Below are 144,179 nucleotides of genomic sequence, written 5' to 3' on the forward strand. Positions count from 1 at the left end.
CTGGAGAAGAGACACAAGCCACTGTCTTGGCCATAGAAAAAAATGGTATTGCTCTGTGGACCTATTATATCTGAAGAGGACGAAGGCTTATAAAATGTTACCTCTCATAGTTTGCTTGAGACTTGTCTGGGTAACTTTCTTTAGAGGAAGAAGAGGCTTGATTTGCAAAGAGTCATTAAATTCTTTAGGGGCTACTAGGTCTTCTAAGAAAACAGAGTATGGGGAGCATTTCAATAATAGATTCCAACCAGACTTGACTTTCCATGTTACACACACTGCCCTTATATTCTTAAATCCAGGGGGCTGTGCGGGAAGAAAATCCCCATTGTTAACATTTTGTGGGCTTTTAACAGTACCATTAGTCAATATATCAGAATGCGGCATATCATATTGACTAGAGCTGATGTTTATAGTGGAAAGTTATTGACTTATGTGATTAAAAAGTGGCTATAATTCAGCCTCAGGCATTATTGCCCACTGGAGGATACTATTTCCTCTACAGGGATAATAATGTGCCCTGTAAACTAAAAACTCCAGTCTCTCTCTATATTTCACCACGCACTTTAATAAAGATCTTTTTTGCCTTCAATCTGCGGTAGCTTCACCATGCTGTTGGAATCTTAACTTTGTGTTTTTCCAGGGACTTTGTGACAGGAACTGAACAAACCTAATGGCTAATTAAAGCCTTGTAATCTTTAACAAGAGGTATGATACAGTATAAGCGGCTGCAGTGTGCTCTGGCACCTAGGGAATGAGAGTGGGCATTTGAAGATGTGGGTTTAATCCCTGCTTCTGCTGCTGGCCAGTTTGGGAAAGTCACTTTTTATTTCTTTTCCTCTCCCACTTTCTTGTCTGTTTAGCTTGTAAGCTCTTTGGGGCCAAGCCTGTCTCTTTCTGTGTGTTTGTACAGTGAATAGTCTGAACAGGTCCTTATCTCAGTTGGGGCCTATAGGTGTTACCATAAAACAAAGAACAAATAATAGTAAGTAAAAAATACTGTATATATTGATGCCCTGTCCCAGGACTCCAAGGCTGGATCCTATAGTTTTAGTGAAAGGCTGAGGTGATAACTACAAGAGGTGCACAGTACAGCTGACAATGGGGCTTGATCAAATAAAAAAATCAAAATTAGTTTGTTGATACCAGAAATATATCAGGAGTAGAATAACACTCTCAGTTTCTAATCACGGTAATGGCACAGCGGACAATACTCATTATCCCCATGCTTTTTCCTGGTTTGAAAAAAAAAATCAAAGAAGAAAGAGATCAAGAATAAAATAAACCAGCACATCCTGAAAATTAGTGACACAAATCAATGCATGTTTCCTTGAGTCAGCTCACATTACATTATTCTCTATTTGTTGAAACCCAGGGTATTCTAACGCGACACGACATACAGGTTGTATTGCATACATTACACATTAGGAGACCTGATTTCTTAATGGAATGCAGCTACTGTAGGACATTCTTTCAGATCCAGTAGGGAACTAACCCTAACCTACTTTTAAACAAGCCGCTGTAAAACACTCCCTTATCTATCTGAATTCCAGGACAAGGAGCAGTTTCTGTCCTGATCTGACAACATTATCCCAGCAATGGCACCATAGAACAATATGAAGCTGAGACAGCGTAGTCTGCCCCTTACGGGTAGTGGTGCCTAGGGTCAGCCCACCCGCCCACATGACATGGCCCTTTAAGAAGTTGAAAAGTCTGATAAATAGATAGATCAATCAGTGTTCTAAAACTTGTGTACTGGTGACCCCTTTCACATAGCAAGCCTCTGAATGCAACCCCCCTTCTAAATTAAAAATACTTTTTTATATATTTAACACCATTATAAATGCTGGATGGAAAGCAGGGTTTGGGGTGGAGGCTGACAGCTTGCGACCCCCCCCATGGAATAACCTCACGATCCCAACACCTAGTTTGAGGACCCCTGATATAGCATATAGATATACACACACATACATACAAGGACCAAGGAGAAATTGATAGAAAGGAAGCGGTTCTGGGAATAAGTGATGCTTTGGATGAAATTCTGTCCCTGAGCCCTGGGACCAGAAGCCTGACAGAGAGGGTGGTGCCAGGCTCCTCTCTCACCCAACCAATTGAGAATGAGAAGGGGACCAGGATAAATATTGCCTCGTCACTCATAGCAGGGTAGACACCAGCAGGTGAAGGTGGTCTGCTGAAGTTGCTCATCCTAAGGACTAACTGAGGAAGGGGCCAACAGAGGGAGTTGCTGGTTAAGGCCTGATAGGTGGTTAACTCCAAGGAGGAGAGCTGGGGACTCCTGTTGAAGGAGAGACTGAAAGGTAACCCAGAGGGGGCTGGGAACAAGGCCCACAGGGTGAGCTTTAGAGAACCCCTGGAGGCCAGAAAAACCTTTTGTTTATTTGGGGATTTTTGTTTGGTCTGGCGACCCTGGAAGGGGGCTGAACTCAGAGTGATCCAACTGGAAGGCCGAGTCACATGAACCCTTAGGAGACAGAAAATCTGGGAGGAGGAAACTGAGGCAGGGAGTGCCTGTAGTGCCACAGTCATCCAGCAGAGGGTGCTACAAGGCAGTCATGCCGTGTGACAGAAGCCCGTTTAGGTACAGTTGAATACCCCAATGCTGGGTTCTCCTGCATCTTCCCATTGTGGAAAATCGGCTGAGTGTCTAGTCTGTGTAACTGGGCAGATCTTTGGGATGGAGAGGTAGGTGTATTCTCCCCCAAGCTGTGGAATGAGAGCATGCTACCCAGTCACTACTACAGCTCGGAAGCTGTAATCCCCCATCTGCAGCTTGGATCTCTGCAATGTGGGGGACAATGGCTGGTGGGTCTGCATAGTAGTGATTGATCAAGCAGGATGTCTCCTCTCGCTGGGCTGCCTGTCTCCGCCTCTCCCCAGCCAAACCCCAATGTGGGACAGCACAGAACTTGGCTCTGTGCCATGCAAAGCCTACCTGAAGCATGACCCTCCCAACCAAGCTGCAGACGGTAGCTGTTGCACTGCTTGTCTGGCTCAATGCCTGCAGGGGAAAAGTTGTAGCTGGCTGACAAGGGCTGGTTCTGTGGGACATAAGTGTTGCATCATGGTGGGGAGAGCTGCAGACATTAACCATCTGAGGTGTCCTGTAGCATACTAGGGCTAACAGGTAAGCATACAGGATTAGATTGTTCCTGGCCCTGTCATGAATGCACAGGTCTGGTGGTGGTGCATGGAACCTTTCTCCTTGAGTGCTCCAAGCAAGGGCGAGAGTCTTTGCACAAAAGGGAACAAATATCCATGTAGCTCTGTGTAACCTCTATGCCCAGTCCACAAAGCTGGCTGGCCATGGGGAGGGGAGCAGGTTGTGACATCTTAATAGATGCCTCAGAGAAGAGCTTGCAGCTTCTCCATACGGTGGTACAACTGCCCACCACCCTGAAGGCAGGGCTCATCAACTCAGTCTGGTGTGGATATGTAGTATTTTAGCGACTACAGTCACTCAACTGGGCCATTGCTGCCCTCTCTGGAGGTGGATGTCGATCTGGCTGAGAAATGTCCCAATTTCCCTCACAGTGTTAAAGTAGCACGTAGCCCATGTCTACACTGCATTTTGGAGCCCATGGGAGTGAGCCTTCCAATCTGCCTTGACAGACGTGGGCTAGCAGGTCTCACGCAAGGGCTCTAGAAGTAGTTGTGTAGACAGTGCTTTGAAGGTGTGGCTTGGGCTGGCGCTCAGGCTCTGGAATCCATCCCCATCCCTAGGCTTCAGATCCTGAGCCACAACTTCAAACCGCTGTCTGCACAGCATGAGTCCCGCCAGCTTGCGTCTGTCAACCCAGGCTGGGTAACTTACCTCCACAATGCTGTGTTGACATGACCTTAGAGGCCCCAACCAAACCAGAGCACCGATTGTACTACTGTGTGCTGTTCATACATATCAGCCAGGACAGGCCTTGCAATGAAGCACTTAGAACTTATGGGCAAGGCAGACAAAGGGTTGGAGAAAGGAAATCTGACTTCCCATTTTATGAAGAACTGCCATGATTTACGGAAGGTCACACAGAAAGTCGGTGGCAGAGTTTGGGAGTTGAACCTCGATCTTCCAAGGTCATAAAGTCACCCATCCTTCTTCCCTTTAATGTCTCAGAGTAGCAAATCTCGACCACAGAAGATGCCCAAGCAGCTCCTGATTGCTTCAAAGCATCTCACACACCTCAGTACTGTATGTTGAAAAACAATATGTACATTGGAGCTTGTTAACATTCTCCAGGTAGCCCCTCCTTGCTTCTGAAGTCACTGCAGCAGCAAAGCCTCCATAGTGACAGCTTCCTGGAGTTCCTACTCTTGTGCGTCTGCACCTGACAGTCTCCATTGCTCTTTCTCAGGAAGTAACTGGCGTTCAGCTCTGTAGTCTGGGTACTACGAAGGCGCTCTCTTGCTCTCACAAAAAGAAATCATTTCTTTGTGTGTTCTCCCCCGCCCATTCCATTCAAACACAGAGCATAATAGAATTGCCACTGCCAAACCCTCACTCCACTGGAGTGAAAACCATTCATTTGTTGGCTGAATTTTAAGACGTCTGACTCCGAATGCAAGAAAATTCTCCATGGATGTAATGGGACATTTAGCAATTCATTCATTTCTTCACATGCTACTTATTTAGATGCTCAGCGGTTGGCAACTTTGATGTGGAGCACTGGAAATTAGAAAGACATTACATACCATCAAAACCTAAATGAAAGAAAACACAGGCCCTAGTTTATATCAGACTAAATTGACTAGTGTCATAGTCAGGATATTTTGTTTTATAAATTATAATAGTTATCGGAGGCATTCCCTTGAGTAAACCGCTATCTGTCTGTTTCATATACAACATTGACTATTCACTCTGCAAAAGAGTTGCTACGTAGGATTTACACACAGAGAAATATGTCAGCTATCTAATGGTATGCGTCTGACTAGAATAAAGGTAATGTGTTTGTACAGTGCCTGGCACAATGGGCTTTAATCTTGAGGGGGGGATTTGGTTGTGTAACAGGGTGGCTTGCCCTTAGGTTGAGAGCTTAGGACTTAAGCAAGCTTGATTGCAAGATGAGGGGAGTGATTATTCCCCTCTATTTGGCACTGGTGAGGCCACACTGGAGTACTGCGTCCAGGTTTGATCCCCCCACTACAGAAGGGATGTGGACAAATTGGAGAGAGTCCAGCGGAGGGCAATGAAAATGATTAGGGGGCTGGCGCACATGACTTACGAAGAGAGGCTGAGGGAACTGGGCTTGTTTACTCTGCAGAAGAGAAGAGTGAGGGGGGATTTGATAGCAGACTTCAACTACCTGAAGGGGGGTTCCAAAAATGATGGAGCTCGGCTGTTCTCAGTGGTGGTAGGTGACAGAACAAGGAGCAATGGTCTCAATCTCTTGCAGCAGGGGATGTTTAGGTTGGATATCAGGAAACACTATTTCACTAGGAGGGTGGTGAAGCACTGGAATGTGTTACCAAGGGAGGTGGTGGAATCTTCATCCTTACAGGTTTTTAAGGCCCAGCTTGACAAAGCCCTGGCTGGGATGATTTAGTTGGTGTTGGTGTTGCTTTGAGCAGGGGATTGGACTAGATACCTCCTGAGGTCCCTTCCAACCCTGATATTCTATGATTCTATGAGCCCCACCTGAGGGAGAGCAGGTAATTCAAATATAAAGACAGCAGGAAGCAGTGCAGTGGTTGAGAGAAGCTCAGGAATCAGGAGATGCTAACAAGAGAAGGAAGGCAGGCCAGAGGGCCGAGCCTCATCCTGAAAGAGCTGGGAACTGGCTGCTTCAGGTGGAATAACTGATGATGAAAGAGCTCTGGATGATGCTGAGGAACCGGAACTATGTATGAACACTTGAATTATGATTTTGGACTTTATATTGAGGGCCCATTGAAGATTCTTCAAATTATTTTGTGGTTAAGGACTCTAGATTTCACTCAGATTTGAGATTAAACCATCCCCAGAGAGGGGCTCTGTGAGCTATAACAGAGACTGTCTGAAATGTTTAAACTGCCTACAAGAGGGAGCTCTGTAAAGCAACTCCTGGCCATGGGTGGATGCTCAATAGGCAGCCACATTGCTAGAACAAGACAAATTAAACACATAATGATCTTATGTATGTAACGACACTGAAAGTGCCAGCTGGATCACCTGCAGGGACTGAACTCTGTACCGCTGGATCTAAAGACTGAACCTCAATTTCTTGAGCTTAAAGGAGTAGGTCCATTTACTCAGACATTATTTGACTGAAGAAAAGAGCTGTATAAGAGCGAAATATTGGTTATCACTAAAATCAGCACATCTGGTGGGAGCAGAGCCATTGAATAAGATGGTACCATTTTTCAGAGAAGAAGTCCAACCCAATGATCACCCATTGCTGATATTATTACCCAGTTGTAGTTACAATAAGTTAAGACTGCTGCAGCAGACTGACAAGGCTGGAAGGCGGTGGTGAAGGCCCTATGCTCCTCAAGAAGAGAGAGCATAACAGAAGAGAGTGTGGTCACATTTTGGATGTTCCACAATTATCTGATTTAGGGGATGGGCTTCGAACTGGTTCATTGCTAGCTACACAGGGCAGAGACCGTACAGATGTGGTGGTAAGACAAACCCATGAGTGGCTAAGATCACAGAAAGTAAAGCCTACATTTCTGATTTTGCGAGATGATAGCAATTCTGCCATGAGAAGGATGGGGATGGGGATACTGATCTACCCAGGATTAGTATGGAAGGAGGTTAATTGGTCTTTCACCTTATTTTTGCTGTCATTCCTTCAGAGATTAGGTTAAACCTCAGATATGTTTCATCAGGGAATCGAGGCGATTATACTTTGTCTCTATATCATCCAGACACTTCCTGCAATGTTGACTAGATTTGTATAAGCCTCACAACTCATTATGTGATTCCTTTTAGTCAAAATAGGCGTATAACTCATGGAACCCAAAGCAGCTGTTTCTGTAATAGAATTAATTAGAAGATGGGGCATGAATTACTAGCACCACAGCTGAATCTTTATCAAGTTCCTTGCTTCCCCCCCTTTCCATCCCCATGAATCCTCAATTTCTGTGGGTTTTTCACACGTTCCAGCTAAAGGGACAGGATGGATCCTGAGGTTGTTCTCAGTCAGTGAAAGGATTCTGAATATCCGGGTGGAGGTCAGATATTACCTGTGTACCATGCTTCACTGTAACACATGCTGCACTGGCCATTTCAGACCTCAGCAAATGTAATAGCACTCAATAGGAATGGAAATAAGACCTGGGTTGCTTCCGCAAAATCCAAATAGAAGACTGATGCTTTTGGTGTCTCTGTCCCAGCAAGAGTAGCCTTGTGTGCTTATCTAGCTAGGTCTTTATGAGGTTGCCTGCCACTGTATTATTTGAGCACTTAACTGTACACCTCATCCATCGAGCAATGGTGTGGTACAGATAGTGGGAAGAGCAATGGAGTGGCCTGAACTTCCCTTGCCTGGTTCCAGTTTTCAAGTGAATCAGTATCATAAGCACTCAGCCCTGACCCACAGTTCATTGAAATCAAGGCGGTGGGGGGCTCTCCACTCCCTTCAGTGGCCTTTGGATGCGACACGAGGTGGAATCCACAAAAGAGACTTGAGTGTTGTAAAGGTAATAATTGGAGATATACCAATCTCCCAGAACTGGAAGGGACCTGGAAAGGTCATCAAGTCCAGCCCACTGCCTTCACTAGCAGGACCAATTTTTGTCCTAGATCCCTAAATGGCCTCCTCAAGGATTGAACTCACAAGCCTGGGTTTAGCAGGCCAATGCTCAAACCACTGAGCTATCCCTCCCCCTAAGGAGCATCATGGCCTCTAACTTTCAGGCACCTAGGAAAATCACAGGAACAACCCTTTGAGTCACACAGCTGAGTTAGACTGCCTAGACCATGAATGGAGAGAGATAGGAACCTTGGAATATGATCCACCATAGCCAGAATAACTCTAAAGTAGCCAATTGGAGATGCTGACCAGAAGGGGGGTGTCCTAAGCCACGCCCCCCCCCCCTCTTGGTGTTCAGCGTCTAAGTCTGGGCTCCAAGAAGACAACTTTCTGCTAGCAATTCATGAACCAGAGGAAGGTAGGCATTTGGCCACCTAAGTCATGTGAGGGGTCTAGTCCGGTAGGTGTGCTCAGAGGCTGCCTAACTCCACAGAGAAGTAGGGAAGGAGGACAACTTCTCTTATAACCTTTAGCCTGGTGCTCAGGTGGGAGATTGGAGCCCTGATGACTACGGGGGGGGGCAGCAGTGCATGTATTCAGCCGCCGAAAACGACTCACCTAGGCAACTCTTATTGAAAAAAACGTAATTGCTGAGTGAGTGTAGGTGGAATTGCTCTGTGCTTCAGTTTCCCCACTGGTCAGAAACAGGAATGAGATGTTTAGCCCCTTCCCCTCCCTTACTGAGTTCTTTGAAATCTTCAGCAGAAGCCAGTTGCCGTATACAGACACATTGCATTCTTATTTATTTATAAATTCTATTCTTATGCTTACTTATTTATAAAGGGGCATAGTCTGACATTATACTTGTCCCTAGTGATCACACTCCATGCAGGACTCAGTTAGAGCAACTAGGAAAACCTTGATTGCGGCTCCAAACCTTGATTGCGGTATCCTTGGTGGAGTGGTTGAGCCTTGTCTGTATGATTCCCACAGGCTGTCCTATCAAATAAGGCACTAACTTGTCCTCAGCGTCACCTTGAGATCAATGACTGTGGCAAGTAGTTTTCCAGGCTCCTGCTTCTTAACATGAAGTTTCCATGTTGCTCAATGTTTAAGTGCCTGACTTGCCTCTTTAGCATACTGCTGTGTGCAGTACAATTCAGCCCCCTGGGCTTTTTGGATGATGCTCCATCACTCATTCCCTCACCTCCCTCTGTGGCTCGGATCTCACTATCAGCTTCAAAGAGCGCACGGAATGATGTGCTTTTTCGCATTTGCATAGTCTGTTCCAGGCAGCGGTGGTCAAGCTGAACCGTTAAACCCTGTGCCAGTTCTCTCCTGGCACTTGGGTCTCACCATCTGCCAGACATCACAGGAGCGATGTTTTCCCAATTGAAGGAAGTTTGTGGCGGAATATGACGGGGGTGTGTAAGGGGGATAATTGTTAAAATAGCTTAAATTTGTCTTCCAGCGCCAGTGCTTTCCATTGTCAAAGTCACTGATTATCAGGTCAGCCAGGGGAGGAGGGTATTTTTCCCTCCCCCCCGCAAGCTACAGGACATTGAGTTCTATAATGCACTCAGTGCTTATGAAATAGTTAATTGCCTTCTGAAACTACTTGGCGGTTGGAGTAGGAGGAATGGCTTTATGAGGAGAACCAGAGTCCAAAACACTGTGGAAATTGCAGTGTTGGGATCCCTCTTGGTAAGAAACAAACGATTGGCCCTGGTTTTTTGGAAGGAGGGGAGGGGATGGTTTGTGTTTTTGGCGGCATCTGACACATTTTGTGAAAGTAGCTCTCTCAGTGGGCGGTGTACCGGGCAATCACAATTTGTTAGTGAACAAGCCTTTCACCTCTTGAACAGGGTACAAATTTTGTCTTTGGTCACAGCTGAAAACTCATTTGCTGCATCTTCCATTAATGCACCTTGCTGCAAATAGGATGGAGGTGCGTCCACAGAGCTGTGTGAGGATCCAGAAGTGCCACAGGATAGCAAGATGTAGGCACTGCTAGCACTGAGGTGTGGTGGCAGAAGACCCAATGTTGGAATGGCATGTTGTGAAGCAGGCTGGAATTAAAATCTGTGATTATTCCCCCACATAATTTTAAATAGGGGCAGCACATTTTAAAGGCTGCCGTGACAAAGAGAATTTTTAAACAAATATATATATTTTCAGGATTTCTCTCCCCTTCTTACAGTAGCAGAGAACAGTCTTCAGTTCAGCAAGGAAGCTATTCAGAGATCAGAGGATTACATATTTTATCATATACCCAGCAACCCGAATATCTTTAAAGGAGTCTCTGTGTTAAATACCCTGAAGAAGCTCTGAAATTTACAAACCCTCAAGAGTAGAAAACAATTAAACGTCAAATGAGTCTTAAGGCACCTTTTTATGTTAAATTAATGCTGGCATCTAATTAATATGGTCATACTATTTGCTAAATTAAAGGTATTTAAGTACATTCTTTTTCTTAGTGGCTATATGGTATATGCTTAGCTTAAATGAACATATGATAGGACATAATCATGACAATATTGGTGTTTGTGCTTAACTTTAAGCAAATGAGTAGTTCCAAGATTCTTCCAAACATCCCATTATTTTGTTTCATAACTTAATTAGGGGCTAGTAATGTACTTAAAGTTAAACATGTGCATAAATATTTTCAGGATCCAGAGTTTACAATTCCTGTAATAATTTAATTAAAACCTAACATTTCATAAACCTAGTCAAAAATCAAAAAAGAGCTGTTTGAAAAATCAAATTTCACATGGATTTCGAACATTTTGGAGATAATTTCATTTTGATTGTTTGCATGATCAACACAGATGTTATTTTAGCAATTTTTATCTTAAAAAAATCAGAATTGTTTTTGTATTTTTTTCTGATTTTGAATCTGATTTTTACAAACCCCCACCATGTGACTTAGCTGACTAATAAAATCTGGCACTAGGAAACAAAAACCAACCAAACAGGGGACCAGAGGCAGCAATGAAACTTCAAAAAAACAATAAATGAAAATTACCAGTGGCATTTCTGTTTCATTACTTGTTAGGTTCACTTCCTCTGGGGCACCTGGCATTGGCCACTGTTGGTAGACAGGATACTGGGCTGGATGGACCTTTGGTCTGACCCAGTATGGCCGTTCTTATGTTCTTATGTTCTCATACCTGGCAAAGGCCCCAATCCTAACACCTAAGCATGCATTTAGTCATGAGTATAGGTTCATTAATTTTAGTGCAACAAAATACATGCTTAAATGTTTGTAGGATCTGCAAAATAGGGGTAACATTTGGTTTCTGTTCCGTTAAGGACACATCTTATCTTACTGATTTATTATGGAGACAGTGTACGTGAGGTAATATCTTTTATTGGATCAATTTCTGTTGGTGAAAGACAAGCATATGCAGATCTCTTCTTTCACCAACAGAAGTTGGTCTAATAAAATAGATATTACCTCACCCGCCCTCTCTCTCTCCTATCCTGGCTCCCACACAGCTACAACACTACTGCAAACAAAAACGGTTTATCATGAACACAACAAACTAAAAAAGGCTCCAGTGACTTAATTCATGTTTAGCCAATGTTTGTTTACCTGTGGAAGGTACTCTGATGAACAACACTATGCACACCGAGCCTATTAAAAAATTTAGCCTGAAGTTTTGAGATGCCTTTCATTTCAAAGCGAAAATGTCAAGTATGTCAATAGGTAAAATCCGCAACTTTCTAATTTTGAAATTGTGGGGAAAATCCCACCTTTCTTCCCTTTTTAAAAACTTCACCTGTGCCATTTTTTCCAGCTGTAAAGTGGAGGGGGAAAGATTAAAAAAGGAGAGGTAGTCTGGGTTTTTTTTCCCTTCACTTTTCTCACTTTAAAAAAAGAATTTTTTCACCTGTTTTCTAGTGGGGGAAAAAGGGTGATAGTCTTTTTTTTTTTAAAGTGGATTTTCCCCACTAAACCAAAAATCTCATATGAACCAAAAATATAAGAACGGCCATACTGGGTCAGACCAAATGTCCATCTAACCCAGCATCCTGCCTTCTGACAGTGGGCAATGCCACGTGCTTCAAAGGGAATGAACAGAACAGGGCAATTATCAAGTCATCCATCCCGTTATCCAGTCCCAGTATCTGGGCATCAGAGATTTAGGGACACCCAGAGCATGGGGTTACATCCCTGATCATCTTCACTAATTGCCATTGATGGACCTATCCTCCATGAACTTATTTAATTCTTTTTTTAATCCACTTGGACTTTTAGACTTCACAACATCCCCTGGCAATGAGTTCCACAGGATGACTGTGCATTGAGTGAAAAAGCACTTCCTTCTGATTGTTTTACACCTGATACCTATTAATATCATTGGGTGACCCCTGGGTTTTTGTGTTATATGAAGGGGTAAATAATACTTTCCTATTCACTTTATCCAATCCACTCATAATTATATAGAACTCTATCATATCCCCTCTTTGTCATCTGTTTTCCAAGATTAACCGAGTCTTTTTAATCTCACCTCATATCAAAGCTCTTCCACAGCTTTAATCACTTTTGTTGCCCTTCTCTGTGCCTTTTCCATTTTTAGTATATCTCTTTTGAGATGGGGCAACCAGAACTGCTCACCTGGGCATGGGTGCTGGAACTAGGGGAGCTGCGCCCCTAATCCCGACTTGAAGTGGTTTCCATCCTACAGGGTTTACAGTTTAATCAATGGATCTCAGCACCCCAACTATATAAATTGTTCCAGCACCGCTGGGTGTGAGTGTACCATGAATTTATATAATATTATATTTTCTGTCTTATTGTCTATCACTTACCTAATGGGTCCTAACATTCTGTTAAGTTTTTTTTTTTTTGGCTGCTGCTGCACATTGAGTGAATGTTCAGAGAACTATCCACAATGACTCCAAGATCTCTTTCCTGAGTGGAAACAGTTAATTTGGATTCCATCATTTTTTACGTATACTTGGGATTATGTTTTCCAATGTGCATTACTTTGCATTATCAACACTGAATTTTATCTGCCATTTTGTTGCCCAGTCACCCAGTTTTGTGAAATCCCTTTGTAACTCTTTGCAGTATACTTTGGATTTGACTATCTTGAATAATTTTGTATCATCTGCAGGGGCGGCTCTAGACATTTTGCCGCCCCAAGCATGGCGTCATGCCATGGGGGCACTCTGCCGGTTGCTGGTCCCGCGGCTCCGGTGGACCTCCCGCAGGCATGCCTGCAGAGAGTCCTCTGGTCCCGCAGCTCCGGTGGACCTCCTGCAGGCATGCCTGCAGAAGGTCCGCTGGTCCTGCAGCTTCGGTGGAGCCGCGGGACCAGCGGACCCACCACAGGCATGCCTGCGGGAGGTCCACCGAAGCCGCAGGACCAGCGGACCCTCCGCAGCATCTCGCCGAAGGCACCCTGCCTGCCGCCCTCCCGGCAACTGGCAGAGCGCCCCCCGCGGCATGCCGCTTCAAGCACGTGCTTGGCGTGCTGGGGCCTGGAGCCACCCCTGATCATCTGCATACTTTGCCATATCACTGTTTATCCCTTTTTCAGATCATTTATGAATATATTGAGCAGCACTGGTCACAGTACAGATCCTTGGGAGACCCTTCACTGTACCTCTCTACATTGTAAATACTAATTATTTATTCTTAACCTTTGTTTCCTATCTTTTAATCAGTTACTGATCCATGAGGACCTTCCCTCTTACCCCATGACTGCCTACTCTGCTTAAGAGCTTTGGTGAGGGACCTTGTCAGAGGCTTTCTGAAAGTCCAAGTACACTATTTCCACTGAATCACCCTTGTCCACATGTATGACCCCTTCAAAGAATTCGAATCAGAATATTTCACACACCATATTTCTTTTTTTTTCATCCAGCTTGACTATTGACTCTGCTAAAAGCCCACATTACAGATAACATGAAGTCTGAACCTCCTTTAATCTACTGAAAACACACCAGAAGAACAAAAATGAAGACAATTTCTGTAGACTCCGAGGATCATCTATAGATATCGTGGGACTTCACTTGACCATAAGAGCCAGATTGTGAACCCTTGTTCCCACTGGTGTGCAGTCATACACATAAGTGGATACTTAATCAAATGATTGCCATCTTAAACTCTAGTTAAACCCATGTTATAGTCAAGTCAACCAGGGCCGCCCAGAGGATTCAGAGGGCCTGGGGCAAAGCAATTTTGGGGGCCCCTTCCATAAAAAAAATGTTGCAATACTATAGAATACTATATTTTTGTGGGGGCCCCTGTGGGGCCTGGGGCAAATTGCCCTACTTGCCCCCCGCCCCCTCTGGGCAGCCCTGAAGTCAACCATTCTGTAGTTTAAAATAGCATTAGGATTTGGTATTTAGATTTATGATGAAAATTTGATAGATGTGAGGTTATGTTAATGTAGAAGTACAGATGTACGTATGTAGAGAAGGAAATAGTACAGCATGCAGAAATATTAATCTGTTAAAAGAAAGACAAACAATACATTCCTGTATACTGAGTATCTTATGGTGTTCTACATGTCTCATTTCACTTCCGATATCTGAGACAGCATTCGTTCCCAGTTCTTTCCCCTTTTTGTTCTTTTATGCAGCAAAAAAGTCTTTCTGTACCAAGGGTCAAATTTCCTCAGCTGGTAGAAGCACAAAAGTCCTATTGGTGACCACAGATCATAGTGATGTCACCTTATGGACAGCAAACATTTTCATTGTGTGGACCACACTTTAACACAGACATTGTCTTGTGGACTCCTCCCCTCCGATTCAAACCCACATGGACCATCTCCCCTGTAGGTTGTGATCTTGTGTACTACTTGTGGCAACCACAGTAACCTTTTTCAAGTAGTGTGATTTACTAGTTAGAAATGAAGAGGAAGAGCCAGTCATAGGTGACCAGCCAGATGTCCATGGACTACCATTTTGGGGTGTATCTGAATTAGATAGATTAGGTAGAAAATAGTCCACTGAGCCTGAGCACTGTTGATCACAATGTGCTATGGTCTGGAGCCTGAAAAGACTTACTTAAGCATGTTAAAGTGTAGTGCCACTCCAGTCGCTGGGAGTGCTCCTGCTGCATGGATTTAAGCACGTGTCTACATATATGAAGGATCGGGGCCAATTTTAAAATATACAGTGCAACAAATAGATTTTCTCTGTGGGATATGCAGTGTTTCCAGAATTAGTCTGATCTGGAAATATCCAGGGAATAGCCTTTGTGCTGGCATTTTACTAATTCCATTTCTGGTATTGGTTAGAAAACGAAAAATACATCCAAATAGTTGCTTGTGTTAATCAAAATGTATTTATGTCTCACCTGAAAAAAAAAAAAGTAGGGTTTGTCAGAGCTTGGGCTGAGAGTTTGACTCAAGGTCAGTTTTCATTGACACTGGTTTGGTTAGCTACATGTAGCAGATTTTTGTTTCAAAATCAGGTTTACTTTCTACACATTATTCTACCTATGTTAGACCCCTGCCACCCTTGCCCCGGCCTCTTTATTTTGTAACCCACCGAAACATTTTATAGGTCTAGTCTAATTAAACATTTTGAGCTGCAAGTCATTATTGTGGTGATTTATGGCAGCTGCTCTGTTGCCAAACTTAACACGGTATTTTTCTTATTACTTAATTGTTTTAGTAGTGCTTAAGCCATTAGTTTCTTAGTTCTGAAAACAGGAAACAGGAGTGTTCTATTACAGATGCTTGGCTAATTAGCTCAGAGGCTGTCTAATGGGGGCTAATAAAAATGCAAATTAGGAGTGATCAAACAGTGCAAAGTTTTGTCCTGACAGAATATATTAATGTTTCTGCAAAAATAAATACGTAACTAACTAACTAAATAAAGACAGAGAAGAGAATCAGAGATAGGATTTCTCCTTAACTATAATTGGGCATATCACAGAGTTAATATGGATGGTAGCCAGATAACTGGTGATATTTAAAACTTGTCAAAGTGCTGGAAACTATACCTTAGAGGAAAAAAATATATTCTCTGCTGATTTGAGGGGAAGAGGCAAGATATAGACCTCATGACCTAAAAATCTTTTCAGACTCCAACTTACATGGTGCTATGAACATATGCTTTCTGGGTGACTTTACAAATAGGTAGGAAGGGGATGAAATAAACTTGATGGATGGAAAATATGGGTGACTGTTAGCCATCATGGTTAACTAGTATTAGCATAATTACGTCCCCCAAGAGATGGTGCTACTGACACTAAAATATTTGCGGAATCCGATATGCAAATCATCCCTGCAAACACAGTTTTGGGATTTGCATTTGCATGTTATAGATTGTCTTTAAAGCAGAGGCTGTTTGTTAAATATTTTTCAAGCAGTTTTCCTGAGTGGATGGATTTGAAAGGGTTTTCTTTTCCTTTTAGGGAAACTATTATAAACAAGAGGCTAGTAATCAAATTAGAGACCAGACAGACTGCTCAAGGGGAACAGTGAAAACTGTATGCACAAAGTACTCAGATAGCTTGGTGTTGAGTGTGGTATAAAAATATGGAATGGACTCTTCTAGTGCTGATAATTAGAACTTAAACAGAACCTAGGGACAAGATAGCCTCAATACCTGGTGGAACTTAGATTCCCTTATTTGACCTTTGCTGTTGATTTTAGCTAGATGGGTTATTTTCCTCCTGCTTTTACTGCATTAATAAAATGTCTTCCTATTGATACCAATGTCACCTATGTGTCTATTGGCTGTACAGATGGTGGTGTCAATTCCAGGGCTGGTTTTCCCCTCCTCTTCTGCAGAGTCTGGAAGATAAACCCCAGACTAGGGTTTTAAAACTCAGTGATTCTTTGTTTGTTCCCTTAAATGTCTCCCAATTGCCCGTGCAGTCTTATTGATTTTTCCCCCCCATTGCTCTTGTGGGACTGTCATTTGCATAGATACCTTATGCTGAAACTCCAGGGCTAAATTCCAGCGCCATTAACAAGCTGCCTTGACCTATTTAAAGTCTTTTAATGTCCTGCCTGTCCTTTAAGCAAGCCTGGCTGCAGCCCTCCTCAGAAATGGCTTTCTGTGCTAATCAGAACCTAGATTGAGCAGTCACGGAGGAGGTCCAAGAGAACCTGCTTTCTGCATCGGGTAAGTCATTCATAAGATGGTCCCCAAAAGACAGCAGTAGAAGCTGCAATTTGTTTATATGGAAGTTGAGCAGGTAACTAGACTGATGACCTCCTTCCATCACAGAATGTACTCGGCTGCCATTGTGGTGATCTGAGCTACTGTGCCTTCAAGGCTTCACTTATGCATAGGTCTCTAATCCAATTGTCCTCTCTGCCTGCGTCAGAAAAGGACACGGATACCTGCCACCTCTGGTTCTTCCCTCTGACTCAGTAATAAGCCAAGGCCCCAGAATGTGTTAGCTGGTGCTATGCTTCTGAGGGCATCACCTTTCAGCTAATATGGAAAGTCAGGCACCTGGTGTAATGACTCCATCTGCTGCCACCAGCAAATACAGTTCCTAGAGAAATCCCTCATCTTCAGCTGCAGAGCTGAGAATTGGAATCTGGTTCTTCAGCTTCAAAACCACAGGTCTCTCTCTCTTTAGCATAGTAGCAACCAACATGTTCTGGGGCCTTGGCTTATTACTCACCGGGAGGGAGGAACGACCCTTACTGAACCGCCAGCAGAATAATGCATCTTGATTCTCAGTGCCTGTGTAGAAGGACAAATCCTTGTCACTACACTTCAGAATCTCAGGCCACATTGCACCAAGGACCAGTCTGCAGTTGCTGCAAGAGTTCATAGCAAAACAGGCTGCTTTTACTGGTCCTCTGTGGTTTATAACTTTAAATGCTAATACCACGCCCAATGGGTAATCAGCAGCCTGAGTGGAGCAGGAGAGACCATCTGAAATTACATTGCTCCCTTCTGCAATAGCATTGTTTATGTGGGGTTCTTGCAGGTAGCTCATTCTCTGCTTTGCAGCCCAGCTGCAAGAGAGAAGCAGGGTCTTATATGTTCACCCACAGAGCCAATGTGTTACACTGGCCACTTTGTGACCATTGAAGATCCAGTGACATATCTGTAAGAGAATGTACAGTAGAATCCCAGAGTTACAAACACCAGAGTTACGAACTGACCAGCCAACCACACACCTCATTTGGAACCGGAAGTGCACAACGAGGCAATGGCAGAGAGAGGAAAAAAAAGCTAATATGGTACAGTACTGCGTTAGACATAAACTACTAAAAAAAGGGAAAGCAGCATTTTTCTTCTGCATAGTAAAGGTTCAAAGCTGGATTAAGTCAATGTTCAGTTGTAAACTTTTGAAAGAACAACCATAATGTTTTTTTCAGTGTTACAAACAGTTCAGAGTTCTGAACAACCTCCATTCCCGAGGTGTTCATAACTCTGAGGTTCTACTGTATGCTAACCCTAGCCTATCAGGTATGTTACCCTACTCTGTATGTTAACCTTATGCCTACCTAAATACATGTTTGTGGCCGTGTCTGTGTGGCTGTTAAACAGCAGCTGTGTTCTACAGTAGAGGTGGCTGCGTTTTAGCAGCTAGTGAAGTGATCCCTCTGTATTCCTGCCCTACCTCACAATGTTGCAATATCTCCCTAGCTCAAGCCCATTGAGTCCTGGATCATGTTCAAGGGACCTGGAGCCACAGAACCCATGTTCCCTACAGGGATTACGGTCGTTAGTGGAACAGAGAAGAGAGGGAATTAAGCTGGAAGCAACTCAGCCACATGGACAGAGCAGTGCATAGAGTCTAATAAAGTTCCACTTGTTCAACTTAGCATCACTGTTTGCAAATGAAACAGATTCTTCCGATGAAAAATGCTGGGAAAGGCTGGAGGGTCTTACGGCCAAGGTCGCAGAGTGACACTGGGATCAATTGCCAACTCTAGCGCAGATTTTTGCGTCACCTTAGAATCATTTAATCTTTTAATCTGCCTCAGTTCCCCATCTCCAAAAGGGGAATGATAATAATTTGACTGTCGAACTGTAGACCTTGCTCCAAAGAACTTCTCTCTTTATATGGGTTTGTACAGCCCGTGGGACAATGGGGGCTTGATCTCCGTTGAGACATCTCGGTGCTACAGTAACACAGACAGGAACAGTAACCAAAACAAACAGCAGGACCAAGTGGGCAATTAGAGGTGTTAGCATGTGCTCCCCACATCACCCCCTTCCACTTCCATATCTCCCCCGCCCCCAATAAGGGAAACCAGTCCACTGTACCAAAGCTGCCAGTTCTGAGCCGTATGGACACCGGGTAAAAATCAGAGAATCATAGAATCTCAGGGTTGGAAGGGACCTCAGGAGGTCATCTAGTCCAACCCCCTGCTCAAAGCAGGACCAACCCCAACTAAATCATCCCAGCCAGGGCTTTGTCAAGCCTGACCTTAAAAACCTTTAAGGAAGGAGATTTCACCACCGCCCTAGGGAACCCATTCCAGTGCTTCACCACCCTCCTAGTGAAAAAGTTTTTCCTAATATCCAACCTAAACCTCCCCCTCTGCAACTTGAGACCATTACTCCTTGTTCTGTCATCTTCAACCACTGAGAACAGTCTAGATCCATCCTCTTTGAAACCCCCTTTCAGGTAGTTGAAAGCAGCTATCAAATCGCCCCTCATTCTTCTCTTCTGCAGACTAAACAATCCCAGTTCCCTCAGCCTCTCCTCATAAGTCATGTGCTCCAGCCCCCTAACCATTTTTGTTGCCCTCCGCTGGACTCTTTCCACAAGAGACAATCATAGGGTTGATACCACCTGCCTAGACTGCTCCAGGGGCATGAATGATTCTGACAATTATTGACTTCTGGTTCCTTGAGCAATCATCTCTCCAAACTGCTGCCAGTGTGAAAAGGACTACCTCTGATCTGATAGCGAGAGGCGCTAAGAGTGATTTTTGTCTTTGAAACCTAATAGTGGGTTATTGGTAATTACAGAAAAAAAAAGGCTAGAAATAGAGGGTGGGTTGGTTATTTCCCTCCCCCTCTCTTGTTCCAGTAGGGTGCTTGGAGTTCCTGTCCAGGGAAAAGCAGCTCTCAGGAGACATTACTGCTATTATTATTTCAAAGGAAAAGACGACAGGCCTGTGAGATGCTACTATTATTTCTTATAAAAAATTTAGACTAAGTGACATCCTCTCTCTTTAAACCACTGTGGCAGGCAGCTCTGATTAATGTCCAGGGAAACAGGCCCCATTTTACACAGCAGTGCAGCACTCCCAAGAGCAGGCGAGGAAGCCTCCCTGCTGTTGGGGGGGTGGAAGAATGCAAAGTGTGAGGGGGAGAGCAGGAAAAGGGGGTGGAAGAGGAGAAAGGGAGAGGAGAGGGAGGGCGTGCAGGGTCTGACAGGGAGCTACGGGAGACTTGGGTAGGGACCAGGTGGATGGGGTGGATGAGGCAGGGAGTTAGATGGGCACAGAGGCACACTGCCAGTTTGGAACCTGATCCGAAACCCACTGAATTCAATGGAAAGAACTGACTTCACCTGGGTTTTGGATCAGGCCCTTATAACCTAGGGAAGCAAAGGAAGAGCAGGTGAAAGGGGGCGAAACGCAAAGGAGAGGGCAGGGAAAGGAGGAGGAGGAGAGTAGGGAATTAGGAGGAGGGGGAGGTGTATTGGGTAAGGGAAGCAGGGAGCAGACGATGCCAGCTTGGATGGCCGTTCTCTGCCCTGTTTCCAAAGGCGAGATGCAGTGGTTATTGCTGAGCCACCTGGTATTGTTTTGAACTATCTGAGAAACCAGTGGCATTCAGGGCAAATTAGATTTAATTTACTGTACAAATTGCTGAACTATCAGACCCAGTAAATGTGTTTATTAAAATACAGAAGCATAGGCACGGGTCACATCTTTGTAGCACTGGCTAATCAGACAGAGACTAAACCCACTAATATGGATAAATCGTGTTTGATTTTTCATGCCAGAGAAGTAACCAATAAGGGCTCTATAGCCCTGACTCTCTTTGGTCCTGAGGTGTCTGAGTCCCTGCGGGGGATGCACACCTATTCTGGCTTTATTGATTCATTTCAATATCTCGGTGCAGCTCCAATGGCTTGTTCCTGACCTAAACTCAATTTTGTATCATGATTGCAACGGAGTTAAATTTCTCTCAATTTGTAACACTTGATTTTTCCCATCCAGACAGAAGCAATTAAAGCAGATTTGGGTAGATTGGAAAGAGGGTGGTTTAGTGCTTAGGGATATTATTCCTTTCAGTGGTGAGGAGTGGGAAGGATATCTCTGATGCTTTCAGTTTCCTCCAAAAAAAAAAAAAAAAAAAGTGGGAGGTGTGTGTGTGGGGTGTTTGTTCTAATCCCCTCCCCCACAGAATTTGGAATAAAAAAAGGAAAAGTTAGTTTATGGTGATTAGAATGTATATTTAACAAGCTTCAGTGAGGTGTTTCAACTCTGGGAAATTCTTCACTTGTCAGCCAATACATGTAAATGAATGGAATATATATATATATAAATTATATAAATATATATATTTAAGAAGCATCTCTTTAGAGAGATTTTTTAGGAAATAAGAAAAAATGGTTCTTGAATCCAGCCTCTCAGCCTCAGTAACTAAGCAGATTATCTCCTCCAGGACCCTGCTCTACTGAAGTTTGTCTCTTTTGTACCATACACCTAGTCCAGTAATGCTGTCTGTCTGTTCCGATACTGCCTCCCAACCAAGTAATAGCTGAATGTCTTCCAGGAGAAATCAGTAGCAATAGGTGGGCAGGTGATGACAACCTTCTTGTTGTCTGCGCTGTTATGTGCCAAAGCACAACCAGCGTCATCCAGTTGGCATTTTAATGTTGCCTTTAAACAGCTATGAAAATGATTACTCTGCAAAAAGTGACTCCTGTCTGACTCACTCAAAGAGAATCATAGGCCCAGCTTGATGACTTGCCAGTTGAATGTTGAAGGTATGTTTCAGTCTATCTAGCTTGTGTTATGCAAGCCAATATGAAGAAGCCCAGATTAAAGATGACACTCAAGAATCCCAGTGTTGCACTGTGAGCAATTTTGTAGCCTTCCCTCATTACCTGAAACATGACCTTGCTGCATAAATCAAGCAGGGTATTAAGGATTAGGATATGATAGACACCAGGATCACTCGGGAACCCTCACCATCTCATTAAGAAGCAGCAAGATAACAGTAGTTAACATGAATAAACGACTGAATATAGACTGGCCATCCCTCCCCATTACCCACAACCTATCACCCAGCTTCATATACTGGTGATTCTAATAGCCCCATATTTTGTGGTGGTCATCATAACAACGATACAGTACTGCGAGCAAGGCATTTGTGGAATGGGCATCAAACCAGGACACACACACATTCTTTTTGCACAGTTTGGAATTCCTCAGAACGCCACCAGAAGTATTCTTGGCAGCTTTCCACACAGCCAGCATCGATTGGTGATCATCCATATTGGGCTTGAATTCCCAGTGATCATGTTATCACCCAACCCATGATGGAAAGACAAACTAGCCAGGCTTCCCTCCAGTAATTGTGGCCACCATCTTTGTGATTCCACAGAAGCCTGAAAATGTTGATCATTTCCCCCAGCTCATCTGAATAGACCCAAGGGAAAAAAATCTGCTGCTGCTATTGAAGAGGATACACCTTATGCTGGAAACCAGAAACAGAAAGGCTAGTGAAGGAGTACTGAATGTCTGGTGACCTGAACATTGCAACATCCCGAATACAGTCACTGAATTTTGCATGCTGGCAAAAATGTATTGAGACCGTTGAAACTCTGGACTTTATTCACTCCAGCCACAAAGCTTGGCTATTGCTGTGCAAACCCAGTGAAACATTCAAACTGAAATCTCAGCCGATGTGATCACAAGAACCTTGCTTATAAACTCAAAAAGGACCAGGGGACAAGTCTACTACGTACAAAAGGCACAGAGAGCATCAGCGCTAGCTGCCTCATCCTTCGCATCACTGCCCATCGCTGTTCAGGAGGTAAATACGGCCCTTTCATTCGCGAAAGCTGGGACAGCCACAAGACCTACGGGCATCGTTCCAGAATGTCTTAAAAACCTTGGAGCCAAGGAACTGCAATGGCTGGCAGTCCTGTTCTTCAAGGCTGGAAAGCCAACCATATCACTCCTCTTCACATTGTACAGTACCATGGAGATTGTACTCGTAAGGGTCCTGCCACCTGTAAAACCAGTGCGACCAGATGAACAAGTGGGTTTCTGATGCATTCCATCAACCAAGTGTAACCCTTCTGCCAAGTGGAGTTGACAGCAGTGAAGTCCGGGTTCAATGTCTAGTTGTTTCTCTTAACAATCAATATAGAACCGGCTCGAGCCCTCTCTCCCCCAGTGATCTGGGGAAACTAAACACCACCTCTTGGGGCCTCTAAGAGGCAGTACTTCCCTTCTTGCAAGCATTGAGTCTGCATGCTACAAAGTAACATTTTAATGAAAGGGAAAATGGGACCCAATATTAATTTAGGAAAATGCTACACCCATAATTCAAAAGTACGTGAACATAGGCAAACACCCACCCCAGAGTGTATTGGTCTGTGTCCTTTGCCTCAGTTTCTCAGCTTGTGTAAAAGTCACAGAGCTCTCCTTCTTCATCTCTAACTGTCCCACACAAAACACAATGAAAAGATCCTGAACTTTGACACAGACACGGCAAAGCAAATTCATAGCTTAAGGCACAAAGCACTTGTGATTTAGTGCACCCAAACAGGAACCAAAGCACCTTGCTTCTACTCTTACTTCCGCCACTGGCCTGACCTTGAGCACATAACTTCATCACCCTGCACCTGTTTTCCTCCAACCATTTGTTATTTCTATTCTGATTGTAAGCTCTTTGGGGAAGGGTCTGTCTCTATTCTGGGTTTCTACAACACCTGGCGCAGTGGGCACCTAAACTCATTTGGGATATCTAGCTGCTACCATCAGATGACTATAAAGAATAATAATGAAGCAGGAGGGGAGCACCCCCAACGGCATGGAAACTACTTCTAGCAAAAGTTAGAAAATGCAGGGAAATGACATATGGGAAGAAAAAGAAAAGGTGTAAACAAAAGGAGTTTGAAAATACCTACATGGAGAACAACTAGTTAATAATGGACTCTTCAGTCTAGCAGAGAAAGGCATAACACAATCCAATGTGTGGAAGTTGAAGCTCAACCAACTTAGACTGGAAATAAACATTTTTTTTTAAACAGTGAGGCTGATTAACCATTGGAACAAGGGTCGTAGTGGATTTCCCTTCACCGGCAATGTTTGAATTAAGCCTGGGTGTTTTTTTCTGAAAGATTTGCTCTAGGAATTATTTTGAGGAAGTTCTATGGCCTGTGTTATTCAGGAGGTCAGACTAGATGATCACACTTGTCCCTTCTGGCCTTGGAATCTATGAATCTTTCATGCTTTAGCAGGGATATTTGGTTTGAAAACAGAGCTATAATGAGACAATTTGTAGGGACGAATAAGGTGCATCCTTTTCTATAAAATGCCAAGATATTTTCAAAGCAATAGTTCTAAGAATGAAAATAGAATAGCGGGGGGAAGGGGGGAAGTAGTATTCCCATTCCATTCACCTTGCCAGGTGAAGGCACAATGTTTTGGGCCACTCCTGTAAGGCCTCATGCTCAAAGGAAGGAGGGTCTGGTGGTTAGGGCACAAGCTAGGACCTAGGAGACCTTCATTCAGTTCCCTGCTCTACCACAGACTTTTTGTATGACCTTGGGCAAGTCATTTAACTTTCTCTGTGCCTCAGTTCCCCATCTGTAAAATGAAAATATCACTGTCCCACTTCACAGGAGTGTTGTGAGGCTAGATATGCTCAAGATTGTGAGGTGCTTGGATGAAACAGTGTGAGGGACCATCTAAGTTCCTCAGATAGAAAGAACTCCCATTGATTCTCTCTCAGCGTTAGTACCAGGGGAAATATATAATCTGATTTCTTTGTGTGTGTTCTTAGCAAATATCAGGACTCGATCTGCCCTTTCCTGTCCCTATTTGAAGGGATTTATACATTGTACCAATGGAGCAAGAAAACAGATTAAAAACTTTTCAAGCAACATTGAAATTTTCAAGGCAGTGGATTATGGTTGCTCTGGCAAATGCAGTGTGTGCTTGGACCTGATGCTCCAGTAAAGAGCCACATGTGTGTATATGCAGCACAGGCACTTATAACGGGGCTAAATGCATGTAGAAAGTGGGTGCTGATTTTTTTTTCTGATACCTTGACTGTGCTTATCTTTTAAATTTCTCCTCTTAGCATCACTCCCAGGTAATTATGTAACCGATTGGTGAGTGTATGTTAGACCCCCATCTATCCCCAGTCCACAGATAATATGAGTTCCTGCTAGATAGCCTCAGGTCTTTAGCACAAACTGTGGTAGGTCATGAGTTTAGCTGTGGAGGTCCCATGTATGTCATGGCTGCTATCTTGGCCAACACACCAGGGAGCAAAAAGAACCACAAGCATGAGCTGGTACAGCTTGAGCTAAAGAGACAAAATTCTATACTGGCTGCTGTAAGAGACTCCTGTCCTCTGTGGATTGGGCGCAGAGGGAGACACTCTCCAATGGGTTACAATTACTCGCAACACAAATATGTTATATGGACCCAATTTGACACTCAGGCATCCACAGCTCTCAATTACTCTGATGGGAGTTGGCGATTATATAAAAGTGTCCTTGTCAAGTCTCATTCTGTATAACTTAGATTGTAGCTTTTCAGAGCTGTTCTCCTCTCACTTGATGTTTCAAGAGCCTAAGAAGCTGTTGCATAATATTGAGTATTGCTGAGGGGCAGCAGAGGTGTCTTGCGCACCCTTTCCTACAATGAAAATGAAACAAGAAACCTCTCTCTCTCCACATGCTGAGAAGAGCGGGTGAATGGTGTATCCGAGCTTGTGAGTCATCTTTGCAGCCTTTTGTGATCTACCCCTCTGAGCAGCTGATGTGCAGGAGAAAACCATCCTTCCATTCCTATGTACGTTCTTTCAGTAGCAGATACAAAGACCTAGGTACTCCATCCCTGGTGTAAATCCATGGAATTACATCAGGGATTAATTTGGCAAAAAGCATATTCAAAAGACATCAAGAGCCATCAGAAAAATGAGTAAATTTTCCAATGTTAAGTATCTTATGCAGTTCTTAATAGCTCTGCTGTAATAGAACCAGGTAATTACTGAAATTCATCGACTCATAGAATATCAGGGTTGGAATGGACTTCAGGAGGTCATCTAGTCCAATGCCCTGCTCATAGCAGGACCAATCCCCAACTAAATCATCCCAGCCACCGCTTTGTCAAGCCTGACCCTAAAAACCTCCCTCATGCAAGACCTTTTCATCTAGAGAAGTCAAGGACAAGTTTGTGTTGCCAAATGCAGTTTCCAAAGTGAGCTTCTGAGGAAAGTGAGCTTCCCCTCTATTTGACACTGGTGAGGTCACACCTGGAGTACTGCATCCAGTTTTGGGCCCCCCACTACAGACGGGATGTGGACAAATTAGAGAGTCCAGCGGAGGGCAACAAACATAATTAGGGGGGGTGGGGCACATGATTTACGAGGAGAGACTGAGGGAACTGGGCTTGTTTAGTCTGCAGAAGAGAAGAGTGAGGGGGGATTTGATAGCAGCCTTCAACTACCTGAAGGGGGATTCCGAAGAGGATGGAGCTCGGCTATTCTCAGTGGGGGCAGATGACCGAATAAGGATCAATGGTCTCAAGTTTCAGTGGGGAAGGTCTAGGTTGGATATTAGGAAACACTATTTCACTAGGAGGGTGGTGAAGCACTGGAATGGGTTACCCAGGGAGGTGGTGGAATTTCCATCCTTAGAGGTTTTTAAGGCCTGGCTTGACAAAACCCTGGGCTGGGATGATTTAGTTGGTTTTGGTCCTGCTTGAGCAGGGGGTTGGGTCTCTTCCAACCCTAATCTTCTAGGATTCTATGAAAGTATTGAAAGAAAAACAAAATATGTATGGCTTGACTAATCTGTGGCTGAGGTGGGGGTGGGGTAAGGAAAGTACCTACACATATCTGAATGTTCTCCAAAGAGTGAAAGGTGATATAATGAACTACTGCTCTCAATGAATAGGGAGTAATGCATGCAACTGAGCATAGGAAAACAGATGCTGAACATCAGGAGAAATGTCAGTGAAGTTTATCACCATAAGGACTATTTGACTGTGAGATGTTTTCCTAAGGGAAGTGGACTATTCCCAATGAACATGATATATGCCCCTGTAATTTAAAAATTGATTGCACAATGGATTTGAAAATATAGCATATACTATCTCCAACAATATCCAGAATTACAGTAGTAAATACTCTGATTTTGAGAGGCTTAGGAGGAAACTTTTCCTGGGGGAAGGTGATTCATAGATTTTATGGCCACAAAGAACCATTATGATCATCTCCTCTGTCCTCCTGCATACCACAGGCCATAGAAGTTACTCTATAATTGCCTACTGTAGGATTTCTTACTCTAAATGTTGGTGTTGGACACTGTTAGAAACACCGCCACCAAGAAGGTCAAGTACTTGGAAGAGATCAATTCATGGATGAAAAATGGCTGCTTGCAGCTAAAGCTGAGCAAGGAGGAGGTTGTACTGGTGGTCAGAGGAAAGGACTTTGCAGAATTTACAACCATGGTGGAGTTTCCTTTGGTTGAAGGTTCACACCCACAACTGATCATTTCAGACCATAATTTAGGATTGCTGCTGGATTTTCTTGCTCATGCTAAACTCTCATTCACAGTGTCTGCAACAAACTCATTCTAGCATTGCTATTTGGTTATAAGACACTGTCCTACCCCAGCAGACTCGCCTAAATTATATATACTGCAATGAGAAATATGGAAGCATGAGAGCCACCAGCCTTTACAAAACTCTAATACAGAACTCTGCAGTGTGGCTCCTCAGCTATGCTGGCTGCTCCAAGTACATCAGACTTGTCATCCACTCTCTACAGTGGCTTGTCATAGACTAGAGAGCCAAGTTCAAGGCCATGGTTATTCTCTTCAAAGCACACAATGGCCTGCACCCAGAATATCTAAACAAGTCAAAAGCTCTGGGATAAAGACTGTGGTTGACAACTCTGCTCCTCAAGAATAATGGAACTTTCTGCCGTAAGGGGAAATCTTGCCTGAATCTAGGAACCAGAACTTTCTTGGGGGTTGGTTCAAGGTAGCAGAAAGAATTTCCCTAGGAATTCACCACCTTCTGCACCACATGCAAGGTGCACGGCTTTCATTTGCCTTCTCTAGTATAAACACAGAACCATGTGTACACAACAACCCTGCCCCCTAAAACCTTACCAAAACAAAACCAATTACACTGTACACACAGTTCTCCCCTAGGCAGAAGATGAGACAATGAGATACATGCAAGAGATGTTAATGTTGCTTAATGCACTCTGGAAAGTGCTTGGACACTGCAGTGATGAAGGTAGTGTAAGAATTTATATAGAGTAAGATACTGGATTAGATGGACCATGGGTCTGACCCAGCATCAGAATTCCTCTTTCTGTGTAATCTGAGGAAAGGATATGGACAAAGATGACAAAATAGATCTCTTCCACCTCTTTCTATGATGTTCTTTATAGACTTATACTAGTACTATCAAATGAATTAAAAGCACTGTTAGGCATAGGTAATATTTCCACAGCATGACTATGCAGGTGGCATGAAACAACAATATTATAACTAATGTACTAGCAAAGCATACAAGACCCAGCCACGTTGCTTTTATTTTCCAGGTGTCTGAACTCAGCCAGCTTCATAAATCATGAGCATTGGACTCAGGAGGCTTACTTGGTAACTCCATCATGTAATGATGCTTGACAAGGTTAATTGTCTTTTTAAGAGACCCACATTATGGCCAGCGAAACAATAGATTCCAAATTCATGCCCCTTCTAAGAAGTGAGTGTGGGCAATACAGAGGTAATTGAGGCCACATGTAGATGTGATGGCTGCCATACCAGGGACTGAACTGAGGAGCTCCAGAGCTAAATGTATGTGTGTCTATAGATTGAGCTGAAGAACCAGGCTGTCTAGCTGACACTTGTTATGCCCATATCATCTGTCGATTAGGCACAGCAGGGGACGCACAACACACATTCTCCAGTGGGTTACATGGACATGGACAATGCTTAGAAGTGGCTTGGGCAAGCTGAGGCTCGGATACCTGCCCTGCACTGGCTGAGTTATGCATTTTTGACCCTGAACTGTGTGGCAGATATTTGCTTGGATATACAGGCTGCACGGTGTGAAACATCGCGGGATGTGCTTTATATCTGGCTGTTGCCAGAGGAAGAAATGTGAGACGAGGAGCCTTGTCAGCTCAAACCGCAGTGCCCATTAATTTCATACATGTAGAACAATAAAATATACCATTACTGTATGTGCTGCCTTTCCTACTATAGTGGACTGGCCGCTGTGTGTGTATGCACCTCTGCCCTCTACTGGATAGAAATAGAGCTGCTCACCTCTGTGCCATAGACTTTATACTATTACCACTTAATGGAGAACCTCCTTAAGCTCAAGTTGCCCATTACAAACAGAAGGCTCCCTGCCCACTGAGGTGCCCAGAGGCCCCAGCATGTAGCACTGTGACAGCCATGCAGTCCTAGGCAGCCACTGATTTGTACCATGCAAGCCACCTCACAGAAGGCATTGCAGAGTCAAAATAATCTAAGAGGACTGGCAGTGTACTGTACAAATGACAAAAAACAGCACACAAGGAGATTGGATGGTGAATAAATTATAGGACTGAGTTCACTCGGGGGGCCACAGATGGGGGAGAGAGGAATTAGGCAGCATACAAAAGAGGCTATGTTTCCAGATGATAGCTGAAAGGGAAGTCCAATGCGGAAGGCATTGTATGGCTGGGTAGCTTCTGATAGCAGGAGACTCGCCTCGGTGACCCAGGAAGTCCCTTCCAGCCCTAAGTCTTATGTTCCAAAATTGGCAGGAGTGATGAGACTCCCTCAAGAGAAAGGGGCAATGGAGATGAGTGGAAGAAGTGACAAAGGGAAGCGAGACCAGCATGGGACAGGCTGGGACAAGTCAAAGTGGTTTTCAACCATCAAAGGGGAAGGCGGCCGAGAGCTTGAATGGCCCTTCCAGCAGCGCTAGAGCTGAGGAAGCAGTGTGCACAGGCGTGGCTGCAGAGGTGGCTTGACAAAGACTTGCCGACAAAGGGGGGGAATTCTGGTGCTGGGATGGTGCCCCACTTACAGAAAGTAGAAGTGAGAGGGAGGCCAGAGACAAGAAGGGAGGCAGGGGAAAAGGTTTCACTTGAGGATGCTCCTCTGGCTAAAGTGAAGCACTTAGGTCTTCGCGGGGTTTATTAGGAGAACCCACTACTTAGATTGTAAACTCTTGAGGGCAGAGACTGTCTTCTTCTTCTGTATTTGTACAGCGCCGGGCACAATGGGGTCCTGCGACGTGACTGGGGATTCTAGGCTCTAAGGTAATACAACTAGTTATTGATAACTAAAAGGGGCAGAGAGGGTGAAGCCCTGAGGGAGGCCCATTGAGTTGCTGAAAGATACAGGACTAGAAACTTTTTTTAATGGCTAAGCTAGTACCATTTCCCAGGTGTCATGCATCAGCAAGCTGAGTGCTTAAACCCATGAAAGATCCCATGGCATCTGTCCTAAGGGATAGACTATGTAAGGTGCTTCACCCCAGAAAGAGCACTGGGAGGCCCTGTGGCTGAAACACCCACCTGAGTCACAGTTCTGCCCTGATTTCTTCTTGGAGGGTGGGGTTGATTTGCTGGCCTCTTCCAGCAGCACATTATTCCACCGCTGCACTGACTCAGCTGTGATGGCTGGTGTGTGTGTGTGTGTGGTGGGGGGGAGGGGGAAATAAAGCACTGCACAGTTCACATCTCTCCCCCACTAATATGCTTTGTGGGGAAGTGCATAAGCAAGCAGCAAGCAGGGGTTGGTCCTGGGGCCGGTTTTGTTCAACATCTTCATTAATGATCTGGATGATGGGATGGATGACACTAAGCTGGGGGGAGAGGCAGATATGCTGGAGGGTAGGGACAGGGTCCAGAGTGACCTAGACAAATTAGAGGACTGGGCCAAAAGAAACCTGATGAGGTTCAACAAGGACAAGTGCACTTTAGACAGAAGAATCCCATTCACTGCTACAGGCTGGGGACCGACTGGCTAAGCAGCAGTTCTAGAGAAAAGGACCTGGGGATTACAGTGGATGAGAGGCTGGATATGAGACAACAGTGTGCCCTCGTTCCCAAGAAGGCCAACGGCATATTGGGCTGTATTAGTTGGAGCATTGCCAGCAGATCCAGGGAAGTGATTATTCCCCTCTATTCGGCACTGGTGAGGCCACACCTGGAGTATTGCGTCCAGTTTTGGTCCCCCACTACAGAAAGGATGTGGACTAATTGGAGAGAGTCCAGCGGAGGGCAACAAAAATGATCATGGCACATGACTTATGAGGAAAGGCTGAGGGTACTGGGCTTGTTTACTCTGCAGAAGAGAAGAGTGAGGGGGGATTTGATAGCAGCCTTCAACTACCTGAAGGGGGGTTCCAAAGAGGATGGAGCTTGGCTGTTCTCAGTGGTGGTAGATGACAGAAAAAAAAACAGTGGTCTCAAGTTGCAGTGGTGGGGGTCTAGGTTGGATATTAGGAAACACTATTTCACTAGGAGGGTGGTGAAGCACTGGAATGGGTTACCTAGAGAGGTGGTGGAATCTCCTTCCTTAGAGGTTTTTAAGGCCTAGCTTGACAAAGTCCTGGCTGGGATGATTTAGTTGGGGATTGGTCCTGCTTTGAGCAGGCGGTTGGACTAGATGACCTCCTGAGGTCTCTTCCAACCCTGATCTTCTATGATTCTATGATTCTAGGAGCATGGGTTAACTCCTACACGAATCCCACATCCCAAATCCGGATATCCCCTGCAGGCACATAATCCAAATCACAATCTGTCACAAAGAGCAGCAATGTTCCACCAGTGCCCTAGATACTGTCCTGCAGAGTTAAATGCATTTAATTGCAGTCAAACTAAAATATTCATCCTGTGTCTCTGACATCTCCTTGTGGATGCCCAGCTGTCATCTCAAGCCAACCACGGCTAAAGCAGAGCTCCTAATCTTCCTCCCCACTTCCTCCTTTCTCAGTCACTGTGGGCAACATCTCCGTCCTCCCTGTCACTCACACCCATGACTTGGGCATAATCTTTGATCTCTCTCTAGTTCCTCATATCCAAACTGTCTAAATCATGCTGATTCTTTCTGCATAACATCGCTAAAATATGGCCTTTCTAATCCATCTCCACAGCTGAAACTCTCATCCAAATTCTGACCATCTTATGTCTTTGATTGCAACTTCCTTCTCTCAGGCTTTGACTAATCCATTCAGGATGCTGTTGCAAAGATCATATTCCTAGCTTGTCGCATTGACCACCTCACCCCTCTCTTTGAATCTCGGCACCGGCTCCCCCTCCTCTGTTGCATCAAGCGTAAGCTTCTTGTCCTCAGTTTCAAGAGCCTTCATGGCCTATTCCCACACTATCATTTGCTATGGACAGTCTGTTTGCCTCCGATTGAATCCCAACGCCAGCCTCCCATCACCCACTGGTTCAGTTTCAAACAAACACCTTTGTGCTTTCCCCCGTGCTGTCTCCCCTGTGTAGGAGTATAACGGGGCGACGACTCACCGGCACAGCGTCTCCTGCTGGTTGTCCAGGGAATTAGCTCTGTCCACTCAGGAGCGCCCTCTGCAGGCCAGTGTCTCACTTGCTGCTAGCCCCGGTGTCCCTTCTGGACCTCAGTGCCCCTTCTCTCGGGGTTCTGCCACCTGCAGTACCCCACAGTCTCGCTGGGTCTCCCCTCCCCAGGGAACCCCCAACCCCCTATCCCCACCTCGCCTCAGTCTTTGGCTACTGCCAGTCACCATCTAGCCCCCGCTCACTGGGGTGGACTGCAGTATAATTGCCACTAATCATCGGCAAGGAGGGTTTGGACCTGCTGCCTCTGCCTACCCTTGGGCTGCCCCGTTGCAATCCTGGTACCCTTCTTGGCCTTTACCAAGGCCTGCAGCCTGGGGGTTTTCCAGGCCGGAGCTCCACAGCTGCTCTGGCCTTTCCCCACCCTGCTCCACTTTAGGTACCCTGCTCAGCACCCATCCCTCTCTAGAGAGAGACTCTCTGAGCTCCAGCCTAGCAGCCGCTTTAGAGGGGCAGCTGCGGCCTGATTGGGGCATGGCCCAGCTGTGTCTGCTTCCCCAATCAGCCCAGGCTTCCTGGTTCCCCGCCATAGCCCTCTCTCAGGGCTGTTTTAAGCCCTTTAGGGCAGGAGCGGGTGATCACCCTGCTACAAGGAGGTACTCCCCGTAAACACCCTTAGTGCTACCTCATTGTCCACCTTCAGATCCCTCCTCAAAGCTATCCTTAGCTGTGACGTCTATAAAAAATATTGACCATGGTTAGGCTGCTGTTGTGCTGAGACCACTGCCTGTCATGTTGACCAATATTCTTTCCTTGTTTTCTTGTGCTCCCTAATTTGTATATATCCTTCTGTTATCTCTTGTCTTATACTCAGGGACTGTCTTTTTGTTCTGCGTTTGTATTGCACCTAGCACAATGGAGTCCTGGCCCAGGACTAGGGCCTGTTGATGCTAAGCTACTACTACCCTTCAACCTAGGTAAAATCCTCCTGCGTGCTCAACTGGAAAAGCTATTCATCACTCCTCCTCCTAATCATTAGAGCAACATGTTCTTGGCACAAAATGGCTGCCATGTTCCACCTCACAGCTCCATACACTACACTAGCAGGTCAGCATAGCACTGCATTTCGAAGCATAATCTAAAGCACAATGCAGTTGCTGCAAAGACGCTCACTGACTTCAATATGGCTTGGATCGTGACATTAGACAGTCTATATTGGCATGTGGCGTCCTTGAGGAAAGACAATATATAGATGTCAGATTTTCATGACATCACCCTATGTAAAAACAAACAGACAAATCCAGATATTCTGAATGGTCACTTCCAGGTTAATAGTTATAGATATTTGTAAAAATAAAAATTCATTATTGATGTTACGAATAACGCTAGAGAAAACTGAAAATGTAATTATTTAAAAAGCCACACCCATCGCTATTTCTGTTGTTCATGTGAACACATTCCAGTTTTGATAATAAAAATAGATTAGTCAGTATCCCTTTTATCTCTAATCAATTTCACTTCCTTGTTCTTATGCAATAGCACAATTTTGTGACACTGGGATTGCAGACACTGTAGTGGAATGTGTTCATTTGTTTCTTAAAACACTGTTTCCAGTTATATTTGAGTTAGGTTTTTTGTTCGTTTTGGTCAGAGGGTTTGCTAATTTCATGGAAACATGTTGCATGAAATCTTGGCTCAGTGAAGTTAATAGTGATACTGCCCTTGAATTCAACAGGGCCAGCAGGTCACTCTTTGTTTTTCAGTCCTATGTTTGGGGCCAGATTTCACCTGACATGACCTTTTAATTGGTCCGGTAATAGCAAACCAAACAGGCCTGCACCTGCATGAGTGTGCAAGGTCTTGAAGAAAGCACTAGCAGTTTTTCCACCCCCATCTTGCGCACTGGTGCCAGAAACAGGGACAGTTGTAGCCTTTTGGCTCCAGCATTTTGTGTACGCACAACTCTCAATGACTTTGACAGGAGTTGCCTTCACAATAGTAAGAAAGGCCCAGATCCACAAAGGTATTTAGCCATCTAAAATCCTAGTTTTAGTCTCTAGTGGGATTCACAAAACTCCCGTGCGACTGCCGCCTACGTTTTCAGGGTAAAAATTCCCTAGATGCCTAAATTTCTGAACATGCACACTACTGCCTTACTCTAGGCATCTGGATGTCTATCTCCCACCTATGCCTCTGAGTGAGCCACGAACCTGGGAAAGACAGGCTGGCAAATGTCTTTCTTGCCTGTGGAGCCTGATTGGGTGGGCATGTTCAGAGTCATAAAGGTTACAGTGTGAAGGGGCCACTAGATCATCTAGTCTGACCTCCTGTCTATCACAGGTGACCAACACCACCTGCACACTAAGGCTAACACCTAAAATTAGACTAAAGTATTACAGCCTACAGGAGACCAAACTATTAGGTGCCACAAGCACAGAATAAGAGGGACCAAGATACACCAATGCCTGAGGCCTCTGCAATGACAGAGAAATGATGCAGTGAGATATACCCGGATAATCCTGGCAGGTGACCCGCACCCCCACTTTGCAGAGGAAAGTGACCCCCCCCCAATATCACTGACAATCTGACCTAAGGGAAAATTCCTTCCTGACCCCACTTATGATGATCAGTTAGACTCTGAGCCTGTGGGCAAGAACCAGCCATCCAAGCCAGCCAAGCAGAATGCTCCGTGCCACATCAGAGCTCTGCTCCTCCCCATTCAATGTCCCATTGCCAGCCATGGCCATCCATGCTGCTTCAGAGGAAGGAGAGTAAAGAAAAATACCTCTCAGAATACATTGAGGTGTGTGTGTGGAGTGGCGGCGAGGGATCCTTTCCCTGTCAGCTCAGGCCCCATTCAAAATCTGACCAGAGGAAGAGGTGCCCACCTTATAACTCCGTGGTTACAGAACTCACCAGAGATATGGGAGATCCAGGTTCTATTCATCCTCTGCCTGAGAGAGAGACAGAGAGAGAGGATGTTAACCGGGGCCTCCTACCTCTCTGTAGAACTTTCCAACCACTGAGCTATGGGATATTCTAACCCGAGGCACTCTCTCGCGTTCCCACTATAATAAATATTGATAGACTCATGAGGCCAAAGAGAGAGTGAGAATGACTCTGCAGCCTGGTGGTCAGGATACCCACCTGTGAAGTAGGAGTTCCAGGAGCCCCATGACTCTTTAATTGTTCGTGCAAAGTGGAACTACTTCATGAAAAGAGATTGAGGGAGCCCCTCCCCATCAGAATAGCCCATATCTCAGTGAATTTGCCTGCAACGTGGGAGCCCCCTGTTCAAATCCTCTCTCCCTCTGAGGCAGAGGGAGGAATTGAACCTGGAGCTCACACATCCTTGATGATGCTCCAAACACTGAGCTAAAAGTTGTAGGGTAGGCTCTTCCTCCTCATAGAGGTGCTTGGTGTAGAGTAAGGCAGGCAGCTAACTCATTCTTGATGTAGACACCTCAAGCGTCTAAGCCACCTGACTCCCAGAAAGGGATTGCCCATTGTGGACTGCAAGCAGAGAACGGTGCTTTCCTGCAGGCCTGATTTAGGCACCTAAATCTGTGCGAGGGGTGAGGCTTAGCACACAGCCTCTTGTCAGACTTTCCCATTACCTTTCTTAGTTCTCAGTTCTCAACTCAGCTCAGCCTACAGGCCTTTGTGGATCACTTTCTAAGGCACCTCTCTCTCCCCATTCATTGTATAGGGAGACTCAGTGCCTAACCTGGCACTGTGGATCTCAGCATTGTTCCACTGATTCCCTAGGCACTTAAATCCCTTTGTGGATCTGGACCATGAAGTTCAGTCCTCTATCATGCAAGATGCGGAGGAGTCTAGTAATGAGCCCCTGCAGGGAGGGACAGATGAGGGCGGAGCCAAAGTTTGTCCCCTTCCACAGTATCCTGGGGAGTTAAGCAATTACAAAAAGCAGCACACGCTAAACCTTGTTAAAGGTGTGGCAGATGCTGTCCTGTTTGCTTCCCAGCCTGCTGTGGATCCAACTTAGGGTGACCAGATGTCCTGATTTTATAGGGACAGTACCGATATTTGGGGCTTTTTCTGATATAGGCTCCTATTACCTCCCACCTCCTGTCCCGATTTTTCACACTTGCTGTCGGGTTACCCTAATCCAACTCATCAGTGCTCACACTGGGCTGGTACTTATAACTATAATCCAGCCCATAATGGTTCAGATCTTGGAAACTTTTAATAGAAGGCTCATACTTTAAAAGTTATAACTGACAATAATCCACTGGGAGGATTAGAAATCTGCCTGGAGAATGTAAAATACTCTACCAATCATATCTGTGTTATTTAATGGAGAGCTATGATAATTTAGTTGGCAGGAATGCCATGCAATAGTCCATAGTAAATTCACCTGAGAATGGGAGACCAAAGGCAGGATATATACCACTGCAGGGGCTCTGAGGGTCCTAAATTTATGTTTTCTTGTAACACTAAAGAGGTTTCTCAACTCATTTCCATTCTAAAGCCTAAATTTTCAAGACGAAATAAACCATCCCTCGTAAATTTACTGTGTCAAACAAGGAAGCGAGTGTATGTGCATGAAATATAGATTTAATAAATATTCCACAAATATGAGGAAACTGTTGATATATGTCTAGCCCTACCAGTATCCCATCACAGACCCTTTGACAGGGCTGACTGGTAATGTGACATTCCATTTTGTTGGGACTGTTGAGCGCATCCTCTCTCACAATATTTCAGAGCTCCTACTCCCTGATGATACCAGGATGTGCCCAGATCCATAAATATGAAAACTAGCAGGGTAAAAAGGGCCTAGTCAAACTTCTTTCTGCGCCTCACTGGGTGGAGTTGAGTTAAGTTCCAGGTTGGGTAAATGTTAAGACTTTTTTTTCTGTTATCCAAACTGGTTCGGTCATCCCTAGACTAATGCTTTGCTGTGAGTAAGATTGCAAGTCAATACTTCAACTTGTGTAGCTTAATGTGAGTAAAGGTATCGCAATCTGGCATTCTGCTTCTTAGACTTCCACAGATCCACCAATTCCCACTCCATTTATCTACTTATCTCTCCCCCCATCGCTAAGGGGAGGATCTGATAGAAGTCTAAAAATTCATGAATGGTTTGGAGAAAGTGAACAGGAAAGTGTTATTTACCCCCTTCACGGTAGAGACAAAAAGGCATACTTAAAAAATTGGAAGTCAAATCCTACTAAAGAAAATGGAAAGGAGCATAAACTCTGGCAGGTTAAGTGTAAAAGTATAATCGGGCAGGCCAAACCAGAATTTGAAGAACTAGCAAAAGACACAAAAACTAACAGGAAACATTTTTTAAGCACATCAGAAGCAGACGCCTTCCAAACAAAGTGGGACCACTGGTCTATCAAGCTGCAAAAGGAGCACTCATGGAAGACAAGTCTGCTGTGGAAAATCTAAATGAATTTTTTTCGTTGATCATCACTGCGGAGGCTGTGAGGGAGAATCCCACACCTGAGCCATTCTTTTTAGGTAACAAATCTGAGGAACTGTCCCAGCTTGAGGTTTTGGAATAAATTGATAAATTTAACAGTAGTAACCAACCAGAACCAGATGGCATTCACCCAAGAGTCCTGAAGAAACTCAAATATGAAACTGCAGAACTACTAAGTGTGATACGTAACCTATCCCTTAAACCAGCCTCCGTATCAGATGACTGATGGTGGCAGGCACATTTTAAAAAGGCTCCAGAGGAGATCCTGGCAATTACAGGCCAATAAGCCTAACTTCAGTACAAGGCAAATAGATTGAAAATATAGTAAAGAAAAAAATGATCAGACACACAATATGTGGGAGAAGAGTCAACATGGCTTTTGTAAAGGGAAACCTGCTTCAATCTGGGGCGGTTTCATCCTTCCAAATATTCTAGTGATTGCTGGCAAATGATGGAAGGGACGTTTAAAAAGTGACTGTATTCTGATTAATGACATGGTGGATTCTTGATCCGGCTTGACCCTGCCCTTGACTCAGTGGAGATATATTTGTGGAAAGGTTATCATCAAAGTGAGATACCAAATGAGCTCACCAGGACTGAATAAAACAGTGTGTCATCTCAAAAGACCAATGATGATTTAGCATCAGAACACTACTGAGTATCCCTGTTCATTACACTTTCAGTATGAACGGATTCTGTATAGCAAAGGTCGTTTCTTATTAAGTAGCCCATGTGAAGACCAGTAAAGCAAATCTATCTTCTATAAATAAACGGTGCACATTAAAATAAAATATTGTAACTTTATTTGTGCATTATGTGCTTTTCCCCCCTGGAATGTAGACATTTAAGGTTCTGCAATTCGTAACCTACTTGCAGTGTAATTGATACTTTGTTCTATGTTAAGAATATTAAACAACTTGTCTCCAGGTCATTGTTCATTTTTTATTTGAGCATTTTCAGGGATTTTTTTAAATAATTGACGAAGGGTTTTATTTTATTTTTTTCCCTTCAAGACTGCAGAATGACTGTGAAATACTACATTTGGCGTAGATTCAAAGGCAGAAGGTATTTCTAAGACACCTAAGATGGATAGATAACTCTGGGTGCCTCCTGTACCAGGAAGATTGAAGGTTAAATAAGAAAGAAATATGGAGGGTTAAATAAATAAATAAAGCAATGATTGGGGTCTGGAGCCACCGATCCATGAGAAAAGATTGTAAAAAGAGAAAAAAAATAGGTTGCTTAAACAATGGCTAAAAAGGTAGATGTGATAACAGTGTGCACATATTTTACCTTTTGTGAACACCTATTGAAGTCAATGGGACTACTTTTGGAGTAAGATGACACACAACACAAATTCAGGTACGAGAAATTGGTTTGTGATAGGGTGTACAAACCCTGCACCATACAGGAAAGGGTTAAGGAGTTGGTATGGGCTTGAGTAGCTCTGCCCCTGCTACACCTGCAAGTCATGCCAGGACTGGAGGAAGAATTAAAAAGGGGAGACGTGCAGCTGCTCTGGAAAAAAAGGACAAACCTTTAGTCCCCTCAGCAATGGGCTGAGGCCTGGTGATGATCCAAGGGTCAGGACAGTGGTTTACGATGTCAGAGACCTGGATTCAGTCCCCTGCTCCACCATAGACTTCTTGTGTGACCTTAGACAAGTCATGTAGCCTCTATCTGCCTCAGTTCCCCATCTGTAAAATGGGGATAGTAATGCGTCATGGCTCTCAGGGATGTTGTGAGGATAAATATATTAAAGGTTGTGAAATTCTTTGAGATCTACTCATGAAAATTGCTATATAAGAAATAGGTATTATTTTAGGCTGCTCTGGCCTACCTGAACACCTTTAGAGAACGGTGGGCTGGTCTATACACAATTACTTAAAGAAAATTTCCGGTGGTTGAGGTACTGAACTGAATTATGGCTTGCCTGAGACCCGTGAAAAAAAGAGAGGCTGACAACATGTTTAGGACTGCTTTTTCTTGACTTCTTTATTTTTGTTTCCTCAGAAAACTGGAAGGGGTAAGCTGCGGAGATACTCAGCCACAGAACGGAGTGTTTGTCCTTTGCCAGTGATCACCCAGTCAACCAGTGAACAGGATGAGTTACTCCTTAAACACCTGTATGTAATGTATAGAAAGAAAAATATATATATAGGGGACTTCAATTGGGAAGAGAGATGCTAGAGGTCTCATGCAGCCAGTAGTAAAATGTCAATAGTGTTTCTAAAAATTATAAATGGTAATTTTCTAACACAAAGGGTATCACAGACAACATGAGGTAACTCTATTTTGAACTTCCTTATGATGGATAAAGATGAACTAATCACTGGACTAGAAGTTGGTATTTGCATAGGGACCAGTGATCATGACCTGATTACATTCAGTACAGGCAAACATGACAATCCCAATCAGTAATAAATATGTATGTACTTGCTGCTTCCAAAGGGATAGTTTCCCTAAGCTAAAGAAATTTATCATAGAATATCAGGGTTAGAAGGGACTTCAGGAGGTTGTCTAGTCTAACCTGCTGCTCAGAGCAGGACCAATCCTCAGACAGATTTTTTTGCCCCAGATCACTAAGTGGCCCCCTCAAGGGCTGACCTCACAACCCTGGGTTTAGCAGGCCAATGCTCAAACCACTGAGCTATCCCTCCTACCCTGAGTAAAATGGGGACAAAAAAAATTAGATGGAGAAATGTGAATGAAACGTGAGAATTCTTTAAGAAGAGTTTATTAAATGCTGAAAAATCCATTATTCCATGGTCAAGAAGAAGATAACTTTAGCTAAAAGCCCATCATCATTCAGTAATGAGAGGAAGGCAACAATTAGAAATAAAAGGCAATATATAACAAATGGACAAAGGGGAAATATATAGTGAACTATATACATTAGAAGCTATGAAGAGCAGAAAATTGATAAGGGGAGCTAAAGGCATCAGGCAAAACTCCATGACTGGCAGGGCTAAGAACAATAAATATGATTTTTTTAAAGTATATTAGGAACAGAACAAATCTCAGTAATGGTATAGGCCCATTAATAATAAATGGAGATGGTGAAAATTGCTACTAATGATGCAGGAAAAAGTGGGAGTGTTCCATAAATATTTCTGTTCTGTGTTTGGAAAGCAGCAGAATGATGTACTCATATCATATGAGGATGATGGAGAACTTTCCAGTCCATTAACAACTGTGGAGGATGTTAGAGATAACAATTTTTAAATCAGAAGGTCTGGATAACTTGAACCCAAGAGTCCTGAAAGAGTTGGCTGAGGAGATATCTAACTCACTGGTGTTAATTTTTAATAAATCATTGCATTTCAGAGAAATTCCATTAAGCAGTTTTTAAAAAGGATGATGAAAAATTGGAGAGGGTTACAGAAAAGACCCACAAAAATGATCAAGGGCTGGAGAAAACATTTTATAGTGAGAGATTTATAGAGCTCAATATACTCAGATTATCAAAGAAAATTGAGAGGTGACTTGATTACAGTTTACAAGTACCTTTGTCAGGGTGAGGGGATGAAATACTGATTACAAAAACACTTTTAGTCTAATGGAAAAAAGAATAACAAGAACAATAGTTGGAAGCTGAAGCCGGATCAATCCAAATTAGAAATTAGGCACAGGGTATTTTTTAATATTGAGAGTGACTAAACACTGGAATAAACTCCCAAGGGAAGATTCTCCATCTCTGATGTCATCAAATCAAGACTGGATGCCTTTCTGGAAGATACCTGTTAGTCAAACACAAGCTATTGGGCTCCATACAGGGGTAACTGGGTGAAATTTAATTGTCTGTGATAAACAGGAGATCAGACTAGGGGTTACAGTGGACGAAAAGCTGGATATGAGTCGACAGTGTGCCCTTGTTGCCAAGAAGGCCAATGGCATTTTGGGCTATATAAGTAGGGGCATTGCTAGTAGATCGAGGGACATGATCATTCCCCTCTATTTGACATTGGTGAGGCCTCATTTGGAGTACTGTGTTCAGTTTTGGGCCCCACACTACAAGAAGGATGTGGAAAAATTGGAAAGAGTCCAGCGGAGGGCAACAAAAATGATTAGGGGGCTGGAGCACATGACATATGAGGAGAGGCTGAGGGAACTGGGATTGTTTAGTCTGCAGAAGAGAAGAATGAGTGGGGATTTGATAGCTGCTTTCAACTACCTGAAAGGGGGTTCCAAAGACGATGGATCTAGACTGTTTTCAGTGGTACCAGATGACAGAACAGGGAGTAATGATCTCAAGTTGCAATGGGGGAGGTTTAGGTTGGATATTAGGAAAAAAAATTTCACTAGGAGGGTGGTGAAGCTCTGGAATGGGTTACCTAGGGAGGTGGTGGAATCTCCTTCCTTAGAGGTTTTTAAGGTCAGGCTTGACAAAGCCCTGGCTGGTATGATTTAGTTGGGGATTGGTCCTGCTTTGAGCAGGGGGTGGGACTAGATGACCTCCTGTGGTCCCTTTCAACCCTGATATTCTATGGTTCTATGATTCTATGATCCCCCTATGAAAGTCAGCTTGTATTTAATTCTTTCAAGCGAGATTTCTATTTTAACAGGTTCCACCTACCTGAGGCAAAGGATTTCAAATGTAAGACAGCAGAATGGTAATTTATTTAAGAACAGCCACTTTTTAAGGGTTGGAGTTAATATAACCTTAGTCATGCAGTCTCTCTCCTTATTCCAAACACAAAGTACCCGGTCCAATTTTCTGTCCCTTTGTGGTAGAGAGGGGAGAAGGTAGAGCACTTCTTAGTCTGAAAAGGTAGCATCGCACTGCTGTTTGTATTAAGCAGTTCCAATTGGGTCTAAATCTTTAACAGCCAAGGGTCCTTACCATCCAGTGACTCTTTGATGGCCAGTATAAAAAGAGTTGGTGGAAACTCTCCAGCTGGTTTTTAAGAGACAGGTGCCACCATCAAATCAAAACACCACCAAGATTCACCAGCCTTGTTCCAAACCCATTGAATAGAGTTTAAATTCATTATAGGTGAAGGTTTCCCCTTTTTATTTACCTTAATCTACCATCATCCTGAGAGAGGACCTTTAGATCAGTTACAGTGAGGGAATGTGAAGTATACTGACCAGGACTGGCTCTTACTGTACAGCATAGTGGCAGAACGGATGGGTGCTTGGGTAGAAGACAATTGAGTTCGTTTGGCTAGGAAGGATAGCTATTTTGCATTTTGAGAGAAGCAACAAAAAAAAATGCTGATTCTTCTTCTTCCATTAAAAAAAACTAAAACAAAGAAAAACCTCCTGCAGTATAAATCCTCTTTGAAGAGAATAACAGGGAATGATAGATTCCATTAATTTGCTTGCAGATGTGTTAAAGTTACTTGCCTTCATTGCGTACCTGATACAATTAAAAAAAAAAGAACATGCTTTGATATAGGAATTCCATTGTAAAATACTCTGTTCTGCTGAAGATTTGGTCCGAGCACACTGCAAGGTTACAGAAGTAATGTGATATATCGTGAGGTGCTTATTGTAATGCAATATGACACTGTGATATACAGGAAACAAATGATTTGATTTCCCTCTGATTGGAGGATGTCCGTTTTCCTTTTTGCAATGTGATCTAAATTTATTGTGATGGACTGACATGGAGATAATAACAAAACATTTGCCTTGTTCGCTAACTAGAGGAAAATACAACTGAGTATATGGCCAGGTTATTTTATTTTTGGATAATCAGCTCTGTACTCTTTTTTATCCTAAAACAATTCTAAGGGGTAAAATTAACGATTGACTTTAATAGTCCTTAGAGCTGGGATGGTGGATGGCTCTGGTAATAGAACTATTTTGGATGTGTGGTTTGGGTTCTTTTCCAAAGCTTACCAGGCTTGTCATTTCCATGTCTCCCATTCCAGTCTAGCCAGATCAGTAGTGAGAAAAAGATCATGACTCTCTGCCCATTGTCCAGTGGTGTGAATGAAACAAGCTGATGGATGTCCATGTAGATCTCATACTCAGGTGTCCACAGCACATAAACCTCCCCAGCCACTGGAATTGGCAACATTCTCTAATGCTTCAAATGACTGACAGAGGCTGAAATATCTTCTCTCCTTTTGCAACAACACCCACATGCCCGAGAAGTGGTAGGCACAGGACACTCACGCAAGCACATTCCAGAAGGCTGCTACCAGAACATCCTGATACTAAGTATGCTACAAACACACTCCCCAAAGATAACAGGAACAAGCTGACCTCTCTTAAAGATAAGGTCAGGATGACAGGGTGATGAATAGAGATGTTTTGATCAAACCAACATGTATAAGGTAAAGGATGACAGCTAGCCAGGTCAGAGGGGCAATATGCAACTTGTTTGTATCCATGTATAAAGAGGAGTCCCAGAGGGGTAGGGTGACCAGATAGCAAGTGTGAAAAATTGGGACAAGGGGTGGGTGGTAATAGGTGCCTATATAAGACAAAGCCCCAAATATTGGGACTGTCCCTTTACAATTGGGACACCTGGTCACCCTACAGAGGGGGTGTCTTTGTCTGGCCTAAGGGGGAATGCAAAGTCCTGCCATTCACTGAGTTGGTCCATTGTCACGGGCATACATATGTTAGTGTACCTGTAACCATTGGGCTGGGGCATTAGTACCATGCTTCATGGACAACGAACCTGGCTGGGCGCGTTCACTACAAACCAAGACTTGTGGTCTTATTGGGCAGTTTGATAGACGTCTCCTGTGTCAGTTATCTGTGCAGAGCAGAGACAGCACACAGCAAGAACACACACACAGCCAACAACTGGCTGCAAGAGGGTCCCTCTTGCTCAAGGTTGCTACATGTTGGTGGGGAAAGGGGTGTGCGGGGGTGTGAGAGGATGGACACTGCAGAGCTACTGCCTGTTCTGAAATGGTTTCATATCTAATAAAGGTGTTCAGTCTCAAGGGCGACCTATCAGCTGGCATGTTTTAACACTAAATCCACTTAAATACTATTAAATGACCTTGGTCTCTTTATTGGTGGTTTGGCACAAGTAGCCAGAGTCCCAGAGTGAAGACATGAGCTCAGTAAACAACAGAATAACATGAATGTATCACTGTAAGAGGGTAAAGAGGCACTCCCCTTCTGCTGCTCTGGTACAAACTGTATTTTTGGTTTTAGAACCCATGAAAAATTTCACAAAATACCAAATAGTCCCAACGCTTCAGAATAGACACATTTTTATATTTTCAAAATGTTCATGAAAAACGGAAAATTTTTGACCAGCTCTAGTGGAAAACACTGACCTCTAGTGGATGGAACCAGAGTTGTTCAGCTCTGTCTCATAGGCTATATACTGCTAAAAGCTAAAGGACAGTCCCATTCAGCTGAAGCACCTTTATTTTTTTGTAGAGCAGGAAGATCTGAGTTCTACTACCACTGCTCTGATGCGGCTCTACGCTGTTATGCCAGTTATAAAAGTGAAAAAATTCACCTGGGAAATGAAGCACAGGGAAGCTATGTAGGGCACCATCCTCTTAAAAGTGAACTTTATTGTGTCCAACAAATGAAATACTGAACAGCAGGCATATTATTTTTAAAAGGGATATAAAACAATAGTGCAGCACTGCCTGATTATATTACAGTATCTATCTTCTCATGTATCAGCAAAAAGTAGCACTGAAGTATACCTAATTATCATATTTACAGTGGTACAGGTAGTAAAACAGTTATGTTTTGCATTGCTCAGGATGTTCAGGGTTGAAATAGATAAACTATGTGGGAGATTAGTAATAGGTAATTATTCTCTACTTACATATTCAGCTTCATATTTCTAAATTAAGGTAAGTGGGAAAAGCTTATAAAATATTCACGGCTCTTTTATCTTCCCCCCTCCCTCTTATTAGAAACTGTGCATGAATTTGCATAGAATAAACTGAGCTCATAAATCAAAGCAGAAACTGCAAGAACACTCTTTGTAAGTTATAATTTAAGGTTAACTATAGCACATTTTGCTTACTGTATTATTAATGACTTGAGTTCACTCATGACAAGATTACATATTAAAAAATGTTGGTAGACAAAACTCCAGTTCATAATCAATTTGCTTCCCACCCTTACCAAGAATTCTTCTTGTGGCAGGTCTACTGAGGAGAATGGCAAGAGACTGTCTTGGCAAGGAATGTGCTACCAGCACCCTGCTGTGTTATATAGCTCTGGAGTACGGCTGTGTGAAATGGAACAGCCCTGTACAACTTTCTGTACAGGCTTGGAAACTGGCTGTTCTACTCTATGGCCGAGTAAGGACAGCATTGCCCCAGGATTTTGTTCCTACTTTGGTCTGCTGTGTGATCTTCAGCAAGGCACTGCGCTTCAGTTTCTGCATCAGGAAAATGGGGATAGTGATTAGAGATGGTGGAGAATTCTCCATTGAAACATCTTTTCAATGGCAAATGTGCCAATTTACGGCCATTATTCACTTGTCCATTGGGAAAATCAAAATGAAACATTTAGATTCAGGTTGGGTTGATTCAAAGTGAAATATTGTCCAACCAACTTGAAAACTTTTGCTTCAGGTCAGTTTGACACTGATCATTATCAGACTGATCTTCCATGGTGCCTTGTTAGAGCTGTGTTTCCAGTGCCTCATGTCCCTATTCTCTTCTGTGGGCCACAATCCTGGCCGGACTGTATCTTCCATGATGTACCATGCTATCCGCTCTCGCTGAACTGCATCATGAGAGTCACATAATGGCCATACATGGTGGGAGATGTCGTCCAGCCAAGGAGCTGGAAATTCTGAGTTTCGATCATCTCTAATAACAATACTTATTTTCTTTGTTGAGAGCATTGAGACCTATGGATGAGAGCAGCTATGTAAGAGCTAAGTATTATTGTTTTCTTCAGTTCTTCTATCTGGCTATGGTTATTAAAACAGCTTGGAAGCCAGGGAATGTTTCTTTCCTCCACTATCCCACTGTTTCTTTCTCCCTAAACAGTAATCTGCAGTCCTGAGAAAGTCTCAGGCCAATTTCTGTAACTATCTAAGGTCTTGCCTATACTTGGAGTGATTCAGAAATTAGACATTTCTCCTAGAACTTTCCATTTTGATGCGTGAGCCATTTTTCACTGAGAAAAAAAAAAGATTTGAATGAAAACTTTCACCTGGCTCTAGTAAGGAGTGCAGAATCAGGGGTCCACAAAATAAGCTAGCAAACAAGATTGCTCTTTGAGGAAGTTGCATAGAATCACCTAGAGGATCAATCCCACATTTCTTGCGCACTCAAACTTTAACCGTAATGCACAAAATGTGCAGTATTTATGCCCAATGTTGTTGAAGTAAAAATAGTTTTAAATCTTAGCATGTTGTCTAGTTTTTGGTATTCATTTCAACTGTTTAACACCTGAGCCAGTATTCTTTACTCATACAAGTAGCCCTTAGTCACATGAGCATTCCTCTTGACTTTAAATGGCACTGCTAAATTGAGATCAAGGCTGTTTAGATAAAGGTTTCATGGAACAGCCCTCTTCTTTGTGTTGGTGTCAAGTTCACCTGCTCATATTTCCTTGTGTCTTTTTTTTGTGGCGGGGGGGAGAATAAATTTCTGATCTGAAATTAAGTAAAAATGTATTAATGTCTCAAGTCCAGTGGTTTCCCTGGCTCCTTCCACCAGGTTACCACTGAGTGACGGCTGCAGCCAGTTAGTGATTGGCAGCTTTTTCCTATGACAAACATGGATTTAGATTTGACATCTTGCCAGTGTTATCTGAGCTTCCTAAAGATAACAGAATCCAGCCACTGATTCAGCATGCTGCAGTTCTACATATATAGTTACAAGCAAATGCTGTAACCACAATAACCCTGAGGCTGTTCTTTGGATTGGAGAGGAGGAAACATGGCTCTGTCCTCTATACCCCTTTCCCCCATGCCCAACCATCTGACCAAACCTCAGCCACAGCTGGGGATCGAGCTCCTAATCTGCATTTGTAATGTTTGTTAAGGGCACCTCGAGCACAAAACAGATGCCCTGTTATTTTTGTTTTTTTAAATAGTACAAATGAAAATACAGCAATCCATATAGAGCTGGAAACTGAAGGCCTCATTTTCAACTGCTTTGCATGTTGCGTGGTCACTTACATCTATGCAAAGTGTCCATAGTGCAGTGCCAAGTCATGTGCAAATGGTGATATGAGGTGCAAAGAAGTGGAATCAGGTCTAGAATCTGGGAGTGCTATTCCCCAATCCCTTGCTCTAACTATCAAACCATATTTCTCAGTAGCTCATCGTGCATTTTCTCTAAGGCCTTGGAAACAGTTATTGAAGCTGATGGGAGCGTCAGGTGCTCAGCACCTTTCAGAATTTGTTCCTAGAACATTTAGTAAAGTAATGACAGATAACATGGGACCCAAGCATGCAAAATGCTAAGCACCTGCTAGGAGGTGCTAAGTACCATCAGTTCTGATTGTTAGCAAAGGGATTTGTGGTCACCCAACACCATGCTGGATCAATTCCCTGGGTCCATAGAAGGTAGAAGATGGTCCTCAGATTATTACACTGTTTTCTAGAGACTGGGGACTGAATGAACACTAGGCTTCTTTCAGTGGGAGGAAATTGATATTGCTTGAAGCCTTGGATGAAGTGGAAGCCAGTGAACGTCTCTCTCTCTCTCTCTCTCTTTCTCTTTTTCTCCCTGAGACATAGTTGCTCCAGGAAAAAAGGAAGATTGCATTTCGTCGACTTCATTGTTTATAAGAAGCTGTCGGGATTAATCAGTGGTTAAGCCCAGCAGAATGAAAACGGTTTGCTCTTTCCATTTTAAGTGTGAAAGAACCAAATAATCTATGCAGGGGCTCCCCTCACAAACATTCAATTTGTTGCCATGCCTTCTGTCTCCAGGAGACCATGTGACACCCTCTTCCACAGTAACTCCAGCAACACAACTGTGTGTCTCTCAAAGCCAGGGCAGGTAAGAAACTCCCGTTCTATGCCTGCAAAAAAGATCAAACAAAACTGTGTGGCTTGAAAAACGAATGGTGGAAAATTGAAAGTTTTAATTTCAATGAAAAATATCAGAAACGAAAGAAACATTTTTGTTCAGTTTCATTTTGAACTGCAATTTTCATTTTATGTTGTTTTTCGAAAAGCAAAATGCAACCAACGTGAACAGTCTAATTTTCTTCCAAATGATTTTTTGTCAAAATATTGAAAACATAGTTAAAATCTAATAGTTTTTTGTGAAACATGTTGTGGTTTTGATGGGAAAAGTCCAATCAAAAAAATTTGGTTGGGTGTACTCAAAACTTAGATCTCTAGGGGCTGTCTTGCAGGTCACCAGGTAGAAAGTGGACTTCTGATGTGGTTGTCTCAAATGACCAACTATGTCCTATCAAATAAATAAATACATAAATAATAATAAATAACCTAAAATCACAAATTTAAGAAACAGAAGCTTCATTTAAACTGATGTGGCATGCATCATCTGTAACTGCCGGTAGGGTAGAATCTGCACAGCTGAATTAGATCTTCATGACATTGAGAAGTGTGGATTTCACAGAGCATTCTTCTCTTCACCCTCTCCAGTTTATTATTATGAGAGCTAACTGAAAATCAGAATGTTTGGAATGAATGACTATATTGCGGGGAGCTTACAATTAAAGGTATTTGTTGGAATGAAGTTGATGTGGAAATCAGTGGATTATTGCAAGACAGACATCAACCGGGACTCATGGGGGACACTTTGAAGAACTAGATTGTATAGTGTGGCTTAGATTGTATGTATTGCAACCTAAAAAGAAAGCAGGAGAACCGAAAAGGAAAACTGGTTCTTGCAAAGCAACTTGAAACAGCATACAGGAAATGAATAAGGGTTTCTCAGGTAGTAATAATGATAATTAATATGAAAAAGCTGTTCATGAGGATTTCAAGGGCTAAAATGCAACAAACAGAAAAAAGCTTGTAAGTTTTCCAGAGGCATAAAGGAAAAACACCCACACCCAAACAAAGGCATCCCTGGGAGGAAAATGAGACGGATAAGTAACTGGTACATAAAATAAATGCCAGCTAGTCAACTCCTCTCCATAAACCCAAGGGGGGAATTGGTAACACAGGGAAGAAGGATTAGCAATGCCTTCCAGGGCTTTTCTGAAGCCTTCTATTGATCACAAACCTTTGTTGTCTAGGAAAATGGTAAAAGAATATCTAGATAAATTGGAATTGACAAAGCTGGGCAACTCAGACAGGGAAATCTCTTGAGTCTCCTGTAACCACAGAAGAGATATTGAAAGTGATACAATCAATGCTGGCCAGGAAAGCTCTGGGGGAAGATGACTTTACTCATCAAGATTCTATAGTTGGTCCCATGTGATTGGCGTCAGTTTGTTTTGGATGATGTGCTCAGTGAAGCATCTGCTGTAGATGGTCTATCCCTTCCATATTTGATGCTGTTCTTTCATTGTTTCAAAGGGAAGGAATGTAATCATCATAAAAAGTTATATTATTACAGAGTTCTTTTTCTCCCTGAGATATCCAAGAGCACGTGGCAAGCTATAGGTTGAATCCCATCTTTTATTGGGCAGATGTAGAACAGGGTAAAGAAGGCTCAGCAAGCTCATCTATGACTCCTGCACAGACATAGGGCAGGATAGCCACTTTGTGCTTGCAAATGCTGCATGTTTAAAGAGTCCAGATGCTCTTAGAAGCAGTTGTTAAGAAGGTAAACAAGTCTCACATGTTGAAGATCAGCAGTATATTATACACTTGGTCTAGGTGGCATAATGAGTCTATGCCTATGTTGAGCAGAGAACCTTATGCTCTAGAAATCTAAGCTAATGCTGAATCTCCAGTAGCTGTGCTAGTATTAATATTCCTTTTCCCTGTGGGTTGCAGTCCCTAGTGGGCAATGTAGTCACTTGCCATTGAGCACGTCTCCATTGCAATAAAAGGAAGCTATGGAGGGGTACTTCTGAGGATAGTCGGCAGAGAGGAGCTGTGGAGTGGGACAGAAAATAGTGACAGCACAGAAACAGGTAGGGGTAGCTCAGTGGTTTGAGCATTGGCCTATTAAGCCCAGTGTTCTGAGTTCAATCCTTGAGAGGGCAATTTTGGGGTCTGGGGCAAAAAAAAAACTGTTAAGGACAGTACTTGGCCCTGCTAGTGAAGACAGGGGACTGAACTCAATGACTTTTCATGGTCCCTTCCAGCTCTATGAGACAGGTATTTCCATATATATTTATACAAAGATGAGCAACCTTTATTTCCTGCTATATACTTCTTCCATAAGCTTTCGTCCCAGTGGTCTGTCTAAACAGTTGCTCTAAGCCACTACAGAGAGAGTAGCAACCTGAATGGAACTTGGAGGGAGGAGCACAGGTTGCAGGAAATATTTGGAGGATGCACCAGGAAGTCAGTCTTTGTGCACATGGCTAGAATGCTAGCTGCATTTGCATCTCTGTAAATGGTCTGCTTATGTCCTTCAGTAGGTGGTGCATAGAACAGATATGAGAGGAGCACTCCACTGGGCAAACCGTGTCCCCTTCTACTGGCTAAATGTCACACTGAGCTTTCTGCATCTGCTACTGGCTTTAAGCTAATGAATGCGCATGTTCCTGTTAGCACAAGCAATATAGCCTCATGCTGTTAGATCCACAGGTCTCAGGTTCCATTTGATTTCATTAATAATCACGATATGTGCTCAACTTCACCCCGTGGGATGCCTCTCAGTACCACATTAATACTGTGGGGATACAAATAGGATTGTACCTTGTAGGGAAGACAACCTCCAACTTAAGAAATGGCTCATGTTATCAACCTTTGGGAAGCTCTGGTCCATCTGAAATGGTTTGGTGTTCACAGTCCGGTTCCTTTTGGCCGGGCATCAACATAATAAAAAATCTACAATTGCAACTTCCCCCCTTGTAGGCAATCACAACAGAGAGAAGCCAAAGTTTGACTGGGCTGTCTGGACAGAGTTACCCTCCCTCTTACTAAAGAATCTCCCTCTAGACAAGATGTATGCTGTGGAATATTGCACTACCACTTTCCATTCCATTCTGTAGTTAAATGTCCCCATGGCACCTTTTGTCAGCTCAAATTCCATTATAAATTAAAGAAGGGAAGGGAGGCTCCCCAAATTGTTCATGTAATTTCTGCGGGACTGGAGGGAAACCTGCCTGGACTCTGGACTCGACTAATGCAGGACAACAAACAGGGCGGGGGGAGGGATGAAGAGGAGCAGGAGGATAAGGGAAGTGACTATTGCAGGAGCACATCACCTTACTAGGTGCCCACACCAGTTCTGAGTTCAAGACTATTGCCAAGAGTCTTCCATTCTATACAGTTATTGGTGATTTATTATTTCTGGACTTCCCCCCAATAACATTTCCTTTGTTTTGTACATGGGCTCAGGTTCAGATACTCAGAGGCTCAAGCAGGTTTCAGAAGGAACCCCTATATCAGGGTTTCTCAAACAGGGGTCACCACTTGTGTAGGGAAAGCCCCTGGCGGGCCGGGCCGGTGTGTTTACCTGCCCCATCCGCAGGTCCAGCTGCTCGTGGCTCCCACTGGCCGCAGATCGCTTCTCCGGGCCAATGGGGGCTGCAGGAAGTGGCGGCCAGTAAGTCCCTCAGCCTGCGCCACTTCCAGCAGCTCCCGTTGGCCCGGAGCAGCAAACTGCGACCAGTGGGAGCCGCGATCGGACAGACCTGCGGATGGGGCAGGTAAACACACCAGCCCGGCCCCCCAGGGGCTTTCCCTACACAAGCAGTGACCCCTGTTTGAGAAACTCTGCCCTATATATTTGATCCTGCACGGTTCTCAGCCCCTATCCAGCAGTCTGATCCGCAGCTGCACAAGAATTCAAATGCAGGATCAGGGCCCTGGACTTGCATTATTCCAGCAAAACATCCAGATCTTCATATATCTTTATCCAGGAATGTATAAAATCATAGCTTTATTGAAAGAACTGCAATACCTGGAGTGGGCCCCGGAGAATAAAAAACTGCTGTATCAAATGATACAGACTCAGCATGTGGATACAAGGTCCATAATATTTAAGGTTTTACATATTTAATTTCCTGGCAAACCTCCGCACACCACACTGCAGTGATTTAAGCACTTGTTTGCCTTATCCGGGGCCATTTGCCTACGCTGCTTTTAGCACCAATGATGATATACTAAAACCCTTTGTTAGTGGGGGTACAGAATAAGAACTTATCTCCTTATAGCAGCAGTTTTGCTATGTTTGTGTCAGCACCACAGTACACAAGGACTGGTGTGTCTTTGCTGATTTAAATTCTCCTGAATACAAGCCTTCCAGAGCTGTAAATAGAGAAAGGTTAAGGCCACATCTTCTAGCTCAGATGAAGTTGCTTCATCGTTTATTATTGTTCGGGTACAATCAAATTATTGATGTTCTCAGCATCGCAGGGCCTACTGTGCTGTGCAAGCCACACGAGTGAGTTAGTGAGAGACAAGGAGAAGAAAAAATAATAAGGTAGCGAAGAAAAGGACTCTTAACACTTGCATGCAAAATCAAATAGGAACTAAATCCCAGAATGGTGCTGCAGGACTACTATAGTTTTTAATTTTTTTCCCCTTCATGCCTGATTTGAAAAATCCTTTGCCTGGGGAGTTAAAAAAAAATAAAGTTAAACATCCTCAGGAATGCCAAGATGTCAAAGTGCAGCTTTTTCCCTTAAGCGTATAAAATATTAAGAAGGCTCAGCAAAAGCCAATAGGGAGGCTGCTTAGATAAGGAGATGAAAAATTAATTTTAATGCATGGAGGACTAAGTAATTCACTTATTTCACAACCTCAATCAATTTTAATATTTTAGTATTTAATGTGAAAGTAGCGTGTCTCCAATAATATATTAAAAGTTGCTCATATCTCTTTTTACTAATGTACTAAGTTGTTCTCTCTCTTTCTGTCTCTTTTCTTTTCTCTCTCCACCTCCTCACTGCTAATTAAGCATTATGGGGGAATTCATGGATTCTTCCTATTTTCTAATGTCTTGGTATTCCCTTGCCAGCCCTCACATGTTTGAATCTAAGAGGCTTTCTAAATAAGGTTGGGATTTAAATCTTTGGAAACACAAATGTAAATGGATAAGAACATCACAGATGTTGATGGAATAACTCCCAATTTACACGTATGCAGTGGAGATCAGAATCTGACCCTCGGAGAGGGGAAGAAGAAGTAGCTTTGAAACCAATTTACAAACAACATATTCTCTGCTGATTTCCAGGGGGATACCTAAAGGTCAGAGAATCGTTCTTTATTTCCTCTATTGGGTGTCTGGGAAAAATATCCTTATTTTAGCCATTAGATGCTCAGCTATCAATGTAAGAGGTTAAGCTGTCTGCCTTGCACCTCCATTTAGGCATTTATCTACAAAATCATGAACCTGACTCATTTTATAACCATGCCAATGACTAGTGAGCCATTTCCGCTGCATTTTCCCCCATAATTTGATTTGAAAGCAGCTGAGGTTTAACTCGATCGGGTGAGAACTGTCAAACCGGGGTAACTCACAGGCAAAGCAATGCTCTCCCTATTCATAACTCATCTTTCAGCCAGAATTGTGCAATATATGACCAGGACATGCCACATATCTGAGTGTTTAGAACATTGCCCTGTGTTTTCTATGGAGAAGTATACAAACTGTATTGTGCATGCCTGCCTCTTCATTACATCCCATACCCCATCTTATTGGGTATTGATTTCCTAATTATCATAGCAGCATAGAAGTCAAAGAGAGAAAAGATTGATTAAGTCCCTTCTGTAATGTTTTGGCACTGTGTAATTTTTTTCCCTCCTGGTGTGAGTTTATTCCATACACAACGGCTCTGCAATTAAGAATGATTTTCAGTCAGAGACATTTAGAAAGGGTTCAGATTTCTCTGGTAATATGCACAACTTCTTTAAAAAGAACAGCAGTGTGGCTGACTGAGCATATCCCGAAGGGCCAACCTCCTACACATGCAGGTGACTAGAATGAGCCGGACCATCTGCAATTGTGCCATCTGGTGGCTCTTAGTAACATTACACGCTATAGTCCGCCATCATTCCTCCCTGCTACACACACACACACACAAACAGAGCAGGAATGTTCCCTACAGTATATTTACCAGTGTTTTGTAGGGGCCAGTTTCCAAAGCAGTGGGGCTCCTATAAATAGGAGAGGGAACTCTCTAGAGGACTGAGGGGCTCAAGGAATGCCAAGGGGAAAACTACTCCAGAAAAGAGCAGGAGTAGGGGCAATCACCTTGCAGGGAGAGGGGGAAAGGTGCTGAATCTGGAGAAAGCTGAATGCCAAGTGGTGTCTGCTTGCATATGAAATGGTGGACTTGCCTGAGAGATGCTCGGGTTTACTCTTCCCATCTCTTGATAGGTGATGGATACCATTTGACCCAGTGGTAGTGCACTGAACTGGAACTTAGGCAATGTGGTTTTTATTCCCAGCTTCGCTGGTGGGTGACCTTGCAGAAGTCATTTCCCCTCTCTGTACCTCAGTTTCACTATCTATAAAACAGGGTAATGATCTTTCCTTTATAAGTGCTTTGAGATCTACTGATTTAAAGCACTATGTAAGACCTAGGTTGTATTATTATTATTACATCATTCTTGTTCATAGGATGGATGGTTCCGTTCCCAGTGGGTTCAGTTACCATGGTGGCAGTCCCCATAGAAACATCAAATAAGGCCCCAATTTAGTCATCAATCCTGGTCCAGCAAAACACATAAGCATGTTCTTCAGTCTCTGTCAACAGCTTTTCCTGCAGATTCTCTTTGAGTCCTGGCTTTCTTCTAACTGGTCCAGTAAAAGATATTGCCTCACCCACTCTGGCTCCATGACTGTTAGTTCTGGCAGCTGTGTTGGGGTGTGGTCAGCTTGATTGCCTGTAAGCAGGGAAGACTCCACTCCCTTTTGCCTATGCTCAGTCTGGGGTATGTAAACCCCATTATATATCCTCCTGCTCAACACAGAGGGCCAGGCTTGGCTGGTGAAGGCTACTTTTCTTGACGGAAAATCGCCATTGTGATGCAAACTTCCTTGCCCAGTGTTGTATCCAGAAGGTGTATGGTTATAACAGCATGTGCCATCTTGTAATCCTATCCTCAGGTTTAACTCTTTCATTACGTTCAGCCTGTGCAAGGGGGCTACATCTACACTACATCTACCTAACTCTATCTCCAATTCATCGGTTAGCAATATGAATTCCTTCTCAAAGTTTGGACTGTATAACACTGGATATGTGCAGAGTATGCCCTTGAGCTCTTGAAAGGCCCTTTCTCATGTGAGCATCCATAACACTCATCTTGGAGCAATGTCCCTAGTTAGGTAAGTTAGTAAGGTTGCTATGGTGGGGAAATGTGCTATGAACTGGCGATAGTAGCCCGCTAAGCCTAGGAAGGCCAACACATGCCTTTTGGTGGTGGGGTCTTCTACACTAGGGTAAGTCCGCTCCTCATACACAAATGAGTGGATTTACTCTGCACTGACTATGTCTCCCAGGTAATGGGCTTCCTCTTTTCCTATCACACATTTAGCGTGGTTTGCTGTTAATCTAGCTTCCCCCAGCGATTGGAGAATGGCAGCTACTTTATTCAGATGGGAATCCCAATCCTTGCTATAGATGACTACATTGTCCAAATATGCCACTGCATATTGATTATGATGTTGGAGTAATCACAGTGAGCCCTATTGGGACCAGCACAATAGGACTCATACAGTCACTTTGGGATTCCTCTATTACCCCGAGTTCCAACATGGTCCTGAATTTGTTGGGGATTGGTCAGAGCCCTATCCTTGTTACTTTACTGGGTTCCATGTTAATGTGATGTTGTTTACATGCACGTCTTCCCATGGTGAGCTGAAAATACCTTTGGAAAAAGTGGCCACCATTTGGAGTGCCTGGTCTGCTTCTGACTTACGTTCTTTCTTGTGGGCACTGAGCTTTCTTTTGGGGTCCCAGTTCTGATTTCTTAGGATTTGGCATGATGAAGAGATTTTCCATGGCTTTCCAGGACTTCAGCAAATTTACATGGTAATGGTTGTCTGATTAAATAGTCCAGGTTGCCTACTTTTTTTATCATAAGATCCATGCCCTCAGCCATTAACTTTCCTGATAGCAAAGAGTAGGGCTGTAAGTAATTGGTCCCGATGTTGAGGGTCCTGGGTAATGAGTTTCTTGAGCATCCTCTTGAGTGTCTCATTAGATATTTCCACTAGGCTATTAGTCTATGGATGGTACATGAAGGTGTGTAATGTTTTGACTTTCAATAGCTCTCAGACCTCTCTCATCAGGCAGGGTGTGAAATTTGTTCCCTGGTTTGTCAGGATCAGGATGGGATTCCTTACCTGCACAAAACCCTACCTGCAGAAAGACCTGCACAAAGACCTTCAGCAGCTTAGGAGCCACTAATTGACATTTGGAGCATGATACACAGAAATTCTCAGCTTTTTTAAAGACTGTAAACTGGCCCAATACTAAAAGTATTGGGCCAGGATCTAAACTATCTCTTCTCCTTCCCAAGATGTTCTTCACATGGGGTTGTACATGCTAGATGTAGGAGCTTGCAACAATGTACCCAGGATACCAGTAGTTGTGTCTGTATCACCTGCATCTGCTTTTCTTGTTCCTCATAATATAACAAGTCCAAAACAGGGGTAACGCTATGCCTGTAGAGAATCCACCTCTTGTTTTCTTTTCTATCACTGCTGCTTGTCGGAAGGCCCAGCTCAAAACTTTGGGGTTTTGTTTTTTTTTATTTTCCACGTGGCAATCTGAGAAGCCTGTGAGAGTCTCTGAGTCCAGTTGCAGAAGAGGCATTTTGTTTGGGCCCGTGGAAGACCCTTCTCTGGCATCTTCTGTGTTATCTGTATTGACCATGGACTCTGTGATCTCCATTATGCCTATGGAGAGAATCGCCTTTCTCACCAATCTCCGCTCTTTCCTTTCCATCCACCTTTCTGTCAAGGTCTTTTTCCTTGTAGGTCAGGTGATAAATCGGTTGGGGTCCTTAAAAAAGGAACAGAATCCCTCACATTTTTTCTGGAATGTCTTTCTCAGGCTCCTACACTAAAGGCAGCTTCTGGAAGAGTTCAGGGAAATATCTCCAGTCTTGTCCTAATATCGTGTTGGAAAGGAGATTTGGAGACATGCATACTTTCATCCAGTCTTGGTTCCCATCAACCGTCAATTTTATAGTCATGCTGGATTACTGCAAAATATCTCCACGGATGCATTTAATAGGGATTTCCCCTTTCATAAGCTTCCTTGCCATTTCCACTATCAACTCCCAGAAAAATGTCTGGTCTCACCCCAAGTCTATGAGGTCCTCATCTTTTGACCATTCACCAAACCTGGAATCACGAGTTTTCCCTGGCCTTTTTTCAAGCTCTTTTCTCTCTGCCCAAAGTTTCATGCATGCGGGGGCTGTCATTAAACCTATGTCCCTGTTGTTTATGGGAGTAACAGGCTATCAAGTCTTTCCCTTGTCTTCCGGTTGCTGGGTCAGCCTATTTCCAAGCTTCAGTGGGCCCTTGTTCCTGTGGAAGTGTGAGGCGAGGGGCTGGTGGGGCACATAAAGTTGTGGGCCTGCTGTCTCACGGAAATCTTGCCCATGGACCCTAAGAGGGATGCCAGTCATCTATCCTGCCTGCTGACCAATCAGCTGCCTGCATTCTCTTAGGGTTTATCCAATATGTACCACCACCACCCTTGGATATTTGGTCCATTTCCTTCACCAGTGTATAATGAGCAATTATTTTTACAGCAGAGGTCCCTGGATGTCTTGGGAGGCCTCCGTAAGGCAGGTGGCATCCGGCAGAGTTACCAATCAGTGTCTGCAAACCCAGTCCTGGCCTGAGGATGGAAGAATCTGCACAAACTTCTCCATAACTGTATTCTTCTATCTGGAATCCCATTTGAAACTCTGGCTTTAACCAACACAAGCAGAAGTCCATAAACCTTTTGGCGATCACCCAAGGGTGTGCTCTGGGGGTGGGGAGGTAAGCTCTTGTGATGAAAGAACTGACAGTAAATTTCTTCATCCAGATCTAGCTGGTCCAATATGACTATGTTCACTTGCTTATAGTCCTGGGCTGCTGTGTCGTCAAGTCCCTGGTATGCTGCCTGGGCTTCCTCAATGAGGAGTGGAGAAAGCTGGGTTGTCCACTGAGGTGGGAGCCATTGAGAGACCATGGCCACTTTTTCAAAAATTACCACAAATGACTCTGGGTCACCATCTGTTATTGCCCATTGGGGCAGAAACCTGAGGAGTTGCAGCCATCACCAGTTCTGCCATCCATTGGAATAAGCGTTGCTGGTGTGATGCCATCTATTTGAACAGTTGTTGCTGTCTCTTGCTGTTGTGCTTGCGAGCCAGCCAGCCATTCTGTAAGTCCTGATTCACCTCCCTAGCTCTCTTCTTTTTTTAAAGCCTCCCTTTTCCTCAGGGACAGTAAAAGTCAACCCCACTTCTGGTATTACATTGTTGGCTACAGTCTCTTGGTGTAGCCACTTTAGGGGTCCCAGCTTTCTTCTAACTGCTCCCTTTTAATTCACCTACAATTAGACCATTCCATAAACTCTCAATCTAAATTGAGTCAATCTCTAGGGCTTCTGCCTTCTTTTGTCTCCTTGACAGTTTCTTAGAGGTAGCCTGGCATAGGACTGTTGCCTCTCTGAAATCCCAGGGCTTTCTGCCTCCCATTCCCTTTCTGTTCTCCTTCCTTTATAGCTGGGTTTTCATTATTGGTCAGAGCGGTGGGTGAATGTCTCCATGAATGGCGCTTTTGGCAGGGAAGACACGTCTCTCCCTTCTGCCTGTGCTCAGTATAGTGTCTATAAACCCCATTACAGTCTCATTGACTTCAGTGGGATTTGGGCATGTGGTTAAATTAAACACATCCTGAAATTCTTTGCTGAATCAGAATAGATTTGTGCATGTACTTAAATACTGTTGCCCCTTTTGACCCAAATGGCTAGTGAAATTTCAGGGCCCCGTGCATGTTTCAGTTGGAAGTAGAAATTGATGAAGTCTGGTATTTTCTTTAGTGCAGTTTTGTTTATTTACAAAGAATATACAAAGTCCTCTGTCTCTGAATATAGAAGGGACCCAGAACAAAAAAAAAATAAGCTATTTCTTAGCTTACAGCCCCAAACCTCTTTCATTAACAGACCCAAACACTATCTCTCTAGTTTTATCTAGGGTCAAACTGTGCTCATAGGAGAACATTACAGTGCACATCAGAGTACATAATCCCAACTACACATACAAAAAGATGGGGTCAAAATTAGCTATTACTACTCAAGAAAGAGATCTTGGAATTATTATGGATAGTTCTCTGAAAACATCCGCTCAATGAACAGCAGCAGTCAAAAAAGCTCATTATGTTAAGGCCCATTAGGAAAGGGACAGTAAATAAGACAGAATATATCATAATGTCACTATATAAATCCATGGTTTGGCCACACCTTGAATACTGTGTGCTCATAGGCTACTTGTAGACTTTCTTTTTTTTTCTCCTTTCCTTCTCTCTTTGTTCTTGTCAGTGTCCTCATTTACTGTGACCTTGTCTACACTAGAACTTACTTCGGTATAACTTATGTCTCTCAGGGGTGTTAATAATCCAAACCCCTGAGTGATGCAAGTTATACTGACCTAAGAGCCAGTGTAGACAGTGCTAGTAGACAGCGCTGTGTCAGCGAGAGAGCTTCGCCTTCTGACAACCTCTCGTGGGAGAAGGAGTAATTAACCCAACAGGACAGCTCTCTCTCATTGGCTTACAGCGTCTTCACCAGAAGTGCTACCGCGTGCATGTTCTCTCACACACTTCTACTCCAAATAATACTCAGCCCACAAGCTCTTGAGTGGGTTCACACACACCTTTGGTCTGAGGTGGAGCTCATGCTTACAGGTATGTTATTTGAAGGGTGAGGTCACACTTGCCAATTTCAGGAGGGGTTAACCCAACCTATAACCAGCTCATAACAATGCTTTGCTTAAGCGGGGCCTAAATCAGTAAAATAATAAACAAAATGTGATAGATTTCTTTTCTCAGTAGCCTTCGTAGCAGATATCTTGCATATAAACTATTGTAACTAAAAATGTTGCCCAATCCTAACTCACATCACGTATTAAATTATTGAAGAATACTAGTTGGAATATATATTCATGAGAATATGAATGCTAGAAGTGTTCTGACAGCCGTTTTGAAAAGCTCTTTTTCTATTTGTGCAATGAATTATAACAATTAGTATTTATATTATAACAGTGCCTAGATGACCAGTTGTGCTAGGCACTCTACAAATACATATTAAGGTAGAGTCCCTTCCAGAAACAGCTTACAATCTAAATAGACAATGGAGGAAAGGGAAACACAGGCATTGAAAGGTGAAATAATTTTCTCAAGGTTTCATAGCAGGTTAGCGGTAGATGCAAGAATAAAATCTACCTCTCTGACTCTCCTGCCATGGCCCTGTCTTTAAGACCACATTGTCTCTGATATTTGTGCACAATCTGTGACAAGAAACAAGGTTCAAAACACATAGGGTGAACTCCTGGCTTCGTTGGATCCAATGGCAAAACTTCCTTTGACTACAGTGAGGTCAGGAATTGACCCTTCAGCACAGCTGGTCAAAAAATTCCCAATGGAAAGTTTTTCTTTACCCATCAGAAATGGCTGATTCATTGAGATCATTCATATATGATGTGCTGCATCGTTTGTGCCTGGTGACCACAGGTGTTTGCCTCATTTTCTATTTAATGAGGGTTTGTCCACATCTCCCATGAGATGTCCTGATGCAATTCAATCTGCACCATTCTTTCCAACATAAATCAAAACCCGGTGGTTCCTCAGCAGGGTCAACGACGAGCTGTTTGTTTTGATCAGTCAAAATGCTCCATATGGCTCATATTATAAATTAATATGTTATGTGTTATAATATTAAAAAAAACAACAACAACAACTGGAATTGCCCATGAAACAGCTACACCAGCTTTTCACAGATTCCAAGGCCAGAAGAAATCACTGTGATCATCTAGTCTGACCTCCTGTAGAACACAGACCACAGAACTTCCCCAAAATAAGTCCTAGAGCAGATCCCACCTAACTGTACCTTACAGGTCTAATAAGCTTCTCGGCATTATTTTGGGGCAGCACTGTGAAGTCGTAGATTTACAGATCATCAAGACAGAGGGACCATTCCCATCATCTAACCTGATCGCTTGTCTCACACAGGCCACAGGTCTTCCAGGAATTAATTCCTGTTTGAACTTGAAAGTCATATTGCTTCATTGTTTGAGGCAATTATTGTAGTAAGCCACAGGAATTTTTATATAGGGCATACGTGCAGGTTCTTGCAATATTCCATCTACATGTCTCTCTTTCTGTCTCCCCAGACCTTTGTTACTGCTGTGGCAGTTTGCAAAACTACTAAACCCTAAATTTCACGATGCACTAATCTAACCACACCACTTGTGAGAATTGATGGGACTTGACCCTGGGTCTGTAGGAAGGGAGCACTTCCACACCACCAGCAGGCAGGGTTGGCAGTGCTATGGTCAATGCACCATACATCCTTGGAAACCAGTCACTGCAGGAAGTGCCACCCATGGTAGAGATGATAAGCAGATCCTCCTCTGACCTCTGATTCATAGGCGGCAGGTTCATATAATTTTTGGTGGGGCCCAAAATGGTGGTGTCCCCCCCCCGCTCTCACCCTGTAAGCTGATATAAAATGAAGCTACAATGCGTCAGCACCACAAGATTACAAGGGTCAATTAAAAGTGGAAAGTCAGAAGCAGCACTTGCCTACTTCAATATATGGTATTAAATTTTGTTGCACCTGTTGTGACAAAGTGGGAATGTTCTTAATGTTTTCTCTGAATACTGTGTGGGTGCCTCAGTTTCCCCTGCAAAGTGCCAACTGACGGTGTTGGGGACAAAGAGATCAGGTGGCCTCCTTGTCCGGAAGAGACACAAAGGCCAGATGAGGGAGTGTCAGTTTGGAGCTGGCTGGGGAAATCGGGAGAGGCCCAGAACTTGTCTCTGGGCTCCCCACGAGAGAGCCAGAAAACTGGTCTGGGCCACCCCAAGATGGACCTGACTGAGGGGTCCTGTTTTCTGTACTTACAAGCTCTGTTTTAGACTGTATCCCTGTCATCTAATAAACCTTCTGTTTTACTGTCTGGCTGAGAGTCACATCTGACTGCGGAGTTGGGGTGCAGGGACCTCTGGTTGCCCCAGGACCTGCCTGGGCAGACTCGCTGCGGAAAGTGCACAGTGTGGAAGGGCATGCTGAATGCTCCGAGGTCAGACCCAGGAAGGTGTAAGCTTCTTGCCCTGGAGACTGTATGCTCAGAGAGCTCAGAGAGGAGGCAGAGAGGAGGCCCAGAGTCCTGACTGGCTTTGTATGGAGTTGTTCCAAAGCATCCCAGCATCCCCTTCCACACCATGCGCTTCCCGGAAGTCTGCACAGGCACCGACACTCCCTCCTCTGGCCTTTGTCTCTTTTCCAAGCATTAGGAGGCCACCTGATCTCTTTGTTCTCCAACACCTTCAGTTGGCACATTGCAGGAGAGTGGCCCAGGCCATCAGTTGCCTGGAGACAGGGTGTCAGCCATTCTCTGTGCAGACGGCATCACACTGGCCCTCTAGGGCTTTACAACAATCACACCCCCTTATCCCACCATCTAGAGCCTTAAGAAATGCATTGGGGAAACTGAGGCACACAGACAGTATTCAGAGAAAACACCTGTATACGACCAGTTACATACTTTGAAGGGTGTAAAATAATCAAATATTGTGCTAAATACAATGATACTCCAAACTGACCACCAAATTTAAGTTGCATGTTTTTCCCCTCAGGTGAGGGTTCTGGGGTGGGGCTGGGGATAAGGGGTTCACAGTGCAGGAGCGTGCTCGGTGCTGGGGGTGCAGGCTTTGGAGTGAGGCAGGGCTGAGGATGAGGAACTTGGGGTGCAGACAGGCTGCCCCAGGGCTAGGCCAGCCCCAGGCTAGGGCCAGAGGACTCCCCATCACCACCACTGGCAGCAGCAAGGGTTCCTCCTCCAGGAGGGTTTCCCTCCTGCCCCATGGCACACACACTCTGCACATGCTCCTAGAGCCCCTCTCAGGTCCAGAAAGCTCACTCCCCTCCCCTATGATGGGTACTGGGGGGGGCACAGGTGGCCTTCCATGTTGCCCCTCACCATAACTTCACTGTGGATGGGGGATGGGGCTGCCCCTTGCCCAGAAGTGGGGTAGGCAGGGTGGTGGCTGGCTATGGGGTGGGGGAGCAGGGTGTCATAAAATTCACCCAAGCCCCAGCTGCTCAGGTCTAGGAAGCCTCCCTCTCCCATCCCTCCTGTGGCGGGTGGGTTGGTGGTTGCTGGGGGAGGGGGCATTGCCTTCACATGTGGCTTCCTGCCTCCCCTGTGCAGCCTGCTGTGCCTCACTGGGGGGCTGGGACTGGGGCTGGGGCGGGGGGGAATCATAGGGTCAAACACTCAAACATAATAAAAAATCATAGGGTCAAACACTCACGGAAGTCCCAACTGCTGCTAAGGTGAATGACTTGCATCCGAAGAAGTGGGTATTCACCCACGAAAGCTCATGCTGCAAAACGTCTGTTAGTCTATAAGGTGCCACAGGATTCTTTGCTGCTTTTACAGAACCAGACTAACACGGCTACCCCTCTGATACATAAGGTGAATGATGTCTGTCTCCTGGCCCGTTTGTGTCTCCTCCAGGTAAGGGCGGGAGGGGAGGGGAGGGGAGGCCCCCTCCACTCCCCTCCCCCTCCTGAGTGCTTCAGCAATGGTTAGCACATTCCTCTTATGTTAATGCTTAGCACATTCCTCTTATGTTAATACTGCAGCCCTTAGGCTACCGGCAGCAGCAGCAAAGGAGAGAGAGAGAGAGACATGCTGTGTGCTCTCTTTACATTCAAGCAGGGAAACTCCGGGGAGGGGGAAAAATCTAATATTTCCAAATATTGGTGGAGCAGAGCCCCTGATTATGAATATTCCTGGGGCTTTAGCTCCAAGAGCCCATATAAGTTGGCGCCCATGCTCTGATTGGCTCAGACCTATTATTTAAACTGGGAAAGAATACTAGGATGTTGTTTGTGCAACAAAGCTGATCCCTGACCTGCTGTTAAAAGGGATCCTGTCTTCTTCCTGCTTCCTGTCTCCTCACCCAGACCTCTGGGTCCTGGCTACCAACTCTGGCTTGACCTCTTAGACCTGATTGCCTATCGTTCTAACCACTGCACATGATTGCCCAGGCCCTGGTTCCTGATACCAGTCGAGGTCAGCTCCCTTTTCCTTACAATTTCATTAAGGCAGGAAAAAAAAGTTTTCTATTGCAATTTTTCTTCCCCGCCTCCCTTATTTTCACATAACCTGTTTCAATTGATAAGAAATGAACCTGGCCCCAATTACTCAAGTCTTTAGACCACCAAAGGGCACTGTTTTCAGTTGAACTGTTATAGTTTTCAGGATGTTGTACATTTCAAAGGGAAGGCATATTTAGTTATTTCATTATTTATTTATTTTGTATAATGGGGCTGGAGAAGGTCAGAACATTCAATTACAGTGAAGACTGGGGAAGCCTCTATAGACAGGGCATCATTACCAGAATTTTTACTGCAATACAACTGTCAGTCCTCTAAGTGTAATTTCCTCCTTCTGATGCATGCTGAGAATGCTTAGATTTGGGAGGTTTAAAAACACACATTTCTTTTATCATATATCGAAGGGAACGAATAGAAGTGAGTAACATGTAACACCCAGAGGGAGGATAAAGGGCCAGTTTTCAACACAGTGATGTACAGAAAAATAATCTCCCATTAGTGTAACGAGCCTTTTACTTAAATTTGACCCTCAGTAGTTAACTGAGCACAATTTATAGCTTGATGCTGAAATGTATATCTCAACTAAGGACGTTAAAATCTACATGAGTGGTAGAAACAGTGTATCTGGAAAAGCCGCAGTTGGTAGAGCAATGGCCATCAAGCATCGTAACCCATCAAGCAGGTGTCGGCTGCGGGAGATGGATGCAATGGCCAAAGTTCCAAATGAGTCTCTGGTCTCAGGCCATTTTCTAAAATTAAGTCAACTGCCTGTTCTAATCCAGGTCAACAGCAGCTGAACATTGGTGGCTCTTTGAGGGGGGTCTCTGGAGCATGTTGGTAGAGCTCACCCCAGGTACTGGTCACGGCAACAAAAATCCACCATGTACTCTGCTGAAGGGATTCAGCATGAAAACACAGGCCTCAGCTAGCTAAATTCCCCTAAGGAGACTGTTATGGACAGATTTTCAAAACAGCTCAGCCGTCATGTTTTCAGTGGCAGATGCTGCGTTCTGAACTCCTTTGAAAATCTGTCCCTTAGTAACTTGTGCACAGAAAAGATAACCAAGCATCAAAACATCACCAAGCACATTCCACGGCACAGAGTTTCTTAACCCAGACCCACAACCATGGATTCAGATCAGCCTTCTTCTAAGCAGTCCCTAACCAGCTGCCTCTAGGGTGCAGCTACCTCTAGGGTCCCTATCTGAAACAAGGGCAAGAGACTGGTATTAGTGCTTCTATTTTTCCCACTGGGCATTGCACTTAGGGGAACAGTGATCTACAAGAGAGGCATGGTAAATCCATGCAGAGATATTCTTACATCAAGCTCCCAAAATGTACATATCCGTATCTTAACATCACTACTGGCCCCTAGCTCCTATGTTCTTGTACTTCAGTAGTACCTAAAATTGAGAATTCAGTCACCACTGTGTTAGGCGCTGCACAGATACAGAGCAAAAACACAGTCACTGCCCCAAAGAGATCACCATCTGGTTTAGGACAAGACACAACAGTAAAGAAAGAGAATATAGTTGGATGAACCAATACCCCCAAATTAACCACACACTAGGGTGACCAGATAGCAAGTGTGAAAAATCAGGACACTGTGTGTGTGTGTGTGTGTGTGTGTGTGTGTGTGTGTGTGTGTGTGTGTGTGTGTGTGTGTGTGTGTGTGTGTGTGTGTGATGGGGGAGGATAGTTGTATATATAAAATAAAGCCCTTACTTCAGGGATTATCCCAATAATATCAGGATATCTGGTCACGCTATGTGCACCCCTCCCCCCCCCAGATTCAAGTTTAGAAATGAGCAAAGATTACGTGTGGTGGTAATCAAGTCATGTAGGGTTTCTTACCAGTGTAGACCAGTAGCATACCAGATCCTGCCTCTAGTTTATTAAAAATGTGATTGGATCACAGTAATTATAGAGGTGAGAAAACTATTACAGCATTGAATTTCCATCCTTCTCTGTCTGGCTTCTATAGAGTCTGGGCCCGTTATTTGTTATCCCTTACTCTGTGTATGTCCAGTGGCTAGTGTAACCCACACACCTCCTAGGTGTGGTGCTCTGTCCCACCGAGTGGCACCAAGACCACTTAGAGATGTATGAGTCTGCTAGAGCCTTAGCTAAAGACGAGGTGGCTTTTAGCTCATGCAGTAGAGGCTCATGCATTTAGCTCCAGTGGTCCCAGGTTTGATCCTGCCTGCTGATGACCGGGGTCTGCTAGTGTTACGCTAGCACAAGGCTTTTTTCTCAGTTGGAACCTCTATGGACAACTCTAATAAAAACTCTCTCACCCAACAGGCATTGGGCCAAATTCTCAACTGCTCTAACTCTATTGACTTCAATGAGCAGGGAATTTGGGTGCAGTCTTCCAAGAGAAGACATCATATCTTACATTGTTTGTATATCTCATCTTAGCCAAGAAGTCACCATGAATGATGCTGCCTTCAAATGAGGCTCATCCAAATGCTGCAGCAGTGTGTTAATCTGAGAGCCACCTTACAGGCGCAGAGGTTCTTGCACAGCACTTTCCCCTTCCCAATATCCCACTTTGGATGCATGGAATTGTCCATTTCCTAATGATGCTGCCCAATAATGTTGGACTTAATTTAACCCCCAAACTGTGCAATATTTTGTGGGGAGGAGGTTAGAAAATGATGTAAGAGAAAGAAAGCATAGGAATTCCACTGCCATACACACACCAATGAACAAAAAAAGGTTTACAGATCCAGACTAACACGGCTACCCCTCTGATACTTGACACCATGCAAGGCACTGCATTTAGCCGTATGGAGTGGAAATCATCAAAACGTCTGTTAGTCTATAAGGTGCCACAGGATTCTTTGTTGCTTTTACAGATCCAGACTAACACGGCTACCCCTCTGATACAAAAAAAGGTAATTTACCCCTCAAAAAAAAGTAGGAAGAATTTTCCTCTACTAATGATATTCAATTGTTCTAAGAAGAAGAAAAAAATGGTATGAAGTATAATGAGATGCCAAATACAAAAACCCCATGCTGCTCATCTCTAAGCCCTTCTGTTCCTTGAAGTGAAAACTCATTTTAAGAAGATTATGCTGTATATATTAGAAGATGGGCTGATATTCTGCATTCATCCTCCACTGGGGCTTTGGCAGTTAAAAAAAGAGAAAACAACTAAGCCAAACAACAACATTTGTTCCTATTCACCTGTTACACTAATAGGAAGCATAGCTTTGTATTCCTTCATTTAGACTTGAAAAAAAAAATCTGAGGAATTCATCAGTTGTGCAAAGGTCTCAGACTGTAACGCTGACGAGCAAGAAGGTTACAGAAAGGGAATAAGGTAGGCTTTGAATGAATCCCAAACTCAACATACACTGAACGTTATCCTGGTTTTAGGTAACAGAAATGCTGCAGAAAACTGCTCCCATTGGAAGCGAAGGGACTCCATTTCCATTAGTGTAGTAGAGGGCAAACAGTGTTTAGCCACTTCTCATTTGGGAAATATAAAGTTTAGTTTAGGTTAGCTTACTCACTTCTTCATCCGATTCCTCACAAAATAACCCTGCAGCTGTAACAGGCAACAAAGACTTAAGCTTGCTAGGAAGAGTGCTACTGCAGGAGGGGAAGGAAACACCTCCCCACAGAACACAAATCGTTGCATATGAGTTCTTTAATTATTGTGTAATGAACAAATCTGATTCCACGTATACCTGCAGAGGGAGAATTTAGGTTTGTGTGAGATTCTGAAGTGAGAATTTGAATGCTCTGTCTTTGTTGTGCATTAACATTTATTTTAATTTTATTTTATTTGCTGTGGGAATTTCCTTTAACTAATGTTTTGTTTTATATTTTTAAAAGGTTTGACACAGAGGTTTTATATTTTTAAAAGCACGTCAATTTGCAACATGATAACCGGCTAGGACTGTGATGCATCAGTTGAGGTTATACGTTCAAGTTCTCCTCAGTAGTCTCGTATGCCATGGTCCACTTCTCCTCCTTAGACTCATCTCTTTTTTGCACAGTCATTGATCTGAACTCCTGTTATTGACAGTCATTTCAGGTAGAAAGCTGTCATTTCCTTTTTGTTTTGTTTTATTTTGCATTTGGACAGTAGTTTCATTGAAAAGAAAGTTATGCACTGGTTTCCAGGATGAACTACAGGCTGATCCTGACTCATTAAATTCAGTGGGAGTTTTGCGACTTTCATTAATGGGAGGAGCATCAGTTCATGAGAAGACTAAATCTATCAAACCCAGCTGCTAATTTGTGAGTTGTAATTGAACAAAACCAAATAAGACTTTTGTTCTGTTACATTTTCACTTCCCCTATAAATCAGAAATGACCTGGCCCATTCATTTTAAGTTTTCCGGCAAAAATAAATAAATAAACCCACAAAATTAAACTACAAAATGTAGTTGGTTTTTAGGTCAAAGCTTTTCAAAATGTTTTACTTTATTAAAAACATTTTTATTTTTTTAAAATCATCGACTATAATTGGTTGAAAAAACAGGAACATTTCACAAAGAAGTCATAATTTCCCCCATTTTTTCAAATTTCAAAATTATAACAACATTGCAAACTCTAAAAAAATTAGGATCAATTCTGCCTATAAATATGATGTGTAAGCATGGTCAAAGCAAATCCAAAAGCATCCAAGCGACTCCTGAAACTTCACTTTCAGCAAAAATCAAAATTCAAAGTGAACTTTTTTTTTTTTAAAGTTCTGAATTTTTGGGGTAAGATTTGCTTGTTTCTGTTGTGATAGATCCATGATAGCACTTATCTGGCCCCTATTATTGTAGTATCTGAACACCTTACATATTTGTCCTCACAAATATAGGGAAGTGCTATTAATTGCTAGGTCATAGGGAGACTAAAGAACTTTCATAAGTTCACATATGACGTCAGCAGTGGAGCTAGAATTGAGTGCAAGTGTTCCAGGTAGAACCCATGAACCCATAACAAGAATCATTTGCATCAAAAAACCACCATTTTGTGAAAGCAAAATATTTTATGGAAATATATCAATTTTGAATAAAATAGTTCTCAGGCCCAGAATAAGCAGAAGCCTCATTTTTAGGATACTTATCTGTAGTATTGGAGAGCCAGGTTCAAGTCCCTTCTTGCTTGATTCAAATCAGGGGGTTGAACTTGGTTCTTTCACACACTGAGAAGTGTACTAATCCCTATAAGACCAGTCTGTCTCTTTCTGGCCCAGTTGAAGAACTACTAAATGTGCTATGTAACCTAGCACATAAATCAGCTTCTGTCCCAGATGACTGGAGAATAACTAAGGTGACACCAATTTTTTTAAAAAGGGCCCCAGAGGCAATTCTGGCAATTACAGGCCAGTAAGCCTAACTTTAGCACCAGGTAAATTGGCTGAAACTATAGCAAAGAACAGAATGATCAGACAGATAGATTAACTTAATTTATTGGGAAACAGTCAACATGGCTTTTGTAATAGGAAACCATGCCGTAGAATTCTTTGAGAGGATCAACAAATGTGTGGACAAGGGTGATCCAGGGGATATAGTGTACGTGAACTTAAAAAAAGTGTTTGACAAGGTCCCTCACCTAAGGTTCTTGAGCAAAATAAGCAGTCATGGGATAAGAGGGAAGGTCTTCTCATGGATCAGTAACTGTTGAAAATTAGAAAACAAAGGTCTGGAATAAATGGTCAGTTTTTAGACTATAGAGAGGTAAATAGTGGTGTCCCTCAGGGGTCTGTCCTGGACCAGTGCTATTCAACATTTTCATAAATAATCTGGAAAAAGGGGTAAACAGGTGGCAAAATTTGTAGATGATACAAAATTACTCAAGGTAGTTAAGTCCAAAGCAGATTGTGAAGAGTTATAAAGGGACCTCCCAATGCGTGGTTCAAGGTCACCCAATGAGTCAGAGCGGGAATTAGAGCTCATCAGTTCCATAATTGCTGCCCCTTGATCATTGCCCCTAAACTGGTGTTTTTCAAATCTTGGTTCTTGGAGCACTCAAAGGTGTTCCTCAGAGCTGCTCAAAAAGTGACATCTCCTGTTGGTCACATCCCAGCCTGTGACTCCTTACATTTGCTGGAGCCTTTAGTTTTTGGGTCTTTGTTGATTGGGTTTGTTCTTTGACCATTATTTCATTTGCAAAAGACACCTCAACTACACATACAGGAGGACAGAACCCTGAGAAGATAAGAGCAGTGAGAAGTTCAAGCAACAATGAAATGTTCGGTACTGCTACCTGTGAAGCTCTACCCCCAGGGAGTGGGATTACAACAGAGATCAAACTGAGCAGGGAGCTGTAAAGAAACTATTCCATCCCTTTCAATAGAGAGGGTGTTGTGACGGGTCCTTCCCCCACCCCTTGGGTTGCTGCCTGGAATGTGGGTACCACAGAGCCTGTCTGACCCACCAGCCTGGGCTTCCTCTGACACTGTGCTGCTGTAACAAGTTGGTACGCTCTCCAGACTTGTTCTCTCAAGAGCATACACACAGGTAGGGACACACCCAGCTGCAGCACTGCATACTCAGGTTCTTCAACCAACCCCTGCATGGGAAGGCACAGCAAAGGCACCTTCCTTAGGCACCCCCCTGCCTTTGAAGGGTAAACCCAGAATTATACCATCTTGCGCTGCACAGGAGCTCTACAGTGTAAACTCATAAAATTCGCACCACCCCTCCCTCAATGTGGAGAAAGATATGCAACAGCTTTCTGCCCCGAGTTATAATTCCCACACACCGGTTTTAAACAAAACAAAAACAAGTTTATGAACTACAAAGGGTAGATTTTAAGAGATTACACGTGATAGCAAATAGATCAAAGCAAATTAATTTAGTAAATAAACAAAACCGCAAACTGAGATTAACACACTAGATAGGCAGGATATAAATTAGCAAATTCTCACCCTGAGTGATAAGCAGGCTGGCAGATTCTTAAGGAACAGGCTTTCCCAGGTTTTCATACATAGACTAGCAATCCCTTAGTCTGGGACCATCACTTCCCCCCCTGTTCAGTCTTTATTCCTCATGTATTTCCAGGAGTGTTGTTGTAGGGAGAATGAGGTACCATTGTGATGTCATTTTCACCCTTTTATATCTTCTTCCCATTTGCTGGAAAGTTCTTTTGTTGTGAGCTGGGTCCAATAGTTCCCATTGTGTAGTGCTATCTGTGAGAGGTTTCTATTGTACACAGTTCCTGGGCTAACCTTGTGCTTGCGTGCATTTCCTCAATAAGCCATTAACATTGTTGGCCTTTTTACTGTTGTACCCGAAAGGCTGCTTGCAGGTGTTTCAGTAACACATACCTACCATGCTTCATAACTCCACATATGACGATAGCACGTACAATCCAACAAGATATTAATGCCTAGCAGATCAAGCATTTTAGAATGATACCTCACAAGACATACTTTGTACAAAACACATTCTAATTGCCTGACAGTGGTGAATACTGGGGTGTCAGCATGTCACAGATGTATCTGCATCTCATCATCTTAATGTTACTTCCTCCATGTAATCAAGTATTCTAATTGCTGCAGGGAAGATGTGAGAGCAAGACTGAGTGGGGAGTTGCTTCATCCTAAATTCAGCATCTTGAAAAGTAAAGTGGTTTGACCACTCCTCTCCTACACCATAAATGCCATCCTAGCGAGTTGGAGCTTTTGCATGGGTTGGCGGGATCCATTTTGATGACATCTTCATAAAGAGATTCTGGACGTTCTGCAGGCACCTTCCTGGTCCAGTGTACCAAGCCTTGCTTTAGAAACCAGGAGTCCTGAGTTTAGGGTGACCAGATGTCCCGATTTTATAGGGACAGTCCTGATTTTGGGGTCTTTTTCTTATATAGGCATCTATTACCCCCCACCCTGCCCCAATTTTTCACATTTGCTGCCTGGTCACCCTACCTGAATTAGGTTACTAGCTTCGCTACTGATCTGTAGCAAGTTTCTTTCCTCCCCAACATTGGGTCTGTCTGTTCTGTATAGACTGTGAGCTCATTATGGCTGGGACTGCGTCTTATTTGGCACAGTGCATGGCATGATGATACCCGGGGAATGGTGGTGACCTTTTGGTGTTGCTGTAATACAAATACTAGGTAATAAACCAAGCAAGGAGATGTGAGATTCTTAATTATGAGTCAGACCAGGTGACATCTCTCAGCTATGAAATATGATTGATTTAATTTTTCCTGGCATGGCTTGTGTCATGTCTTTACCGCTGCTATCCATGCATTGTAAATATTTATTAGTGTATTTATATTTTATGATTTTACAGGGCAGTAAAAGCAAATAACGGAACAAACTTATAGGCAGTTACTTTGGTATTTAATGGAAAAAAATAATCTGCAAGTGTCTTCTTGCTTTGTGGGAGCATTGAAACAGAGTGCCACCTTGACATCAGTTAAAGCACTGGAAGCTGGTCAATTATTCAGTTCTTGTTCTGCGTGGTAGAAGCCGAGCATTTAATACCTTCTTAATTTTGCATCTTTGCAACGTAATGGAGGCAGCAAAATCTCTTGTCAGCGGCTCAAGTTATCAGTCTGACTCCCCACCAGTGATCTGAATCTTTCATTGCTACAGTGAACGGAATGAAGATCAGTTAGCCACTGTGATCTAACATTGGACAATGCTGTTAACTCCATTCCTCCCGACCCGGTAAACATGTTCTATGAAAAAAACAAATTCCCAAATTTATCATTCTCCAATTGTTTAGAAAAAAAAAAGCTGATTTTATTTGGTTTTGCTAAAAAAAAGCAAAAAAAAAAAAAAAAAGCCAGCACCAGTTTTGTTTTAATCTTCTTTCTCCTTTTTCAAGTGATACAATGGAAAAAAGTGGGCAAGGAGGAAAAAAGGAGTAGAAAGGAAGAAAACAACCCTAAAAACCAAAACATTTTAATTTGTTCTGGTTTTGCTTTTCTAAAAATTGAAAATCAGAACTTTTGAGACCATAAACGCTCTGCAGATTTCCTTTTTTTGGAAAAAAAAAATAAATGTTGAACTTAAAAAGAAAATGTGAATGGAAATTTGTGGCCAGTTCTTTCAGTGACCTAGGGCCTCCGATTATTCCATTATTCTTCGTGCCATTGCAGTACTAGAAACAGGCCTTCAGCTGGTGACTGAAGTGATGGAGGAACTCCTTAGCGTAGGGGGATTGCCTTGGTAGCCTACAGTTGAAGTAACCACTCCATATAATATAAAGGGCATGGCCAGCGGAAAGGGCAGAGAACTGCTGCACTCTGGCTATTCTCAACTGCCAGAACAACCCTATGAAGCCATCGGACTAACTTACACCCAGGCCGCACGAAGATGGTGAAAAGCCAGATTTCAGCATCTTCTCCTCCCCATTTGATAAGGAAAATCTTTGTAGCTCATTCCAATCCCTGGGGCTTTCCTGTCTTCCCTGGAGTAAATGATTTGACCATATCTCTTCATCAGCACAGCATGATTGTTTAAATGTTATTTTAGCTGCATGTTAAAGTTATATCATTACATGGATATTTTTGAAGTGCTAAATAGATGGAGGTGGGTATAGGCCACTTTTTGCTTTTAGCAGTCTGGAAATCAGCTTTCATTCTGATGGCTGCTTAACCGGATTTGATTTTTTTTAAGTAAACTAATTACAACGGAAATGCAGCTCTGCAAAACTTTGAAGAAAAAAAACACACATTATTTTGTTTTTGGGTTCAGTTAATGTACATTCATTTATCATCTTTATAAGATATGTACAGAGCACTGATGAATAATCCCTGGCTTCCAATCAGGAAATGTAAATTATCCTTTCTTTTTAAAAAAAAAATGAATAATGAATACTAGTAAATTTGAAGCTAAAATAAAGTGCCAGAAATCTGGCAGGTTGCAGTGGGATGTGAGGAATGTAATATGGTGTGGTATCAAGTCTCTAGAAGGAGAATAAACTTACTGGACTGCTTCAATCACATTCCCTTATTAGCCTATATCAAGTGGAAGTTCAGCATCTTGCAATGTGAAACTGAATGGGAGGATCTGCTAACTGGTAGATATAGTAAATTGAGCCCAAGTGCCAATTTATTTGGACACTCAGAACCTACTACTTCTATCTGGGGTAAACCAAGGGGTAAGCCAGTAAAGCTATTCCAATGTGAAAGTACTGTTAAAGGTCAATAAGGTATGATGGGAACTGTATTGCAAGCCCAACTATTGCAGACACACACAGGGAATTTCATGGGCAAATCCCTGAGGGTGGGAGAGAATCCCTCTTGGGGAGGAAAACAAGTTTCATTTATGTGGAGACTCATTTGCACTTTGTAGCCCATATTATCTGCAAAAAAAATACACTTTGAGGGGTTTGTAAAGTCTCAAACTGTAGACTCACCCATCCCTGCTCTAGATTATACAGTTAGAGAACTGGATTCTGACCTCACGTGCATGGGTCTCAATGAAGAGTTATTCCACTGGAACTACATCATAAGCTCTTTGGGGCAGAGAGTGTGTCTTATGTGTTTATAGAGCCCCTTTCACAATCAGCTGGAACTGTGATGTGTCTCTACTCCACATAGGTGAACAAAGGGTTACCAGGAGTCTGAAAGCTAAACTAGCTCAATTTGCTGCACCTGAAGGATGTCAGGTAGGAATTGTTATTAGACCTAGGTGCAGGAGAGGGACACAGGACTGAAGCTCTGAGGAGAGACAAGGTAGGAAGCACCCACTTTCTCTGGGAAGGCTGACTGAAGAAGGTCCCAGGGATGGAATTGACCTGGAAAGGGGGCAAGGTACAGAGAGGCAGTCCAGCAAAGAAAGGAGATGGACAGACCTAGGGAGAAGCCAGAGCCCTGGGCACCAGAAGAGAAGTGGTTCTATGCACAGGCTGAGGAGAAGCAGCCCAAGGGGCTTGGCGGCAGGAAGCGGCCCATGGAAACAGCACCACATCTGAAGTTGAAGGCAAGCTGCGTCATACAGGATCCCTGTGCTGGAACCCAGAGCAGAGGATGGGCCTGAGTTCCCCCACCAGCCCTGAAGAAAGGGCATACAGGGATGGTCCCAAGGTGGAGCTGAAGATGGACCCTCAAGGGCAGGCTGAGGAGTAGCCCAAAAGGGGGCAGGAGGACCATTTCTTTGGGGTATCTTTGGACATTTAGTTGTACTTTTGTCACCCTGGAAGGGGAGAGACTTTAAAGTGACCTGACTGGAGGGATGAGTCATGGGAAGATGCAGACCCCTGACTGGGTCATGGGACCCAGAGCAACCATCAGCAGAGGGCACTAGATGAGGAAAGAGCTGCTATGCCATGCTCAGCCATAAGGGTAGTGAGCCCACTCTGCACAGGCCTCTGGACATCAGTCATGCTATGAATACCAGTGTAAGTAAGAGGGGAGCTAGGCTCATTTTGCAAGGTGGCTGTTAATCAGCTGGTTTACTTTCCAAGCTGCAATTTCATTTTCCTGTAGAGTGAAGAGCATCAGACATTTCACAGGCTTTTGGAAAATCTAAATCCAATCTTATCCAAGGGGCTCAAAAATCAGGCCTAGAAAACTCATCTGTTCAGCCCTTTCACTTCAGTCAAGGCAGAAAATATACTTGTATCTGTATGACTTGGCTTCTGGGCACTGTACCTTTAAATGGACAAATGTTCCTGTGCTCGGGCAGCTGCCATTTTGTTTTCAGATGCACTCTCTTGCAGAGAAGTCTTGCACAAACTCATCTGTGCTCCTCCCCACCCCCATAGAGACCTTGCTGTTGCTGTTATTTTTTTAGGGGAAGAGGATAGTTCTCTTAATATATAGGTATTAAGGCCAGAAGGGACTATTATGACCATCACATCTTACCTCCCTCATAACACAAACCACAGAATCTCATCCAGTATTCCTGCATTAAGTCTAATGAGCAGTGTAGCCGAATATTGCAATCTTTTAAAGCCAATCTCCTGATATTTTTGAGGCCCGACTTATGGTTTTTAAAACTAGGGGCTGGCAATACTGAACCAGTGGCTGAGCTGCAATTGAATGACCTCTGTAAGAGTTCATTCTTTCTGAGCTTTGTGTGTGAGTTAATACATAACTTGCAACAAGAACCACGTTTCTTGTTGTCCCTTGTAAGCGTAGATGCAGAGTTACCAACCCAAATGTTCAAAAATCAAGAGAGTCAGGGCCTAAAAACTATGAGACTGATTTAAGAACTATACCTTTGAGCTTCTTTTTGTTTGCATTCTGGATTTTGTAGACTTTTACTTTATACTTGGTTCGTATTTTCATGCTTTTCTCCAGAATCAGGACATCATAACTCTAAAGTTACATGACTGTAGGAGATACAGCTTAAAGTAAATCACCAAATTATCAAAGAGGTTATTGCAAAGTTCCATTATAGAAAACCCATTTCTCAGTGAATGACATTTTTGAGAACTGTTTTGAGAATGGATTTGATTAAAAATGTGAAAAACAAGAGAGAAAAAAAAAGGTTTTTAATTGGAGGGGAAAGTGTTTTCGTTTACAAAAAAAACCTTTTTAGCTGAAAAATGTTGACCAGCTTTGCTATTGTCTTTGATGGCCTATACACTCTTCACAGTCAGTCATTTAGAAGGGTATTCATGATGAGGAAGATCATGATGATGATCCATAAAAATAAACTCAGGCAGTAGCAACAGCAACAGAGTTAGACAGATTGCAAATAATTCCAGTTTGAATTTCAAACTATCCTGCAAAAACCTGCCACAATTTTTTATGGGCATAGAGAATACAAACAGTTTTATGATTGTGGATTAAGAGAACTATGGAGGGGGTTTATTGTATTTATGTACCTAGAGTGAGATTTGAAGAAGTTAGGTGCCCAAATCCCATTGGAATTCAATATGACTAGGAAACCTAACTCTCTTAGGTTCCATTAAAAACTAAACCCTAACTACCAAATGGTGCTCATAAATCAGGTAGTTAGACAAGCAAGTGGTTTTTATAGATTCCAAGGCCAGAAGGAACCATTGTGATCATCTAATCTGACCTCCTGTATAATACAGGCCATAGAACTTCCCCAAAATAATTCCTAGAGCTGATATTTTAGAAAAAATAATCCATGCTTGATTTTAAAATTGTCAGTGATGGAGTAACCCGCACATCCCTTGGTATATTGTTCTAACAGTTAATTACTCTCACCGTTAAAAATATGCACCTTATTTCCAGTCCAAATTTAGATATCTTAAAATTCCAGCCATTGGATCATGTTATACCTTTCCATGTTAGCTCGAAGAGCCCATTATTAAATATTTGTTCCCCATGTAGGTACATATTGACTGTAATCAAGTCACCCCTTAACCTTCTCTTTGTTAAGATAAATAGACTCAAAGAGCTCAATCCCTATAAGGAATGTTTTCTAATCCTTTAATCATTCTTGTGGCTCTTCTCTGAAATTTATCAGCATCCTTCTTGAATTGTGGGCAGGAGAACTGGATACAGCATTCCATTAGTGGTCACACCAGTGCCAAATACAGAGGTAAAATAACCTCTCTACTGCTACTCGAGATTCCTCGGTTTATGCAGCAGAGGATTACATTAACTCTTTTGTCCACAACATCACACTGGGAGCTCATGTTCAGCTGAATAGCCACTCCGACCCCCAAATCTTTTTCAGAATCACTGCTTCCAGAAAGGAGCCACTTCCCGCGCCCTACCTATCCTGTAAGTATGGCCTACATTCTTTGTTCCTAAATCTGTCCATTTACATTTAGCTGTATCTAAACACATATTGTTGGCTTGCACTCAGTTGATCAAGTGATCCAAATTGCTCTGAATCAGTGACCTGTCTTCACTATTTACCACTCCTCCAATTTAGTATCACCTGCTAACTTTGTCCACGGCGTTTTTTTGTTTGTTTTTTTGTTTTCTTCCAGGTCACTGATAAATAGCATCGGACCAAGAATCAATCCTGCAGAGCCCCACTGGAAACACACAGTGGATGACAATTTTCCATGTACAATTACATTTTGAGACCTGTCAGTTAGCTGTTTTTAATGCATTTATTTTGTGTCATTTTAATTTTATCTCATGTTGTAAAATAGCATCTTGAAAATCTGTTGGGCCTGCAAAAAGGTGATTCTAACACCTTAGAGCATGCAGTCAGGTCTTTCCCCGTGGCTGATCCTAGTGGCTATAACAGCCTACTACTTTCTTACTAATGAGATCTTCTCTAGCTCCTTTGGTGGATGACTGTGTTGTGGGTGTTGACGGGCTTAGGTTCAATCCTAGCTGATGACCATGGCCCAGAGCCTCAAAGGTATTTAAGTACCTAATTCCCAATGAAATTGTGTCTGGACAATAAAATATACTTTAATGTCAAAGATAAAGATTTTGGAAAAAAGCTAGTTTTTATTTTTTTAAAGCTATGGTATGTCATATTTGACTGTGTCTCAATAAAAGACTCCTGTCCCTGCCTCTATCTGTCCATCTAGACAGCTAATGGAAATCAGTGGAAGTTAGGAGCCTAAATACCTTTGAGGATGGGTGAGTATTAACCCACACTTCAATACACAGCTGCAAATTCAGAGGCCGAGTTGAGTTCCATCAGAAATGTTTGTCCAAAGACCACTAGTATGGACCATCAGTGATGTTAACTATATATTTCATGCACTGTTAACTTCAAAGTTTAGCTTTCCTCCTTCTCTTAGAAACTGGATCAAAATTATAATGAATCTTATACTGGTCATTTACACATCCTGTTTTGCTGCTGCTACCGCTTGATTTCTCCTCACCTTCCTTGCTGGAACTCACCCTTATGCACCATCACCAAGAGACTATGGTGCCCAGATGGACAGATCTCTCGACGGACGGAGGCAGTGATGTGAGTGTTTTATTAGGACACAGCACAATAGGATGTAGTATAGCTTTAAAAAATAAAGACCAGGTGTTTTTGTCATTGTTTAAGAAACCAAAGTGTATTTTCTTGTCCAGACAGAATTTAATTTTCATTGCCCAGCGCACAGCTCATTGGTTAGCAGATGCTAGGCAGAGAATCTAGCTGGTCAGCTAATAGCCTCCCTACTGATTAAATTAACTAATAATCCAAGTAATAACCAAGGGTCACGACAGCCTCTTTTAATTGTCATTAGGAACTCAGCTGATCATTCTCCGTCTTCTGTTTTGGGGGAAATGCTTCCTCACCTCCCTCTGTGATTTAAAATGAGAATAAGAACAGCGAACTCTGACTCTGGGCCAGAGAGTTGGCTGTCACAGCAGGTTCCCAGGTGTGTACTTCCTGTCCTAAACTCTTTATGCAGTGCTGCTGCTGTTTGACCTAACAATGAAGATGATGGCCCTGTTGGCAACATTAATTAAAATGGTAGCTGAGGTGCTTATGGCCCAAAGGTGAAGGTAGAGATTCCTAGTCTTTATAGTGATTTGAGCGCCTACAAGATACAAGGTGCCAGGTAAGCACTGAAGCTGACTGCACGCCACTCTATTTTTTAATTGTTCTGGTTATTAGAGTAACATCCACAGACCACGACTGAGTTCAGGGCCCTGTTGTGCCAGATTCTGCGGAAACGCACTGTAAAAGCGCTTGCAAGCTAAGTACGCAACTCAAACAAACATGCATCCGACGAAGTGGGTATTCACCCATGGAAGCTCATGCTCCAAAACGTCTGTTAGTCTATAAGGTGCCACAAGACTCTTTGCTGCTTTAACTCAAACAAAGGATGGTAGGAAATAAGCATGATTAGCCCTCTTTTAGGGGTGAGGACTAAGGAAAAGAGGTGATGGCCCAATATCACCAAGAGAAGTCTATGGCAGAACTAGGAATTGAATCCATATCTCCTCGGTCTCATCCCAGTGCCTTAACTGAAAGATCATCTTTCATCTCAACAGTGTTGTCCAAATCATTCCTTTGGTAATAAAAAATAGGTAATAATTGGAGATATACCAATCTCCTAGAACTGGAAGGGACCTTGAAAGGTCATCAAGTCCAGCCCCCTGCCTTCACTAGCAGGACCAATTTTTGCCCCAGATCTCTAAGTAGCCCCCTCAAGGATTGAACTCACAGCCCTGGGTTTTGGAGGCCAATGCTCAAACCACTGAACTATCCCTCCCCCCACTTGGACTCTAAGTTTTCAGGACAGAGAGAGATCTTTTGGCACAGGTCACCTGACGTGAAATTCGCCTCTTTGTAGAGGACCAGAACTAGGACTGCACTACTTTACCCTGTTTTGGTACATTAGCTTTCCTGTAGCTATCTGCAGGGGGGTGAACTTCACCCCAATTACACAGCTCCATGTACACTGACAGTGCTATAAATTAAATAACACACATGGACTTGGGAAGCCGTGTTTAGATTTTGGTAAAATCTCAGTTAGTGGGATTTGATTTTGCAGGGACAAAAATGAAACCCTTCCCCAGCCTATAGGAATAGGGACTATTTTGCACTCTGTAAATTTCCTCAGCTGCCTTGTGAGAGACTCAAGCTAAAATAATCATCTGCTTTCCTCCCCGCCCCTTTAATTCATGCCCGGATACAAGGATTGTGAGGTGAATAAAATAAAGGAGATGCAAAACCCAGGCTCCACATTACAAATACACATAAGAGAAAAGCAGCCATTAAGCCAGCACTGACAACATTCATAGATGAGAGAATCATAGGATCATAGAAGATTAGGGTTGGAAGAGACCTCAGAAGGTCATCTAGTCCAACCCCCTCCTCAAAGCAGAATCAACACCAACTAAATCATCCCAGCCAGGGCTTTGTCAAGCTGGACCTTAAAAACCTCTAAGGAAGGAGATTCCACCACCGCCCAAGGTAACCCATTCCAGTGCTTCACCACCCTCCTAGTGAAATAGTTTTTCCTAATATCTAACCCAGACCTCCCCCACTGCAACTTGAGACCATTGCTCCTTGTTCTGCATGCTGGAAACAAAAGAGAGCATTCAGTAAACAAAATTGTGTGGAGATCCCAGGACTACAATAAAATACTGCTATAGGGAGGGACTGTGATATAGTAGCAGAGCTGTGCAGAAGCTCAAACTTTGGGAATAGCAAAGAAAGGGGGATGTAGGTCAGGACAGAGTGAGTTGCATAGATATATATGTATTGGGACCCACTACGGGACCAGCAGGGAGTGTTTAACCATATGTTCCAAGCTGTGTAGGTCTTGTCAGTGATTTGACAGGGCATATTTTAACCAAGGAACAGTTTTGTGTGAATAAAGGACAGAAAAACCAGACCAGTGTGTGTGAGGGGGCGTATGGGCATAAGAGAAAGCCCTTTTGCTGATGAAACAAAATTCGGAAGGTGAGATTTGTACTCCTATTTAGTAGTAGTACCAAATTGTTTTATTGTGTACAGTAGGAGTGCTCACCAAGTAAGAAACTATTCAGCATGAGCAGAGGCCGAAGTGGGATTGGATTCTAGCCCACAGAGAAGGATGTGCTTGGGAGAGGCAGTTGTATGCTGCAGTGGTTTGGGTACTAGCCGGAGATTTGACAGACCCCGGTTTGGTTGTCTGATCTTTCACAGATTCTCAGTGAGACTTTGGGCAAGTCACTTAGGATGAAATTTTCAAAAGCATCTAAGTCTCATTTTCAAAATGGGAGCCTAGGCCAGATTTTTAAAGTATTGATATTTAGGCATTGCTCTGCTCACTTACCAAAGCCTAAGTCTGACATGCAAAACTAACTTAAGCCTTTAGACCCAGATCCAGTGCTTAATTTGTAATGAAAAAGGTGCTGTGGCTCAAGCACATTTTTTTGCATTCAGAACTGATGCAGCGAGCCAAGATGTGCTGGGGCTGTGAACTGCCAAGCCTAGAAATGCCAGGCTCAGCCCTGGTACAAATTAAACACTGCCCAGATCCTCAAAGGCATTTAGCGTCTAACTCCCATTGGTTTCAAAGGCCTCTATAAATCTTTGAGGATCTGGACGTGACGAGCCTAGGTCTTATTGAAAGTCAATGGGATTTAGGCTCTGAAGTAGCAATTGCTTGTTTAAAATGGGACTCAGGCTTCTAAGTTGTATAGATGCTTCTGAAAATTGTACCTTTCAGCTTTTTGTGCCCCACTTCCTCCATCTGCAATATGGGGAGAATAGCTCTGCTCTGACTCTCAGGCGTGTTGTGAGGCTACATGCATTAAAGATTGTGAAGTACTTAGATACTACACTGATGGGGGCCATATACATGGCTTAGACAGAGCGCCCCATTTTATTTAAAGACTCTCTCCAAACTTCCTGCTTCAGAATGTCCGGTCCCCACTTTGGAGAAGGACATTCTGCTAACGTTCCTTTCCAAATGTTTCTCCTCCTAGGCAGCTGTTTTCCCTTTTTTTAGTCTTGCTCTTTTTTATCTCCCTTCTCTTGGCCAATCACATTAATGTGTGTTTGTCAATACTGAATTTCATTTGCTCAGAGAACCAACAAATCTTGTTGAATTTTCCTTGCCTCTTAAGTCTGAGTTCTCACTTCTCCTCAGTTTTGTGTTGTCAGCAAAACATAACGTATTTACAATCGGTCTCTTGATCTAGGGCAATTACAGAAAGAAGCAATAGCAGGTTCGGGAGGCTTAACAAGAGAAGGATGTTGTACGATCATTGTGGTCTCCAATCCAGTGTTTGTATCAGGGTTATCAAATTGGTTCAAATTGAATTGACGTGATGATAGAGTAGGCATCGCAAAGTTATTATAAATCTGTGAGCCTTTCTTGGCTTCAGTGCTTTGGAAGGAAGCAGAAGAGGCTAGTGTGCATACGGGAAGCCAGCAAAAGAAGCAGAATGAGTGGGAAGAAATAAAAAAAATAAGCCATTTAAAACCACGAGGCTACATCAGGATATTGACACAATAATTGATGGGGGAATGTACAGCTTAAAACACAGAAAATGTTGACATCATTATTTGCAGTAGCTTTCACAGAGGACCAAAGTGTCCAACAACAAGAAGGTAAGCGGTAAAGGGAGCAGCTCTGTACCAGCCGTACAACTAGGCACAAGCCAGCTACTCTCATACTGCAGCTCAGTTGTAAAGGGCACGCTATATCAGTCGTTTCGGCATGAGACTCCCAAGAGGAAGAAAGATCCAGGGAATAGGCCACTAGTCCTAGGGCTTTGAAGACTGGAGTTCAAGTCTCTACTGTGCGGTGGACTTCCTGTGTGACGTTGGCCAAGTTGCTTAGAGTGGGATTGTTCAAAAGCAACAGGGTACCTGACACCCAAAGCTAATTGGCACCACTACTAGACTCTCTGTGCCTCTGTTCCTTATCCCTAAAATAGGGATAACAGCACTTCCCTGCTTTGTAGGGGTACTGTGAGGGTAAATACATTAAAGGTTGTGAGGTGCTCCAATACTACAGTGGTGGGAGACAGATAAGTGCCTCGGATAGATAGATTTGGCCTATGTTGGCATTATGATGGTGTGACAAGAGAAAGCCAGTGCTATGGGCCTGATGCATTCCTACATGGGACAGCAGTGAATTTCTTCTCCTGGAGGTCCCCAGGGGTTGATTAACAGTGTTGACGCTCCCGTCAGCTTTAACTGTTGGTCTTTTCGCCAGGGATGTGTGGAAGCAGTGCTTTTCCCTCAGTGCCTTGGCCAGAGCCCATGTTTTCCACAGTTGTTGCAATATTGGCTATTCTCAGGCCCTGCCAGAGGAGCAGGATTTGTGAGTGTCGTTTGCTAGTGCAAATGCCACTTGGAAGGACTTTCATCGCTCTCAGGTTATCTGGGGGAGAAGATGGAATATCCCAGGGTTGAATTGGTGGTCGGGTAGCTGAACAGAGTCCAATGTGCAATTCTGGTGTGTGTGTATGTGTGTGTGTGAGAGAGAGAACTGGGTGTGGGTGTGTGTCAAGGATTTTCACTGTTCAACTGCTGGGAATATATTTTTCTTTTCAATCACACATTGGGATCAGACCAAAATTAAAACAATAAACAAAAAAATCTCTCCACATAGGCCCTTATTCTCCACTTCGTTATCCCAGGCTTAGACTGGTGCTAGGTCCATTAGCAGAAATTACAGTAAGACCTATCTCAGGATCACGTATGTTATTTGGCTTTTGGGGATGTAATGAGGCTGGCCCATGCCCTTGATTTCTGAGCTCTGGCATCATCATAAATATGGGAAGAAATGATATAGCCATGAGGGGACAAGGGATAGCTCAGTGGTTTGAGCATTAGCCTGCTAAACCCAGGGCAGTGAGTTCAATCCCTGAGGGGCCACTTAGGGATCTGGGGCAAAAATCAGTACTTGGTCCTGCTAGTGAAGGCAGGGGGCTGGACTCAATGACCTTTCAAGGTCCCTTCCAGTTCTAGGAGATTGGTGTATCTCCAATTATTATTTATTTATTATAACAAATGCTTCATTTGGATAAAGCAAAATTTATCTTAAGTTAAAAATAAAGTTGTGGCCTCTTGGCCTGTATACACTTCTGGTGACTCTCCTAAATGGGTCCCACCATTTGCAATATATTGTTGTTGTTGTTGTATGAGATGTCCCTTGACTTGATTTGGTTAAAAGATGACATATGATGAAGGAACTGAAGGAGAAATGGGTTTGTGTCATATAAGTTGAGGAAGGATATGAGAGATCCAGGGGCTAGTGAGAGCTTAATGATGGTCTTATTCTCCATCTCTGTCTCTCTCCTTTTGAAACAAAATGAATGGTCTGTATCCAAAGTGACATTTTGATATAGTTATTACAGTAGATTAAGATTCCAAGCATTCAACATGCATTTTTTGAGATGTCTAGTGCGATCATTGCATTCAATTTCCAATGTGTACCACAGCAAATTGGTTATTTTAATACCCATCTCTAACATGTGTTTTCCTCCAATGTTGACTCCTCCATCCTGTTGACCCTATATTGTGGTTACTGCTCTGTCACTCAAGAAAGACTGGATGGGATTCATGTCAAAATTCTACCCCTTAATCAGCTACAGAAAGAGACACACACTCTGAACTCATCACCTCTGCAACATTCCTAACCTTGGCCAGCCCAGAAAGTAAAGACCAAGACTTGAAACCAGATTTCAACACTGTTCTTCCGCCAACCCTGCTTGTGGACTGTGGGACAGAAAACTGATACTCCATCTGTATGCAGCTCTTGTGAGAATTCATCTCTAATTAGAGTTACAAAATAATCTCAATAAAACCCCATTCGGAGCAGAATCAATCTTGCTTCCTGTTTTGTTACAAACTGGAAACCCAGCCTTCATTCATGAAAAGATTCAGTAAAGTTCCCAAAGTTTCTGAATAGAGGGGATTATATCCCAAATCCATGCAACTCATGAGTTCACTTGGATTCACTATGTGGCTTTGAATGAGTTTTGCTTTCCCTTTTGGGGTCCATATGAACAATAAACTCAACAAATAAGTGGGTTTGCAACTCCACACAATCCGAAACCAAAGGAAACACTTGCACAACCCCTCCACCAATTCATTTCTCAGCACTGAAGCAGCTCGAAGATTTTGGCCAAATGGAGAGAGTTCAGCAAAGAGAAGCCAGAAAGATTAAAGGGGCTAGAGGGACTGACTCAGAAGAAAAGATTGAAAGAGTTAATAATTGTAACAAGGCCAAGCAATAACCAAAGGAGGAACATATTGTACAAATATCCAAATGTTGTGATTGCTCTTCCCAGGGCAGTGAAAAGTAAAAGTACCATTTCTTAGACATTTAAAATGGACTAGATAAAACAGTGGGAAATCTACTGTAGGAACAATCCTGCAATGTCAGATATGATGGAGGAGATGACCTAATGGGCCTTTGAAATTTCGGATTTCTATGATCCTAAACTATCCCAGGATTCTGTGTAGCTTGGCAGTATATCTTTAAGAAGGCCCAATAAGAGTGAAGGAGCATGAGGAGTGCATATTTTTTTCAACTCTGTTAGCAGACAGGATCTCCTGGTCATTTAATTGGGAACTATTAAAGAAATAAAAGGATGGATTTGGTTGCTGGCTTATTGTCACGTACAGAATCTCTGCATTGTCCATTGCTGTCTGTCCCCCAGATTCTCTGCAAATTAAATCACCACAAAATGTATCCAACGTGCTATGGAGTAACTTTTTCTTTCTTTGCCTTCTCCCCCACCATGTTTCTCTACCTCTCTCCACCGTGGTGAGATGCCTTTTCCTTTTCAGTCCTCCATTTCCACCTGAATTCTTCTATTAGACGTTACAGTTTATTTTCTCGGACCAGCTTCTGCTACTGAGAGAGACAAGCTTTTGAGATTACACAGAGCTTTTCTTCAGATCTCTGTGTAGCTCAAAAGCTTGTCTTTCACCAACAAAAGTTGGTCCAGTAAAAGATATTACCTCACCCATCTTGTCTCTCTAATATCCTGGGACCAACATGGCTGCAACTACATTGCATACTATAGCTTCTGTCATCTGAGATATTAAAGTACCCCAGGGACTATCAAAGGGAAGTAAAAGATCAGAGCATTGAAGCAAAAATGATTCCTCCAAGCCAAAGTGATATGGGGTAAGTGTATGTGTGTGTGTTACTGGGTGGAGGAGGCTGAAGACTGAAGAGGAGAAGTGAGACTGCATTGGTAATTTTAAATTACAACCCCACAAATGCAAACTAGGAAGGGAACAGAATTTTAAACAGGCTGGTAGATAACATCACCTCATTAGCAGTTCCATTACAGCTTACACTGATTTGCTTTCTCTCTTAGCACCAAAAAAAAAGAAAAAGAAAAAACAAAGCTGGCGTGAGTGTGTGTGTACAGAAGAAAATAACTTAGACAAACAGAACCCAAGTTGTTTCAGGACAGTCTGAACATTTTCGGTACAACCTTAAACATAGTGAGCGAAATTCTTTTAAATTTGATCTTCCTAAATGTTGAGTTTAACCCTGCCTTTTACTCTTCCTGGGTGAAATCCCGGTCCCATTAAAGTCAGTGGCAAAACTCCCATTGATTTCAAGAGGGTCAGGATTTTACTCCATGTTCCAGAAACATCGGTCCATATCAAGAACAATTCCAGACATCTGAAGCCTCCTGCTTTACGTTTAAGCCTGATTCAAAGCCACCAAAGTCAACAGAAAGTCTTTAATGGGCTTTGGATCAGGCCCTTAGCTGATGGAAGCTGAGGCAGGGAAAGAGAATCTAGGATCCTATGCATTTCTCTTTACAATGTGCAAGAAGCCTTGATGCTCTTGTAAGAAACTCTGTGATGAAACAGCAGAAAAACCTGGGGTGAGAGAGATTAGAGGTGTTGTATTAGTAGAGTGGAAATCTCTTCCTACTTCAGAACTTGAAATATCCATGCCTGCTAACAGATGCTACTGTCAAAGGTTTGATAATTCTGTGTTTCCATTAGGAAACTACTAAGATCTTTTTGCCTTTGTCTCCTCGACAAAGGGTCAATATATATGAGCTTAATAAAATGAAGGCTGAATGACAGCTGCATTCAATATTAAAGCACGATCATTCAGAGAGAAGGAGAGTATTGCGGACAGCACAAATGTGAATATCAACATGACTGGATTTGATAGGACACTGAAAAGAAGAAGCGATGAGGTTTCAAAGATAATATCAAATCCAAATTAAAAAAAATACGTAAAAGGACATAAAACTGGTAGATTGCATTCTCGGGCACTTTATGGAGATGTTTATTTACTTGAGCCTTTAAACACTTCATTTTTAGGGACTTCTTTAAACTTTATATTTCACAAAGCTGGCCAGCTGTGCAAAGTCTGATTACGCTGACAGAGCATGCATGACTGTACTAAACAGTAACAAATGTGACATGGCACAGAGATTACCAGAGCTTGCCTTTTGTTTATCAATTCAAGCTATATGTTGGGTTATGTGTATAGTGTGTCTAAAGGCTTGACGCTTTTTCTGAAGGTTGGACTTACTCACCTGCATAAAGGGCTTTCAGACCTGTTAAGCATCAGTATTATCATAAGCATTACAGGGCCAGATTCTCTCCTGCAGCTGAGCTCTGCGGGGCGGAAGAGGAGCTGGGAGATGGTATCAGGAAGATGGCTACGTTCCTTGATCTTGAGCTTTGGGCTGAGATCATTGTTAGACCAGTGGAAGGGCATCTCTAATATATGTCAGTGACATAGGGTCCACAGTGAACCAAGGCAGTGAATGATAGAGATATTGGAGCTCAACTACACCACATCCCCTCAGTTCCCAACAGTATAAATGTGGAGTAGCTCTCTACTCTGGATTTACACCCCTGCACCAGATAGTCTCCCCTGGGTATTTCAGGAGGAAGAACATAAATACATGAGTTGAGATTTGGCCAGGCCACCAGAGTTTTATACCTCATCCAAAAAACAGTATTATAGGGGATTTTGCTGTCCAGATTCTTCCTCCATGCATGCAGCCTGAATGCAGGCTGACATGGAGCAAAGACATAAAAGAGCCCAAGTAAATAACAAACAACCTTTAAATGTATATACAGAGTGAAAACGTCTTTATCCCATCTTAGCCGAGGCACTCAAGAGACCACAAGAGTTTGTATTTACTGCACACCTACTTGACAGATGCTAATCCATATGCCATGCGCTCACAGGCTGATCCATACCAGAATGAACATGCTTGCAAGAGAGGAGATGGTGTAGGAACAACTACTCCAACGGTAGCATCCTTTGAATTTTTGAAGAAGAGGCTCCTCCCCAGGGCATTCAGTGGAGTAGTATTCAGTAACTGGGCATGATATACATTAAAATTCAGTCATAGGAATTCTGGTTTTAATGTGTTATTTTAACTTCTATTAATTGCGCAGCATCATGAGGGAAAATCTTCTGTAGGGTTTACTTTACTTTAAGATTTGCTTTACAAATGTAGTCACATTGCATTTAATTGGCCCACATTATTACATCCCATATTCCTAATTCCTGTTCCATACGAGACCTTGAACAATACTCTGTCATCATTTCCCTCAATAAATATGGCACATGACACTTTCCCTTAAAGTTGCTTTACAATCAAATTCATGGTTGTCCCAGTCTCCGCACTCCCTACTACAAAAGCCAACTCCTTAACTGGTATAAATTCGAGAAGCATAACTGAGTTCAATGGGGCTTCACCAATGTACACCAGTACAGTATCTGACCCTATCAGTCTTGAGAGCTTCACAGAGGATAATTGTACTTAGAGGGTATATTAGCTTACCCTCAGAGGCTGATATTAGATATTCAGTTTTGAATCTCCACTGGCAATATGCCTCACCAGTCTATTAGAATTCGTTTGGGGTGTCAACAGGCATGTGGACAGGGGGTGATCTGGTGGATATAGTGTAGTTGGACTTTCAGAAAGTCTTTGATAAGGTCCTCAACAAAGGCTTTTAAGCAAAGGAAGCAGTCATGGGATAAGAGGGAAGAGCCTTTCATGGAGGTTAAAAGACAGGAACTAAAGGATAGGAATAAATCATCAGTTTGCACAGTGGAGAGAGGCAAATGGCGGGGTTCCTCACGATCTGTACTTGAACCAGTGCTATTCAACAGGTTCATAAATGATTGGAAAAAGTGGTAAAGAGAGAGGTGGCAACATTTGCAGACAAAACAAAATTACTCCAACTAGTTAAATCCAAAGCTGACTGCAAAACATTACAAAGGAGTCTCACGAAACTGGGTGAGTGAGCAAGAAAATGGTAGAAGAAATTACCAGGTTAATGATGGAGCTGCACTGGTGGTGCCTCTCGGGCCTGAAATTTAATGCAGCTACCTCTGCAATAATGGCTCAGATTCTCAACTTGCGTAAATTGTTGTAGCTCCATTAAAATCAGTGATTGACTTGAATGGAGCTATGTTGATTTACCCTAGAGGCTCTCTCTACTTCTTTGGCCTGCTTCTTCTCTCACTTATGTGGGTGTAAATCAAGCGTGACTCATCTCAAGTCGGAGAAGTTATGCTAATGTAAACCAGGGTAAGTGAGAGGTGAATCAGGCCCAAAGCACTTGACCAAGGACAGCAATTATCACTGTCCCTATGTTACAGATGAGAAACTGAGGCACAGTAAAGTTAAGTAACTTGCCGCAAGTCATATGCCAATCCAGTGGCACAGCCTGGAATACAGCCACCACATCAGATGCCTTATCCACTGGACAGTGCTGCCCCACATATAGAGCCTTGTGCGGATACAAATTTATACCCACAGATGCAGATGGCCTCGGGTATAAATCGATATCTGTAGAGCCACAGGGCTCTCCCGGGAGCCACAGTGGTGAAAGGAGCAAAACATGGAGCTGCCTCTCCCGGGGGCCAGCACCCAGTGCCAGCAGTTCCTCTGGCACAACTGTACTGAGTCTCCTGTCTGGGGGCGTGCACACTGCTTGAACACAAGAGCGTGACCAGGGACAGCTGCCGGTGAGCCTCGTGCCTGCCCTATTGGGTGGGGCTGCGGGCAGTACAGCCGCACTGGAGGAACTGCCAGTGGGGGGCGCTGGCTCCTGGGAGTGGCGGCCCCACGTTTTGCTCCTTTCACCACTGCGGTTCCTGGGAGAGCCCTGCGGTTTTGCAGATACCAATTTATATCTACGGATATCCACATTTGTGGATAGAAATTTGTATCTGCCCAAGGATCTACACACATGTCCTGGAGCATTCCTGGGGAGACGGGGACTTTGGAAGTAGCCTGCCACAACTCCTGGTTTCTTTTAATTTTTTCTTTCTTTCAGGAATGGCACTGTAGGGTGCTCTTTCCATTGGCTTTGGGAAACATTCATCAGTTTTAATAGTGCTTGACATGTTTAACAGCCAATGTAAACTATGCCTTCACATTGATTATACGCACTTTGGACAATTTTCTTTCAGTAAGGCTTTTATGGCGGGAATAACACGCATCTCATTTTTCTCACTGCAACGTAGTTACATCCTGTAGGGCTTTGTAGTACATGTGCACATCACAACACATTTGGCTTCCTTGACAATAATATATTTCGGGTTGGAAGAAAAATGAACCATTGCATGACTCATTTTAATTTTGTACACTGGGCTTATTTCACCCTTTGTAAACTTTATATAGCCAAGCCCAGAATTACATGTAAAATGCCAACTTGATATATTTTTTCCTACCATTTACAGTAATTTGAGTTCTGAGTGCATCCAGAATTTATTGGCTAGAGGCAACTAGTCTGTTGTCAAGGATAATGAGTCCCTGGGTTGATCCAGACCCCAGAATTTGTTTATTTGGGAATTTTCCTTTTCAGAATAAGAGAGACCAGGATCTCTGCTTTTGCATTTGGCTTGATTGCAAGTCTTAATCCTGTTTCTGTTGGACAGGTGTATGTGTCGGAAATCCAATCATCAGTGTGGCAATCAAAAGAGATATTCAAGGATTAAATATGCATGCATGGCAAACTACCTTCTTATTCTCTAGAATTGGGGGCAGATTCCCAGCTGATGTACATCAGCATAGCTCCATAGATGTCAATCTAGGATCTCACCCTTGTTTTCTACTTTTGAGACTGAGGTTGTTTGGTTGGTGTAGAAGGAAGCTTCTGCTCTCCCTGGACTAGACTCAAAGGCTATGAATCCGACACCTTACAGAAGGACTAAACCCATTTGAATAAACAACTTTTATCAGTATAGTGGCACTAAGAGGAAGCCTTCTCAATACTGCGATGAAATATTGAAGCTATTCAGGATGCTCTGTTGGGACAAGCAGCCTGGGTGAATAGAGGGGTATTTTGTCTCCTTGTCTGTACATCTTTCTCTCTCAGGGATTTCAAATGTATGACCCATGGGACAAATCCAGATTGTGAGCCCTCAGAACATAGACTGGGTGTGTGGAATGTCATCTTCATTTTTAAAAGTAAATTTCTAGCCTTCGTGGCTGGCAAGATAACCTTGCATATATGAACCAAGTGTAACCGATGCTTTGATGCCTGCCTGAGTCTGAAGAGAGCCTGAAACAATGTCACAGAGGGGAGAACTTCCCTGTTTCTCTTAATCTGATTAGAATGTCAGATCTGTGACACCCTGGCATCCCAATATTCACCACTGTCAGGTAATTAGGATATGTTTTGTACAAAGTATGTCTTGTGAGGTATCATTCTAAAAGTCTTGATCTGCTAGACAGTAATATCACATTGGATTGTATGTGCTATCGTCATATGTGAAGATATAAAGTTTGGCTAGGTATGTGTGACTGAAACATGTTGTGAAGTTGAAAACACCCACAAGCAGACTTTCAGGTACAACAGTAAAAAGGCCAAACAATGTTAATGGCTTATAGAGGAAATGCACACAGGCACAAGGATTAGCCCAGGAACTGTGTACAATAGAAACCTCTCACAGATAGCACTACAGTGGGGACGGTTTGACCCAGGTCACAGCAAAAGAGCTTTCCAGGAAGTGGGAAGAAGATATAAAAGGGGTACAATGACATCATGATGGGAGCTCACTCTCCCTAACACAACACACCTGGAAACACCTGAGGGGAAAGGACTGAACTGTGGGAAGTGAGGGTCCCAGGCTAGAGGGATTTTTAACCTGTGTATGAAAACCTGGGAAAGTCAAGGCAACTTGTGCCTTAAAAATCTGCCAACTCTTTATCACTCAGGGTAAGAATTTGTTAATTTATATCCTACTTATCTAATGTGCTAAACTCACTTTAAGTTGTGTTTATTTACTAACGTAATCTGTTTTGATCTGTTTGCTGTCACTTATAATCACTTAAAATCTATCATTTTGTAGTTAATAAACATATTTTTGTTTTGTCTAAAAACAGTGCATGGAAATTATGGGGCAGAAAGCTGTGTTTATATATCTCTTCACTTTGAGGGAGGGACGAATTTTATGAGCTCACGCTGTGCAGTTCTCTGTGCAGTGAAAAACAGTATAATTTTGGGTTTACCCTCCAGAGGATGGTGGACACTTGAGTACTGGGCAGTTCCTTAACTGAGCCTTCCCATGCAGAGCTGATCTCAGGATCTGTGTGTGTAGCTGCAGCTGGGTGTGTCTCTACCTGTATGTGTGCTGGTAAAGTGCAGTCTGAAGGCTGAGGGAGGGCTTGGCTTGTTTTCCTCAGCAATATAGTGTGAAGGGAACCCAGGCCGGTTGGTCAGGCGGGCTCAGTGGTACCGCAGTTCCAAGTGGCACCCCGGGTGGAACCGTCCCAAGGTCCACTGATGAGAATTCAGTGTCAGCACTGACTATTTCATTGCTGATCATTTCAGATGATGGAGTGGGGAAAGGAGGTGGGAGTGAAGCCCAGTGGGCCTGGGATTGGAGAATTGCTATGAGGAAAGAGATATAGAGGAAAACATAGGAGAGATGCACAAAGACAGGTGAAGGGGTGAGAAACAGAGAGAGGAGGCTGGGGAAGGTAGAGAAACAGAGGGCAGGAACAGTTTGGGGACTAAAAGGGAGCATGTTTCTCAATCAGTGACAAAGGGCATCAAACTATAGTGTAGAATAATTGTACCTATAACACTTTCTAAACATTCAGCATCATAAAGGTTATGTTCTCCATTCGATTTCTGATTGAACATCCCACTGACATCAGTGAGTGATACAACGCAATGCATTGCGTTGTGAGTATAAAGACCTGAATTTATACCTTGGCCCACGGACCATAACTGAACATTGAATTCAGCCATCTTCTCCAAAGGATTTTGATACTCCTGCTGTAGATAAACATGCAGGCACCATTTAGTTAATATTTTTAAAATATATAATAGAGTTTGTTCATCATGATCCAGCTGTTTTGATGGGCAGCACTGCAGTTCAAGTGAGTAGACCTAGTCGTGATAGTTTGTGGCTGTGAGTAGACCTAGGACAATCAAAGAATACGATGGTAGCCTCAAATTATAACCTTCACAATCTAGCTGAGACTGGGCCCACTGGATAGTGAAGGAAGAAGTAAACGAAAAGTCACTGAAGGAAAAAGCACTGTCTTATGGGCAAGGATTTATAGAATACCCTGATGCCTGGACCATAGCTGATTCTAATCTGTATAAAGCAGGGGTGGAGGTGGGAAGACACCACCCATCAACAGTTCAGTAATTTGCCTGATAATAGAAAATTAAAGTAGTGGAGAGACAAGCAGCAGCCTGAAAAATTCATACAGATTTGGATCTGATGTATAATTATTGTGGCTAATTATACATCAGATCCAAACCAAAAAAAAGGTCCAAAATTAATGGCAGCAATTTAGAGAACAAAATCTCTGAAATACACTGCAAAAAGGAAGAGTTTATGAAAAGACTTAGATAATGGGGGAAAGTCATTTAAAAAGCCAGCAAAGAACTCATAATCCGAACAGTAAAAAGTTTTGATATGATTAGACAAGCATCTGTGACTTTGCTGTCAGTGCAGGTTGTAATGCAATAATGAAATGAAATTGGTGTGCAATATGCTTGCACAGAACAAAAAATGCCACACAAATATATACATGAAAGATGGGCCTGAACCACATTCAAGAGGTAAATGTCAGGGAAATCCTTATCTGCATCCCAACTTCAGGGGGAGGGATAGCTCAGTGGTTTGAGCATTAGCCTGCTAAACCCAGGGTTATGAGCTCAATCCTTGAGGGAGCCACTTAGGGATCTGGGGCAAAAATTGGTCTTGCTAGTGAAGGTAGGGGGCTGGACTCAATAACCTTTCAAGGTCCCTTCCAGTTCTAGCAGATTGGTATATCTCCAATTATTACCTTTTAATCTTGGGTCTTGCTTGTCTTCATGGGATGTTACTGTGTGGCAAGTCAGGATGTGAATCTACCGTGCACCAGCTTGCTCCATAGTAATGTGATGTCCATATGGTCACTATTACAGTGCACTTTGGTAGGAACCCAAAACATGCTCTGGGACTCAGTGCATTCTAGAGTCACAACCTGGCTTGCCGCATAGCAACGTTTCATGTAGACAAGCCCTGATATGCAAAGTACTTTGCACACACAGAGACGGATTTTCAGAGATATTGCACACCAGAAGCTCAGATGGTCATCAATGAGAGCTGTAGGTGTTCAACACCTCTGAAAAACAGGCCCGGGTAGTGTAGAACATTTGCATCTATAACATGTTATACACATTCAGCCTCACTATGTCCTTGTTGAGAGAGCCAGTCAGAGAAAAGTAAGTGACTTTCCCAAAGCCACACAGGGAATCTGTGGCTGAACCAGAAAGGGAAGCAACATTTCTGACCTGCCAGTCTCTGAGCTAATAGCTGCACAACATGTCTGTTCTATTCTGTGTGGTTTTATGTTTTGTCTTTCTTGTTTAGGGCTAGATTGTACTCTTGTCTTACTTGGCCACAGAGGAGTAAGAGCCAGTGAGGCACAGATCCTCAAAAGTATGTATGTGCCTAACTCTCATTGAAACCAATGTGCATTAAGTGCCTCAATACTTTTGAAGATTGGGGTCTAAGCATGCCCCATCCATTCTCTGCTCAGCTGAGTAAAAGCTACCCAGAGCTTGGGTACAGATCTGGGGCAGAGCACAGTTCCTGATCTCCAGATACTTCCTTCAGTGAACAGGGGTGACAGCACAGAGGGCTACGCAATGGGTGGATCCTTTACTCTGCTCCCAGCCAGGGAAAGGTGGGGAGAAATAATCAGCACCCTTCAGTAATTTCTATCACTTCAGTAATTTACTTCCCCAAGGAGCAAGGGAGAACCAGAGAAGAAACTGTGCCCTCCTGGCTGTATGCTGCGCCCTGTTGAGCAAGTGTTAGGTTTCCTGTGTGGTTGGCTGGGTCGTGTTTAGTGCGCTGCGAGATACAGGAGGTCAGGCTATAATCTCGTAGGCCTGTCTGGTGTTAAACTCTATGTATACATTGCACCACCCTAGAAATATCTCTAGGGGGCACCGTAGCTCAAAAACATCCTTTTAAGGCATAATTCTGCCTCAGCTCCCCTCTTGCTCCGGATGGCAGAAAGACATAGCCACTTGCTGCTGGGTTATAAGGAAGTACATTGTTACAAGAGTGTTCCATGTCCGCATATGTGTAAATAGCCAGTTAATAGATAAGGTGCCAGCTCAAGAATATGCAGCATAGTTCCTGGGTTTTGTAAGGCTAATAAAAGTTCCTGCTGAGCATTGGAAATGGCTTCCTCTGGCAGATCTTTACATCAGCTCTTACCCTCTGCGGCATCTGCTTACTCTTATGCACCCAGACCCGAACTCCAGTTAGCCCACACCGGAGTTTAAAGAGCTATCTTACTTCCCCGTACTCCTTTGTCATGTGAAGTTCAAGTCACAATCTAGCCCAAAGCAGATTGTAAAGCTACAAGCAACAGCGTTACCCAGATTCAGCAGCACGTTCCAAAGAGAAATAAAAATGGATTTAACCTCTTCAAAATCATTCCCCACAGTTGCTCTTATTTGTACATTCTTGTTATTAAGAAACTGCAAATCATTTTTTTTATTCCTAGACAAAAGACAAATAGCACACATGATAAATGAATAGAAGTCAGAACATTAACCTACTGTCCATTACAGATAATAACACTCTCTGTATAGCATGGCAGCCAGGTATTTGGGCAGCATATAAGGGTGTTTTTATTAAAGACATGAAGACTGATTAAAAAAAACCAAAACCAACAATTAAATAACCACAAAATAGCTGAAAGGGAAAAGAGGATGCTTGAAACCAAAGGACAGATGCAGCCAAGAAAACATCAACAATATATGCTGAATGAAATATATCCTCACTCATTAGTAATGCAGTTCAAGTCAGAGCTCTGAAGGAATGGTGGAGGTTGTGTATTATTTGAGGAGTATTGACTAGAGGCATTAATACTGTGTAACCCACTAGTCAGTGTAGGTTATGCATTCCTTTCTGTGCCCAATCCACAAAGAATCTGAGTTTGCAACAGCCCCGGTTCCACTAGAGGGGTCAGAATGCCACACAGAATAGGAATAACTTAAAGTACAAATAGGCTTACAACATTGGGGATTGGTCCTGCTATGAGCAGGGGATTGGACTAGATGACCTCCTGAGGTCCCTTCCAACCCTGATATTCTGTGATTCTATGATTTAAGGGTGCTGATGGACTATGTGTAAGTCATCCCACTTGGGACTATCAGCAGAGTTTGAACCTGGGACTTCTCACACTAAAATCATGATCCTCTTTTTGTGTGGGGGTTAAAAGAGTAAGCCATACAGCTGGTAGCTGTAGCATTCTCAGTAACCCTTTATTTGGATCAGCCACTAGAGGGAGACAAAGAATCTCAAGCATGGTTATATAGCAGGGGTAGGCAACCTATGGCACACGTGCTGAAGGCGGCACGCGAGCTGATTTTCAGTGGCACTCACACTGCCCAGGTCCTGGCCACTGGGCCAGGGAGCTCTGCATTTTAATTTAATTTTAAATGAAATTTCTTAAACATTTTAAAAACCTTATTTACTTTACGTACAACAATAGTTTAGTTATATATTATAGACTTATAGAAAGAGACCTTCTAAAAACGTTAAAATGTATTACTGGCACGCGAAACCTTAAATTAGAGTGAATAAATGAAGACTCAGCACACCACTTCTGAAAGGCTGCTGACCCCTGTTATATAGGCTCACTCTTGAATCTTGCTGGTGCCCACCTCCAAAATCACTGATCCCTTGAACTGCCTATTAGGCCAGCCATAACTTGGCACCATTCATCCAATCCAGGTGCTCAAATACTATGGTGATGTGTGTAGTAGAAGGGCCTGAACTCCCAATTAAGTCAACAGGCGTCTTTCCTAAATGCCTAGATGAGAACTGATTGACAGAAATGAAAACAAAGCTGTAGGCAATATGAAAGTTTTAAAAGCAGCCAATTGGTTGCATTTTTTTTACCAATTCAGTAAGCATAATCAAGTAACAAAAGAAGCATGCCACTATTCTTCTTCTAGCATTTGCAGTGCTTGCCGAGCCACCTGACAGCAGCTTCATCAGTAGAATGAAGGGTTCTAACACCACCATGGTTAGTTGATCCTCATCGACAACATGCACCATTGACTGACGGAGACCACATTGATAAAATGAATTGTCAGACAGACCCCCTGTATAGAGGTTGGCAGTGCATATTCCTTGGCCAGCTTAGAATCAGCTTCTGGCAAACAGAGGCTAGGAACAATATTCCTGCCACATAGGGGCACAGTATTCCACCGAGAAATAGCACAGCACCAAAGCCAATGTGTGAAGATTCTTTGTGCCTGCGCCCCATGTCAAACCGTCTAATTTGCTGATTAGATTATTCCTGGTCCTGACTTTGGCAGCAACCTTTTTTAAATGGTCATGGTAAGTCAAAGAGTGGTCCAGGTGACACCAAGGTAGACTGGTTTTGCCATATGTTTCAGTTGTTTTCCATTCAAGAAGACATCTAACTCACGTTTAGCACTTGTGTTGTGGAGTTAGAAAATGCTGTCTTGGTTACTCTTGGTTGAAGGCGTCAGCTGCTACAGTAGTCTGCCATCTTGGCCAGGTCAGCATTCAAGATGTTCTCCGATTTGGCAAAAGAGCGTGAGTGGGTACTGCAGCAGATGTCATCAGCATAGATAAACATGAGTCAGGGGCAGGTTGTTTGTTTACAGATTGAACAGGGTGGTCACAAACACAGAGACTTGGAGTGAGGCATTCGATTGTCTCCTCCATGGACTTGTTCTATTTCCCATGTACACCCAAAACTGCCTGTCACAAAGCAGAAGTTCGACAATGTCCACCATCCGTGGTTGGAGACCTCTTGATAAATTTATGAGAAACCAGTGCTCTGTACAATATCATCGGCTGTTACCGGGTTCAGGAAAACAGCTCCATATGTTATGCCACCATTACAACCCACCATACACCCAATAATCCCCCATAAAAATGTCAGCTACAAACAATCAGAAGCTAAAATGGAAGGGGAGATAATGCTATAATATATATAATAGTACTGTAGTGCAAAGAGCTGGACCTAGGGAGATCCTCTATGTTGACCATCGCCAACAGAAGTTAAGTTTCATTTTCCTTTGAGTTAGAACTAAAAAGAACCACAGGGTCTGTCTGTGACTAGCAGCCTTTTCTTTACCATAAATGATATTCTAATCTTAGTTCCTGTTCCTGGTGGAGAGTAGATTTGGTCACACATTTTCTGATGAAACAGAGATAGAAAGAGACTTCCCCCACCTACCCCCACATGCCCAACTAATCCAAATAGTCTAGTGTTAGGTCATTTAGCTGTAATTTAGGAGAACTGGGTGCAAATCCCAACTATCTCCTTAGGGGCAAACCTCTTTGGAGGGAGGGAGTGTCCCTCTCTTTCTCAGGTTCTGAGCAGGGGTTCGACTTCTATTCTTCTTCACGGACCTTTTCTGTTTCTTCCCACTGAGATCAAACTGGCCACCTTTCAGCAGTCCTAAATACATGGTTGGGGAAAAATAATTTGGGGGGATTAAAACCACTTTAAAATATTTCTCTATCTACAGTATCTATCTATCCATCTATCTACAGTATGTAACCATCTATCTATCTATCTATCTATCAATGAGGAATAAATAAGAAGATATGAAAGAACATAGCCCATCAACAAGTGCTGTCAGTAATGATTGATCAAAACTAGATTTCCTACTTACGCTATTAGGCAGTTGACTTGAGTGAGAGCTATTTTCTTTCAAAAAACATCAACAAAAGAATCCAGATGCTGTCAGAGTTATGAAGCCAGCCTTTAGCCTTGAGAGATGCATTTTCCTACCTTTACTCAGAGAGCACTCATTTCTCATTGAGGATGATATTTAAATTGGAAAAGGAGGAAGATTTTCTGTTGTTGCAGTCCAACTCCCTCTTAAACCAACCATTTTACTCCAGACGGCTAATCCTGGGAGGCGATATTTACTGCAGTTGGGTGAATAGCACATGTTTTGGTTCAGTAGCAATTTCAAAAAGGTGGAGAAAAATATTTCATGTCTGACAGAAAATTAAAATGTTTGAAATGTTCAGAAAATCTAAATGTTGAAAACGTTTGAGGTCAAATTAAATGATTTGCTTTGATTTCAACCATTGAAAAATGTTTGAATTTTTAAATGATTGATTTTTTTTTAAAAAGAAAATTAAAGAAAATTTGGGAACAAAAGTCATTTCCGACCAAAAAGCTAAAATGTTTCATTCTGAAAATGTCAAAAGAAAAGATTTTGATGTTCTCAGAATTTTTTCTTTTTGTGTTTTTCTAAACAAACGATTTGTTGAAACTGACATGCATAAAGTGGCACTGAATCTGCAATCCCCCCTCCCCACCCCAAAAACAATTAGGCTGCAAAATTTCACCCAGCTCCAGTATTTATCATCTCTCACATGATAGTCAGGCTGAAGTTGTATAATTGCTATTTGTAAGCACTTTTAAGAAGGCATCTATATCATGAGATCTTTTGTTGGTGATAATCACCATAGGCCCATCTATTTCAATTCACCAGAGAAGGGCCTGGGATCATATCTTTTATCTGTCTGCAAAGTGCTGTGGAAAATTATGACATGATATAGTGAATAGAAATAGGCATTCAAATTCCCCCTTTATTATCAGAAAAACTCTGCCAATATATTTCCCTAATGTGATGGCGTGTGTACCCCACACAGGCCCTGCATGGGATCCTGTGGGCCTGAGATGCCAACTATCTGATAATGAAGCCCAGCTGGACAGGAGTTGGCTGATTATTATAAAGAGAAGAAGTTTGCGGCAGAATGGGGATGCAGGGAGGGAGTCTGAAGTCACTTTCTCTGAGGTGATCTGGAAATTAGGGGGGGGAAATAAGCCCTGAAAGAAGGGTTAACCCAGAGAAGTTGTGGAGAAGAAAGCCTGAGCAGGAAGGAGCCCAGAGAAATAGTAGCAAGGGGTGGGAATGTGCAAACCTTTGCTGCCTGTTATAGGTAGCCTGGGCTGGAACCCAATGTAGAGGGAGGACCTGGATTCCCCTCCCAGCCACTGGCAAAGTGGCATGAGCCCAGAGCCGGGGGCTTGAGACCTGACGCAAGGTCTTGGAATTATTTGTTGGGCTTTTGTTTGTTGAATTTTGTTACCCTGAAGGGGGTGGATGTTAATACTGTGGCCTGGCTGAAGGACTGAGCTACAGAAGAGAGACTACCACAGCGAAGGAGTAACTGTCAGTAAGGGGCAGCTGACAAAAGAATGCTGCTGTGCCATACCTGGCCATGGGGAGGCGCTCCAGCCCTGAGCAAACTCCTTTACACTTAATCATGGTTTTTATCTTAGTAGGTTTTATTTTCTATTAAAAATATCATTTAATTCTTTAGTAAATTTGATCACTGATAAAAGGTGTCATATTGGTTACCCTGTGGCCTGAAGTCTTTTCATTACAACACATCCAGGTGTAGGCCCAGCAGCCCCCCATAGATTCCCTCCTGGCAATGAACCTCAACCCTTCCCCAAGGGTAGAGGGTAGATCATTCTCCAAGTCCATTCAAAGTTTGGCCTCTCTCCTGACAATGATGAAAAAGGACACTCACTGTGGTGGGTGATGGTTTTCATGAGGAGAATGTTAGAACGGAACTCCAACCTGCCCATACGGAGGGAGCTGTTGTGGAAAAGGCACTGAAAGAGGACTCCACGGATGGGGCATCACTTCCACGCTCTGCCACATACTCCTCGTGTGACCTTGCACAAGACACTTTACCTCTGTGTGGCTTGCTTTTTGCATTATGGGATTGTGAGGCTTAATTCATCAGTGTTTGAGAGGGGTCTGTATACACTGACAATGAGTGGCTTAGCATCGCCTGAAAATACACTCAATCCACATCGGCCGCTAACAGCTCTCAGATAATGACAACTTTCAGTCAAATAGGGCCTGATCTAACCCCCTCCCCTCCAAGTCAATGGAAAGATTCCCATTGTCATGCTTTGGAACAGATCTCCATTACTGAGCTGAACTATATTCAGATCTGCAGGCTGGAGGTGAAATGGTCCACGCGCTCTATTCTCTCATGTATCCAGCTTCCTTTATTAGAGAGTCAAATTGACTAGTTTTGCAATATGCAAACTACCCTTATTTTGTGCAAGGAGGCTGGGACTTATTGTCCCACCTGCCCCTCACTTCCACTCTCTTTCCTTTCCATTGTACCCTGCAGTTTCAGAGCAGGCAGAGCAAAAATCCGGAGGGCATGCTGAAGGATTTTTGCAGGAGGCTTAACGCCAGGCTCATTTTACTAATTTGCAAAAGCATTTTTTGATTTAAAACAGAAGGATGGCATAGCCCTGGGAGAAAACTCTCATCCACTAATGTTCCTCCAGGAGTGAGTTATGAGAATATTCCTCAGCTGGATTAGAGACGAAGGTTAAACCCTAAAGCGCTAATGAAGGTAGCTAAAGAGCGAAAGTCAAAGAAGTCAGTACGCTGGGTCCACGGTATCTTTCCTCACCTCGCAGTGCGCAAGTGGGTAATTAAGAGATCTCCAAAAAGAAGAACAAATGTCTCTGATGAAATAAAGTGGGGCCATTTCCTTTGGAGACATTGGTAGAGGGCATACCAGGAGCTGCTGTGATGAGAAGCTAGGACAAAGGCAAATCCCCATCTCTGCGAGCTGTTAAGAGCTTTCCTGATGAAATAGCCGTTTTAATTAGAATACTTGAGAGAAGAATATTATAAATAGATAGGTAGAGTGACTTTTCATCTTGAAAAATAAGGGGACTTTTTGGGCTAGTTTCTCCTCCATCACTAGTCAGAGGCTTAATGGCCCAGATCCCCAGTTGATGTAAATTGGCAGAGCACCAATTATGTTAATGGAGTGACACAGATTTACACCAGCTGAGGATCTACTCCAGTGTTTGGTTCATGTGTGGGGCCCAGGCTCAGAGGGCAGGCAGCAGTAAGATCACCTGGCAACATTCTGAGAGTGGCCAGGGGTGGCGGAAAGGAAACTAACATCTCAGCTCTGAGGTTAGAGGGAATGAGAGCAAGCCCCCCATCCCATAAGCACTAAGGGACCACTCTGTAACAAATCATTGGCCACTCAGGACTTTATGGATGTCACTGTACTGTGCTCCATGGCCATTTGGAATTTCACTGTAGCAGCACAAACTCCAGCTGTGGAGAGGAAAACTCCTATTTGCTCACTGGCTGAGCTTAACCAGGTTTCAAACAGGGGATGGCAGGGTGCAGCTATACCAGTTGCTGGCCAGAAGTGGCTGAATCCCAAGAATGCACAAGAACTTAGACTATCCCAGTCTGTTCTTAGAATGCTCGTAACTGTTTGAAATACTTCTAAAACATGTCACCTTCGCACACAGAAGCATATTAGGGGGTTACACTGTCTTAGAACAGTAAATTTCTCAAATGTGGGCAAGACTTCTCTGTTAGCGAAAATAGGCCTATGCATCAAAGACACACTGGACATCTTAATATTGCAACAGTTTTGGAGAAAGATAAGCTAACCCTTGTTTCTGTTGGGAGTTATGTTAGAAATGTAAGGAGGGGAGTAGAATTTTTTTGCTAAGTGGGAGGAAAAGTGATGTAACCAGTTTTGTGATACACTATAGTTAAACACACTGTACAAGTGGGTAAATTAGCTGTTTGATATCCCACTTGGGTAAAATCTTGATTTCAGATTATTAGACAAGTTAGAGGTCTTCAAGTCAACAGGTCCTGATGAAATACATTCTAGAAAACTCAAAGAGCTGACTGAGGAGATATCTGAGCCATTAGTGATTATCCTCGAAAAGTCATGGAAGATGGGAGAGCTTCCAGAGGACTGGAAAAGGGCAAATATAGTGCCTACCTATAAAAAGGGAAATAAGAACAATTCAGAGATTTGCAGACCAATCAGCTTAACTTCAGTATCTGGAAAGATAATGGAGCAAATAATTAAGCAATCAATTTGCAAACTCTAGAAGATAATAAGGTGATAATTAACAGTCAGCATGGATTTGTTAAGAACAAATCATGTCAAACCAACCTAAAAGCTTTCTTTGACAAGGTAACAAGCCCTGTGGATGGGGGGAGGAAGTGGTAGATGTGGTATATCTTGATTTCAGTAAGGCTTTTGATGCTGTCTCACATGAACTACTCATAAACAAACTAGGAAATACAACCTAGATGGAGCTACTAAGGCAAGTGCATAACTGATTGGAAAACTATTCCCAGAAAGAAGTTATCAGTGGTTCACATTCAAGCTGGAAGGGCATATAGAGTGGAATTTAGCAGGGATCATTCCTAGGTCAGATTCTGTTCAATATCTTCATCAATGATTTAGATAATGGCATAGAGAGTACACTTATAAAGTTTGTGGATAATACCAAGTTGGGAGAGGCTGCAAATTCTTTGGAGGATAGGATTAAAATTCAAAATGATCTGGGCAAACTGGAGAAATGGTCTGAAGTAAATAGGATGATGTTCAGTAAGGACAAATGCAAAGTACTCCACTTAGGAAGGAACAATCAATTGAACACAGACAAAATGGGAAATGACTGCCTAGGAAGGAGTACTGCCGAAAGGGATCTTCAGATAGTAGTGGATCACAAGCTAAATATGAGTCAAGAGTGTAACACTGTTGCAAAAAAAGCGAACATCATTCTGGGATGTATTAGCAGGAGTATTGTAAGCAAGACACAAGGCATAATTCTTCCGCTCTACTCCGCATTGATTAGGGCTCAGCTGGAGTATTGTGTCCAATTATGGGTGCCACATTTCAGCAAAGATGTGGACAAATTGGGGAAAATCTAGAGAAGAGCAACACAAATGAGTAAAGGTCTAGGAAACGTGACCTATGAGGGAAGATTGGAAAAATTGGGTTTGTTTAGTCTGTAAACAAGTTTTCAAGTACATAAAAGGCTGTTACAAGGAGGAGAAAGAAAAATTGTTCTCCTTACCCTCTGAGGCTAGGACAAGAAACAATAGACTTAAATTGCAGCAAAGGAGGTTGAGGTTGGACATTAGGAAACAATTCCTAACTGTCAGGGTGGTTAAGCACTGAATAAATTGCTTAGGGAGGCTGTGGAATCTCCATCATTGGAGATTTTTTAAGAGCAGGTTAGACAAATACCTGAGGGGTCCCGACCCCCAGTTTGAGAACTGCTGGTCTAGATAATCATAGAATCATAGAACTGGCAGGAGCCTCTAGAGGTCATCTAGTCCAGTTCTCTGCACTCAAGGTAGGGCTAAGTATTATCTAGACCACACCTGACAGGTGTTTGACCTAATATTTACTCCTGCCATGAGTGCAGGGGACTGGACTCGAAGACCTCTCGAGGTCTCTTCCAGTTCTATAATGCTATGATTCTATAATCAATTATGATAAGAAACAAAGTTTCCAGTAAACAGAAGTCTCAGATTCTACTATGTACTTAAGTTTATTAATTAAGCTGCCTAATAAAATTATAAAAACACAAACACAAGCACATACCTGTTCCAAATAAGAATTATCACTTGTCTTTGTCTGTCTGGTGCTTCATTCTTTCATAGAATTTGCAGGTAAATAACATGTAATTGATGAACCAACGGCTTTTGCATTTCCTGGTTGACTTTGGGCAAGTAACTTCATCTCTTTCTATGTCTCAGTTCTAGAGCTGAGCAGGAAATGGTCTCCTATTCCATGAACATTTTTTAAGATTTTGATTTTTTTCCATCCCAAATTGGGACAAAAAATTTGAAATCTCAAATTTCCATGAATCTGGGGTTGGGGGAGGTTTTGTTTGTGCTCTCTTTTTTGTTACCTCTCTGGATAGAGAGAGAGACCAGGCAGGAAAAAAAAACCAGCTCCTGAAAACATACCTGAAATGATCTATCTATGTTACAAAAATTGTAAGTAAGCACAAGGAAATGTGTTAGATTATCTTTTGTTTTAGCTTGTGAATTTTCACTATGCTAAGAGAGAGTTTTATTCCTGTTTTTTTTGTAATTTTGAAGCTGAGCCTAGAGGGGAATCCTCTGTGTTTTAAATCTTTTTATTATCCTGTAAAGTTACCTTCCATCCTGATTTTTGCAGGTGTGATTCTTTTACTTTTTCTTTAAATAAAGTTCTTCCTTTAAGAACCTGATTGATTTTCAGTGTCCTTGAGAAAGGGTCTGGTTGCTACTCACATTATTCTCAAGCCTCCTTGGGAAAGGGGGTGAAGGAGCTTGGGGAATATTTTGGGGAACTAGGGACTCAAATAACCTTTTTCCAAGATTTTTGTCTAAACCACTTGGTGGTGGCAGCAACACTGTCCAAGGATAAGGAAAGGATTTGTGCCTTGGAGAAGTTTTTAACCTAAGCTGGTAGAAATAATCTTACGGGGTCTTTCATGTGGGTCCCCACATCTGTACCCCAGAGTTCAGAGTGGGGAGGGTACCCTGACAGTAGCTATCCTCAAAACATATATTATAAACCCAAGAAATTCAGATTTAAGGCTCACCTGAGAAGGCATCCAAACAGGTGAAGGTATGAAAATGCAGAGTTAAGGCATCCAAACAACCTTAACTCTGCCCTACAATGACACCACACAACTTTGTACTATTTTCTTTGTAGGTCTTGTTTGCTTAGGCACTGATCCTGCAAAGACTTAAGTCCGTTCTAAACATTATCCTCTGTGGGGCAGATCCCCTGTAGGTATAGATTGTCATAGCTCTGACTTCAGTGGAACTGTGGCAATTTATCCCAGCTAAGGATCTGTCCCCGTGAGTGGTCCTAATGAATTCAGCTGAACTTACTCATAATATTTACATTTACATATATACCAAAATCGGGGCATTCGATTTTAGGGTCTTCAGGGCAGGAACAATTTCTAACTATGTGTCTGTACAGTGTCTAGCACAATGAGTCCCTGATCCCAGCTTGTGGCCCTGAGGGCATGTCTACCCTGCATCTGGGAATGAACCTTCCAGCTCAGAGTCTGCAGACTTGTGTTAGAGGGTCTCGTAGTAGCGCTCAGAAAATAGTTGTGTAGACATTCTGGCTTGGGCTGGGGAGGGGAGCTTGAAAGCCAGAGCTTCAGCCCGTGTCACAATGGTCTACACAGCTATTTTATAGCGCTAGTGTGATCCTCACTGGTACAAGTCCTGGATGGGGAGGTTTGCTCATAAATGTAGCATAGATGTGTTCTTAGACCCCAAAAGCAAATTATTATAATTTACTTATTGCTGAGCGAACAAGACCGCTTGCATAGTTCTTCTTGCATGACTGTCGAAGAGTGAGGCACTAGAATACTTTAGCAAAGTGATTTTCAACCTTTTGTTTTTCATTTGTGGGCCTCTAAAAAATTTTGAACGCAGGTGCGGGCCCCTTTGGAAATCTTAACCACAGTCTGCAGATCCCCAGGGGTCCACAGAGCACAGGTTGAAAACTGCCATAGGGTAAGTGAGATTTGCTACTTCTGTTTTATTATTATTGGTATCATTATTTATATATTGTTATTATCTTCTAAAACAGCTTCATTGATGAACTCAAGCAGGTAGTAGAAATTGAGACTTCTGCTTATAGGGAAACTTTTTAGATTTATTTTGGCCATCAGTAAGTAGCTGACGCTGTGGAAGAGAAAGAAATGGAAAACGGCCTGATAGGCTTTTGCTAGCCATTTGATGCTTCTATTTATTTTATTTTATTTACAGTGAGCGTTGCAAACAAGCGAGTTGGCAGGTTTTCCCTATGTTTGATGTCTTTTATGCATCTGCGTAAAAATAAATAGATTATGCTATATGAATTCAAACTTAAATATATGGCGAAAGTAAATTTTACTTATGGATATTGATTCTATTGATCGAAACCTCCTTACAAATTCCCTAGTAAGTATAACAGAAGTGTTATCACTTGGCTAGGGAAAAGAGAGAGAAAAAATAAAATAAAATAAAATGAATTCCAGCACTGCCTGTTTTACTTAATGGAGAACTGAAAAGCTGTTATTCTACTGAGAACAGTTGTGGATTCCTTGTGGATTTGTGTGTGTGTGTGTGTGTGTGTGTGTGTGTGTGTGTGTGTGTGTGCACATGTGTGTGTGTGATTTTTTGTTTGTTTGTTTTCTGCCATACTTAGTACAATCCTGGCTTGACTTTTGTAGATTCTCTGTACAGTTCTGCCTATACTTTTGCACCCAAAATGAAATGCAGTTGCCAAAATTAGTAGTTTAGTTAGGAGCCTGATCCTGGATCATAGATGTCAGTCGGAGCTTTGCCATTGACTTCAGTGAAAGCAGAGTTTGACAAGCACAGGCACTTGAAAATCCCACCCTAGACATCTAGTGTCAGCACTCCCTATTCATTTTGGACATAAAGATGCAGATTCAATTGTTTGGAGGTACAAAACTGTACAGCAAAAATGATGGACAGCTGAAGAACAGGCTGAAATTCAAGCTTTATACTTACTGGGCCAGATCCTCAGCTGGCAGAAATCACTGCTACACCAATTTACAACTGCTCATGGACTGTCCTATTCTTTGTTTAGAACTGACGATAGGCCCAGCATAGCATAAAACACAGAAAGAGAGACAGTGAAAAGGACACACAGATCAGTCAGAAAGCACTGAGAAAATCATATGAGGGAGTATATATGCTAGGGGGTGGATTCTCAGTGGTGTAAACCATCAATGGGGCTATGACAATTTATACCAGCTGAGGGTCTGTGCCTAGAAACTCAGTTCTTGGAAGATGTCAAATTTTAGGCGGGATTTGAAAGGGCTTTGAAATTGCATTTTCAAGACACCTACAAAAACAGGCTTTTCAAAAGAGTTTCATCTAACCTGGGACCACACAGACTGGTATGCATTAATTAGAGTTGTGTGGTGTCATTGTAGGGCAGAGTTAAGGGTATTTGCATGCCTTGACTATGCATTTTCATACCTTCACATGTTTGGATTCCATCTTAGGTTAGCCTTAAATCTGAATTTCTGGGGGTTTATAATGCATGTTTCGAGGATAATTACAATGCAGTGTTTCCCACTCTACATTAGAGATATGTACTTTCAGTCAACTTCATTTTAACCTACTTTTTGTCTGGGAATTACCATATTACAGTAGCACCCAGAAGCCAAAACTCTGTTCTAGGTGCTTTCCAGATACAGAATACAAGACCCTCTCTGATTCAAAGAGGTTTGTAAATCCAAACAGACAATTAGCAGGAGAAGACAAGTATTGCTATCTCCATTTGATAGGTGGGGAACTGAGGCACAGAGAGTTTAAGACAATTGCCCAAGATCACTCTCTGGGAGGGTGAGGAATTAACCCCAGAATGCCCAAGTTGCAGTCCAGCGCTTAAGCCACAAGACTATCCTTCTTCTGTACAATATGCTAATGGAAAAAAGGTTAAAGAATTTGACAGCCAAGATATTTATAAGCCCCAGCCTAAACAATTCTCCTGCCTGTGTACTCTGAACACGTATTTAATCATTCCGTGCCTTAGTTTATCCTTCTGCAAACTGGGAGCAGGCCAAATCTTGTAGGCTCAGATCCTCAAAGATATTTAGGTGCCTATCTCCTGTTGATTTCACCAGGTAGGAGCCTAGATTCCTTTGTGAATCTGAACATAGTCCCTTTAAAGACAAAACTGCCATTGGACTCAGTGGGTGTTTTGCCTATGTGAAGATTGCATAAAGCCTCTATTACAACTCAGCGATTTGGAGGGCAAATGTTCTACATGTGCTGTTTGACCTCTACAGTTGAGGATTTAAAACTTTAATTATAGGAACTACAAGATGAGAACAGATTTTGAGTTAGTGACTTTTTCTGAATAGATATGCAGACTCCAGGGGGAATAGCGATTTGCAGGCTCATTGAGGGAGAAAAAGGATGTCCTTTCTTTCTATCCTAGGTGTGCGGCAAAGGGGGCTGGATGATGTTCCACAAGAATAAATCACTTCTTAGTCCAGGAAAGAATTTGCATTGGAATATTTGTGAACTGAAAATTTACCAACAAGAACAAAGCAGAGGGGGCATTTGATTTCTTGAGGCAAGATCTTGAAAAAGCTTCCCCGCAAGAAGCTCCCCTGGATTCTCTTGCAGCTGAGTATGCAGAAGGCTAGTGGATAAGGCCATTCAATTGTATACTCCTCTGTGTTCTGGACAGAGCTGACACTGGATAAATTACATTAGTACCACTACTCATGGCTGATCTCCAGAGTGATCTGTCTCCCACTGAAACCCATGGCCAAATTCCTGCTGACCTCAGTGACTGCAAGATAGAGGAATTAGGCTTCATTAGTTATGTTCCGAAAGTGCTTTGAGATCCACATATGTATCGTGCTACATAAGAGTATAATATTACTATCCTTAATGGGATGTAATAAGGTACACCACAACTGATGCATAGAAAAGAGCCATTCACCCACCCAAGATGATGATGGTTGCAATTTAGCTAGTTTACATCGTTCTTTCCATAGGCTTTTCTGGATTATTGGCCATTGATCAGCCACTCTGCCCACATAGAGTATGAGAACTTAGATCTAAGCATACACAGAAAGCTAAGGGTCCTGGTCGAATAATTATTAGCAATAACACTTTGCCCTCCTATGCTGTCATCCATGTGCAGATCTCAGTGGGTCTCATAAGGAGTCATTTGGCTTACAACACCCTGGCAAAGTAGTTCAATATTACCAGCCCCATTTTATAGATGGAAGAATCTGTGGCAGAGGGATATTAACTTAGTTGCCCTAAGTTACACAAGGTCTGGAGCAGAGCCAGGAATTCAACCAAAGCCCCCAACCTGTACATTATCTAGAGCATTTGATTCACCCCATATGGTGCATTCATGTGTACTTTGCACATTTTCATTTTTAGGGGATGGCAGGTGGCATTTTCCAGGCATGGGCCCCATATTGTCATAGCCTGAACATTCCCATGGGGTAAAAAAGGGTCACAGCAAAATTCTGGCTAGATGTCACCATAATGTTAGCACTGACGTTTTTCCTCACTATTTGCAAAGCTCTGATTATGTGAGTCCTCTAAATCAGCAGCAAGCTCCTCCCGTCAACAGCCCTGGGCTCAACCTACTTGACTTAAGTTGCCTTCTGGTGGGGGTGACAGATGGCCTTTTAACCCCTTTTCCATCCTCAGGAGACAGCTAGCGTTTGGGAAGGGGGGGGGACTCTCTGTTGAGAGATCTGATCATTTACATAGTCCTAAATAGGGCAAACTGGTTTGGCGGGTAAAATAAGAAATACTTATCACCATCATTATCATCACTAGAGCTCAATAGTGTTCAAATCAGGGCTTGATTTTATATGGACACCTCTACAGTTACGTGAGAGAGGACAGAAATATTTTGATGTGATGTAAATCCTCATGCTTCAGGGTTTAAGATTAACCTCCTAGTAAAGGGTAGTAGGAAATTTCTCCTAAGGGCAGGTTATGCCACAATTGCCCACTTCCTGTGAAGTATCTGATAGCAGCCACCGTCAGGGACAGGAGACTGGATTAGGTGGACCATGGGTCTGGTCTGGTGCGTCACTTTGTCTGTCCTGGTGAGATTTCCAACAAAATGGTTCAAACTCAGGAGCTCTGGATATGGACAGAACCCAGACTTTTGGGTGCTTATCTGAAATGAAATGCCAGACTTATTGGGATTCATCCATGGTTACAGATTAAAAAAAAACTCCTGTGTAGTATTTGAATCTGTCCACTGTAATAATGAAACAGTCTTACCTTTTGTGTTTTAAAACATCACCTCCAGTAAATGGGACTGATTCTCCTCTCCCACCAGTTTAATACTGGTGTAATCTGACTGACTTCACTGGATTTGCACCACCATGGGTGAGGAGAGAATCCGACTCAGTATCTTTATGCTGAAAGCAAAGATGAAAATCATTTGATTTGGGGTTTTTTTGGATTTGTAGCAGGAAAGGTATCGCTCACTTAAGTTAATTAGTTTTACAGACAAATTGGGCCATTTCCTGCTGCCACTGCAGTCAGAGAGTTTTCCAGATGATATTTTCTGTAATATTTTTAGTTCCTAGAGGAGTAAGCCAGTTCTAGTTTTTTTTTCCTTATAAGGGGCTCACTCCTGCAAACCCATACTCAGGAGGTGCAAGATTATGGCTGGGTCTAATGTGGCCACACAGGGCCTTTTTCAGTCTTGTATGTGGCTGCCTTACCCGTGCCTGGATCACAGCTCCTGAACAGGAGGTAGGCAGGTGTGTCTGATATGCTCTCCATGATCAAGTAGGGGGAGGAGTCGGTGGGGAAAAAGCTCAATAACTCCAGCCCCATTGCGTGCCGCGTAAGGCACAGTAGCACATTAGTATTGCCAACTCTTGCAAGTGTATCTCTACTCTAGCAGTTTGGGGGTTGACTTATTACCTATCTCATGAATACACAATGAAAGGTTCCAGCTCAGAAATTTCCCTTTATTCAGAATGCCCCACCCCGCCGTTTCCTATTGTCCTACTGTCAATGAGGTTGAAAGGACCAGGATGGCTGCCTTTTCCCTACAGTCTATCTGCATGTGGAAGTGAGGTTGCCCTTAATAAAATTGGCTGCCACCTGTTTTCAATGAGACTGAAGTCAGGTCCACAGGCAAAAATGGCTCCCATGTTATGGATCAGGGGGCTGGGGACTGTGAGGAGCAGCAAAGACACTGTGACAGGCAGATGTGTGCGGGAGCAGGAGGAAGACTTAGGGACTGCAAGGGAATGGGGTGGAGGGGCTGTGGGGGACAGAGGACAATGGTGGGGTGAGCGATGGCAGCTCCCCCAGCCTGGAGGTAATGGTGGGGAAGGGTAGTCCTCTCTAAACAGCCAGGGGAAGGCAGCATTGCCACCTCTCTCAAACTAATCACAAGTCATGGGATTTTGGTGCCTGTAGGTTGAGCTGTCATGATGATATGAGATGCTCCTCCAGTCCCATGATTTTCAGGGCTGGGCATGTGGGCAGAGATCTCTGCGAGAGGTTCAGAACTGAGGGCCTGTTGGCATGTATGGCCTTAAGGCAGAGAAAGGGTCCTGGAGCAGCAGGAGCCAGGAGAGTGGAGCAGCGAGGAAGTGGTGCTGCTGAAACCTAGGCAGAGGAGAAGGCCTGGAGCAGCAGGTTGGGGAAGTGGTGTTGCTGGGTCCCAAGAAGAGAAGTGCAGGGACAGTGGGAGGCAGAAAATGGCCTTGCTGGGTAAAGATGGCAGTCCCCATATATCGGGGCGGGGAAGGGTGAGTGGAGTTTCCATTTTAGTGTATATTAAAGCTTAACTTTTCAACCTGAAATTATCACACACATGCACACTGGCAGAAGAATTGAGGGGAGCTAAAATGTCAGCAGACAAACTAAAGAATGTGACTTGATTTAAAAAAAAACCCTCCTGATTTTGGGAGCCGATCTCATGATTTTGGGGCATCTGACTCATGACTTTTGATCTCTTGAGGTTGGCAACACTGTATAATACTCCATCCCAGGGCAAGAACAGAGCACTAGAGAGGATTTGTGACTCAAAGGAGTAGCTCTGAAATACAAAGCTCCCCGGTTCTACTCCTGGATTGGTGTAAATTTCACATGATCTCTGGCTCAAGCAGTGCCAAGAGTCCCAATCTAGCCACAGGAGTCTTTACTCATGCACATATGTCATCAGAATCAATGGAGCTACTCATGTGAGCAAAGTTTAGCAGGATCAGGCCCAAGATGAGTATTGAATCATAGCAGTTTCAGAACTGAAGCTTTAACAAGGCCGATTTTAGATGAAGGCACATTTTTCAATGCTCATAACAGCAGCAAGATTCTTATTATACAACATTTGAAAGCAATAATTTCTGCAGGCTTAACCTCATGGATTTCCTAATACAATAAAATTAAATTTAAAAAACCCTGAATGCAGCAGATATAACCCCTTCATGTGCAATTAGCAAATTTTAAATAGAAACTTTAATATTAACATTATTCTTTATGCCTCGATGAGTGGAATATTATTTAAATTGATATGACATAAGAGGATATAAATAATTCCTAAGTGTAGATCTAAACTAGAATTTCATCCCATATTGAAATGGCTAAACATTATAAATTCCCTATTTCCCAATGTATCATTCATTACAAGGCTGATGACATTTTTTTTTCAAAGAGATTAAATTAGCATTAGAGTGCTGATAAACACTATAAATAAATACAATATTTCTATTTTGAAAATCCGGTGTAACAGAAATAAATGATTCTGTGCTCTACTAGATTTCATCTTCTCTCAGCAGAGAAAGTGTCACAAGCAAAAGTATGGACTATGTGTAAGTAATCCTCCACACCTTCTATAGCAACCAAAAATGAAATATATTAAAACCCAGGACTGTAATTTCATTATCTACACGTCTACCTTTCAAATGAAGATTGGGGAAAAAAAGTTGAATTGTGATCAACGCGGTACGATGAACTACTCAAAAGGAGCTAGAAGGGTTCCAATAGCGGCATAGGAACGTTAAGATCAGGCAGCCCATTATTTCAGTTAAGGTGTAACCGCAAAGACTGGACCACTTGGGGTGTGTGTGTGTGTGTGTGTGTGTGTGTGTGTGTGTGTGTGTGTGTGTGTGTGTGAGAGAGAGAGAGAGAGAGATCAGGCAGCTCATTCTTTCAGGTAAGGTGTAACAGCAAAGACTTGACCACTTGGGGAGTAAGTGATGTGCGCCCCAGGAGCCTGGCCAAGCTCCAATCTCAGTAGTTACGTTTGGCCTACCCACATTCCCATCACACGCTCAGTGCTACTCTCCTTCTCTGCAGGTACCTCATCACTGTAGTATCTGATTATTCTTCTTATTTTTACACAGCAGTACTTAGAGTCTCCAGCTGATATCAGGCCCCATTGTTCTAAGCGCTGTAGAAACATACTACAGATACAATGTTCCACCCCAGGTGTGTGGTTTTTTATTGTTTGTTTGTTTTGTTTTGTTTTCCTTTTCCTGTGGCTAGAGGAGATACATAATATTTATACAAGGTATTAGGATCCTTTGAGGTGAAAAATTCTTTGTGGATCAAATCTACCTGTCCTTTGGCAAAAGTCCCGTTGGCTAAGGTCTGAAGGATTTGGTCCTATAAATGTAAGATTTTTATGGTGCTATGATGATGATAATTAAGTAGATGGTATCCGTCTGACAATGGGAAAGAATCCCAGAAAGGGCCATTTTCTTCTGACACTGAACAAGGAACTTGATTAGAATAAAGAAAAGAGTATCATCTCCTAAAACCTCTGTCTCTGTCTTGCTGCATAGCAGTGGTTCTCAACCCAAGGGCGAGTGCAGCCCAATCAGCACACAGCTGCGGTCTATGTGACGTCCTCAGGGCCAGACAGGTATTATATATATGGTGCGGATGCAGCCCACATAACACATAGAGAGGTGCATAACCGCAGCTGTAGGAGCTTCTGTCTCCTACTCCAGTCCCCTCTCCCTTCTGTGCTTCCTGCCACCGATTTAAAGAAACAGTGCATGCATTCTGTCAGAAAACAAAGTAGAATAATTAGCCCAAGGGACAGTTCAGGTTCACCTGATATCTACAGACACAAAATATTCAGAGGTGAGTGTCCTCAATAATATGTAAACACAACTACCACTGACTTTGGTTGTGTTCACATGCATGCGACCAGTGTTAGAATATGTCCCATTACATTTTAAAATGAGTCTATCATGTCTTAGTCTTCCTTTCTGGATTATTTTTAGTGGCAAAGGTGCACTTCAAATTAAAACCTCTCAACACCTTTGATAAGCTGAACACAGAACCTGTTATGGGAAGCAGAGAAAAATAAAATGTTCCCAATGGATCATGAATCTTTCCTGGTATTGAATGACGTGTTGCATTACTCCCTAGATCAGTGGTTCTCAAACTTTTGTACTGGTGACCCCTTTCACACAGCAAGCCTCTGAGTGTGACCCCCCACCCTTATAAATTAAAAACACTTTTTAATATATTTAACACCATTATAAATACTGGAAGCAAAGCAGGGTTTGAGGTGGAGGCTGACAGCTTGTGACCCCCAGTTTGAGAACCCCTGCCCTATATCATAGAATCATAGAGTTGCAAGAGGCCTCAGGAGGTCATCTAGTCCAACCCCCTGCTCAAAGCAGGACCATCCCCAACTAAATCATCCCAGTCAGGGCTTTGTCAAGACAGGCCTTAAAAACCTCTAAGGAAGGAGATTCCACCACCTCCCTAGGGAACCCATTCCAGTGCTTCACCGCCCTCCTAGTGAAATATTTTTTTCCTAATATCCATCCTAGACCTCCAACACTGCAACTTGAGACCATTGATTCTTGTTCTGTCATCTGCCACCACTGAGAACAACCTAGCTCCATCCTCTTTGAAACCCCCCTTCAAGTAGTTGAAGGCTGCTATCAAATCCCCCCTCACTCTTCTCTTCTGCAGAATAAACAATCCCAGTTCCCTCAGTCTCTCCTCATAAGTCACGTGCTCCAGCCCTCTAATCATTTTTGTTGCCCTCCGCTGGACTCTCTCCAATTTGTCCACATCCTTTCTGTAGTGGGGGGCTCAAAACTGGACACAACACTCACAGCTGTGGCCTCACCAGTGCTGAATAGAGGGGAATAGTCACTTCCCTCGATCTGCTGGCAATGCTCCTACTAATGAAGGGGAAATTGCTACCTGAGCCGTGAGTCAATCAACTCCACATCCTGAAGAAGAAGATTTGATTAACCACAGCATACATAAGTACGAAGAGTGCTCAGAAAATTATCCATCCTTTTTTAAAATGCAGCTTAAGGGCCAGATTTTCAGTCCAAGCCTTTCGTTTTTGTGGGACCAGGTACTCAGATTTCTGAGTGATATCATCTGTGGCCACTACTATTTGAAGGCATAAATTAATGAACCCCCCATAGAGCTTAATTCAAAGCCTCCAATTGATTTCAATGGACATTGGATCGGGCCCTTATAACGGGGCCCCAAAATTAAGGACTCAGTTAGGATCAGGGCCCTGTTGTGCTAAGCTCTGTACCCATGTGTAGGAAGAGGTGGTCTGTGCCTTGAAGTGTTTATAATCTAAAGCCAGACAATGGAAGCATTATTGCCCTAATTTGACAGACAGGGAACGGAGACACAGAGATCCCACAGGCTGTTTGTAGCACATTTAAAAATTGAACCCAGATCATTTCTGTGCTATCCTAGTGCTGCCACTATGAGGCTAAGCGAGACACAGACCCAATCAATCACACTCACTCGCTCACACACAACTCCTGCTACCTGTTGGCATTGCTCTCAGTTTCATGTGTACTTTAGATACTTCAGTGACAGACAGACTAGAAATCCATGAAGAGAGTAGAATGTAAGTTGCTTAGGATAGAGAAGAACCTCTTATATATTTGAAAAGCATCAGGCATAGCTAGTATTAGATCCTTAGCTGTGCTGGTATGCTATTCAGTGAAGATGATGAGTGAGGAAGAAAGATGGCTTTACATTAGCTGGATGGGGAAAAAATATGGCTCTTTTACAGAAAATTTCATCAACACTGAAACATTTTGCAGAAATCTCTTGGTTTTAACAAAGATTTCCTCAGGTCCAGGATAGAATTTCTGGTGAGAGGAAAAGGCACAAGAATAACCAATAACCTGGCAGTTAGGACGCTGGTCTGGGATATGAGAGACCTGCTTTCAAGTCACTATTTTGAATCAGGCAGACTGGGGATTTAAGCCTGGCTCTCCCACACTCCAGCACCCTGACCTCCAGGCTGTTGGCTGTTCTGGAGTCTCTTTCTCATTCAAAAGGTCCCATTTTTACTCCACACTGGAAGCAAACCAAGGTTCAGAACCTCAAAATGTTTCATGAAATAGATTTTTTTTTCCTGGCCTGCCCTACTTTGCATCACTGTGTCATTATCCTGGGGTCAGCAAAAGGCATAGCTGCCTCAGCACTGCTTGTCAATTGTGCCTGGGAACAACAGACTACAGGGAATGGTCTGGCAGTTTGGGACCAACCATCTCCCTTTCATCTTCCTCCATCCCTGTATGCTGGGGTAATAGGGTTGGCATAGGGTCAGCAAGCTCAATACCGTCTAGGAATTCCCCTTAAGCAAGGGAAAACTCAAGAGGTTGCTTAACATACAGCTGATTTTCATAGTCTTATGGGGGAAGCTAATATCTACCCCTGTAATACTGCATTAATAATAATAAATGATCATTTAATTAAAATATTTATTGGTATTTGAATACTTACTCCCATTTTTCTTTAGATCTAGTTGACACTTGTCCTTATTATGCAACAAACACAGCTGTGCACTCAAGGCACTAGAAGGAAAACCCATAAGACAACGTTTCTCTTTTTCCATGAACATAATTTAGTGTCTTGGCTCTGTCAGGAGAAGGTGGGTTCTGCTCTCCTGCTAGATGGTAGGATTAATGCTCCGAAATCCTTGAGAACATGTCCCTCTGGGGTGAGCCACATTGGAAGAACCTGCTCACTGTTTGCTAAAATGTGAATGTTACCGCATGACTACGGGTGAATGGATTGATCCACTGTTTAAAGAGGTGGGTAGGGAGAAGGTCAGTTGGCTCCTCTCTGGATAGGAAGAACCTGTAATATTTGCGGTCAGGGGCTTTGGGTTCCACTCATTCCTCCCATCCCCCGCTTTCCCTATACTTACTTACTTTCTTTCTTTCTTTTGAAATGAAAACAAAGGGCTTGTCTTCACTATGGTGCTAAATCGGCACCACTGAGATCAATGCAGCGTCATCGTCATTTGAGCACATCTGGTGAAGATGTGTCATGTTGACGGGAGCGTGGAGGTGGAAGGTGGAGGTGGAAGGTAAGTCAGTGGGAGAGTGTCTCCCGCTGACATAGCGCAGTGTAGCCACTGTGTTAAGTTGATGTAAGTTACTTCGCTTGGGGTGTGTGTGGTTTTTTCACACCCCTGAATGGTGTAACTTACCGGTATATTGACTTAAGTGGTAGTGTAGACAAGCCCAAAGAAACAAAACCCAGTAAGTTTATTTTAAATATCCCCCATGCTCTCCCTAAAAGAGTGGTGGGTTTTTTTGGACCAGCCTCACTCAGATATCAATTGTCTTTAAAAAGTTTTATTCAATCAATTTGTGTGTGGGTGACAGTATTTGTGTGTGTAAATTGGGGGTTATTTTTCATAGATTCACAGAGTCCAAGGCTACAAGGGGCTATTGTGATCATCTGTTCAAATCTTCTCTGTATAACACAGCCCAAAATACTTCCCCAAAATAAATCCTAATATAGATCTTTTAGAAAAAAAACATCCAATTTTGATTTTAAAAAAATGGTCAGTGATGGAGAATCCACCATGACCTCTTGTAAATTGTCCCAATGGTTATTTACCCTCAGTGTAAAAAATAATGCCTTGTTTCCAGTCTGTCTAGCTTTAACTCCCAACTATTGAATTGTGTTATACCTGTTAGGTTGAACAGCTCATCCTTAGGTATTTGTTCTCCATGCAGATACTGATAGACTGTAATCAAGTCACCCCTTAACCTTCTCTTTGTTAAGCTATAAATTGAGCCGATCAGGAAAGTTTTCTAATCTTTTAGCATTTATGTGGCTCTTCTCTCAACCCTCTCCAATTTATCAACCTCCTTCTTGAATTGTGGGCACCGGAACTGGACACAATATTCTAGCAGCGGTTGCACTGGTGCCAAATACAAATGTAAAATAATATCTTTATTCCTACTTCAGATTCCTCTGAAAAAATCAGTACTGATGGAATATCTCACAGACATATTTCCAAACTCTCCCCATCATTCTAAAATTCTGCAAACTGTGAGAGAAAAAAAAAATCAAAGCCATTTTCCATCACCCAGATCACATTAATCAGCCTCAGAATAGGATATTTTATATAATTAATCTGCAGTGAGATTATTATTATTATTTATTTATCTATTGTTTTATTTGTAGCACACTTGTGCCTAGGACTCTGAGCCCTAGCCATGAACCAGGATCCCACTGTGCTAGGCACTCCACAAATACAGAAAGAAAAGATGGTCTCTGCCTCAAGGAGCATACAATCAAAGCAAGACTGAGCTTCTCAGAACTGCCAGGAGGATATGGACATGCAGTTCTCATTCATTCTAATGACATCTGGGTGTCAAATCTATGATTGACTTCAAATATCTCAAGCTATACCGGTAAACAAAGAAGAGAGAGGAATTGTCCTTGTTCATCGCAAGGCGCAGGAAAGCGGACTAGCATGGCTATTTTCCTGACAGTGAGGCTGGAAAATAGCCAATGGATGTGACAGATAGCCCCTCATTTGGGACTTTTAAAACTGGGATGGAGAAAGCACCAAAGAATATTCTATGGAAGGAATCCTGCCCTGGCCAGGGAGAGGAACTAGGCAGTCTTGTAGGTATTTTCTCTCTCTGATTATCCACTCCCCCGGTGTTCGCAGGGGATACCTCTCTGCATGAAGTGCTTCTGGTGGCTTGTTTTACCAAGCTGGGTTAAAAAGAGAAGTAGATAAGTTCCTGGAGGATAGATCCATCAATATTTGCCAAGATAGTCAGGGATGCAACTCCATGCCTGAGGCAACCCTAAACCTCTGACTGCCAGAAGCTGGGAGTGAAAGGCATAGGTAGATTGCTCCATAATTGCCTTATTCTGTGTACTCTCCATGAAGCTCTGGTACTGACCACTGTCGGACACTGGGCAGGATGGACCATGGCATGATCCAGTATGGCAGCTCTTATGTTCAAGCTATGAAGAGAAAGCCTTTCAACAGAGGTTTCACTTCTCATATTTGCTTTTCATTCCTACACACTTAGAACAATAATATCTCAAACTTTACTCCCTTTAAAAAATCTCCAGCTAAGCTTTCTGCCATGGCTTATCTAATGCCTCTTCCGTTTTATTGTTTGGTAACCTATGCCTTCCCTTGAAAGCTTCTTCAATGGAATTGTTACAGTTTGCAAGTATGCTCTTGTCTCCCTACGCTCAGGAATTTGCCTGACAACTGAAGGCTCTAGAGCCATCTACAGTATCACAACACTATTGATGGGTTCCTAAATCATAGGCACCTTGGAAAATTCCATTGTTAGCTCGCATTTTCCAGGCTGCAAGCAAAATGAGAAAGAGAGAGAAAGAGTGTAATAAATAATAATAATAATAACAACAACAACATCTGGAATTTTCAAAAGAGCTTAAGAATGTATGAGCCCAACTCCCATGGGCTGGTATTTGCAAAAGAGACTATACATTTATTTGTAGAGCTGATGTAGATGTAGGAAATATCCATTTCAGATTGTGCATTTTATTGCAACAGTTGCAATTTGTGTTGTGTTGCATAGATGCTGTCCAGAGGTCACATGGTACTGTTTCTGATCCTTGACTGGATGGCTTGTGCAATGTTGCCAATTCTCACTGTTTTATTCTGAGGGTAGGTTTACACTTACCTTCCGGGTCGACGCGGTGAGTTCGACTTCTCGGAGTTCGAACTATCGTGTCTGATCTAGACGCGATAGTTCGAACTCCGGAAGCGCTGCGGTCGACTCCGGTACTCCACCACTGCAAACGGCGGTGGCGGAGTCGACGGGGGAGCCGTGGAGATCGACCCCACCGTGTCTGGACGGGTGAGTAGGTCGAACTAGGGTACTTCGAATTCAGCTACGCTATTCACGTAGCTGAATTTGCGTATCCTAGTTCGACCCCCCTTCTTAGTGTAGACCAGGCCTGAGTCTTGCAATACCTCATATTTTATTTAAAGCCACAGCCCCTTGAGATAGTTGTTAATTAGTAATAATTATATAATACCCCGCTCCTATATAACACTTTTCATCAGTAGATCTCAAAGCACTTTACAAATGAGGTCAGTACCATTATCCACATTTCACAGATGAGGAAACTGGGGCACGGAGCGGTGAAATGATTTGCACAAGGTCACCCAGTAGGCCAGTTGTAGAGTGGTAGACATAACATAGAGCTCCTGAAACCCAGTCAAGTGCTCTATCCACTATGTAGCACTGCCTCGCTAATTCTTGAGAATTTTAGCTTTCCTTTTTAAAAATTTGCAAGTTTTTAGCCTTCATGGTTATGGAGAAAAATCTTGAAAATGTGACCCAGGTGCTCAAAAAACACCCCAAATTAATTTTTAAATGCTCATGATTCAGGGGGGGAGGAGGGGCTGACTCATGGTGTTTGAATGTCCAGTGTTGGCCACGCTTTATATATAACTCACCAACAGCACAAATTCTGAATTTTACACATTGAACATACAGTTCAAATTTCCCTTTCAGTCAATATTGGGGGTAAAATGTAATGTTTGGTGTGTGCTTGCTCTGGTAAGTCTCAAGTGCTTGTATTGTTCATGGAAAGTGAAATTGAAAGGGCTGTAAAGGTTAGCTGAGAATTTGCTTTCTAATTCAAATAAATATTCAGGGACATTTCCCCCTCTACCCAAACAACTCTCTTTGTGAGGCATTTGTTGTCTCTGAAAGGTGCAATATAAAACCCAGCACATTTCCATGATGCTTTTTCTTTTCAGACTTTTGCACGATAAACAAAACAAAACAAAAAAAAAGAAGCCCAAATACATAATAAATAAAACTGATTTATTTATAATCAGAAATGTTAGGATAGCAGATGGCGTAGAGTAGATCTTCATAGAATAGGATCTTGAGTACAGTCCCAACTCTGCAGGAACAAACAGTGGAATACTATTAAAATGTCAATTAGCTTAATATAGGCTCAAATCTCTAAAGAAATATATATATATATTGGCACCCGTATTATTTTAAGTTTATTTTGGGATTTTAAATGCTAATAAATGCACAAATTTTAAACTAGCAAATGAGAAAAAATGCAAACAGAGAAGAGAAATAATTATGCCAAAGGCAGACTAAAATATATTCTCAGTGAACCTGATGAAGTCCTGTAAATTTTCATTTTTTCAGAGAGAGGAAGAGCCTTTTCTTACACCTGCCTTTTTGATGTCCTTATTTGTTTGGATTGTTTTACTTTGACTGGGAAGTATGGCCCTGCATCAGGACAGCATTCAGCACCCGTTCAGACTTAAGTACGTTTTAAATGCTCCCCTGAATTGGGGACTATATAGATTTTATATCATCAAAACGTAGGATTTGCCACAGTGGATTAGACCATTGGCTCATCTAGTACAGGATCCTCCTGTATCCTGTGGCAAATAACAGGGATGCATCTCTGCTCTGCTATCTTGTGCCACGTAAAAGTTGCAAAGAGATGTGAAGAGGCCCTAATAGCTGACTATTCAGCCAGGGGAGGATTCCCATGGCTCAGCCACTGTGGACATAGCAGTAAGGGTGCCTTCTCAAGACCCCCGGACAATCCTGACGATACAGAGTGTATGCCAGGGGTGCGGCCACAGCATAGAGCTGCAGAGATTTCAGGCAGCCGGCGGATGCTGCTTTAACTGAGGCTACGTCTTGGAGTGATGGGTGCGATTCCCAGCTCTCGCAGACCTGTTTGTGCTAGCTCTCATTAAGCTAGTGCACTAAAAATAGGAGCAAAGCCTCGGTAGCATGGGCAGAGGCAGGCCAGGCTAGCTCCTAGTACCAACCCGCCTGAACCCTGTGGGAACTTACTCAGAGTGGGCTTACACAGAGCCTGTGTTACCATGGATACACTGATACTTTTAGCATGCTAGCTCCTCCAAGGCTGTCTAAGTTATATCCGGGGAGCTCTCCACCTCCTGCTGCAGCCCTGGAGCAGGAGGGCACAATCGTAGCTTAAAGCCACTTTAGTTCCACTTCTCCCTGGGCTTTAAGTTCTGTGCTACACTGTGACACTGACAGGCCAGGTGTCAGCTCATGCCAAGGCCCCTGCGCCTCATTGAACACTAACAAATGCATAGCTGGAAACCAGTCTGAGCCACACGTGTGTTAGCCTCGTTAAAACAGGTGTTACATTTATAAGAATGTGATTAGATTTTATTAAATGTGTGAGAGTTGTTGCGTGCGTTAATCTCACTGGTAATGTCTGTATCCTATGTTATAAGGTAGTATTTAAGTGTTTGCTCTGTAACTATAAAAGTGTCCGCTATGAAAATGGAAACCCCCAATGCCAGGAGAAAATTATTACCAAGTGTGAAATACTAGTTCATCACAAGCTGTGTCATCTCCTGCCCAACAAAAGGCCTACAGACATCAGACAAGCCATTGCAGAAAATCAGTGGGAAAAAGACTTAGTTGATTGTTTTCTATGCACCCATGAAGAGGAGATGGGAACAAATACTCGTCCCATCACAGATTGAACTCTGAATGAGGGGAATAAAAATCCGCATCAAGGAGGAATTGTTATCCATATGCTGCTTGAACTCTGAGGGCAAAGATTTCTAAGCATAAGCAAGGGATCCCTAGCTGTTTAGCTTAGGTCAACCCTACAGGACATACAGAGCTTACATATTACAGCAGTGTCTATTACCTTTTCGAAACCTAAGACTGTAATTCATTTGTGTGTGTATTTTTACCTGTTTTAACCTTGTAAATAACTCACTGATTTCCTTTGGCTAGTTAATAAATCTGTAGTTTATTTATTACAAGATTGGCTAAAACCAACACTGTAATTGAGCTGGGGTAACTGACTGGTCCTTTGGGACTGGGGGTAACCTGAATATTGTGGTTTTTTGGTGGAAGGAACCATATTTCACAAAGGCAGGCTTGCCTGTCTGGCAAGATAGTCTCCTTGGGAACTCTGGTCTATCTGTGACTCCATGTTAAGGCTGCTACAGTGTTTTAGGCATTCTCACTTGTGATTGGGTTGGTGAAATCTAATTATAGAACGTACAACCAGTTTGGGGCTTGTGCCCTGTTCCTTGATAGTCTGCCCTGAGGTTGCCACACACACCGATGAGCTGCTGTAGGCAGCCTGACAGACACCTCTAAGGGTAATGCCTACACCAGAGAAGCAGTTGTAATTTCCAGCTCCGGTAGACGCACCCACACTAATGCTGGTCAAGTTAGTGCACTAGCTGCAGCTATGCAAGCAGGTAGCAGCCCAGATGCCCACCCAGGGTTTCAGAGGGGGTTGTACTCACCAGCTGGCCCTGCACATCACTGCCATTACACTTCTATTCTTAGAGCACTAGTTGGTCTCCTTCAGCTGGAAATTCCACCTCCACCTCCAGTAGAGATGTACCTTTAGAGGCACAGCACCGAATCTCACCCCATGTGTTTCACACAAAGGAGTAAGAAGTCCTGCAGTCAGAGCCTAAGCCTGGTTGCATGAGGGTTTATTGCCCTTCCAAATGTATTTTTTGTTTGTTTGTTTATTAACCCTTGCCGTTGTAACCCTGGATGTTCCCGTTCTGCCTAGTACTGTCCAGTCCTCTCCTGAAGTGCAGCTCCTCCTTTTCATGGAGAAATTTACTCCTTTGTGTAGCAGGACAACTGTTCTGAGGGAAATAGGGGATTGGAGCCAGAGCTTCTCCCAGCTATCATCTCTATCTGCCCTCCCTCCTAACTCACTCACTCACAATTGAAGTGTTGGGTTTGCAGCTCCTGGCTTCGCCCCAGAAGGAATGGCAAACAGAACAGGGCTTGCCAAGGAAGGGCTGTGGCAATCTACATGTCTGTGAAGACTGTACTAGCTGCTAAATGCACATTGTATAGCATCTCAGAACTGTCCATCAGGACAATCCAACAGTGCTTCAGACTTAGGAGAGAAGAATTTCACATAATACCCACAATTCACACTTCTGAATCATCCAGAAGGATTCCCAATCATTCCACCCTCCCAGCAAGGTGAAATAATACAACTGTTTAATACTAGAACAGGCTGGGAATTTGTTGATGAAATGGCTTTTTTGTTGGGAAATGCAGATTCGTCAAAACCAAAACTTTTCTGAGGTCTGGGATGGAATTTTTGGTCAAAATGAGAGAGAGACAGTGGCTCCCCAGAATCAGGTGCGGCTCTAGTAATTGCGCCGCCCCAAACAGGGCGGCATGCCGCCAGGGGTGCTCTGGCGGTTGCCGGTCCTGCAGCTCCGGTGGACCTCCTGCAGACGATCCGCTGGTCCCGCGGCTCTGGTGGAGCATCCGCAGGCACGCCTGCAGGAGGTCCACCGGAGCCGTGGACCAGCAGACCCTCCGCAGGCATGCCTGCGGGAGTCCACCGGAGCCGCCTGCTGGGGACAGGCAGAGCGCCCCCCGCAGCATGCTGCCCCAAGCACTGGGGTCTGGAGGCAGCCCTGCTCAGAATAGCCAAGAGTGTAGTGGTTAGAGCATGCTCTTGTGATGTGGGAGAGCCACCTTCAATTCCTGAGTCAGAGTGGGGCCTTGAACCTGAGTTTGCTACGTCCCAGGTGACCCCCTACCTACTGGGATATTGGGCTCACTAACTGATTTGTTTTGTTTTTGTTTTGTTTTTAAATGAAAAATGTTGAAAGGTCTTGGTTTCATCCCAAAGTGGAACAGGAAAAATATTTAAAATCTCAAAAATTATCGAGGGATGGGAAAAATGTTTCCTACACACCTTTATTTAATAGTGTACAACAGCGCTCCACAGTGGCATAGGACAAGAAATGTTATGTGCCTTTGAATCTCCAGGGGGAATTTTTGAGGTAGACAAAATGTATTAAACCACATTGGAAGTGGGCAGGTCTGCGGGCTACTTTAACTTTCTGTACTCAACCCTGCCCTTTGAAATGGGCCATTGGATCCTTGAAGATCACACATAATGATCTTGACCTTGGTTTTACAACTTACCCAAATGACCTTGTACACCCCAACCAAATCACACCCTACATTTTCCTCCCATTACACAGGTTGAATTCCACAGGTACGTAAGTGGCATGTAGGCCCTGTGAGACTGACTAGGCCTGAGCCTGCTTAGCTGATGTGGTGCCTAGCTGACAGGATGAAACCTGAGGTGGAATGGCTGCCCTGATTGTGTCCATGCTCTAGAAACAGCAAGTGTCTTAGTTAACAAACAAAACTTTCAGCTCTTTGGATAAACTTCCTGTTTACAGACTCTGGTTGTTCAAAACTGGACTAATACAAAGAGACTGGGTCTCTGCAGTTTCTTACTTTTGTTGCATGTAAGGAGGTTCCATTTCAGAACAGAGGCCCATTGTGAGATGGTCCTTGGCCTGAAGAACTTAATACATTGACAAAGAGTGGGAGAGGAAACAAGCACAGGGACTCACCTGAGGTCACAGCAGGGAAGAGAAACTTAATCCCCAAGTCCACTGCCTTATCCAGAAGACCATGCTGCTTTCCTAACTTTAATGTGCATATCCCTTTATGTATATCATTTACAAACTCATCAACACGTGCAGAACGAGACCCACTGAGAGAAGAATCCTGTAGCATAATGTCTGAAAGAGGCACCACATTATAAATGTTCATTGCAAGCTCTCTGGCTCTGAATAGTTCTCATTATTTCTATTCAATCCAGCGTGTGCCCGACTTCAATTCAAACAATTTCCCGTAAGTTCATAGCTAATTGGTACGGGATCCCCAAAGATCTTCTGGTATTGCTCTTATGCTCCCCTGGCAGCCTTTTTTTTGCAACACAAGATGAAAACTCAAATGCCCTACAGCTGAATTTCTGGGTCACATGATACGAGCATGGCCACTAGGCATTCCTCAGTATAGCTTGGATGCCTTCCATGCTTATTTAGTCACATACATGAGTGTTAATAAAAAATCAAATTAATGAATGGGTTTCTTTTGTAAGACGGGAGTATTCTCTAGTGGTTAGAGCAAAGGACTGCAACTCAGGACTCCTGAGTTCTTTTCCCGACACTGGAACTGGGTCTTGTGACCTTGGGAAAGGCATGCAGGGCAAGATTTTCAAACACGCACAGCAGCAGCAGTTCCCATTGTGACTTTCTTGTTGAGCTCTTTTAAAAATTCCTCCACTTCTTTGGGAACGTAAGTGGGAGTAAAGCTTCTTTGAAAATCTGGCTCCAAGAAAGCTCTCTCCTACCAGGTGCTGACCATACTTACAAGGTTCTGAGGACCCTCAACTCTACTTAAAGTCATTCACACTTTAAGGCACTGCAGCAAAGTTTTCCCTCTTGTGCAGGATTGAGTCTTTAGGCTATTCTTCATCTTACCTGTCTCTAAATGGGTATAACAGACAGCTACCTCACAGGGGATGCTATAATAGATAGTGAAAATAGCCAATATTTCTAATGACCTCAGGGATCCTTATATGAAAAGTGCTGTGTGCCACTATCTCTGTTAAGAAGGATGGTCTTATGGGTAATTCAGTGGAGAGCTGGTTTCAATTTTTGGCTCCACCACAGACTTCCTGTATGACTGTAGGCAACTCACTTATGCTCAGATCCGCAAAGGTATTTAGGCTCCTAAATTTCACTGAAGTCCATGTCTACCTTTGAGGATGTGGGCTGTAATCTCTCTGTGCCTCAGTTATCCATGTACAAAATGAGGACACAATATTCCCTTTGTCTTATTGATTTACATTGTAAGATCTTCAGGGCAGAGTGTGTTTGTTACTATATGTGTGTACAGCACCTGGCACAATAGGGCCCTGATCTCAGTTTAGGACTCTACATTACTGTAAATACTACTATTACTAATAAAAATAATTACCAGCCATTACTGCATAGAGCTATCTGAGGTGCTTCTGTATTTTCTTATGCTTAGTACAGGAAATTAACGTGTCCTCTTAGGTACTGCTAGGCCAAATTCAGCTCTTAGTTGCACTGATCTAAACCCAGAATAACTGCTCAGAAGTTAGTGGTTTTTATCTGGATTTACCCCAGTAAAATGAGATTGGTGCACTCAGTATTGACTGTGCAATAGCAACTCCTGTAAGTGCAGGGCCGGCTCTAGGCATCAGCGTTCCAAGAATGTGCTTGGGGCAGCACTTTTCAAGGGGCGGCACTCCATTTTTTGCGGGGGGTTGCTTTGGCGGCATCACTCCAACCACCCCTCCTGCCCTCCCGTTTTTATTTTATTTTTTTAATTTTTTGCTTGGGGCGGCAAAAAAACTGGAGCCGGCTCTGCGTAAGTGCAAAGCAATCGTGGTAAATATGCACTTTTGACTGTGGAATGCAACAATAACAGACTCTTGCTGTGTTTATTTTCTTCCCCTTCATCTTCCCTAATTCAGATTAAGTACGCCTTTAATGAAATGAAATCATTAGTTTTTTTCCCTTGCAGTGCTTTCTCCCCATGAGATAAGCCATAAGATTTGTGTGTGTGTGTGTGTGTGTTTTGTCTACTGATATTAAGTGGGACTGGCTTATTTTTTTGTACCTTTACTGACAAATCTATGTTAATAACAACATCAACAATGTATTAAACCTGAGGTATGGGAATAATATGTAATAACAGTGAAATTATTAACAGAATGTATCACATGGAGAACCATACAGTATGGAAAATAGAGTGACTATTAGCTTGGGTTATTATTACCTTATTATGGCCATTTAAATAGACTATAATTCTGGGAATTTAAAGGTCAGTTTGATTTATTCAGCTTAGTTTGTCACGTGTTTAGAAAACTAATTAAAGAGAAAACAATGTGGCTAAATCATTTTTAACGGCAAGTATGTGCAAGGGGCCAACTGATTCTGACACCCAGCTGAATAATGAACATTGTTGTAATTTTCAGGATTTACATTCCTTGCTCTCAAAAGTGCTCATTTCCCCTCCTACATTAAAGCATCTTCATACACTTTTGCCATTAGTATTTTGAGGGGGATGTTTTTGAATATTTCCCCCTGGGCTAGAAGGCTGAATGATCTCCAGTTAGCTTGAGCATTCAGAAAATTACAAAAATAAAGATCTAGGAGGAAACAAATCTTGGAAATGGTCTTTAAACCCCATGGCTGACCTACAGTTGTTCTGAAAATAACAACTATTATCATTAAAAGTTTCGAGAGAGCTTTACACTCTGGTCCCAGTTCAACAGTTCTTCTCTATTCAGCAAAACACTTAAGCACATGCTTAACTTAAGCAAGTATGTGAATCCTCCTGACTTCAAAGGGACTCAAACATGTGCTTAAAGTTAAGCATGAACTTAAGTGGTTTCCTAAATAAGAATGGACGTAGGCACCAGCTTAAATGCTTTGCTGAATTGGGACCCTGGCAGGTATCATTTCGCCCAGCACTAAAATGCATCCTGTTCTGGGGTGTAGCGTAGCATATATTTATCCATCAAGCACACAACAATGTTACACCACATTTTTTGGTGCAACGAGTAAAGAAGTCAACTGAAACCTCAGGGGAAATTCGATCAAAATCTGGTAACTCTGAAGTTCTCTAAAATTGTAATGATGCATGCCATGACAAGAAAATGAACGTCTTACTTCTTCAAAAGGGTAATGGTATCTCTAATGATTTTAGGTGCCAAGAATTTGGCTGTATAGTCTGATGTGAAAAACAGCTCCTCCAGTACTCCAGACCTTCAATAGCACCTCCCCACTCTTGATTTAGAGAGTATAGAGCCATTTTTTTAAATCACAGACACCATTTCTTGTAGCACAGCATCATTTACTTCTAGGCCTCCCATTACAGCATTGAGTAGTACTGGTTGGAAAAGTGTGGTTGTTTTGTTTTTCTTTCCCATTGAGAATTTCAGCTTTTCAGCAAAATATCAAACCCCCAAAACTTTTGGTCCAAAACTTTTGGTTTAAAACTGAAAATTTTTATTCAGAAATGCTGCCATGGTGCCTCATGGGAATTATAGCTCTTGTGTCTCATGCTGTCTGTGCTTCCTGGCTGGACTGCATCTCCCATGATGCACTACGGTCTTCCCTCTTGTTGAGCCTCTGCATAAATCATGGGAGTCCCTGACCACGGTGTAACATTGGAGATGTAGTCTGATGGGGAAACTTGGCCCATAGAGGAGAATGGAGGTATAAGGCAATTGAACTACAACTCCCATGAAGCACTGCAGTGGCATGTCTGAATAGAAATTTGTCATTTTTTCACCAGAAAACCAAAAGCTTTTTAGTTTGTTTTCAGTTTTCAGGGAGAGGGAGGAAGAGTTGACAAAAAGTTAAAATTTCTGGAAAGCAGACACTTTTATCATGGAAATTTTAATTTTGTAGAATCTCCAGTTTTCCATCGAAAAACTATTTCACAAGAAAATTCCAACTAGCCCTAGTGCTGAGTGAATCTGACCTGTACTTTAGCACGAGAGATCTCATAGAATTACAGACATTAAAGCTGTAAATGAATGGTCAAATCAGCCAGTCATCATCTTCCTACCAATGTAGGATCATTAACTAAGGCAGGGTCCATTATCCAGGGCCCCATTCAAAGCCCAGAGAAGTCAAATAGACTCTTCTTGACATCAGTTGGATCAAGGTCCTAATGCAATCATGTGGTTATGTAAATTGTCATTTAACCTGCTGTGCCTAGGAGTATTATTCTTTGCTGCTCTTTGTGCATGGAAAAATGGGGGCAGCTTTGGGGAGGAGCCATAGAAGGGGAAGCCATGTTGCGTTGGGCTTAGGATCCTAGGTTGTCTTAATCTAGTCTTGTATCCAATTGAAACTTTATGAGGTTGGTTGGGAGACCAGGGCTAACCCATTTTACTCTTGCAACAAGGATCATAGAATCTTTTGAGACCATGTCTGCTTTATCGCTTACCTGGAAGATGGCATTCCTGGTGACCCAGTATCCAGGCATTTGTTCTGGACCAGCTCGGCAGGAGGAAACTTCACATATGAATCAACAACATTATTTCCGACAGCATCCTGGGTTGTCCATGGAGATCTCCCATTCATGTACTGCCCAGTCTTGCTTCCCCTGTGAGATCTGACAGAGTTGCCACTGAGATGACCAGCTACTGGCCCCATCTGCCAGCTGCAGCAATGGCATGGAGAATCTAACCGAAAGAGTCATTGAATCCTGAGGGGGGTGGGAGTCAGTATAAATATAACCCTCTCCTTGTCTAAATCCATAAAGCGTAAGGCCAACTCGAAGGTGCAGAATCTGGGAACTGAATGAGTCAGCAGTGTGCCCTTGTTGCCTAGAAAGCCAACGGCATATTGGACTGTATTAGTAGGAGCATTGCCAGCAGATCAAGGGAAATGATTATTCCCCTCTATTCGGCACTGGTGATGCCACACCTGGAGTATTGTGTCCAGTTTTAGTCCCCCCACTACAGACGGAATGTGGAAAATTGGAGACAGTTCAGCAGAGGGCAACAAAAATGATTAGGGGACTGGGGCACATGACTTATGAGGAGAGGCTGAGAGAACTGGGGTTATTTAGTCTGTAGAAGAGAAGAGTGAGGGGGGATTTGATAGCAGCCTTCAAATATCTGAAGGGGGGTTCCAAAGTGGCTGGAACTAGGCTGTTCTCAGTGGTGGCAGATGATAGAACCAGGAGCAATGGTCTCAAGTTGCAGTGGGGGAGGTCTAGGTTGGAGATTAGGAAACACTATTGCAGCAGGAGGGTGGTGAAGCACTGGAATGGGTTACCTAGGGAGATGGTGGAATCTCCATCCTTACAGGTTTTTAAGGCTCAGCTTGACAAAGCCCTGGCTGGGATGATTTAGTTGGGAATTGGTCCTGCTTTGAGCAGGGGGTTGGACTAGATGACCTCTTGAGGTCTCTTCCAACCCTAATATTCTATGATCCTAAAAGGAAGAAACGGGATTGTTCTTTTGTTATTTGCTTCTAAATAAATGCTCCAAGTGGAAACTTGTTAACCCTGGCTGCTGCTTCCATGTCTACTTGTATGCAAGACCTCCTGCAGCAAATCAATCCTTGCATTGTAATGGCATTCGCTTGACAAGATATGTTTGGCTTAGTGCACTGCTGCTATTAGTTCTTGAGATCTCGTATGGGTGGCATGGCACACTAGGAAAACAGAATGGAGATGCTCGTTGATATGCACAAAGGACAAAAGAAGAGGGACTGCACAGCAGGATGATGAAATGGGGAAGAATTCAATTGCCCTTAATGCACTGCAGTGTGCTAAATCTACCAAATACCTCTTTAGTAGCCAGTAAAAGTAAATGCAGATGGACAGTGTTGAGGGATCTTTTCATCATTTATAAATAACCTGTTTATTTCATTACTTCCTGAGGTGCTTTGCTCCTGATTCCACATCTTTTCGGGTGAGTTACTGCCTCGCTGCTCACAAGGACCCCCTAGATTGCTACTCAACTCAGGGAGTAAGGTACTACTGTGTGGGAATAAAGGTGTCAGGATCGGGCTCTGAGAACTAGATTGTGCCTCAAGCTGCAGGGGTAGCCAAGAGGTGCTGTGCATCACTGATAAACCCCACTCCCAAGGCACAATTTCTTCCCTGCTTCATTCTTGTTCTGAGAAAGGGACTGCAGCCTTTGAAAGGACATAGTTTATTTTCCTCCTCACATCTAGCCAGCTGCTTTGTCCTGGGATTGGCAGGGCAGAGTCAAGGCTCCACCCATTTCCTGCCCTCTTTGCTCCATTGCTGTCTGTTTTTCTGTCAGTGGGGAGCCATGGGGGTTTTGCATCAGCTCCAGACCTCACACCTGGGTAGGCTTTGAGATAGGTAGGAAGGAGGGGATCCTTGCTCAGAAGAACAGAGGAGTAAGTGGCAGCAAGATGAGGACATGATATAGGGCTGGGTTGTGGAGGCTTTACTGACACGGTTAATCCCCTTGGTTTCAGTGGGATTACTCCCACGGGTAAGTGCTCACCGGGCGTGAACAAGGATTCCATAACCTGCGCGGTAGAGAAATATTAATGCTGCTGGGTAAACTGAGGCTCCGAGGAATGATGGGGTCGGTGTGTGAAAATAATATCCACAAAATACACTGAGAGTGCCCAATCTGACCTTTGTTGAAGTGCCCAGATTGTGCATTCAGATTATTAGAGGTGCTGTCTCCCCATCTGAGGGAGGGAGCAGTTTTTCGGCACCTTGCCCATCACTTTCTTGTTCGTAGCAAAAATCAGTGACAGAAGTTGAGGGTGTTTTCTTCGTGCCATTTGTTTATTTAGAAGTGTACAGGATTCCCGTGTTCTGGAGCAGGTGTGGTAACAAACATCACCACTGGCAACCCCCTTTGGCCAAAACCTTGAGGCTGGCACCTTTGCGCTGTCCCACAACACTCTGGATGGCTCCCTGATGTTATCCACCCTTCCTATAGAGAGTTATACCTACCTCACTCAGCCATCCATTAAGGAGAATCATTACAGTACTGTCACTCCGATTTCCACCCATAGTTCAACTGCAAGTACAACGTCTGGATCACGCACAAATTACAGCCAGGAAAAAGAAATGACTCTTCTGAATATGTGCCCATGTACTAGCCTGAGGTCACAAAAGAAATCAGAAGGAAAGCCAAGAACAGAAGGTAAGTCTACAGTGCATTCTGAGCTGGGATTGCAGGTCAGGTAGACATACCCATGCTTGCTTTGCCTACACTATCCTGGTTAATAATAGCAGAGTAGATGCTTTGGTCCAGGCTTCAGTGATGCAAAAAGGTACTTTGAGTTTTGGGTGGGCTTGTACAACCTGCAATGCTGCCTTTTAGCCAGGCTTGTGTTGGTATGTCTACATAAGCTGGAATCACAGGTGTATGTACCCAGAATCAATGGAACAAATTCACTTCTAGGTAACAAAGTGTAAGTTTGAACTAAAGAAATGCACCTGCATAGGCCAGTGGTACATTTGACCACATGAATCCTGTCTCTAGCCTTTTTTTTTCTGATCAAGAAGTCCCACTTTCCCTTGATAAGACTTTGGTATACTGGAATTTCTGTATCTTTGGAGCTACACCATCTGAAGGTATTGTATGTTTTCAGACTGACTTTGTGTTTTTTGATGGAATAAACCGATTGCTTCATTTTTTCTGAAACCAGCAAACCCGATTCATTCGAAGGACTTGGCCAATGTATGTAAAGAAAAAGAAATAAACTTCCCATTACTTTGTCTTATATTAGGCCTTACCTAGTTCTTATTTGCAGGGTATAAAACCTGAGCGGGGGATGAGAAATGTTTACTCCTCTTTTTGATTTTTTTGGCTGAAGGATGAAGTCACATTCTGTCCTGTTTTACGAGAGTGCACACACATACACAGAAACACGGATAGGACAAGGATCACATTGCAAGTGCGAGTTCATGAACTCTGTGAACACACAGATCTCTCTGCCTGAACGGCATTCTAGAGTCAAGTAGAATGAAAACAGCCAGAATAATACACTCGGCTTAAAGGGAAGGGAGGTTGTGAAGCAGAGACCAATTCTGCAGAAAATATGATTGGCATGATTCTGAAACCTTGACAAAAGGAAGCTGCCAAGGTTACCCACGGACTCGGCCATGCGCTCATGTAATTTTTAAAAAAAATATTATTTTATTGACGGAAAAGGGGTGTTTAATTATCAGTTCTCAAACAAACGGTGATTCGGCAAAATGTCAGGATTCCAGCTGAGATGACACTTGTTTGTGTTTGGGATTGTGTGCAGGGTGGCTGTGTGGACAGGCGAGGACCTCCGACTGTTCACTGAATGAATTTCCACTCGTGCCTCTCGACATTGATTGAAAGTGAAGGCTGCCGTTGGAGCCCTCAGGCTGTCTTAAGAAATCCATCCCTCCCTTTGCTAGATCCTTGATGAGTATAACTCCAGCTTCAGAAGAGATCAGGGTGAAGTGGCGGGAATTTAACCCTTCTGGCGCCAAATAGCAAGCATCAATGCTGGCCTAATATTGAAAGAAAGAAAGAAAGAAAGAAAGAAAGAAAGAAACCAAATGAAATGAAAGGAGAAAGGAGAAGGACCAAAAAGCACCACTTGTTTGTGTCAGTATGAGATACATCAATGCAGAATCCATTATGAAATGTTCCTTTGTTTTTTTACTTTTGATATTGATCTACCCTTGCTTTTGTGGTTCATGGTATTATCAGAATATCAGAGCACACACACATATATATATATATATATATATATATAAATATAGCTCAGCTGTTTGCATCACAGTTGTGTGAGTTCGTGTGTATATGTGTGTGGTTCATGCTTTGATATACTGATAATACTATGAACCACACACATATACACACAAAGTCGCACACCTTGGTGCAAACAGCTGAGTTATATTCACTGCACAGATATACCAAAAGAAAACAAGTTGGGCCAGATCCTCTCCTGGTGTAAATCAACATAGATCTAGTAACTTCTAGCCATACCTATTTGCAGCAGCTGAGAATCCAGGCTATTATTTCCTAGTGGTTATTTCATTGGCAAGGCATCGCTGAGTGCTGAATATTGACTTTAGATTAAATACATGTGTAATACAGTTAATTTCAATGTTAATTAAAACACATGGATGCTGTATCCTCAGCTGGTGTAAACTGACATAGTCCCACTGAAGTCAATCGAGCCACAACAATTAAAACCAGCTTGGTACCTGGCCCATGGGGTGAAGCAAACAGTTTGATTATTATGGGCAAGATTTTGATTTGTTCTTATGGTGCAGTGCAGGGTCTGGCTTTGTTTTTGGAGTTAAGGCTTTGCACAACCTTTTGACCAGGAGGAAATCATCACACTGGCAATAAAATGGTTACTGGGAACATAAACCAAGACTAGGAACTACCTCACCAGCCACACACATACATATATGATGACAATATTAAGCAAGCTAAACCCCTGAAGTCTAGCAGCAGCAAAGAGCACTTTCTACTAACATGCCCTCTACGGAAAAAAGATATGAGAATCTAGATTGCTGTTAGGACGGTTGAAAATTGCCATTTATTTTTCATGGGCCATTTAATTGTTTTCTCTAATTTTCCAGGAACAAACATGATTTTTTATTTTAAAAATGAAACCATGTTTTAAATTATATTTTTTAAAAAAATGGTTTAAAAGTTTGGATTTTGGTAAAAAAAGTTTGGGTTCTGAAAATAAACAAAAAAGTGGGAAATGTAATTGTCCTTTTTAAGTCTCCCAGAGAACAAATGTCATTTTTCAAAATGCATTTTCAAAAAATGCTTTTTTGATGAATAAATGGAACATTTAGACCAAAAGGAAAATTTTGGTCTAAATGACAGATTTTGACCATTAAAAAATGACAGAAAATAGACCACCTCCTATATCTATATTTAGCACCTAGATACTGTGATGTTGAATGTTCTGCAGTTATGTAAGGGCCTGATCCAAAACTCATTGAAATCAACGAAAGTCCTGCTGTTGAGTTCAGTGCACACTGGACTGATCCCCAAAACAGGTAGATGAATGCGAGATGGAAGCTACATCAGGTTTCTGTTCCTGCTTCTATTGAAATCAATGAGAGTTTTGACATTGACTTTAATAGATACATTTCAGCTTCTGAGTCTCCTTATAAAACTAGCCCAATTAACGTCACAAAGCTGGAGCTATATACACAGCTGGGATGTAAATAGACTTATCCGGCTGAGTTGTGTGAAAATGGATGTTTTGTTGTCTTAGCTTCAAGAATATTGCTCTAGTGGAGAATTACCATTTGCAGAATGGTAGAATGGTTCCATGCATTTTGTTTTCTAAATAAGTTTCATTCATGTCAGGCTCACTTCACCTCAGTGTGATGAGGAACCCACTCTCTGCTCCGGCTGTTAAAGGGTGAGTGCCACCAGTTTAAAGTTTTACAATTATTAATACACGATTCCGCTGAACGAACTTACAAAATAATAGGCAAAATCATCATGATTCACACGTTCTGCTGTTTTCGTTTCCATAAATAAGCCCACTCCACAAATGTGAATGGCATTTTCCCACATAAACCACAGCAGATTTTCTGTTTCAAAGGGGCTCTTGAGTGTAATTTTTTTCCTTTGATGAATCAGAGCCTTCGCCGTCAAGAAAAAAAAGACATGAATCTCCCTTTATCTACAGCTGTATCCTATAATAAACATGAAGGGCCAAATTCTCTATTAGCTTAAGACTATTTGAGACAATAGAGTTACACCAGCAGATAATTTGGCCCAATTATTTTAATTTTCTCTATTAAAAGTATTAACAAACAAAACACACACACACACACACACACACACACAAAAACCATTAGGTATTACCTTTTATAGACATCCTCAGATGGTGTAAATAGAGCCACACCAATTTACACCTGTATAAGAACTGGCTCTATATTTGCAGTTAGGAAGATAGATTTCTTCCCATCAGTCTGTGTCAAAAGCCAGTCAACCATGGCCATGTGTTTGGTGTGTTGTGGACTGTGCTGGATTTACAAGCTATCACTTTAAGAGTGTGTGGGGTGGACAGAGGAGGAGGGGTTCCTGGTCTTGCTTGCAGGCTAGGGGGCTTGGTAGGGAAGCGTGAGATCAGAGTCAGTCTAAAAAGAACCAGCTTAGAACAAGGTGGGGTGAGTTTTGCCTCTCAGCCTCAGTGAGCAGCCTGCTTTGACTCTCGCTGCCTTTGGTTACTGTTTGTTATCATTCTGGATTCTAAGAATATAAGTAGTGTTACATTGCAACCTCCCAGTAAGAGTACTTGATGTTTTTATCTAACTTCTCTGTGTGTATGCTGTGAACCTAACAATACAATCTGGAAGAAATTGCTTTCTCTGGCTAACCAATAATGTCCTATTAGGTATTGATCTGAAACCAAGAGGAAACCAGGTTAATTGTATACCCAAACTTGTCCTTTTTTCCTTTACAGTGCCATTGGGGGTCATCTTGCTTATCAGAAGCATCACACAATACAGAATCATAGAAGATTAGGGTTGGAAGAGACTTCAGGAGGTCATCTAGTCCAACCCCCTCCTCAAAGCAGGACCAACCCCAACTAAATCATCCCAGCTAGGGCTTTGTCAAGCTGGGCCTTAAAAACCTCTAAGGATGGAGATTCCACCAACTCCCTAGGTAACCCATTCCGGTGTTTAATCACCCTCCTGGTGAAATAATGTTTCCTAATATCCAACCTAGACCTCCTCCACTGCAACTTGAGACCATTGTTCCCAGGGGTGGCTCCAGGCCCCAGCATGCCAAGCGCGTGCTTGGGGTGGCAAGCCGCGGGGGGCGCTCTGCCGGCGCCGCGAGGGCGGCAGGCAGGCTGCCTACGGTGGCTTGCCTGCGGAGTGTCTGCTGGTCCCGCGGCTTCGGTGGACCTCCCGCAGGCAAACCGCCGGAGACAGCCTGCCTGCCATGCTTGGGGCGGTAAAATACCTAGAGCCGCCCCTGATTGTTCCTTGTTCTGTCATCTGCCACCACTGAGAACAGCTGAGCTCTTTGGAACCCCGCACCCCTTCAGAGGGGTTCAGAACTCTTAAAAGATGTTGAATTAGGTGCTATGGAAGTGCAGTTACAAGGTTCTTAAGCATGTACATAATTTTAAGCATGTGAGTAGACCCACTGACTTTTAAAGTATATCAGTAACCTTAAGCATTGAAAAGTCCCTTTGAAAATAATGGGACTACTCAATGCTTGATGTTCCATACATGCTTGAAAAGTCAGGGTGTCTGCCTGCATGCTTAGAAGCTAGGCACATGCTTAAGTACCTTGTTGAATTGGGGCCTTAATGCATACACATGTTTCAGCCTGACTCTGCAAAGCCAAACTGTTGTAATTAAGCCCATTGAAGCCAACAATACCAAAGACAACTTCAGTGCGACTACTCATATTAGTTAAGGTTATTCAGATGAATAAAGAATGAAGCTCCTAAAGTGACCCAATTGGGCCTCAGATCATTAAAACCAAAGCTTGAGTCCAGTTCACCACAAGGTTCATGAACCTGAGGTTAGAACTAGCCGTGAGTCATCAAGTTACAGACTCTGGCTATTGTGGCAACCGCACCTCTATCATTATGTCAGCCTCAGTGGCTCTCACTCTGGTTGGGGCAGAACTGGAGTAAATCAGTCCTTCTCCAGAGGTTTATCATTCCTAAAGGGGGTTTATTTACAGTTTCCACAAGGTAGGCCTCAGGGTTGATCTGAGTGGTTTGCTTAAGCAAAACCCCCAACAACAACAAAAATACATGTCCTTCCTCCCACCTTTATTACACTAGTTCCTAGTCTCCAGCCCTTCCCCAAACAGCCGTAAACTCGATATTCCGCTCTAGGGAGGAGAAACCTTTTTTCCCTGTTGCCACCAACCCTTCTGCAACTTGTTTCTTATCCCTTCTCTTTCAGTGGAAGAGGATTGTGGCCCTTAATTGGGCTCAGGTGTCCCTAATTAATCGGAGGTAACCTCTTATGGCTCGTAAGGAAAAGGGCTTAATCATTCTAAGGCTGATACTCCTGCTTTCAACTACCTCTAGCTGTCAGGTCAGACTTGGTAACACTATTTAAACTGAGTGATTAAAGGCGCAAATTAAAGGGGGCACAAATAGAAAGGCACAAGAGGGTTTACATGAGTGCATTCTTAGTGCTTGATCCTGCAGCCCTCAGGCAAAGTGGCTTATTGACTTTCATTGGTGTGTTAGGATGTTAGTGAGTTCAGTCCCATAGGGCTGAGTCAGAGGCCTGCCCCACATCTCTTACTCGAAATACTGAGCATTATTACTGGAGTGGAGAGAATATGGCACAATTGCCCACTGCAAGGTTTCTTGCACCTTCCTCTGAAGTGTCTGGTGCTGGTCACTGTTGCAGACTGACTATTGGACTAGATGGACTGGTCATATCATGGATGGCAGTTCTTATGTTCCTTTACCTTGAGTCTTTGTCACACATTTTACCACTCATTGTCTTCTCAAAAAAGGACAGGGTGGGACGTTAAAAAGGAAGCCTAGCACTTCGGGCACCAGAGTGATGCTCACACTGATGGGTTCCATTCCTAGTTTTCTGCCACTGACCTGCTGCATGACCTTGGGCACATCGCTTCTCCTCTCTGTTTCCCCTCCCAAACTTTGTGTGGTTCATCTATTTAGAATGGAAGCTTTTCAGAGCAGGGACCAATCAGGAAACAGAAAGGGAAGATGGTGCAGTAGTGGTGGACTTGGAAAACCTGAGTTCATCTCCTTGCTCTGCCACAGGCTTCCTGTGTGATCTTAGGCTTGTTATTTGCTCTCTTTGGGCCTCAGTTCCCATCTGCAAAATGGAACTAATGGTCCTGCCCTACCTCACAAGAGTATTGTGAGTATAAATACATTACAAACCTGTGATGCACTCAGATACTAGAGAGATGGGGACCATGCAACTAAGGAAGATAGGAGCTGTTTCTTACCATGAGTTTGTGTACGTACAGTGCCTGGCAGAATGGGGCCTTCATCTCAGTTGGACTCTTCAGCGCTACTGTAATACAAATACACAATAGTTGCAAGGAAGCATGATGGACAGTGATGAGCACCTTGATTGCTTTAACATTTCTTCAGCCAGCCCACAATCCCGTGGGACTGTCAGTTGAATGTGCCTGGCTTTTGTTTTGCTGTGGACGGTGAAAGAGTCAAAAATGGCCAGTGCTGCTCAGGAGAGCTGGCATGGCTGCCGTCCATGTTTGTTTTTCATAGGGGGATGGGAGTGTTTGCTGATCTACTGTGTCTGTGTTTAAACTGACTTTGGGACTCTAATTGCCTGGCTGGTTTTTTGGAGTGTGTTTGCTTGCTGTCTTGATGGGGTTTGGACTGGAGTGTGTTTGTTCTGAGTGATTTTGGAGTTTGTTTGCTCTAAGTGAAAGTGGGGATTTGCCGTGACTGAAACTTGCAACGTGCTTCTGCCCACTGCGGCTCACAGGAAGTTTTCTCCCCTTCACCCACAGCTTTCATGATAGCTTCTGCTTTATTTCTCCGTTTGCCCTCTGTAAGCCTGGGCTTCTGGGATGTACACACCCATGACTTTTCCGCCTGCCAATGTGCTTCTCCTGCAGCCCAAAGGGATGAACCCTAAGTGCGACAGGAACTTCACTCTCCAGATCCACTCATTCCGTAGCCTCTCTGCTGAGACTGACCACCAGGAGACAAACCAGAGTTGTCATTTTTTTTTAAAGTAATGTGAGCACTTTGAATGAGATCCTCAAAGGTATTTAGGTGCTTAACCCCATGGAAATCAGTGGGAGTTAGGTTTCTAAGTACACCTTTGAGGATCTGAGCCTTTTCTGTTAAGAATTGGACAGAGAGCCCATAACTTATTTCTTGGGAGGACCCTGGGCAATTAATAACAGATGCAGTATAGGAGTGATATAGGGTAAATTATAAATACCCTATGAAGCTAAAATCGCAGAAAACAAGGTTCAGGGGAGTAAATTGAGGGAAGAGACTTGCACTACAGGGAGAAGCAGCAGAAGGAAAAGAAAGTGTAGCTATGATAAAAGACCATGGAAAAAGGTAGGCAAGAAACAGATGTGCAGATACAAACATCTCCATGTCTTCCTACCTGGATAACCCATTTTACCGATTGACCTTCTGCACTGAAATGTCATTTGTGAAAATGCTAGTTGGCATTTACATTACCGGTATGTCTTGGAAAGACAATGGAGCAGATGAACTCTCTGTGTGATTTCACAGACGATACCACAGGCTGTGTGAAATTACACCAGGAGATGATGCACTAGGAATTTATACCAGGGTATAATTTGGCCCACTAAATCTAAGTCCATCTTGTTTCTGTCTGGGTTCAGGTGACCGCAGGCAAGCAGTTCATGATCAGTTGGAGAGGGTTTCTGATGGCTGCATTGTTGAAGTGGGTGTACTAGGAAAATAGCTCAGATCTTTATCTGGTGTAACTCATACCTGCATTGACTTCAAAAGGGCAAGGTGATTTACACCAACTGAGAATCTGGCCCAGAATCATACAGCTTTTTTCACATGGTTATAATAAAATCAGTAAAAGGATAAGGACTGGTCAGATCCTGGTACCAACTGTGCATAAACCAAGGGCTCCAGTGTGCTTGGTGTGATGTATGTTGTACATGTGGGATTTAGTGTTTTGTAAGGAAAGACATCTGGGTTACACCTGGAAGAATCTGACGTAATGGATTTAGTTCTGATTGACGCAGTATAATTCATAGCAGAATGTAGCCCAGAGATCTGGCACAACATCCTGGTCTCATTGAACTCAATGGGAGTTTTACCATTGACTTCAGTGGAGTCAGGATTTCACTCCTGATGCTTTGCAGCTTACAGACCTCCATGTCTTCTTTTTCCCTCTCCAAGCTCAGAGATCCATTCAGTTTCATACTAGGGTTGCTGATTAGTACAGTCCAAAAGGCAATTGCCTGTACTAAAAGCTACTCTAATTAAAACAACAATATCCACTGAAAACACTGTAGGGACAGATCCTCAGCTGGCATGAAACAGTGTAACTTCGTTGAAGACAATGCAATTTATACCATCTGAGTATATGTACTCAGTTCTCTTCTCAGTGCTACCCATGCATCTGGGTTGCACAGGAGTAACGGAAAGTAGACTTTAGCCCTAACCTCACATATTGCTACTACCATAGCAATGGGAAATGGAGAAAGAAGGTTCTGACATACAGACTCTCAGAGCAGTTTGCTCTCTCCAGCTGAGTCCCTTAGACTGGGTATGTCTAACAGTCCAACTTTGGCAGTGCCCACTTTCCAGAACTAAGTTTCAAACCATATTAAAAATAAGAGCCTGTTTACATGCACTTTTACTGAC

At 43.0% G+C, this 144,179-nt stretch overlaps 1 long non-coding RNA gene across 3 annotated transcripts; it reads left to right on the forward strand.

The window, feature by feature from the left end:
* The first annotated feature begins 48,398 nt into the window (after nucleotides 1-48,398).
* On the forward strand, nucleotides 48,399-86,161 carry LOC120407500. Of its 3 annotated transcripts, none has more exons than XR_005600065.1 (3): nucleotides 48,399-48,701; nucleotides 79,704-79,876; nucleotides 85,898-86,161. It is a non-coding gene; the product is annotated as an uncharacterized LOC120407500 (long non-coding RNA). The 3 variants fall into 3 exon arrangements; XR_005600064.1 differs by lacking the exon at nucleotides 48,399-48,701 and adding an exon at nucleotides 78,668-78,717; XR_005600066.1 differs by lacking the exon at nucleotides 48,399-48,701 and adding an exon at nucleotides 78,934-79,009.
* Nucleotides 86,162-144,179: the final 58,018 nt, after the last annotated feature.

This window comes from Mauremys reevesii, linkage group 6, assembly GCF_016161935.1.
Source record: "Mauremys reevesii isolate NIE-2019 linkage group 6, ASM1616193v1, whole genome shotgun sequence".
Taxonomy (NCBI): domain Eukaryota; kingdom Metazoa; phylum Chordata; order Testudines; family Geoemydidae; genus Mauremys; species Mauremys reevesii.